The 144,179-nt window shown below is 42.1% G+C and overlaps 3 protein-coding genes across 4 annotated transcripts in view; 2 read left to right on the top strand and 1 right to left on the bottom strand.

The window, feature by feature from the left end:
* Positions 1-318: 318 nt before the first annotated feature.
* ppp1r3aa (protein phosphatase 1, regulatory subunit 3Aa) lies at positions 319-5,916 on the bottom strand. Its single transcript, XM_026361236.1, has 4 exons — positions 5,021-5,916; positions 4,355-4,413; positions 4,152-4,255; positions 319-3,542 (listed from the first exon to the last, which is right to left on the bottom strand). The coding sequence occupies exons 1-4, from the start codon at positions 5,800-5,802 to the stop codon at positions 621-623; spliced, it is 3,867 nt and encodes a 1,288-aa protein (XP_026217021.1). The 5' UTR covers positions 5,803-5,916; the 3' UTR covers positions 319-620.
* An 11,889-nt stretch (positions 5,917-17,805) lies between these two features.
* Positions 17,806-105,615, top strand: foxp2 (forkhead box P2). 2 transcript variants are annotated; one of them, XM_026364395.1, is made up of 18 exons: positions 17,806-17,867; positions 18,537-18,599; positions 49,300-49,486; positions 66,640-66,729; positions 76,049-76,186; positions 77,629-77,718; positions 79,585-79,783; positions 80,868-81,153; positions 82,961-83,065; positions 89,171-89,258; positions 91,097-91,180; positions 95,045-95,255; positions 96,256-96,359; positions 96,546-96,647; positions 99,128-99,249; positions 99,470-99,539; positions 100,377-100,660; positions 104,773-105,615. In XM_026364395.1, exons 3-18 carry the CDS (start codon positions 49,310-49,312, stop codon positions 104,912-104,914), a joined length of 2,292 nt encoding a protein of 763 aa, XP_026220180.1. In that variant the 5' UTR covers positions 17,806-17,867; positions 18,537-18,599; positions 49,300-49,309; the 3' UTR covers positions 104,915-105,615. The 2 variants fall into 2 exon arrangements, with proteins under 2 accessions (XP_026220180.1, XP_026220181.1); XM_026364396.1 differs by lacking the exon at positions 49,300-49,486 and having other exon boundaries at positions 17,837-17,867.
* Positions 105,616-126,958: 21,343 nt separating this feature from the next.
* The window catches only part of mdfic (MyoD family inhibitor domain containing), an 18,934-nt gene continuing 1,713 nt past the window's right edge, over positions 126,959-144,179 (top strand). The window contains exons 1-4 of the mRNA XM_026364269.1: positions 126,959-127,363; positions 127,614-127,795; positions 129,643-129,753; positions 140,895-141,281. Of these exons, the coding sequence (XP_026220054.1) occupies positions 127,702-127,795; positions 129,643-129,753; positions 140,895-141,281 (592 nt within the window). The 5' untranslated portion in view covers positions 126,959-127,363; positions 127,614-127,701. The remainder of the gene's footprint in view (positions 127,364-127,613; positions 127,796-129,642; positions 129,754-140,894; positions 141,282-144,179) is intronic.

Consider the following 144,179-nt stretch of genomic DNA (forward strand, 5'->3'; position numbering starts at 1 on the left):
TACTGATTCTCAAGGTTGCTGAACAAATCCTTCATATATAACTTTATAAAGAGGGCTAATTCTATATGATCAATACTGACCTTCCTGCTATCGACAAATAGAGCAAATGCACAGTGATCTATAAATAGCATACTCAGCAGTTTTATTCAGTTTTGAGCCAGTTAGTTCTTGTTGAAATTTGACTTCCTAAGTAAAGGATCTTTCATATTTTACTGAACTTGGTGGGAACCACTGACCCAACAAAAGGGACCACGAGACACAACAGGCAGATGAAGGATAAAGTGAAAAAAGAAAACATGCTGTAGATATGCTGCACCAGATTATGTTTATTTTTCATATTTCTCATCAACAAAATTAAATGGAACAAGAACACAAAAACTCACTCTTTGGTTAAACTAGAAAAACGAACAGACATGAGTTTACAAGTGAGAAAAGGCTGGAAACCCCCAGAGTAAATTCACTACGAGTTAGAAAATATAAAAAAGCACTCAACCAAACACTACCTGCTGCTTTGTGTCGCCTTTTCTTTTTATTGTACCCATTTTTGTAGCTTGCCGGACTGAATAAACTGTATGAAAGTATGAAAACATGGAACACAGAACAATTACACACTGCACTCTTTAGCACCTTCCCTTTTGCTGCAAACCCGCAGCCTGTCCTGTCGTCTCCGTGTCTGCTGTCGCGTGACGTCTCCTCCATTTATAAAACCACCAGCACAGTGAAAATATGTAGAGTGCAAAGAAGGACGGCAAATCGTAGAGGAAAACCATGACGAAGAATCCGACGACTAGAAGAGCGCAGAGTAGGAGGCTGGTGATGTGACTGAGGATGTATAATATACTCCACCTTATAAGACCCTCAGACTCTGCTAACTTCTCAGAAAAAGCACTCAGAGGTTTGTGGGAGGGGTGAACTGATTGATTAAAACTCTCCTTTTGGACAACCGTGCAGTCTCCTGTTTGCCCACCTGTCTCCTGACGGGTGACTGATCGTTCTTTGATTTCGGAGCAGTCTTCCTGATCCTTTGGAGAGCTGAGAGTTTGGGCTGATTTAGTCAAGGGCGGCCTACTCTGTGGAGCTAAAGTGGCGGCGAGGCCTCGACTGAGATGAGCACTTGAATTCAAATCTGTCTGTAATTCAGAGAGAAAATGAGGTTGATCTCTTGCGCTGAGTGATTGACTTTTTTCTTCTGGTGAGGATTCACTGCTTTTAGTCGTGACCGTTGGCTGCGGGCCTCGGCAGAGACTTGAATGTGGATCTGTTGCTAATTGTGTCAATGAAAATACACCAGAATCAAAAGCATCAGTCAAGTCTTTCTCAAAAAGCAGGTGGCCATCCTGTGTAATATCAGGTATCTCTGCTAGCCTGCCCCCTGTGCTGTCAATAACATTTGTGTCTCTATTACAGTCCTGCACTTTCTGAAACACCTCTTCACAAATCCCTCTGACCAAATCTGCTACAAATGCCTCTATGAGCATCTTCTCCAGTCCTGATTCTATCACTTCAAGTGCTACAGGATTTTCTGCTGTAATAGGTTCTTTTGTTCCCTCTGACGATTTTTTACACTCAACAGGTTGATACCTCTCAACTTCGGCTGACCACTCCCGTTCTTTTGATTCACTTGGTAGCTTCTTGCTCTCCACCTGAGGGTGGTCCACATTACCCATCAACTCCGCCATTGCTTCTATTTTCAGCTCTCCAACACTCATCCTCTCATCTTTGTCTCCCTGACTCACATCTTCCTCTGTTCTTTCTAATGTCTCAGGTCGGTGTCGAAGTTCTCTTACAGTATCTTTCTCCTTCAACATCATTTCTTCTGGGGCTATTTCACTACCTACACCCTCTTGTGCATGAGTCCATCTCAATTCTACCACCTCCGCTAGGTGTGGGATGCATTTATCTGTTGGAGAAGGCCTGAATCTATCATGGTCACTCTGAAAGACATTTATCCGGTAACTTGAATCCACCGTGTGTGTTGCTTGTGATGATGGGTTTATTTCTTGTTGCTGCCTAACTATCGCACTCAAACATGTTCTTTCTTCCTTCTGATTTGACACTAATACACGTTCCCCTGTTTCAGATTTCAGCGCTGAATTCTCCTCACATATTTGTTTTGGATTAAATTTGTCTGAATGGGACTGTGCGGCACCGATTTCATTTTCATTTCCCTCATTCTCCAGTAATGGTTTTTCACTTTTTTGGTTCAGCCTGAATTCCTCACATTCCTTTTCATCTACATACCTCTGGGAGATTTCACATTCTTCCATTTTCAGTGGCCTAAATAACTCCTCTTCTCCAGATATTTTATTTTCCACACAATTCATCACAATCCTTTCCTCCGCTCCTTGCCTGGATGTGGAATAGACAAACCCCTCCCCATCCTTTGTCCCCTGTCTGATTGTCTCCCTAAATGCCAGCGTGTCATCCATTGCATTGTGTGCAGTACCTGTAACCTCCCCTTCTTTGCTGGAAGAAAGACCCTCATGCAGCCTTGCTCCCTGTGAGATGCTATCAAGTGTTCTGGCATTGTGAGACTCTGGCATTGCTGTCATGTCTGTTGTCTTCGACTCCCCTGAGCTTGTTACTAAGTCAGCTGTGTGCGGTGTGAAGGGCTCATCTCCTCCTATTGCTTCTGCTTCTCCTATTATTCTTTTTCTTTCTCGCTCCCAGATCGCATGCTTGTGACACTTAGTTGAACTGTCAACAGAGCCCTCGGACACAGATGTTGCCCCCTTGAGGCTAAATTCCTGCAGAGTGTCTGTTACAGAGTTTGTCTGTGACCTTTGGGATGCATCTTGTGTCACTGTGTTGTCATCTCTTGGGCTCCTGCCACATCCCTCTGCTGGCTGGTGGTCTTCAGTGTTCAAGGCTGTATTAGCCGACGATGTTTCGTGACTGTCTGACAGCAGCTGACATGCAGCCGAGGTGTGTGCATGTAAGGTGGTGGGTGTATCCATGCCTACCTGAAATCCTTGAAAGTCTTGACTGCTTGATGCATATCGAGTTTGGGGCTCCTTATCATTTGAGGGAGACACAGACGCTGCTGTCTGCAGCCATTCTGACTCCGGAACATCAGAATGGTCCTTACAGCTCGGCCCATTAAGAAATGCCTGCCAAACGTCACACACTGAGATCCCTTTATCGCTGGTATCATCGGCACCGTTAAGAAGGGTCTCCCACATATCATTGCCAGGAGGTCTATCTCCTATATTTTCCTCTGACGCTTTTGCCAAGGTCATTTTACCGCCTCCAGTCCAGATGTCGTCCATGTCAGCAGTCCCCCATTGGTGCCGTTTATCATTGTTCCAGTCCAATGGCAGCAGAGGAATCTGATGGTAGGTGAGGACCTCATTTGGGTGTTTCTTTTGACGTTTATACAGAGAGCTGGCAGAGTTTCCCCATGAAGATGGCAATGGGTGAGAAATGTTCTGGCCACTGGGTGAGTCAGGTGAATAAGCCTTTGGTACTCGTTGTCTCCTCTGGGGCAAGTCCTTCACACATGCCAAGTTTGTTGCTCTGTGCTGGTTTCCAGTGCTATCCACCTGTCAAGAGCACCAAAGGTCAAAGGTCAAGACAAAAGTTTATGCTTCTTGAGCTAGAGGCCACCAGTACAATGTGTCATCATAATCTTTAATAAAAATGATTTGACTTATAACATCACCATGTTCCTGCAATGCACTGAAACGCTGCTGCAATCTCAGCACATCAGGGCTTTTTTTTTTTTACATCATCAACTTTGCTGCATGTTCATAAGCAGATATTTATTATTAATAGCTTGCACATGACTGATGTCAGGCACACTCTTAAGTGCCAGGTTAAGTTTCCACATTCATATTCTGGGGCCCACTGAGCACTGGACCTTTTCCGAAAGAACCCAGTGATTTTCTTCCATTATACTCATACTTCTTCCTGCACACTACATTGTTTTAAATAACTAAACCATCAGAAGGGCACTGGATACTTTTTATAGTCACTGTATACATGTAGTGTACAGTATACTATAACTGGACACATATAAAAATCCTATTTTTATGGCACATGACATCTGGCCTGCACTGATTTGGAGCAGTGTTTACTTCTGGGCTGCACTTCATTTTCTCCCAGACTTCAAGAGGAGTCTGTGTCTCCAAGAGGTAAAAACCGTTCCTCACCAAACGTTTGTGTTCTTCACAGCGTAACAATGACTGAATCTCTGAGCTCTCTGAGTCTACTGTCTTCCTGTCAGGCTCCTCTGCTTTAAATATGGTCTCCGCTCCTGCAAATTAAACGACAAACAGGAGGGTTAAAGTTTGAGTGCACACACCTTCATGTACATGCAGACGTGTAGACACTTAAAGAAGATTAGCAGATATACCTGCAAGACTTGTTGCTGCATTAATGGCCTCCTTAGTCTTGTCCTCTGTGCTTCCCCTCCTGTGGGTCAAATTAAGAAAGAAGTTACATTAGCTCACACAACCATCACATTACATCTCAAGGGTCTGTTTGGACGGTTTCATTTCAGATCAGCAATTGTTTACAAAATGGCTCATGTCAGAGTGAAGTGGGTGGATGTAAAAGTGGTGGTAAAGGGTCACACATCCCACTAACTGTTGAAACAGCATAGTGTTTCATACTGTTGTTTTTTCTGCATCTCCTGTAGGCTGCTATCTTAATGACACCCTTTTAAAATATTTCTCTGCTGAATTATCACATTATTATAACTGTTATACTCAAATCTGACCAGAACATGCACGCATGCATTAAAAGGAGGTCTTATTCCTTAAGAGGGTTTGGTTTTGATTGGCGTCAAAGAGGATAAAGTGTGTGTGTGTCTGTCTCCCTTTGTCGTACTGAGACGTCATGGAAACCTGGACAGAAACATGACCATAAATAGACAATATGTGTTCTACAGCCCACACACCCATTACTGAAGAATTACGTCACAGTTTACTGTAAACACAAAAACCCCAATGATACGATAATACTGCCTCTCTTTTAGCATGTTTAAAAAAAAAAAGGATTCAGGATCAGATTCTCTCACCTGTTGGCTCTCAGACAGCTCCTTTTGCTCTTGTAGCTGGCACTCTCCTCCACCACTTGAGGCCCATACTCCCTCATTTGTCCTTTCTGGTGGCAGAACAGGACATAGTTCATGTCCTTGTTATTCGCCCAGAAACAGCCCACTGATGTTTCGTAGCGCAGGCAGAACTCCACTCTGGTCCCTTCCCTATCAAAAGGAGGAACCAGAGTATACTTAAAGGTAAACCTGTCTGTTTTCCTGTCACTGGATCCAGGCACGTACTCCGCAAGAAGGTCAAAGTAGCTGTTCCAGTGATCCAGACTGATCCGGGCATAAACAAACTTGGTGTAACAGAGGTTGACCACCCTGATGACGCCACGGAGTGTGGTAGTTCCCCGCAGAAGCTCAATACTCTCCAGCTCAACCATCTGTACCTGTAACCTCTGGTCCAGTTCCTCTGGGGTTGAAGGCACTGTAAACAGACAAGTCAAGTAGATCTCCTCTTGAGGATGGGCTGCCTCCCCCTCAGGTGACTGACTGGTTTCTGTCTCTGTCGCTTCAACATTGTCAAACTCCTTGACTGACACCAGGTTGAGGCCAAACGCGTCGGCGAAGGATACCTTCCTGCGAACTGCCACTGGTGGTGGCACCAGCTCCGAGTCCTCGTCTGTTTCCTCATCTGTGGAGTCCACTGGAGATGAGGCCTCCATCGCTCCCCCTTCATCTTCCCCACTTTTTTCCCATCCCTCCTCCTGCTTTGTCACTCCATCCTCTACCAAAGACTGGATATACAGAGCCTCCATAGTGTGCGATGGTCTGAGAGGCAGCTGTCTGCCTGTCCTGCCGTCTGTCTAGCTTGGAGGGTGGCACAGACCAGAGTGCCCCTAGCCTGGCTGCAGTGAAACTGTAGAAGGGAGAGCGAGCACAGGACGTGACTTGACAGATGGAGTTTGGTTACAGCTGAACTTTGTGAGTCAGAGCTAGGCCTATTAATAGGACATTTTTCACTACACCAGGACAGGACAGTTAGCCCCTCACAATATGTTTGCTAGTTGTCAAAATAAATAAATTAAAACATAGCTTTTTATGAAGCATGTTAAATCAACAAATTACAAAAAAAGGGTCGTATTTGCAGAATATTGAGTTATTAATATTGTTCAGCAACTTTAACAGTGAAAATAATCCACAATCCACAGTTCAATCTGTATTTAACCTCTACTACCTGAGAGTAATGTTGTGACACAGCTGTATTCGACGGCCCACGTGTGTTGTGCTGAAGTGTAGCATAGCAACACAGTGTCATCCTACCTGCTGCAGGGGAGCTGGTGCTGCCCACTGACCTCTGACTGCAAGAAAAGGGAGAATCTCCCCCCTGAGCTCAGTGATGTATCAAATCGTTGCGTGTTGGCGTTCGAGTACATACAGATCCTGTCGTATCATTGCCATTAGAGGCAGCCGTCAGTTTTTAGGCTCACTGGATCTTGGAACAGAAGACTGAACACCATTGTGTTCTTATTAGAGGACTGGACTCTATCTCTCAGTGTGTGTGCGTGTGTGTGTGCAAGTGTTTCAGTCAGGAACTTTAATTCAGCTAATCCTTGATATGCAGTGTAACTAAATCCAGTGTACAATTCCAGTACATCTTGTAAACAGACTTTAGGGCTGGCTATACAAATCTTCACAGGTACATGAGTGGGTATTTTATCCTTAAAGCAACCTCTGTTCCATGTTTGAAGCCAAGAGGTCCTCGTTTGACTTTTATTAGCACTCCTGGTCTTTAAGGACAACTTGTCCGGCTGCTGTGTATCAGCAGATGGCACTATGAGATCAGAGTAAAAATACACTGACTGCATTTCAGCCAAACAAGTTTGCATTTTAAGCTCACACGCTGATGTGACAATGAGTTCAAAGCGCATAGAGAACACACTTCAATTCAATTTGGAGTGAAAGGGGAAATAAGATAACTGTTAGTGTTTGTCCTTTGTCCTAACAGTGTTGATGGACAGCGTTCATTAGCGGTGTTGGCCAGTAGGTGGCAGCAAACCACCACAACTGCTCCATCTACCTGTCTTCCCTTCCAGGCGTCATCACTCCCCACATGCTCTTTCCTCCTGCTTCTGTTTGATGACATTTCTAAATAGCAATTACGATCTGTAACACAAACAAAAACACAAATCAATAGGACACGCATATATTGCACAGTGGGTAACCTGCTGGGCTTACCTTTGGCATATCTCTAATAGAACAATGTGCTTTTATTTATTTTTTTTATCACATCAAACAGTTTCGTTTCTGCACAGCAAAGACAATTATAGTGCATTTTGGAAAATAAGGCACTAATGCAGAATTACCAGAGCCTGTCCAGTAATGTGAGGAAATACAGGTAGTGCTGGAGAAAGATTAGTTTATAATATTGACAATAATTAATAAAAACATCTCGAATATTTTATGCTTTTATGATAAAAATGTGTGATTTTATTATCATATTTTAAAAGTGAGTTACACACACCAGCTACAATCAGCCAAATATGAGTGCGTGATCAATGCACACACCACTTTCTCACACAGAGACATTCAAAATACTAATAATCCATCAAATAAAGCATTTTTTTAATGTTGCCAGTGTACAGATTGAGACCTGATAGACTCCTGGCGTTTGGAAATAAACATGTTTTAAAAACTTGCCCCCCCACCACCACCCCACCCTCTTCTTTTTTTTTTTTTTTTCGGCTTGATAATAATCTGCTCATTCGTTTCTTGAACGTGAACGTCTCAGCGGTTTGTGGGGAAAAGGAGGAAAAAAGAAAGCAGAGATGGAAGAAAGCAAATCAATCTGAACTAACGCCCAGTGTGGGACTTGCTTCGGATCTACTAGTAGATGAATAAACAGGTCACAATGTTTTGTGAGGGTATGCCAGAATAGGTAAGAGAAATTACTTTGGTCTAACAGTGCATCTGAAATATTCTTTTTGTGAGTTTATTTATTTGATCATTTTTAATATATAGCTGCTCAAAACTTAAACACAAAATGTGCATTATAATAACATTCATAATAATAATAATAATAATAATACACTGCATAGGTTAACTACTTATGAATGCACACGTTTCTATTGGACTATTAAATAGGATATTTAATACATTAATGAGGTAAAATGTATTAAGACTCATTTAAAAGTGTCATTACAGGCGCTGATCTCGTTTACATTCTGACTTAAAGGATGCTGAAGTCACAGTTTTGGATTCTAGAGATGCTATTTACACACGCACTGCACATCTGCACATTATTTTCTATCCCAATTATTTTTTTTCTTGCTCTGGTTTCATGTTTACGCGCAGCTCACCATTTATACCTGATCATGAAACGATCTGAGCGCAGTTTATTGCGCAATATGTCAACATTAAAATATATTACAGATCAAAAACAGAGAGAGCGAGAGGGAAGAAGAGATGGTTTGGTGGTGGTAAGGAGTAAAGTGAGGAGTTCTTGTTGAAATATAACAGGCAGATGATGGGGACATGTATTATTTTTCCATTTGCGACGCAAGTTGAGCAGCTGCGGGCGCGTTTCTCTTGTGGTCGGACGGAGAGAGCGCTGTTCTAGTCCCACTGAAAGAAAAGTGGAAAGTAACTTTTTAAAAATACTTTTTGTTTTATTTTCTATTTACACAAGTGGCCCCTGACGTCACACGGGGTCGCAGTACGCCCAAAAATAACAACACACCTCCGCGTACAAGCAAGTGCCTCCCCTGAGGGAGGTGTGTGTGTGTGTGTGTGTGTGTATATGTGTGTGTAGGGGGGGATCTAGTCCCAAATATACTTGTGTGCATACGGCTTGATGTGTGTGTTTGAATCGTAACGAGAAAAAAAAAAAAGAAGAAGAAGAAGAAGAAGCAGAAAAAAAAAAAAACAAGCGGCTTCTTCTCTCTCGCGCTGCGCGTCATTCAAACAGCGCTGCGCGTCCTCCGCTTCCCTCTGCGCTGCATCAGTAATAACAGCGGCGCTGCCGGCTGCTGTGTGGCGTGTGTGCGCGGTGCCCAGCGGAGGAATATCCCAGCTTTTTATTTACTCCTCTCTGCAGCTTGTTGTCCGTGTTTCTCTCCGCGTTATGGTGAACTTGGACAGTCACGTGTGAAGAGCTCTGCACCTACAGAGAGGACGGCGACTTCTCACCCGGCGCGTCCCTTCGACTCACCGTGAGGGGAAATATACCTGCCGGGTTTTTTTTTTTTCCTCCTCTCTCTTTTTTTTTTTCTTTTCCTGGTAAGTTTTTCCAGCCCAACAGCTTCTTTTCTCCACGCACTCTGTGACTTTCTCCTCTTGCTTCTCTGTAGGAAGTGGACAGCCGTGCCGGCCACAACTTTGTCTCCTGCGCCGTCTTTACGCTTCGCAACTTTCTCTCGCAACTTTCTTATTTACGCGTTGTGGCTGCGCTTCCTGTGTTTTAGTCAAAGAGCACATGTTGACATGTTTCATCTGGCACAGTGTTGACAAACCTTTACAAACCACTGTCCAGTCTTTGCCCTGTCTCAGCGCTTTCTGTTTCCTACCTTCTGCATATTCTTCTAACCTTTAATTCAGTTTATTTTATTCACATGACGCATCTGAGAAGTTATTTTAAAGCGCAGCCTGTTCACATTTGCTAGATTCTTCCTTATTGTTGTCACATTTGCTCTGTGTGCGCCTTGAACACTATATAATTTGCATTAATGCCACTAAAAGCTATTTTATGGTTAATTAAGTGTTTACTGCAATTAATTTGTTTGTTGCTAATCTGCAGTAATTACTAAGTAAAGAAGTAAACTGTAAGTTAATCAAATGCTATGATATAATGAATCCATATGAGATCTTTTTCATATTTATTTATTGTCAAGACTTACTGTAGTTTTAAAAATGACTGTAGTCTTGTAGCCATGGTTCACAGGGGTTGCATCCAGTTTTAAAAACATTTAAATCAATGCTGGTGTTTTTAAAATATTCATTTTGACAGTTGATAAATCAGAGAATTCAGTTAGATTGAAATGATCAGTGCTTTATCTGCATGATCAATATCCATGGTCAACATCTTACCGTACTTGCTTGCTCCATTTTTATAATCCATCTTTTTTTCGTTGTCCACAACCAGATAGGGATGCTGGCAGCAAATCAGTGTGCACGTTGATTAAAAGTGAAATTCAGTCTAATTAAACTAAGCGTTAAAGGCTCATACACATCTCTGCTGGCTTCATCTGTTTCACACTATGTCTTGCTACTGTTCACTGTGGCCCCGAAAATCAATATATGTAAATTCTTTTTTTTTTTTTCTTCTTCTTCTTCTTTTTGGTAAAGTAAGTCTAACAAGGCAGTGGGAGCTGCTGAACTCTTCGGGCCTCTCCTCTGATCAGCTTTTACCTCTGGATTAGCTGGATCGACCCTCCTTGTTCGAGCCGCAGGGTGCACAGGTGTTCCCTCCTCAGTTATGCAGGTGTGGGCCAGTTCCCCCTCTCACTCAGCAGCTCTCACTCTTCAAAGGCCAGGCGGCAATAAATGCCCCTCGTGAAATATGTCAGCGACAGTGCACAATCAGCCCCTTTGTTGGAGTGCCTCTCTGATCATTACTTAAAGCATGTTTCAAACTGTCCTGACCGCCTTGTTTACCTGTTGTCAGATTTCAGTAAGTAAGGTCGCTTGATTTTATAAAACAGGATGTGTTTTTTTTTTTCCAAAGGCAATAGGCGACACAGAGACAGATTTGCTATTAGTCTCCCTCCAAGACTGGCCGTTGTTGGGAGCAGTGCACTTATTACCCCGACTCTCCCCACTCTGCGTCCATTTTTTGATTGCTGCATTTATCATCGGGCGGTCGTGCTCTACATTATGGTAATAGGAAAATGAATGTCCTCCACAGGATTAATGTGTATACCCTGTCATACGTTTCAATCATTTATCAAAATTAAGATTCAGCTTTCAGCTCAATGAACACTGGTTGATGCATGATTTTATCTCAGATACTGAAATGATTGCTTTGCTGTAGAGCAGGAGTAGAAAATGCTTTGTAGAAAAAAAACTTTGCATGTGTTTACTGTTGATGCAGAAGCTGCTCGTACTAACTGCAGAATGATTAAGCAGAATTAGGAATAATGAATTAACATGGTGGATTTTATGCACAGGTCACATCAGCTCTGTAGCAGTCAAACTACATACTTCTTAAACAATGAAACACTTGCTCACTTTTAGATTAGCTTTTGAATTGCACCATCGCCCATCCCCCAACACCTATGTAATGAAACAGACTGCTCGCTCAGCCCTTGAGTTGTTGCTGTGTTTGGGGTGGGGTGGGGGGGGGGGTGGGGGGGTGAGTAAGAAAACCAGGGAAGTTCTCCACCAGCTTCACTTTTCCAAACATCTGCACACCTAAGCTACCCCGTGTGTTTTCAGATATACTTTACATGGCCCTGATACTAAGCTAAAGGCAATTAAATGGGAAATGTTCAGGTTTTATCCCCGTTTACTTCATAGAAATGTTTCCATGACAACCTCCATGGAAGTTAAAGCAACCAGAAGTGATCAAGTCCTTTTTTCCTCCTCCCCCCCACCCACCCTCCCACTTCAGTTGCCTCCCCCAAGTAAGAGTGGAATTTGTGTTGACAGTTTTGGCCTTTAATGGCACTTTTGTGCTGCGCAAAATCATTTGTTTACCAGGATCATATGCTGCAAGCTGTCAGCCTCAGACAGATCGACTTCTTATTATATGCTTAAAAGGCCACCCTTTTGCACTGTAATTATCCACATCGCAGTAATGATGTTTTGTGTGCCCCAGTTACTAAAAGTCTCGAGACAGCTCAGACTTTTTTAGTTACGCTCTGGGTCACTTCTTAAGCCTGCCTCGACACTGTTGTGAGTGAGGAACATTGTGACTGTTTGGCCAGAGAAACCTGTGCACGGTGAGGTCAGGGGATGAGGATTAGAGAGGAGATTGCACGGTGCCCACACAAGGCTGAGTTAAGACCTGTCTTAGGAAAGAGTCAGCCAGTCACTTTTACACAGTTTCATCTCAGTTCATAATCACATGCAGAATTTATTTGACGTCATTTTTATGGGTTTCATGTTTACGTGGCCAGTTAAAGTTGGACCAGTATATTTACTTGGACCAAAACAATCAAGTGTCAGAATAGCCTGGAACGATTGTTTTGCAAATATATCTTACGTCATCACACCTCCCTTTAAGGATTGTGAAGCCACAAGCAGCTCGGCTCTCAACACACACAAAAATGTAGCTTTTGGCTGGTGCAGAGAACTTCACAGTGTGTCAGATGGTGAAGTGGAACGGGATGTGCAAGCAAGTTTTAAAACAGGGTTCTGCTTTGCGTTCATTATATTTCTTCAAAGCCGTGTAAAATAATTCATACCTTTTCACAAGGTTTTGAGATTGCCTGTTGGCGCCGTAGTCTCGACCATGACCTGTAGACACTGAGAGCTGCCATAGGCTGTTCCTGTAACACTAGCTGACCTGTCAGTTGGTTTATCCAAATACATTATGTACTGATTTGAATCACAGCACATCAGCTGCAGCCAGAGACCTTGCATCTTTTTTTTTTTTTTCCCCTTCCTTGCTGAGTTAACAATTGCGTGTTTACTTGCTGGTCAGTGTGGTGTGAAGGCATAACGGCTTTTATTCAAGTCACAGTCAGATGGGCAGTCTCCTGGTGTGAAAAAATGTGTTGGCTTCGGGGTCTTGCCCTGAATTAAAGATAGAGGGTCACTCGTGGTAAAAGGCAAGGTCAGTGTTGCTCAGACTACAACTGCCATCAGCATGTCACTGGTAAACAGTCCAACCTCATCCGAGGACTGTGGCTAACAGTGGTTGTCAGCCTTTGTTTTAAGAATCTTTTATTAACACTGAGTCTCAGTCTTTTAGTAGTGGTAACAGCAGTGTGGGACATACACTGCTCATTTAACATATGAGCATATAAATAAAGTAAAGGAGAAGGAAAAGTTATTTTTGGTCATTTCCAAACGGATTAATTTCAATCTACAATTGAGTGTAACAATGTAAAAGAAATGTAGGTAGTATAGACACAGAGCTATGAGTGTGTAGCACCCTGTTGGAGCTGTAGCCTCTGTACAAACAGTCTCTGCATTCATACAGCTTCACATCTCCAACAACCTTTCCTCTTTACCCAAAGAGATACAAAGAGGAAAGGGAAAGAAATGTTTATTTCAAACATGTTGTGAGAGGAAAAAAACAAGGGGGGGAATCGTGACAGTAACAGTTTTTGACAGGCACATTAGGCTGCAGAAAGAGCATCCAGCTCGGGGCTGAGGGCATATGGTGCTGCCTTCTGCCGGCGTAGCTTTAGACCAAGTTACAACACTCGCACAGGGTCACGACTGTCTCAGGTTCTTTCCTTCTGTCTCACTCATCTAAATAAAAACAGGAGGAAAAAAGGAAGTGGGGGGTGTTGGGTGGTGGTGTGGAGTACGTTTAGCGGGCAGGGGTGTTGTACAATAGCAGTGTCTTTCAGTAAAGGACAAAAGGAATCCTCGCAGTGAAGCCCTCTAGGTCAGGACATAATGTGGACCAAATGTGGAGGCGAGACATTTGACATTTTCAGAAATGCATCACTTCAATTTTGGTTGTTTCCCAGCCAACCACAATTTTAGTTTCACTTTGTGCTTGGAAATATACATTTGCATAAAGCATAATAGCAGTTATCTAGTTACACGCAAGCAAAGTGTAGTCACTTTATCTTCTTTCACCAGCTGAACACCCAGCTCCTTCTCATGGATGGCAACCCCTAATCCGACTCTAAACAATGGCCATGTTTTCACCACATTGCCTCTCATAGGTTTCCTCCCCTGTAATGTGGAGAGGATGGACTTGGATAATGTGTAGGATGACGCAGGGCTCTGGTCTGAAGACAGTGGATCGGTGGGAGGGTAATTACAAGCTACTGTGTGGCGTTCTGGATTTTCTTTGGATCACAGCTATAGGCCTAGGAGCTCAGCCTCCAATCCCACTCTCTGAAAGCGAAATAACACATGTGGCACACAAATAGCTACAACATATGGACCCAACAAAACAATGATTTATTTTTATGATATTTGATGAGTGGTTTTTAATTTTGATTGTCACTTCTGGCAAGCAGCAGGGCAGATGGTGCAGACCTGAGTGCCCATCAGAGCCTAAATACCTCCAGGCAGCTGTTGGTCATAAACTTTTCTCTCTCTGTCTCTCTCTCTCTCTCTCTCTCTCTCTTTCCACGTTTCTTTTTCTCTCTGCATTTTCTCTCTTTAACACAGCTTGGGTCAAGAGGAGTCAAACCTGTTACAACACCTGTTTCTGCATATGCAAATCTGTTGTTTTGTCATTTCATTAGGCAAGGCAAAAAGACAAGGGTCCCTTGTGGTTGCAAATGCGACTGGCAGTGGGCCCAGTTGGCATGCTACACAGCAGAAAGATGCTTGAGGCGGAGTGAGGGGAGGGACGAGAAGTTTCTGTAGCAGAGCGACCCAGCTATCTGATGCCTTCACATTACAACTCAATTTGGATGGCTTCCCAAAATACTGAATTAAAGTCTTAGAATTAAGGGGCTCTCCTATTGTCTCTCTTTGTTTTTGTTTCTGTAAGGAGCAGCTTTAAGCGCAGGATGTTGGATATGTTCAGTAGCCAAATACTGGCACACGCGTGTCTGGCACACGCCAGACGCCCCCCCTCCCTCCCCACTCCATCCCACACTGTCATTTCTTCTCTCACCCTCCTCCCATCCTCATCCCTTCATCATCTGGCACTCTCCTGCAGCGCTCGCCTCTTAACCACATGTGCCAGTGCCGGGCCTGCTCTTGCTCCGGGGCTAATTGTTCACTGGTAAACTGCATGCTTGTTGGTGGGGGTCTCCCCTTCATCCAGACACACTGTTACAAAGCAGTATGGTGGCAGTGATGATTGCGGTGGATGTGTGTGTGTTGGGGGGGGGCACAGATCATGATCTCTCCATGCAGTTTATTTTCTCCGTATAAGTCTGAAGATTGTCAGTTGTAATCCGGCCTGCGCGCTGAATGCAACAAATACACCATGAAATTAAAGGTTACTGCAAGAGCGTAATGCAAAAGCTCTGTTTGAGATTACCAAAGCTGTTTGCAGACCTGGAGAGAATGAGAAAGGAAGACGGCTCAGTATGTTTTTCTTTCTTGTATTTGACAGTCCAAAAAGCTGCCTTTGATCACTGGATTGATTTGGCATTTTAACAGATACTTGCTAATACTGTTAAAAAGCCCTAAGGACACTGACTATCTTTGAAGGTGTTTACTTAAACTTGAAATTACATTTTGATTTTGGTTTTCCAGTAACTAACCTGTAGCTGAATCCAGTCTAATCCTGTGTACTGTAACTTGTAATATATTGTTATTGTAGTCTTTTTTATTTAGGCCTTCCTCAGCCTAGACTTAGAAGGATGGATGGATGCAAAGACCTGGGCCTAGTCCCTGTGCTAAGATAATCCTATCTGATATCTGAGGCCTTCCTTCTCCTCGCCGCTTTCCTTTCTCCCCCTCTCTGTCTTCCTCCTCCCTTCTCTGCCATGGCTTGGTGGGTCTGATTTGTAGTTCTGCTCCTCTCTCTCACCGCACAGACAGCATTAAAGCCAGGCCCCACAAGCCCCCTCTGATATGGGAGAGTTCATTAGAGATGTGCCTTTGATGGGCAGCCTTTTCATGTGACTACCGGTTTTTCAAATACCTTGATGTAGAAGCTTAAGAAGGCATTGTGCAGTAAGCCCTCCTTTTGATGCGACTTATTTAGATCTGCATAGTAAATCAGGGGGGAGTAAATAACGAGCCAGCAGATGGAAGCAAGGAGATAAGGTGCCGGCGAACAATCGCATTTGTATTTTGTTATGATGTTGACAGCAGCTAAAATTCACTAATCTAGAGCCACTGATCTGCATTTCAAAGAAATCTCATTTAGCAGTGGGGAGGATAAAGTTCCTCTCATTGTGTCTATTTTATTGCATTCTTTGCTAATTTATCTGCCCACAGATTTAACGTGCAGGGCTTGGTTGTAGGAGCCAGCGTCCGCGCGTTGCATAGGGGGTCTTAAATACTGTGAAAGCGGTTACGTCTAGACTGTGAGCTGAGGGTAATTACACGTCTGACCATGAATAGAATGAGTTTGAAGACTCATCTTTCTTCAGGCGGGCCTGAATTGCTTAACTAACACTGATAAGGAGCATTTGGTCCCAACAGAAATATTGCTAGTGACTTTCCACAATGCCCCCCTTTTCCAACACCAAGGATGGTATTTACTTTTAAGATAAAGTTATTGTGTACAGTAATCTGACTTGTTAGCATAATGTCCTCTTTCATCGCAGGACCCTCCTTTTTCTGCAATGTGGAGGTATTTGTGGTCCGGGTCTTAAATAGTTTATCTTGACTTAGAGCACGAGCGCTTTATGTAAATATCCGCCTATAGCATTATTAGGCCTTCTTGAATACTTGAATGCATTTGCCATATTTATAAGTTGATAGAATTTACCAGTGGTTTTATATTTGGCATAAAGATATGTGTGGTATTTGTAAATCCCCACGAATTGGAGGTCATACAGACTAATAGTATTCCTAATGCTGTTCCAGTGAATAAAATATGACATCTGCACAGCCCAGAGGTGTTGTGATGTTGAAGTCTGCTCACCAGCTAATCATTTGAAGTAAATGGGTATTAATTTGAAGTAACATTTTATACATTTATATAAGTATATTTAAAAGTATTCAAGGAGCTTATTTAAAAATTGCTTTTTATCAAACTGTTTCTCTGGTGTTCACGTTGTCAATTTTTAAATGAATCATATGATTTTGTTCTAAACTTGTCAGACCTTTTCAGGTCTGTTTTCCCCACATACAGTCCATTGCTTGGTGCCCACCCCCCACCCTCAAACCCTCTCACCCCTTGCTGAACAAACGTTGCACAGCAATCTGCGCAACATTTTCCACAAACTCAAAACAGTGAAAAATTATAGCAATTGGCATGTTTTGTTTTCAGCTGTGCTCTTTGAGCTGAGGGCTTTTTGTACAGTTCAGAGAGCACATTCCTTAGGATTCAGCAGTCACTGGTTGCCTGTAGGGGTCATTGGAATTCTGGGAGAATAAAAGGGAGGAAAAAAAAAATCTCAGAGAGGAACATCCAGGCCATTTTGTGCCCGTCATGCCCCTGGCAGCAGAAATTTCCCTCCAACACGCTCTTCTATGAGAGGATTTTTTTCATTCTAATACTGTGAGTGTGATGTACTCTCTGTGCAGTAAAAATGTCCAGGGCAGTCTTTGGCTGTAGTCATGGTTTTTGCACTTGCTATAGTTGTGTGAACACAAATATGAATACTAATGGTTTCTGAATTTTATGGATGCAATAGCATGTGTATTTAGATGCAGACAGCTGTACATGTGTTCATGAGAAATCAATCATGTCACATTAAGACTGTTATTTACTTGCTGTTGAGACCTTCCAGGCATGTACCTTTTTCTTCCTCAGAGAGAGTAAGAAGTGTGTGTGTGTGTGTGTGTGTGTGTGTGGAAGGGGACTAGCCTGTACTGTACTGCACACTGCCTGTTTGTGCACACACACACTATACTACACAGCAAAATCCAGGTGCACTTTGTTGTTCCAGGGTTTATTGCTTTCACCTACACGCCATACAGAAAATAGTTATGCAAGACACAGTCTAGCCCACACATGTCCACTGCAGCACTGAATGTGTTTAGAAATGTAAAACAGTAAAACAGCACTGATAGATTTGGACTAATGGTGAGCTTACTTTTTTGTCTTGTTACAGACATCGCTGGACTCCTTCCATTCCTGTGACGGACGACAACAGCAAGTTTCTCTCTCTCCCTTAGGGTAGGTATTTAAACACGTGCTTTTCATGTCCCATCTGTCAAAGAATCCTTAACCTTGACAAAGATTAGAGCAGCATTCACAGGATCGGTGTTTGAATGAACAACAACCTACTGTGTATCCACAAGATCATATGTTTTAAAGATAAATCCTCTGAGAAATATCGTTTCAGTTTTATTAAAATATGAAACTATTTTTTTTTTTATCAAGAGACTAAACTACTTCTTTGATTATGTTGTTACAGTACTGTTATCCCTACTGTGTTTATGTGATTGTAGAGGCTAGTGGAGGTCAAGGGGCCCACATTCCCTCTCAAATGTAACAAATCTTCATCTTGTCCACCTTGATAGAATTCCCCCTCCAGTGGACAACCTTTCAGTTGTGCCTGTTTGCTTTTCACACCCCAAGGATTTTCAATCTACTCCAGCTTAGAAGTTATGATATGCATTATGGCAAACGTGGGCAAGCTTGGATATCAGCTTTTTTATTTATTCTGTTGATGTCTTGATTGAGATTTGTAGCAGAACAGAAAGGAATAAAGCGAACAGTTGTAATATTAGCTTTGACCTCATGTTACTGTACGTGTTACTTGGTACAATAACAATGCAACTTTGTTCATTGCACTGCTCATATGTTTAGTCCCAATCCTGATCTTCTCATTTTTCTTTTTAGGATGAAATATGCACATGCACCCATAGAAAAAAGCAGCCTACACACACTGTAAAGTCCAAAGTGGTGAGTGAAAGCAGTTTTTATTGTCCTTGCATGCTCAGTGTTGTGTTTTCTCATAGACTAACGTGTCCATTGCAATGAACCACATCAGTGGGAGTTGGCTTTAGCTTAAGTCCCGGGTGCTGAAATGACAAACAGCAGACCTATGTAATAGAAAAAAAAAAAGACTGCAGGTCTGGAAGGTTAGCAAAATAAAGTATTTAAAATGGTAGCATTTGAAATCAGTTTCAGTAATAGTAAAAGCTTACTTACTAATTTAAAAAGGTTGTTGGGTAATAGGACTTTGTTCAGTCATATGTGATTTCAGATACTGAGAAAAAGGAGCTATTAGTTGATATTTAATAATTATTATCTACGTGGTTTATCTAGCAGCTTCGAAGTCCAGCAAAACATAGATACGATCAAAGACAGCTCCCTTTTAAAATCAATAACACAAGGTGTTTGTCACCAGGTCAGTCTGCAAATGAGTGTCAAGAATCTCAGGTCACGTAATGGGAGTCACCAATTATATCGCCAAAGTAAGCAATGTGGCCATTGCATAGAATAGATCTCTCACATATGTATCAACGCCACACGAGTGCACGCACATACACACACAATAGCTAGTGATGGTGAGAAGAAACAGAGTAAAACTTTTAATGTTGTTGCTTTGGGATTGTATAAACATGGCGGTGATTAATCAAGGTTTGTGTTGAAAGAACGGTGTGTGTTACCGTTTGAATGGAATGATTTGCTACAGGTATGTTCCATATGCAGTCAGTCAATAATAAATCATTACCATATGAATGATTTTGATTTGCCTGCCTAAACATTCAGAAGAACAGTAGAGACTGTATATACATATGTGATTTCATTTCTTTGAATCCATAGGTTTATTTACATACTCTGCCTCAGCCCCCGAGGGAAAAAAAAACAGTGTCGTGAAGTACAGTAGCAGCTATGATTAAAGTGTATGGGCAGGAGTAAAGATGCTGAGTGGCTTGGCTGTAGAACCAGGTCCACTTCCCCAAGAGTCCTGTCTTTCCAGAGCAAAAGAGACCAGGTTTCCTTTTCCACCTAAAAGAGATTTAAATATTAGTTCCTAATTTGTCTAGTATTCAGTTAAATCTTCAAAGATGAACTCTAACTGCATATCTGCTGGCCTGAAAAAGCCCTTCTAATCATTGCAAAAAAGTGTAATTGCCCAACACTGCAAGCTGTACTTCCAGTGCAGACATATAAAAATCTACAGCAATTAAGTATATCTCTGGCTGTTTTAAAGAAGCTGCAGTTTGGACTGAACAACCCTCTGCTCACATTTCCAGTTTGAAATTGATTTCTTGTCATAGATCAGAGACTTCTTGTCATTCAATTTCCAATCCTCAAATGGTTTCTCTGAGCCTGCTAACTGTCGTCCCTGTGAGTGGGCAAACAGGGGGATCCTCCATGGGTCTTTGCCCTGGGCACTCAGAGCAGCCGAGGGGGTAGAGGCAGAAATCAAAGGGACTCGGATCATTCCCCATTGGCAGTGTCCATTGTCTGGCTGATTTAGGATTGGTGGAGAAGGTGAAAACTGTGGAGTGGGGGTGGATGGAGATCAGGCAAAGCAACCCCTTTTTTCCTAATCTTTATCCACCATTAACCCCAGTGCCCCAGTGTGTGGCTGAGATCAGGGCCATTGGTCAATCCCCCATTCACTACCACCCAGAATATTTTAAAGTTAAGCCCTCTCGCTTAACAAAAAGTCTTACTCATCAAAGGTTTACTTTCCCTCTCTTCCTTCCTAGTGCTCTCAGTCCCAAGGATCTGCTGCAACTCTTCATGCACCCTTCTCTCTATGGTCCAGTGTTTTGTCTTCACACTAACACAGGGGGGGAGGGAGAGAAGTTGGAAGTTTTGGAACTTCCCCAAGTTTCCATATTTCAGTTTAATGAGGTTTAGTTTGAGGTCTGATAGTGTTGTGCTGTGAGCAAATTGGAACAAAAGTGGACGGACCAGTGAAGTCCTGCCCTATGCTGATCTCTAGCATTAAGAGCTGTCCTGTTATGAAAGACTCTGGAATGGTGGTTGCATTATTTCCACTGGGGAAATAGTTTTCACACCTGATATGTGAACGGAGAGGTCGCTCCATATGTAACCCATCATACTTCTGAAATAAAGCCATAACAATGCTGAATTCAGTTCAGATCTCCTGCTCCAGAGGAACGTTTCACACTTGCTCTTTCTGTTTACTATTTCTTTTATGTAGCAAAAATCTGGAATTCGTGTTGCACAAGTGTGAGTAAAAGAGACATAACTGAGGGTCAGAAAAGAAAAGATACGTGGTGGACAGTGGGGAGTGAAGAGAAGAGATGAAGAGTGTTTGTCCAGAGTGCACAGTTGCCGTGAGAATGGAGTGAGAAAGATGGGAGATGAGAAGGCTCACAATGAGTGTGGCCATCATTTCTTGAAGAGAAGATAAAGAGGCTCAATGAGCATATTGATCCTCATGGCTGCCAAGCTATTTCTATCCCTTTCTTTGTCTTTCCCACACTCAGTCCTCTTTCTGTTTGTTTTTAAAAAAATCTCAATGCATTTCTACAGTTAAGAAAAAAAGATTTTATATTTCAGCAAAGTCAAAATATTTCCTTCTTCAGTGTTTCTTTATGTATACGCCTCGTATTAGAGGTGACTGATACTGGAAATGACTGCACATACTGCATGCACCAGCTTAATTTCTGTAAACGAGCACAGATCTAGTGTTTCACATGTTATTCTTTCCCTGCAACTTAATTGAAGAAATCTTTGGTGCGGAAGCCGGACTCTGTGGCATCTCTCCAAGAGCCTGAGATTATTGTGAAAACCAACCCGAGGCAGGCATGACATCAGAGCGCCCTGACATTGGTTTGAACTCCTTATTTCAGGTGGGAAGAATTATGAGTGGCTTCACTTGCAGGTGATCGTGTCCAATGAATCACTTGCACAGAGTCGCGCATTCTTCTCCCAGGGTCTAAATGCTGATTGTCTTGACAGATTGAACTCGTGTGTTATCACCAAACTGTCACGCAGCCTCATTTTTCAGCCTGCACACATAACCCTAAGTTTATGTTAGCCCTTCACAGTCCAGTGTTTTATAGGGATACTGTCATTATGACATAAACTAAATCTACGCTACTTTCACCTACTGATGAGTTCTGTTTATCTTAGGAACTCTTTATTTTGTTACACCATATAGAACTACTTTGAGTTGTCGACAAATCAGTGCTAAAATTAGCATTTAAAAAAAAAAAGGTTTCCAGGAAATACATCTCTGTTTTTGTTCTATATCAACCTCAGAAAAAAATGTGGCAGTGGGATTTCAGCTTCCTGCCGTGAACTAAGACTTACATTGTTTAACTAATCAGATACAAAGACGATTTGTATAAATGTGAAGAACATTGTTGTATTTCATGTTATGAACTTAATGAGATTTTGTGTCGTGAGTATTTCAATGGAGTGACAACAGCAGTGGGTTTGCACAGAACATATTTCTTTTTTTTAATAATGAAAATAACACATTTTGGACATTACATTCTTAAGATTCTTTTATGAGATAGCGCCTTCTTGCACTGTAGCACTCGTTCACTATCTGTCTGGCTCTCTCTTGTTTTTTTCAAGTAAGTAGTTTCAAATCAAACCGCATGGTCACAGCCACTGAAAAAGCTTTTACTCCGGAGGCAACTAGCCAAGTCCTTTGTTCATAATGATCATTTGATCGCGGCTTGAAAAGGGATACGGGCGGCGGAGAAATCCTACAAGAGCTTGGAATCTGGCTTGCTTACCACAAACCACAAGCCTAGACAGTGCAACTGTTACTACCTGGTTGGAGGCGAAATAGGCAGAAAGCATCCGTGTGTGTGGATAAACGCACTCACACAGCATGCTCGATTTGGGTCATAGAGCTGACAGACAGTAGAATGTGAATGTGTGTATGTTGACAAACTCCAGTGCACTCTGAATGGGGTTTGTGATTACACCTCATCATGCCTGCTGCATCGGTCCCGTCTCTGGCCCCCGATCCTTGTCCCTCTCTCCCTCTCTCTCTCTCTCTCCCCTTTTCTCTTCCCATTTGCTCCCTCTCTCTCCCCATTTCTCCATCTCCCTCTCTCACCACAGTGCCTCTTGGGCAATCATGTGGTCACACTACCTGACTCCTTGCTGCTCAAGAGTGCAGTTGACAAAAACAGCCCGAGGCCCATCATGTGGAAAAGATTCAGTCGGCACACAGCATACATTCTACCCCCCCACCCTACAACTCCACACTTTCTCCCGCTAAGTAACTGAAGCACCGGGGTGTTTCCTTCTTCTGCTCACCTGTGAAAGGGAAATGGTGCGGCTTTCCTTCTGTCCACTTGTATGTGACAGTGGATATTTTCGTGTTTCCAACTTTGTGGCTGCAGTGCGCGGATGCAGCCCTTAAACAACCGTGTGTGCGCACATGCATACGGGTGTATGTGTGTACTTTTGCCAGCCCCTCTCCCTCCCACACTCTGAGAGGTGCAGGCAGTTTCTCTGTCAGCTGAGTTTCACTCCGCATGTCATGTAACATAAAGCTGGCGGTCAGTGAGAGCTCTCAGCTGTCAGTCAGCTTGGTGGTCCTGGCCTGTTGAGCTGCTCACCTGTGTTTATTGGACAAGACCTGCTCCACACTACCCAGGGAGAACACCTTGTCTCTGCTCTCTTTCCCGTCTTTCTCTCTTTCTCACTACTTTCTCTTTTACTTTGTTTTGTCTGTTTCCATCATTCCCTTTGTCTGTCTTTCTCACTTTCCCCTCTCAACACTTTATCACTTTCTGTTTAGCTTACTTTTATCTTTAAAAAATAAAAGTCCTTTTTTAAAATCCACCACTACCTTTCCTCCCAGTTCTTCTCCCCGCTGTCCCCTGCAGTTTATTTTTTCTGGCTTTCTACCCTGGTTCTCTTTTTCCACTACCCTTTTGTTTCCCTTCTCCCTCCCCTCTGCTGTCCGTTTTTATTTTGTATTATTTTGGGACCTCTTTGTCAGTCCTTCGGTTTACAGCCGCGCCGTCTCTTTGTCGGCGGTGTTCATCTCTTCTTTGCACCTCGCTGAGCACACGCACGAGCATGCACACACCACCTCTAGACAACTGATTGAAACTTGTGTCTCAAAGTTGCTAATGTTCACTGAAGCATTATATTGTAGATAAAATAAATAAACTAGGTTACCATGGGAGAAATCTCTGGAATAGACTGCAGCGATCTGGCAGATCACACACACATGCATGTAGCCTTGCACAGAGGCCTTTCACATACACACACATAAACAGACCTACATCAAGTGAATGGCTGCAAAGGTGTCAGTGATGTGGAGGCGTGAGCAGAGCACAGGGTGGGGAGATATTTTCTATGGCTCAGGAATTTCACAAGTTTAATGTTTTTTAAAGAGAAAAGTCTAGAGCAGTCAAGTACAGTACATATGAGTTGATAATGCAAAGGGCCTTTGCCAACTTACCCGGGGCCAATAGTAGTCTTGGTCATTTAAACTTCTGCTATTGACGCTCTCTTTACTCTGACATTTGTAATTCTGCTTTTCAAAGCTTCTTTGAAACTGTTGTCATTCAGTTTAATTCAAATCATTTTTGCAAGAAAGACTTATTAACTTTGCTAGTTAGCATATTGGTGAAGTGCAAGGCCTGGCTCTTTGTGGCGACAGATTTTTAAACCAGTGTCCATTGAATGATCCCTTAGTTTAGAGTGCTAGTGAGGCAGTAAAGCCACACATCGAAAAAACCCCACATTCATATTTCCATCTAGCATTATATAAAACACCCTTGTATTCACTGTGCTTCCATTCTGTGCCGTAAAGTGGTATAGGTGACATGGTAATACATTTGCATTGTGCCCAGTGATAAATACTCTACCAGGTCCTACTTACTCCACTGCTTCCAAATGTGTCCGGACAGAACCTGTATTGTCAAAGGCACGGGGGTCATTCAAAACTCAGTCTCCCTCCCTTTTTGCCTTTTGTCAAATATTTCTGCGCGGGTGATAGTTTTCTCATTTATTTAGTGAATAGTCGGCGGGTGAAGAAGAAAGAGAGTTTTACATTATGGAAATGATGGAATGGGTTATAATCTCCCACATATTCATCACAGCAGACATTGGACCCTTGTAATACTGTCCTCCATTTGGCTATTGTTCCTGTTCTCTTTCCGCGTACTGTTCCCCTCAATGGGCAAAGCAGGCTTTAATCCTGTCTCTCTTTGGAATGACAATGTTTACTAGCTATCATTCAATAAGGAGCCAGGAGCATGACACACATCCCTGTGTCAGAAAATGCTGTTTGAATGAGTAAAAGCCAGTCAGAAAAGAAAGGTATTGTTACCATCCAGTGATAGGAGGGAAAGGCGAGGATAGTTTGACAAAGTGATTGGACGTTTGTGTTCATGTTTCATAATCTCAAAACCTTTCAGTACTTCTTCACCCGACTTCCTAGTCTCATCTAAATGTGCTGTAAGCATTACTGTTAAAAAAATAATACATTCATACAGACCTTTAGAGTGTGTCTGTATACACAACAACACACTGACCATGGCAACGCATGGTAATTATTGTCTGTAAGTAGGGATTAGGGTTGTGGATGTTGACAGTAAAGTGGCTCTTAAAGTGTGTGTTTAACACACCTTTGTGTGGATCAGACACATTCTTGAAAAGGGGGAACGTGTCTGTATATAACCCCCCCTCCCCACACTGATAAATATGGATTTTTCTCACTTACTCCTCTCTTGCTCTGAAAGGACGCTCAAGCTAATGCAATTTCTAAGTATATTAAGAAAAAAAAACAAATCCCTGCAAGCTGTTTGTCTTGCTTTATCATCTTCCGTTTCCTCAAAATTGTTTTTCCTTCAAAGTCTTGACAGCATTAGGGATTAGTGTCATAGCTGCTAACAGTCATTAGTGTGTTTTCACCATTGTGTCATGCACTGTTTTCTACCCATCTTCACCACCACCCCCAACCATACCTCCTGCGTGTCTTCTTGCTTTCCTGCCAAGTGAGAAATGAAAAACAATCGCTACGACCTCCAGCGACCCCTTCTGAAGCACAGTAAGTTAAATGGTTTGTAAGACGTTTAATTACCAAATGGTATAATCGTTATTCATCTCATCATTAGATGTATGATATTAAGTGAATTGTCTCCCCTGGGTCTCTGTGTTTCACAGATCAATAGATTTAGATGGCGCTTGAAGGGGGTGGGGGGCTGGGTTGGCAGTTAAAACACTTCTGAGGCCCCTGATATAAACACATGCATGGTTTCTGTGATGCACAGTGGTGACATTCACTCATTTATTTATGCAATTAGCTTTTATATAGGTTTAATTATGTTAATATCTATGTCTGCACCCAGGAATGGCAGAATGTCAGTTTTTTTTAATGCGTTTACGGCTCCTGGGTTTATTTTGATGGTGAAAGGACATTTCAAACAATGGACAAGGTTATGCCATTGCAGGCTTCCCATTGGCAGAGTGCTTGCGTTTGCACTTTGGGGCACTTTGTTGGTATCAAGCATTGTTTGAAGGCATTGTGGAGACTGCTAATGCAGCGTGTATACCTCTGAGGCCCAGTAGCCTACAGCTTGATATCTCATATATTCCCAGTGTGAATATGGCTAAGTGGTGATGCGGGACTTGCTGCACCACAAGCTGCTATTCACTGCAGCCGGCACTACTAGCCTGAGTTAATTGTCCATTATCTACTATTATCTAAGCTCTCCCTCTCTCTCTCTTTTATTCTCTCTCACTTATGATTCTAGCCATCACCACCAGTTTCACTCACTCACCCTCACTCCCCTGCTTTTTTTCTACGTACTCTAGCAACCTTATACCAGTGTTGTAGCCAAGTCCTGGCAACTGAGTTCAAATAGTAATAATGATTCCCTTTGTTCCTGAGGTACCTCGAACAGGATTCTGAACATGAAGTCAGTAAAGCACCATGTTCATTTCTTGTCTTATCATCTGACTGCTTGAGTGGGAGGTGCTCTGGTGTCTAATATTCCCTTCCAGGGTGGAGATGGGAAGAATATTATTTGAAAAATATTCAGACGTACAATATATTTGAATTGAAACTACACTTACACAAAAGTATGTTTAATAAACGTATATTAACATTGGATAGGTTTCTCTTTGTGAAAAGAAGAAAAAATTACAGTCGATAAATATAAGCTAGTGATGAAGTGACGATTACTGAAGAAGACCCTCTTCTTCTTTTGCCTTCAGTGTGAAAAGGTGATAGATCTATCTGCTGAGGTGTTTGAGGAATCCTCAGAAATTTCACTTGATGGCACTGTTTTCCTTTTTGCTCCCGCTGAAGCAACAGGGCATGTTTTATGTATGCTGGGCACAATTTGAAAAGCCTGGCTGTGCCACAGATATATGTGTCTTCCTTTCTCTTCCTGTCCCTGGGCACATAGAACCAGGAAGACTGACAAACAATAAAAACACGCACTATACTATTTTAAAAAAATCATTATGCTTCAGATAAAATAGTTGAAAAGCAAATACACATTGGAATAGTTATTGTACAGAACTTCATAAATTTTTTGAGTGTTTTCATTCTTTCACTTGACAGTTGTAGGGTTTTATGCTGCATTTTAAATCTTGCCTGCTTGGAAAATGTAATGTATATTTTAACTAAAAAAAAAAAAACAGAAAGGGATTTTGTCACTATTTAGCTGTTTAAATGGCATTACTCCGGCACTGCTTTCATGTGTTGCTTTAATAATTGCATCAACAAGATTATACATATTATAAGGCCTGGAGTGTTTTTGCAGTCCACACCTTCCTCTCAACTAACACTTGATATACCACACACACACACACACACACACACACATATGCAGTCATTGCATTTTACATGACTTAAATTTTTTGTAGTGATATAGTTTAGAGTTCAGAATAAAAAGTAATAAAGCATAAAATTCAGTTGAAGGGGACAAACAGCTGCCCTTTGTCCATTACTCTCCCCGCTGTCTAACAGGGAGGGGGATTAAATTGAGTTTAAATAGGGGTTGGATGGATGGATTGGGGGTGTATAGGGTGGTGGGGGTCAAGATCATATTAAGTACGCACAAAGCAAATGGTTTAGTGTTAGGAAGTGTTGGTCTGGTGGCCCTGCTTCATGAGCAGCCTGTATAGACGCAATACATCACAGTGAAAAATAACTGGAGCTTGTATTTCAGTATTGTGCGCATCATAAATAAAGGTGTGCCATGTATAATTGTGGCTCGTGCATGGGGAACTCGGCTGGAGATGAGAAATGGAAATCTGTGTACTGGTAAATAGATAATCACACAAAAGTAATTGAGGTTTTCAAACCCCAATCTAGTCTGCCAGCATGAGCTCGTTTGCATGTTAATCACGTCAGTGATTTCCCTTCATCACAAGGAAGTCCGCGCACACTTCCATAACCAGCTTTTAATTGCATTTAAAATGTCACAGAGGTGGAACACATGTAATTTAGCCAGAACTGTGTCCAAATTAATGGGTACTACTGAGACGCTCCATTGGACAGGGTTGGAAATGAGAGAGGCTGTCCATTGTTTGGGTCTTTATTAGAGATGCTTCAGTCTTCCAGTCTCTCCATGATAACATCTCTACAGCACCTTTTGAAGTGTATATCAAGACTTCAAAATGAATATCAAGGCTTCAATATAAAATCGGACGAGCATTTTGTGAACGACTTAACACAATAGATGGCAACTTCTTGCAAAATAAGCTAAATGGATGGACATTAAAAAGGCGGAAAAAGAAACCTCAAAGGCAGAGACCACAAAGTCATAGTGGCTGGTTTTAAATGGGGAAAGAAAGGGAGGAATAGTTTATTTTCTTTCATCACCAGGTGCTCTTTGGCGTATAAATTACCGAGATGATGTTTCCATAACACAACTTAGGGCACTCTAGAGAGGGGAAACCTGCAAAACAGACCTATTTAATTTTTCATAGAGGTGGACCATCAGGAGCAATAAGCCAATATTCCTCTGCCCCTTTTCCAGATGCCTTCTACAGCACTGTATCTTACCAAAACCCAAGCCCCTCTGACTTTTTTCTTTTTTTTTTCCTTTTTTCAAAAAAGAAAAAAGTTCTGCCGAGACCTACATGAAAGGAAGGAACTGTTGAAATGTTAATTTTACCATCTGCTGTCGAGGCCTGCTACCTTTTTTGTGTGTGTGTGTTTTCTTTTTTCCCTGCCTTCTTTAATTCCCACTAGTTCTGTTCTGTTTCATGAATGTGCTGCTATTTTGGCTGTTTGAAGTCATGGGGTCTCTGCGAGCATGGCTTTGACTGGCTGGAAAATACAATGCCACATGGTGGATGGTGGAGACTGTCCCATTAGTTTCCTTTTTAGAGCCTAGTCCCTCCTGGTAACCCTGTTTTTTATACCAGTCCCAAGGTTCCAGTTATGCTCCCATGCCCACCTCCAGAACGCAGTCTGTCAGTCTCTCCTGCTGACTTGAGCTTGCCCTTGCTCTCTCTCCTTCCTGACTCGGCGTGTCTTTGGGGACCTATTTAGTCTGTTTATCTTAATGGTGAAGATTTTAATCACTCGTTTACAAGACCCCTAGCACCTTTGTCTAATAAAAGTTTTTTTTTTTCTTCTCAGCACACATTATTCCTAGTTTCCCGTAAGCTCAGTAAACTCCAGCAAATCCAACAATTAAATGAAATACTTGACAATTGTGATTCTCCATCTCTTTTCATCATGTCTCCTCATCACAAAAGTTGACACTTTTAAAAGCAAACGTATATTGGCAAGTTTGCTGTGAAGATTTTGCCAAATGGATAGATTCCATTGTGAGATTTGATATTTGGCAATTAGGGTGAGACATCCTGTGTGCAGAGTTGCTTAGCATTTTCCTTGGCTGGGACCAGAATGTTTAGTCTGCTCTCATTGTGAGCTGTTTCTGAGCTGCAGTTGACGGTTGTTTGCAGAGTGCTCGGGGAAAATGTGAGAGGGGCCGGTGCCTTTCTCTATTTATTTATTTTCCCCGTCCTTGGAACTGGAATCTGATTTGTGTTCATGTTTCTCTATTCTTTCTGAGCGTTTTTTAAGTGTGGCTGCTGAAATCTAGACTCTGAATGACCTCACTGCACGGCCTGTGTTTCATTAATGACCAGCCCTGTGGTTTGGGGAGAGGAATATTTTTCATATGACACCGCCTTGCATTAGCGTGGAGCGGCAGCTGCACAACCACAAAACCATCCAATTTTGTGGCTTTGAAAGGTGTGAAAAGTTCAGCTCCCTATAGCAAGGCTTGCATTTATAATTATACTCAGGTTATGCAAGTGTGCGTGTATATGTGTCAATGAGTGGAACTACTGAAGACTTGTAAAGGAAACAAAAAAAAAGTCACCTGCTAATGAAACATTTGTCTTTCATTATATTTGGCAACTTGTAAAGTAAATAGTGAAGATATATTTCAAATAGAGACGTTTACACACTTACAGATTTGAAATGCTGCGCCTCAGAGAAGCCACCTAAAATAACAAGCAGCATCTGAAAGTGTAGGTAGCATTTTGACAGCTTGATTCATTTCTAATAAATATTTAATTTTAACACGGGTCTTTTTTACTCTTTGGACCCTTGGAGTCCCTAATACAAGTAAATCTTTTTAAGTCTTTTTTTTTAAGTGCCACATCTGGCATAAGCAGTATTTCTTTGCAGATTGATTGATTTCCCAGGCTTTGTTGGAAGCAACCCACACAAGCCACATAGCAATTGACTAAGAAGCATGCAACAATTCACAGACACATGTTGTAAGCCTGTGCCCCCCTCCCCTTTAAAAAAGCCCAGACACTAGACTACTGTAACTCTGTTTGGTACCTTGCAGGATATTGAATATCCAAAAGGAAACCTCAGATTTGTCCCGTCCAAAAACAAAGAGCCCTTGTGCTGCTGCCTGCCTCTTCTCTCTTGCTTTAAAACCATACTGGTGCTGTCATCATAACACAACAAGTACTGCTCTGAACAGACGTATCATGTATATATTCCAGATAATTCCTTGCCAGTCATTATGGTACTCTTCTACCATTCTGGCAGCATTAAGTGTTGTGTTGTCAGCTTGAAGGCAAGCGGTGAATCAGGGAGATTGAGGTTAGTCACCAGGGCTCAGTGAGAGTGAACAAAGAAGCAGATTACCTAATAGTCCTGCTATGTATTTGAAGTGGAGCCTGCTGTTTGTTTGGGGAGGTTCAGGGATGGATGTGCAGGGAGATGTCTCACACGCCGCTGATGGGTACTTTTAAGCTGTCAGAAACATCTCCTTGGCCATTTGTCTTAGATGGTAGCATGCTTCAGCAGGGGCAAAAGGCAACACAGAGAAAAAGTTAATGATGTTTCCCAAGTTTGCAAAGTGTTGAAGATGTTGCCACTAAGTATAATTAGGTGCCTCTGTGTAAATTAGGAGTCGCCAATGATAATAGCTTGACAAGTGTTTTATGCAACTGATGCACGCTCCGCACACTATTTTTGGGGTCTAGTGTTATGAGAGCTTTAATGAGCCTGATTTCTACTTGTATATGTTTGTAAACAACAGTCTTGCAGGTTGTCACAGAAAATGAAGTTCTATACCAGAAATTAATTCATAGTCACAGCACAATATCATCAACCTGGTGTAAACCACTTAATTACATGACAAGCCTGCATAAAACAAACTGAAACAGAGATACTTGTTTGCATCGGCAAGTCATTTATTTAATTTGTTGTATAATTCTCCTAGATTAACCTCATTAAGAGAACGCATTAAAACAATGTTAGAAAGGTACACACATTTCTTGATAAAAGGTTGTGTTCCAGGAAACACACTTTGAATGTCTCACAGGATGAATCAATTTTGTGAACAATACACTTTTCTTATTTAAATGACTTATAGACATTTTTGGACAGTATAACCCAAACCACTCTATTGATAACTTTTTAAAAATTGTGTCACTGAATTTCTTTTTTTAATTCTGTAAATTGCCTTTCCTTTTTCCTGTGATTTTGAACAAACATTTGCAACCCTTGATTCTCTGAAATCTCTGCCAGTCGTTTCTGTTTTGATAAATTGTACATCTAGTCCTATTTTCAAAGTCATCAGCGATTGCTTTTTTGCCACTCAGAGCACTGAACATGGACAGCTTTTAAAGGTAGTGAGTAGGTCTGATAAGTGGCTCAATCCTTGTACTAAAGCGTTTTACTGAAGGTTTAATAGCTACTGTATAATCAATTATAATGTATTCTCTCCAACTGCAAATTTCCTCTAATATAGCCCTTCTGCTGTAGCAAAAAAGTCCATCTGAATATTATTGTGACCAGCTTTTTAACATTACAAATCAATTGCATGATTTTAAGTAGTTGGAGTCATACTTTTGTTGTAAATTTCCCCCAATGCCAAATGGAATGGTGCTTGTATAACTCGAATACCTAACCAATTTCAGAGTAGCGACATTTTTCATCCCAAAGATGATTCGCTGTGTTTGTGGTACATCATGGTCAGTTCCAAGTCAACTGTATGTGTTCGTATAAAATAAAACTGTTCATCCAAACATTTCAGCCTAGTTTGAACTCATTGAAAAGCAATAGCCTTATGAATTATCTTGCTGTTCCAATTTAATGGAGCATACCTTTGAATGACAGCATGTACCAGCACATCATCAAAGTGAAACTTCCAAAGTTCCGCTTAACTTGTTGCTGAAATAGTTTCTCGTTTTCAAGAAAATTGCAATGCGCTGAGTCTCAAGAAGTGTATCGGGGAATCTTCCCTGAAGAAAAAATTGCCACTTGCATACTTGTCTTTGACCAAAGTGAAGCCCTCACCCACTCTAGGAGAACATGTGCTGTTTAGGTAGATATAAAGGAGTAATTTTATTACTCGGTACATCTTCCCTCAGAAGCCATTTCATTTCTCCTTTCAGCCACCATAGAAGCCTTTATTTGATCTCATATTCCAGAGTATGACTGCCTCAAACCGGTCGGACTCCGTTTATTTTCATTTGGAAAACACATTTAATGTTGGAGAAGTGGCAGAGGATGGAAGTGGAGAGCAGAGAGTTCTGGTGTGGAAGGGACTGAGGCAGTTTCTGTATCACATGTGAAAGGATAATTCCAGTTTATTTCAACTTGATGTATTTTCTATAAATTTGGCTATTGTAGCTATTGTAGGGTTGTGCTAACTTTGTACTCTCCACCTCTATTGTAAGGTTTTGGGGAAACAAGAGCTCATGCCAAACAATACATATGTGTGCCACCAGTTTGAGCCTTATACAAACTTTCCCAATGAACAATCGTGAAACATCAAGTGTAGCTACTCAGATCAATACAGTATCCAGGACCTAATGATCCTATATATTAATCTACACATTCCAGTTTGGTTACATGTGTGACTTTACAGTGGCATTAAAAGAAACTCAAAAAGCACTTGTTCATATGCATTGTTTTACACACATCACCTTTTCCCTAATTTGTACCTAAAGTTAGCACAGCCCATCGTCCACTTTCTAGGTCTATTGCACTTACAAATACTTCCTTGCAAATAAGCGTTACGTTTGCATACATACAGTGAAATTGATACAGCTGGATACCCTTTACTCTGTGCTTTGAACTGCACATCATTGGAAAAGTGTGCCATTTATTAGGGAGCCCACTTAGGCAGCCCAGATGTAGCTGGTCACTTGAGAGGGAGAGGTCCTCATAAACTCTGAGCCTTTAGAGCGGACACAACACCCAACTGTAGAGACAGAATTAACCCCACACTACCCACACACACCTTCCTCAAACTCCACATCTTTGACTGTTTACTAAATCCTGAACCAGCGCAGCTGTCTGGAGGAACCCAAACCTTGTTCCACATTTCCTGAAAATCTTTCTCACCCTCTCATTTATCAGCATCTCTGTCTGTCTCTCTGCCTGTGCCTGCAGCACCTACTGTATATCCTCCCCAGTCACAACGTGTCTGGTGACAGCACTATGAAAACATTTTCATGAAAAGTGTCGTTTCAGTGCTCCGGAAGTCCCACTCACCTATATAGTTCCTTCTCGATGTCTTGTCTGTCTTTCTCTTTTTATGTGGGGGATGGAGGGGTATCATAGCCTCTACTGGGCTCAGTTCCACACAATGAATTACCTCCAGATGTAATTCCTATCCCCCGCCCTTCGCCCTCAAATTAGTGGCTAGTAAAAATTAGGTTTGAATTAGCCGCGGTGTGGAGAATAGAGGAGTTTGAAATTTCCATATAATGAGTTTATTATTCTTTGCTGGAATGCCATTTTCCTGAATTAATTTGATCAGGGTTTTTTAGGTGTAATTGGTGTCTAGCTGAATGGTATTTTAGTCATAAATGGATAGCCACTCTGTCAGCAGTACGTCAGAAGCCTGAGATGATCAGAGGACTGTGAAGTCCACTCTTTAGTCCTTTATCTAATTCGTGGTCAATGTTTAATATTTCATCCTGCACGGAAGTATCTTTTATTGCTACCTGCAAATGCATTGACAGGGTTCCATGGTCCTGATACAGTGGTTGTTGCGTAGCATACACAGGTGTCGTGCTCTTTTGATTGTCAGTGGAGCTTGTCGTGCTGCCATTCAACTGTGTAGCCATAGTTCTGGGTATGATAATGTATTTGGCAGAGCTGAACCTGTGGGATCCACAGACATCATTGTCATAAATAGGTTTCAGATTCATCCTTAACAGGAAATCTGAATGCATATAACGGCTATCATATCTCACTTTTTTTTGTGTAAGCTTTTCCTTCATCTTGATGACATCTCAGTGCCCTGGAACATTTTTAAAAACAACAAGTGAGTAGCATGTACTTTTCTCTAAGTAGGAATCTAATTTAAACTCAGCCGCCTTTACTATATGATAATATCTACTACTGTGAAAAAAAGGAGTTGTCTGCCACGCTCTATTCTTTCATCTGATTCCAATCTGCTGTATAACAGGTAAACTGCTGTGAGCCGCACTTGCTTGTTTAAATTTACCCGGCTCTGCTGAGCCTTTGATTTCAGCAACTCATTTAATTCAAATAAGCTTTTGAAGAAAAGCTATTTTTCTTTTTTCTTTTCTTTTCTTTTCTTTTTTTACTTTTTTTAAGGATGGGGGGGTAGGAGGCAGCTGTGGTGGGAAAATAAGAGGAGGCACAGAAGGGCCAATTTAACCTGGAGTGTCTGTCGCTAGTCTACCAGCTCCTCCGTTTCAAGAGGCCCGGTCAGCTTGAACTGTCTGACTTCTGTCATTTCGATCTCTTTTTATTTTTCTGCTGTAATGTATACTTTAATTCCCGCCCGCCTGCCGTCTGTGTGGAGCAGCGGCGTTGGCAGAAGCAGCTGGAGGGGAGGTGCAGGTATCATTAAGGCTCTGAGAGGCACCAGCGGAACGCTGCTGAGTGCTATACGTGGCTCCTTGCAGCGTGTGTTGATATTTCTGGGCCCAGTGAATGTACAGCTTAGTTTATTTTCAATAGGAATCCGAGCCCCGACCCCCCCCAGCTGCTTATTCGGGCTGTTGATATTGAGTCAAGCAAACACTCTCTCAGGGATGTCCTGTTGGGCAATCAGCCAAAGTCGCAAATGGAAGTCACATGCAGAGACTCCCAGAGGAAGCCAACGGGGCCTCAGTTCACACCCATCACCAATATTTTCTATACTTCTAATAAAAAAAATGCTTTTATACATAATAGTTAATTTGTAACATTAACAAGCTTTATATTTAAATCCTATTCACTCTAATTAAATATTTCCTAAAAATCTACAATTTCTCAAACAAACAAAACAAAAAATCAACATATTTATGATTGTGATTTCAATAATCAGACACCCCTCTACCTTCATTCACTGCTCTCTTTTTTTCAGTGAAATACATATGCAAATATATTTGGACACTGTCATTATCAGCCACTTAATAGGCATTTCATTAGGGATTTTCTGAATTCACGGCACAAGGCAAGTTGCCATGGATACCCTGGTGCTTAAGTAGAGTATATTAAAATGGTGCTGCCTTCCAACCACTTATATAATCACCGGTCCGTAATGGTCTCTGCTCTCTGGCCATAAGCAACATATCGTGTGATCAGCATTGCCCAGGACTAAAAAGAGCCCTACCCACTCATTATGCCTTATTTGGCTTTATTTATTTATTTATTTATTTGTAGGAAGGACTAAGTGGCTCATGAATTGTGCTTGTGGAACATTTGTGTGACAACTAATGAATGGCACTGATGTGTGTGCTCTGTTTCATACGTGTGGTGCTCTGCTCTTTGGGAACATTAGTTATCAGTGTGTGGGAGTTGTTAGGGGCAGTTCAGCATATTTTAGTAGATGGTGAAATCACTTCATTTTGTCTGACTGGCTCTTAAATGTGAGAATGGGCGAGAGAAGTCAAATGGATAACCTCCCAAAGTAAACGTCACTGGGCTCTTAGAAATAAAACCCATGCAGTCAGTGGAAGGGTTTTGTAGTAGTCTTGTCCTCCGTCCACCTTTCACTCTTTAATTTCTGATTCTGATTCCACTTCTGCATATTTAAATAGTAGTGCATGTTCTGTTGTATGATATTCACTGAAATTCCATTAATGGGCTTGTTTTATTTATTTTTTGGACTGGTTATGAAAGGATTCATAAATCATGGGACACATGACTAACGGACAAACGTGGCAGTGTGTGTACTTTGTGGTGGCCTGGTGGTGAGTTGAACTGGTGCTGGAGGCAGAAATGATGAGGAAAACCATTGTGATCTGTGCTTGACATTCTCTGCCTCAGCGACAATGTTCTCCACGGTGGCTTTAATTGAAAATGAATAGTTAGTAGCAGTAGTCGTATTGACTATATGCTTGTGTGCGTGTGTGTAAACTGTGCAGTGTTAGGAGACAAGGAGCAACATCCGTTGCCCTCGTTGTCACAGCATTGCACTGCATCTCAGATCCACCGCTCCCCTCGCTGCTGCTGCTCCTGCCAGGGTTGTAACCAGCTGCTGCCACCATCACCCCTCCCCACTGTACCCACTACACATGTCTATCTCTCTCTCCCCCTCCTTTTCTCTCCTCTCACTGTTCTGCTGCCACCACATCAAGACGCTGGTGGGCCTGTTTGTCTCCGTTGACCTTGGCAGCAGAAAGCCCTGGAAGAAGAGACAGTCAGAATAAATACCTGAGAGGAGGGGGCACACAATTGTCACAGATGTGTAGAAATAGGCATAGCATTCCCCCTAGTGAAGCGAATGTTTCTAAGGCCAGGGGCCTCTTGTTTGTCTTTTCCAGTGAGGCACTCTGCGTAGTTTATTAAAGGGGCTGAAGGAGCTTTCTAGCCTGAAGCCCTTAACGCTGAAAGAGAAATGGGAGAAATTACAGGCATAATGTGGATGCTTAGAGCAATTAACAGCAGTTGTTTAATGTTAGCCCCTCTGCCTCTCTCTGTTGCTGTCTTTTTTTCCTCTCTCGCTTGCTTTCGCACTCTTGTCATCTCCCTCTTGCTTTTTCTCCGCTTGCTTCAACTTCCCACGGTCTCTCTCACTCTGCCACAATTGTTTAGTGTTTATCCTCTCTGCCTCAGAGCTCAGACAGTTGACACTAATGAAAATGCTACATCTTTTGGTCTGTGTTGGTCTCTTAATAATGATATCATACAGCTGAAATATGCTCCAGTGGAGCCAGGGAGATAATGTGCTATTCAGAGCCTGTTAAATCATGCCAGCGCACCGCTCAGAGCTGTGAGTTCAAGTGGTCTTTACCCCACGTTAGGGGCTACATCTTTTCCTAAATAAATCTGTCAAAGTTCTTGCACTCCCTATAACCTCATGCTGTGGCTGTCTGTGTCTGTGTGCCTGCACGTGTTTGTGTCAGTCAGTGTAAAACTGTGAATTGAATTCTGCATCTCTGACAGAGTCAGATTTGTGTTTGTGTTTGATTCTCTGTATTGAATAGGGCACAAACACACGTATGCAAATAGAAATAGAAAAACATCCAATTTTGTATGAGATCTCTCCGGCCCATGTGGCACAGCAAGCTGGTGGCATATGGACTGGGTTTCTGCATCTGCTGTGTGCAGACTGGGGGCTTTGTACTCCTCTCTCCTGGGGAAGACCGAGTCTTTCTTCTTGCCAGTAGATTCCTGTCTGTTGGAGCGACTAAGAAAAACATCTGTGGCATGCAAGGGAGAGTGAGTGAGGAAAAGAGAAAGAAAGAGAGAGAAGAGGGAATAAAAAAAAATGACTAAAGGATTGGCAAACACCATTAGCCCTAAATGTTCCATCTCATTGCCTGATTGCCTGTTGTGCATTGTTTACAGTAGGAGAAACATGTCGATACATCAGCTCCAGCACAGCTGAGCCCAGCCCAGCTTCATTCAGCTCACTTCAGCCTTTGTCAGCTTCTTTAGCGGTCCGAGGGGACTGCGTTTTTTGCAGTTACACTTAGAGATCCTTAACTAATTGATTTGGAGAGACTTGTTCAAATATCTGAACCATGATGTAAGACATATTTACAGAAACATTTAGTTTTAATTTAAAAAAATAAATATCTCCCCTTCCCATTGACTCTCCACTGTGTTGACAATAAGTTTTTACTTTGGTCAGTTCTGTTGTTTTTGTCTAAAAGAGGTTTTTCTATAGACGACAGTGATGATAAGAGATTAAAAAATGAGCTAAGACTGATAACACGGGGACAACAGAGTCTCCAAAAGTATCATCTTTGTATTTTGTCTAAGAAAAAGTGAGGCAGCGTTCGACATGTGCAGGTCTCCCCAGAACCTTTGTGGTCTCCCTCCCCTCTCTGATTCCTCTACAAAGCGCCTCAACCCCCCCATACAGAGACACACACACACATACACACACACTTACACCCCCCACACACACACACCATTCCTTTGCCAACCATCGCCACCCACCGCCCCCTCCTCTCCGCTCCCCGCGACCAGCCCCCCTACCCCACCGATCAAGCCACTGGTTTTTGTGTACTATTGGTCCTCAGGCGTCAAAACAATCCAGCGGGGCTGCCTGACTTGTTTTAATTAGGCAGCACAGAAACGGCAACTGTCTCTCAGACGTGACCAGGCAGAGGTGCTTTCCCCTCGCACTACTGTAAATACCGCTGTAAATACTTCTCTGCTGATGTCTTTGACAGTGAGCGTCAGCTAGTTCCTCTCTACTTTTTTTTCTATTCTCCTTTTTTTCTACTTTTGAAGCTCTGTTTTCTACTAGTGGCATTTCCCCTTCTCGTCGTTTTTGATACACACTGATGCTTCTGAGCTTCTGAGAATACTTCTTCAAATGCTTCTTACTGGTGAGAGTGGATTTCTCTCTCATTGTTTTAAAGGTAGGTCATTTTCTCCTTTGCAGTCATGAACTATTTATGACTTTGTTTGGATGTACTTGGTGGTATTGTAGCAGGACTTTGTGATAGCGTGTTACTTATAATGCATGGTTGTGATATGGCTAATTGTTTTTGAGAGCCCTATACACTCTCTGCCAGAGCACGTTGTAGAGGCTACCGACTGCCGCTCAGCCCTCCACTAATCCCATTCAGACTCTTTACATCGACGTGCACACACACACTTTGACATGCACACAATCAGAGCTGAAAAGAAAAGCGGTGAACTGCACCAGAATAAAGCCAAACACACATACCTTTATGGGGAATGCTTCTCTTACAGCGGCGTCCTCCAGTTCTGCTTCTCTCTCCGTTTCCCTCTCGTCTCAGTGGTGCCGGCTACATAGAGCAAAGTAGAGAGCCAGTGTCTGGCAGGTTGTGTGTAAGAGCGTGTGTGTGTGTGTGTGTGTGTGTGTGTGTGTGTGTGCGCGTGTGTGGGTGTGCACAAGCATAAGAAAGGGAGAAATAGAGAGTGTTCAGAGGAGCAGATGTGTGATTAGAGTGAGAGTAGTGCAAGCTGTCTGGGAAGCATGCAGCCGAGGTGCAACGGGAGAGCCGCCGAGCATCCTGCGGGGAGTCACAGCACTCCGCGTGTGAAGATCCCCTCACACACTCTCACGTACACACACTCTCTCATTCACACACAGGACCCACCCACACACACAGTGTCCCTACACACACAGGTGCTCTTACACATTTGCACGCAAATGTACTGATAAACTATTTTTTTTCTTTATGCCTACTTTCAAAAAGTCTCTCAAATAAATAAATAGAATCAGATTTGAAGGTCATTCCCTAAATTAAAAAATAGCAAAATAGATATCCAACTAATAATTGCCGGGTCTCTCATTTCCAATAAAATGGGGAATGAAATGATAAGTAGTGTTTTCCAGTAATTGTGATATATTTCATCAGCAGCAGGCAAAGAAATGATGGTCTAATTATTTCCAGTGTGGCGAGAGAAAGAAGCCACCGTGTCTCTGTCATAAATTTCCATTTTGTACACTGCCTCCCCCCTACCGTTCACACTCATGCACACACACACACACACACACACACACATATATACTCACACACACACGCTCCCTCCGCTGTCCCCTCTCCCACTCTTTTCCTTCTCTCCCCCAACTCAAGCCTCTCCTGTCGGGCCTGCATGTCCGACCTGCACAGGGGGCCCTGGTCGGTAATTGCCCCGGTGACAACTGGAAATGATAGAATAATTGTCAGGAGAGGCGTCTGGGCTTTCTTTCTTTTTTTTTTTTTTTCTTTTTTTTTTATAATGGGGCGAGGGTGATTTAAGTATGCATGAATGGCACGGTGCTGGTGAGGTGGCGAGAGAGGGAGAGGAGAGGAGAGGAGAGAGAGGGAGTGGGGGGAACTGGGGCGGGGGCTGGGTGGTGGGTGGTGTACGGGGGAACTGGCTTGTTTATGATGCCATCCCCCATAAACACGGCTGAAGTGATGACACAGATAGTGTTGCCTCTCCACGCGGTGACACCAGTCGACTTGCGGCCGTTACTGCTAGACACCCTCTGCGGAGGCAGAGGCAAGCACTCTGTTCTCTGGTCAAGCTCTCTGGCACTCCTCACCTTCAGGTAAAAAAAATAAAGTCAGGTAGACTCTGTCCATCCATCCATCTTTCCACCCATCCATCTTTCCACCCACCCGTCAGTCTTCTGTCATCCGTAGTCAACTCCAGGCTCTTGGCTGTGTTTAATGGTTGTGTTTTATTGCCGAGCTGTGTCTCCTGCCTTCCCCGCTGGTCGTCCCACTGTGTAACCGTGCGGCCTTGGTCTGCGGGCTCTGTTAATCTGCTGCTAATTAGTGCTGATGAACGGCTCGGTGTGTGTGCCTGTGTGTGTGTCTGTGCATGCGTACAAGCAAGTGTGTGCATGCGTGCGGCGATGTGGCTTTGTGTGTGTGCGCGTGTGTGTGTAAGTGTGTGTGTGTGTGTGTGTGTGTGCTCACTTACTCTGGTGTATCTGCTCTTATACTAGTTGTCCGGTGTGTTTTAGTGTTCTTTAGTGTTTTTTTTTTTTCTTTAGATGTTACTATTTGGTTGCTAAGGTAATCACTGATGAATAAAATCACGGTGACAGAGATTCATCACTACAGCTTAGCATAATAAAAGGACACTGTGTAATCTTTCATAAGCCAATAACAATCAAATATTAATCAGCTGCACATATGTGCTTTGAGAGGATAAAACTTTTACTTAAAGTTTGACTTATTTGTTTTTCTTACATCCCATCTGGTACAGAAAAAAAAAAAAACATCCCAAACCCTTTGGAGCAGATGTTCAGTTTGGAGAGGAGAGAGGTCACAGGAGTGATAATCGGTGAAGCACTAATTATCTTTATCAAAGGCTAGCAGGATAATTTGTTTACTTAAATATTGATGAGGGTGAGCAAGGCATGGTATTGGGCTATTGTGGGCATATTATTAACATTTCATAGGCTTTGTGCAGGAATGCGAAAGGGACTCTTCTTCATAATTTAATACCCTAATGCATAATGAGCTATGTGATTAGTTCATATGGAGAATTGGCCAAACTCCATTTTGAAGGCAGATAATTTACATTGTTCTCCAGAGTCTGGCATATAATAGGTTCTTAAGAGCAATAAAATTAAATGCTACACATTTTATATTTCAGCTTACAAATCCCCCTGGCAATATTCAGTTTTGAGTCTTCTTTCTCTGTTTTCTTTCTTTTTTTATATCTGTCTCATTTAGTTATTTTTTTTTTTTTTTTTGGTTTGAATTTTTTAAAGGAAGGGGGGTGGAAGAAATGAATTTTAAAATTGTTTAACTTAAACACATGTTTACCTACATGTTTTATTTAGAAGGCACGCTGGCCAATTAACACTGTTCATTAGCAGAGCTGTGTTATTTGTTTTGAAAGTTTAACCAATCACTTTGTTATGCTAATTGTGATGTAATTTAATTTGAGTTCCCGTAATGATGATGCCGCTATTATCCACATAAATGATGCAGTTAAGCAGCACGGTCTCATTTGCATGTGCTTGAAGGGAGAGAGGCTGAAAGGAGCCAGCTCGCGTATCATTCTGCTTTAATTTTCCACCTCTGTTCACTCCTGCCCTATGGGTCTTCCTGGCCTGTCGCTGGCTATTGATGATCAGCACTTTTATCTGGATTTTTTTAATGACAAAGAGTCCTTTATTTGTCTGCTAGATAGCTAGAACAGCAGAGTAGGGAAATTAAATAATGGAAATATGACACTATTAAAAAATGCAAATGATTATTTTTTAGTCGACGTATCAAACATTAAATGAACAATTGATTTATGTGCCCCCACCACACACACCTCCACAAAAATACACACCACTTCTCGTTTTCATCGGGTCTGTTTTAGATGGCTGGGGGGGAGAGTGGCTTCTTGAATTTTAACATTTCCATATCAAAGTGGTGCTTTGTTGGCAAGGACTTAATTTTTAATCTGTTGATTCCATCACAATCTTTGGTTTGGACGTTATTCAGAGGTGGATTGAAAAAGTCATGTGTGTTTTTAAAATGAAGAGGTGCAGTCAAGCGTTCAGGCAGTACACACTGTCAACCAGTCTCTGTATATTTTTGTAAAATCAATTTCTTAATCCTGAGAGGAGCAGGCGTGATCCTTTCTTCTGAGCAGTTTTAAAGTCCCCAACCGGGCATGGAGAAAGTGTGACTAAGCCGGTGTTAAAGACTGCCCATTATCTATTTTGTCCTGGGTTAGACTTTGGTAATTTTCCTGTGGAAAGATTATTTTTCTCCTGACCAGTCCCCCCTGTTATGCTCCTAATTGGTTACATAAATCTTGTCTGGTATGAATGAGGAATGTTGCGGTGTTGTCAACTGTAATCTTCACCCTTATTTACCAATTCATTAAGATCTATCGATGCAGGACTGCTGAGGGGGAATGACAACATAAATCAGAGCTGGAGACATAATGGCCCTAATCAACCAGAAATAACTGGAAATGTCACAATGAGCTATGTCTCTGTAGCTGGGCTGGCCGCGACTGGCTCCCTGCGCCTGTCTGCTGGATCTGCCGTGCTGTGGAGAAGACCAGAGAGTCAGGCCAGCAACTGTCATTAGCTCCTTTCATTTTTATCTTCTCCCCTCGACAAAAACATCAGACCAGTGTAAAGAATAAATCCATTTTCTTCTTTTTGTTTTCCAAGTCTTACTCCATGTCAAAGCAGCTCAGTCCTGATCGCTTACAGACTATAACGTCTTTTCTAAGTGGAATACTTGAACGTTTGAGGTCTATAAATACAGTTAGGTCGGAAGTACCCTGCATTCGCTGGCGCACCTCCTCTACACTTGGTAAAGATGATTGGATGAGACAACGAGGCCTCCCCTCTTTATAGGTCAATTAGCTCTGATTAGGTGGGCCGAGTTAATTAATGGAATTGGCAAATATGCAAATGAGAGCCGACTGATCAGCTTTCGTCACTGTCTTGCTCACCCGGAGCGGCGGGGCTGTCTCCTGTTTCAGCACAATGAGGTGCCCGATGGCTGACATGTAAATGTTATGGGACGAGCCTAAATGCAGGAGAAAACTAGTCTCTCTCCTCCTCTTTTTCTCCTCCTGTGATGAATGTGCTGCGTTACAGTAATATTTTGAAAGAAGTAAGTGTGCATTTACTGCCGAAGCAAAGTTTAATCTGTTTTTTATTTATGGTATAGACTTCCGCTGATGAAATTTCAACGTACAGTTTATTTTAATTTAACACGTTTTTTTATTAGTAATTGTTAAGCTGGTGTGCTATAACTCTCTTACCATTGTCATGTCTCAAAACTGAATGTATTCATATAAAAATGAATTTGTATTAACATAGTATCATGTACACTATTCATGAGTGCCTCTTGCATTTGATTCTAAGGAGACATTGTGCAGACCGCACAATTGAACATGCACTTTACACTCGTTTTCCTTTCTGTGCTCCACAAACACTGACGCTGACACACACTCGCACTCCATTCAGGGACACTTACACACTGTGGCAAATAGTCTGTCTTTTATCTTATTCTGTCTCATCTCCTTATTGTAAATAGAAGAGAATTAAGTTCTAAACATTCTTGACTGAATGTCTCCTATCACAGAACTAGAATTTCTTGTCAGCTCAAATGAAGAATTGAAATATGATTGAGGTTTTGTCAATGTAGGGCTCATTGGACAGGAGATAACCACATTTGATTCTGTTGCTGTGAATAATGTTAATCCCGAAAAAGGCAAAGTCCATTATTCATATTCATCTCTTTTCATTTGGCCCCACTCCTGATTTTGTAAATATGATTTCTTCAGCCCCCTTCTTTCCAAAGCAATCTTTATTCACTGGTGAAGCACTTTTGAAATTCGTCTATCAGAGAGCAGAAACCATTACCATACACAGGTTTATAAGAAGTAGTCATTAATGCTCTTTTATGGTGGTCCTTTAGTGCCAAAAAGGAAGCTTTTAATTCTAAGGCATGGCAGCCTGGCTTGCCTTACTTAATCCGACAGACTGGGTTTTGTCGAATGCAGCTTTCCAAGTGGTCGTTTTTCCATCACCGACTCCAAACTCACTGCTTGAGGCTGAAGGTTGTAATAAACTGCTTGGGGTGTCCATGTGCTGCGACAACGTGCTACCAGAAAAAATTACAGTACACACCCCAGCACAAACAAACATGTGATCATTGAAATGTATGGTTCCTTGCATAATCTAAGGCTTCTGATTAAGTTGTTTTAAACTTTTTCTGTCCTCCATTGTTCAGTCTTAGATTAAATGTATCACTCGTTTTTTTAGTCAGCACATATGTGGCATTTTGATTTATTAAGCAATCTGAACTATTGAATATGGGAGCCCTTGCCCTTGCCCAGTTACTTCTTTATTTTGTATGCATAGTAACTTATGGCAATGATGAATTAATTTCACTCAAGCACAGAATCTGTGATTATTTTAAATTGTAACCATATCTCGACTTGATCAGGGAGCTGTGAGGAGTCAGCAGACTGTGAAATGTAATTTCTATTATTTTATTTTATTTTTTTATTTTGATCTCACAAACCAAAAGAATTCCCGGCAGCCACCTGAAATGTGAACTGATAATGAACGAATGTCTGAGATCACACATTTACTGGACACGTTTTGTTTTTTTTTTTCCCTTTCATTTTTTGCCGTCCTAATGAAAATGTTTTTTGCAACTCGTGCATAGAAAATGGGGGAATGGATCCGTTTTCTAGATTAAGACACAGCAGTGAACATCCTCACGCTGAAAATGGATAGCCCAGAGACTCTGAACCAAACCAGTGTCAAGCCTGTTGTGTGTTAACAACATATCGTGTGTGTGTGAGTGTGTGTTAAGTTCCCCCAGACAGTGTTGGAGCACAGACAGCTGTGTATTCCCACTAGATGGATGGCCAGTGTCATAGTGTGTGTTTACTGCACATGATAGAGCGGTAGACAGGCCAGGTAATGAGGCTACATTAAGGGCTTTTAGGGCTCGCAAACAAAGATGGAGGGCTGCTTCTTTCCACTTTAATGATAGGTATGTGTGTGTGAGAGGAGAGAGAGAAAGAGAGGAGAGTTTGTGTGTGTGCGTGTGTGTGTGTGTGCGTGCGAGAGCGAGCCAGTGAAAGGCTCAGTTCTCCTTACACCTTTGTTGTGGCACTTATCGGAATAAAAAGGAGAAATTCTCCCAATCTCGAGGCCAAATGTGTCGCCAGGACCCTCTCCCAGACTCCGCACCTGATGGAAGATACAGATTTGCGTAGTGCAAGATTCGAGTGTAAATATTTGCTCAAGCTGGAGAGGAAAAGCAAGCAAGGGTATGGTTGCACAAAGAATGAGACAAAAGCTGGAGTTGGTCTGAAGCTTTTGCAAATAAAGTGTCTGTCTGTGTCTATCTGTGCTTCATCAGGAGGAGCCTTTCCTTCTATTGAGCCTCCGCTTTAATAGAAATGTTGGAGCGATCGTTGACGACAGTAAATTTAGAGAGTGCCGACTTATCTCTGTCTCTCACTATCTTTCCACCACCCCACAACCTAAACACTTAGTATCACTATCATCTTCCTTCCCATAGCTATACATCTACAGAATTACCAGCGTATTACCAGGCCAATAACAGCTTTTCTCTCTGTTTCCGATCATGATAATAAGCAGTCTAGGCTCTCCCTCCTTGGAAGATTATGGCTTAAGGAAATGGCATCAAATAGCAGGTGTATTGAAATGCAGGACACCGGCAATTTATAGGATGTCAAACACACGTGCGGGGAAACCGGCAGCCTCGCTCGTGTGGCATTAAAGCCGCCTGCTACGCCGTGGATCAGAGCAAGGGCCCGAGTCGATATTGTAGCTGGAGTTGCTGCGGCTTCTTCCGGCCCAGTTGGTTTAGGACAGGCTGAGCTGGGGTCAGGGCTGCTACCCCTTCGGGGGGAGGGTGTAGGGCATGGAGAACCTGAGGTAGGCACACACATGCACAAAAGTAGATACACACTTGCATACAGTCACACCCTCAGGTGCTGAAAATTGTCACTATCTGTCTCTCTTGAGTATTGTGTGTGTGTGTCTGTCTATGACAGACCTATCGCCCCCACAGTCAGATCTGCAGCTCGGTAGTCTGCTCATCATTGCAGCCTGGCTGTGTTTCTAATTGACATTCTAATTGGCAGATTTGAATGCCGCCTTCAGATGGCTAATTAATTTATCTCACCGCAGTCATTAAGGTTAAAGCACCATCTGATCTCTGCGAATATACTTTGCATATATCTGCATTATCATTATGTTGCAGTTAGACATATTGCACAGATTTTTTTTTTGGGGGGAGAAGGGAGGGAAGATTATAGCACCCAGATTAATCTGGGAGTTGGGTTTTTATTGTTTGTATATTGGATCCAAATTATGCGCCTGATTTTTGAAGCCTGATTCTTCTTAATTTTTTTTTTTTTTTATTTATATGTTATTAATGTTTAACACATTTCTAATCATATATAAGCTCATTAAAAGTAGATTTCATTGGTTTGTTAATATCAAAGTGGCAGTTCCGCTGCAGTTTGCATTGCATTCAAATGTTATTAAAAATCCTTATTTCCTTGTCTCATATATCTTCAAGTTTTCTGAACATTCATCGCCGGTCCAAGAAAAGAAAGCAGAAAAAAGAGAGATCCAGGCTCCATTAGAATGTTCATAAAATTGTAGTAAAGGCAATCAGACAGTCTTTCTCTGAATATTTTAAACATTGGGCATGTAAAATTTATGCCTAATTTGAATACTTATTAGCCGGCTGATCTCGACTGCAGCCTTGAGTTTCTTATGCTGAGATTCATCACCGGATTGGATGTCACATTGTGCCAGTCTTCGCCCCACCGCCACCTTCCTCCCTCCCACTCACTCTCCTTTTCTTTCTCTTTCACTCTCTTATTTTCCTCTCTCTCTCTCTCTCTCTCTCTCTCTCTCTCTCTCTCACTCCATCACCCCCACCCTCTCGGCTCCCCTTTCTCTCTGTCTTTTTTTTTTTTTTGTCTCTTTCCATCAGTAGAGAGCGGTGCAGTGTTAAACAGGGGCCTGTTTGTTCACAAGCACGCCTTGTCCTGGCGTCTTCCCTATTTACTTGCGTCCCGGGCAGCTGTCGCCCTGCTCTGTGTAACAGCTCAGCCCTGTTTGTTCTCCCTGCCTGGATCCTGTTTATCCTGGCTGTGGACATCCTTTAAGGCCTGTCTTGTATCTGCCCCTCGTCAAACGCACAAACACAAACACAGTGAAGGACGTGCACATACTTCTATTAAAACCTTATTTACTGGCCAAAGAATACACACGGTACCCATGTGGGCTGGGAACCAATGCACACACACAAACACAATCAACATTTGTCCTACTTTTGTTGCATGTGTGTCATTAGGTTGCTCTTGCACATTTAACAAAAATGCTGTAATTTATTTTTTGTATTGTAAATGTAAAAGTGGCAAACTGCTGTTGAATTGTTGGCGTGCCTCCCAGCTTTGAAAGCAAACCTCTCTGTAAGGTAGTGGTAGTTCAGTATTTTTTTACCTGCAAAATATTAATTGTCTTAAATTTTATTCAAATACTATTTTAAATATGAAATAATTATTTTCCTAATGGATGCAGCAGCACATTCATAATTCTACAATGAATCATGAGTTGCCGTTTGCCGGGTTTTAGTGTCTTATATTCATTGTAAGTGTGTCGACTGATGTTGGTGGGGCTCCTCTCTGCCCCAGTGAAGGTACAGAGCATTAAATGCAGGGGAAAATGATAAAACATTTATTACTGGAGAGAGAGAAGGTTATATGCATAATTTATGCTGTTTTTAGCACAATCATTAGTGATATTCGCGATAGTTTTTTCCCCCTTTCTTCACTCCTTTTTTCTCTCTCACCAGTTTTCCGTATCTTACACTTGCTGATAGATGTAATTCAATATCTTATATTTACTGTTGTTCTAAATTTCACCCCATCAAGTTTGATTGCAGCTTAACATCTGGTTTAATTGTGTCCCGTTGAGAGAAGTGATGATGATTTTTTCTTTTTTATATATATATTACAAAATAAATGACTGTATGAGGTTTGATTAAAGAAGAAGGAAAAAAAGGAATCATGCCAATAAAAGACATGAGCATCCTGCCTCTATGGAAGCCTGCGAGGCAGATTTTATTTAGCCACAGCAAAGATGACAAACCCATTATAGTCTTCATCAAACGCCCTGCACCGTATGATTTGGTGCCTCCTCCTCCTCCTCCTCCTCCTCCTCCCCAGCACCAAATTTAAATTTTACATGATTAGCTTTGCGTCATTAGGCAACTTCATTCAGATGTGACACACTAAAAATCTGACAGCTTCAAGACGGCAAATATTTTTAGGAGAGCCCGTAGTTCTGTGTTTTGTCTTACTATCCTAAAGCGTAATTGAGACATTAAGAATTAAGCACATGCTCGCTTGTAAATCACACATTTATTAAAGCATATCATTTTATTTATTTCCCACAAATGTATTTTCATTAGAAATAGTAATGACAAAAATAATAAAACTTTATTCCATGAAGCCAGATGCTTTGATTTATGCCCATATTTTAGTAGAGAAAAACATTTCTACATTTAGGATCCCCTCATATTGCAAATAGCGCCAGGACGTGCATCTCTTTGTATTGCTTCATTTACACAATGAATGCATAATTGCTCCTCCTGCATCCCCCCCTTATCCTTTCACCCCCTCCCTCTTCTTTAAATGCTTTAATTTGCAGAGGGAGACTGAGGGCTTGATAATGGAAGCGTTAAAAAAAAAAAAAATAGGAGGGAAAAAAGGGGGGAATTGTAACAAGAAGAGCCCTAACCGGTGCCTCTTAATCACTTCTAGGTTTTAAATCATGATGATGCAGGAGTCGGCCACAGAGACAATAAGCAACAGTTCAATGAGTCAAAATGGAATGAGCACCCTAAGCAGCAGCCAATTAGAGGCTGGCAGTAGAGATGGGAGATCAAGCGCTGGTGACACGAGCAGCGAAGTAAGCACAGTCGAGCTGCTGCATCTGCAACAACAGCAGGTAAGTTGTGTTTCTCCCCCGTCTCGTCTCTCTGCCGCTCTCTCTCTCTCTCTCTTACTCTGTTTTCCCCTCGCTCTCCCACTCTGCTCTGTTCTCTTCTCAGGCAGCGCTGGGGTTTTCTACATAGGCAGGAGGCAAAATAACATACCATGCTATATTTTTTTTATTTTGTTGCTGTTGTTGTTTTAGTGTGCTTTTTTTTAGTACGTGGAAAAACCGTTGTTTATTTAATCAGCTGTTTGTGTTGTTGGTAAATTCTCCCGTTTGTTGAGCTGTCGACACATTTTCCCTGAAGCTGTGAGTGATGCAGAATGAGGAAAATGTTGCAGTGACTGTTGTCGTTGGTTATAGATTTAGCTGTTTTTTGTATTGTGCAGTGGCATCTCAGGTTGTATCTGCAGACTTTTTTGAAAGCCATGTGAGGCCAAGAGTGTGTGTGTATAGTTGTGTGTGTGTGTGTGTTGATGTGTGTGTGTGTGCGTGCATGCACATGTAAGAGTGGGTGCGAGAGCATGCGTGAGAAGGGAAAGAGTGTGTGTGTGTGTGTCAAAGCATCGTACGGACCAGTTTGGGTACTCTGTGTGTGTGTTTCTGTCATGGCAGTGCTGTATCCACAAGAGGGCCTCCTAACTCGGCACTAGTTGGAGGCTCACACACACACATACAGGCACTCCAACCACAGACACACCAGCGGCAGAAACCTTTGACCGGGACACTTCTGAAAGACTAATTTGCACTCAGCATCTTCATCTCACCTTCCAGCTAGAAAATAACTTGTATCTTCTTAGACAACTTGATAACATCTCCTGTTTGTTATATATTGCATTTATTTTACAGTGATTTGTTGTTTGGTTAAAGACACCACTAACTAACTAACCACATCGGAAATATTTGATGTCTTCAGTCGCTTTAACTTTTCCCTTTTTCAATTGTTTTCATTTACTTACTCTATTCTTCTCAGTAGCATCAAGCCGAGGGTAGATGAGCTCCAAGGGGGGTGTGGGAGTGGTGCTTGGGGGGGCAGGAGTTGTGAAAGTCAGTCACCAGCAGAGTTAAGGAGTCAAGTGTCTTTCGTGTCTTTTCACGGTGAATGATGGCTTTGACAGTTCGCCAAAAGAGCAGTGGGAGATGAGGTCAGAGGGCTGTGCTTTGGGGCGGATGGGGGACAACGCCGTGGGTTTGTAATGATGCGTGCTGTCCTTTTGGCTTGATGGGAATTTTCATGCAAGCGTGGATTTGTGTGTGTTTATGTGTGGTTGTGTGTGTGTGTGTGTGTGTGTGTATTTTTGCAGGCAGCTGAAGCCCTGTAGTCACTTTGGTCAGGCCAGTACAATAGATGCTGCTGTGATTCTGTATCTGTGTGTGTATGTAAAGGGTGTGGGGGCATTCAATGAAGCATGTCCTGTAGCCCCCCTACCATCTCCTCATCCATCTCGCATACCCTGACCCCATCTCTCCATCCACAGTACAGCCCCAGTGGTCCTGCTGGTGGCTGCAGCACTACAATAGCACTGTGGCCACTCTGCCACTCTTAACACTCAGACACCTGATTGGGGTCGATTCGCTGCCGCTCTCAGTCATCACTCTTTTACATTTGAAGGTGTGGGTGGGTAGAGTGTTGTGTGTTCTGTGTCAATATTCGATACGGTAAAAAAGGAAGAGAGAGAATTAAAGCATACTGTTAAAGCATTCACATCATATTTTGGAATGTGAAAAGATTTTGGAAAGATTGGATTTTTTCTTTTTATTTTGAGTTTGTTTTTATTTTTATTTTCTTTCTTTTCATTAACTTTATGCAAAACGAAACACATACTGCATATAAATAAATGTTTGTAATGTGAATTTTATTGAAAATCTGCTGCATCCAAGCAGTTAGTTTAGTGATGTAATCTGGGACTCAGTTATTAAAATATGTCTCTTTGAATTGAGCAGAGAAAAGTGTGTGTGTGTGTGTGTGTGTGTGTGTGTGTGTGTGTGTGTGTGTGTGTGTGTGTGTGTGTGTGTGTGTGTAAATGTAAACTAAGTGATCTAAAAACAAAGATGCTGTTCTCTTATTTTAAAAAAAGTCCATAGCACTGAGAGAGCAGAGCAACATAAGCGCTAAGAGCTGCCTCGGTGAGTGGGGCTGGCGAGTAGTGTATGACAGTGTGTGTCTTGTAAAGAGGCCAGCCCAAGCCTTCTCCCAAGCAAGAGACAGACACATTGAAATGAGCAGTCCAGCTAACAGGTCTCTGGAGGCTTTTTAAAACAGGGGTCCTGTGCTGTTAACTTCACACACACTTCCTGTGGTGCGCTCACGCTGCATCTCTTTGTTGGAGAGAGTAACAGTCCAAGGAACAAGACAAAATATCAGGCTTTTTTTTTTTTTTGCATATATCTGTTAGCACTAGCGTGTTCATCTGTAGAAGGTGATTGTGATGTTGACAGGTACGTGTGAGTGAGTGATAGCTCGCATGTGTGTGTATGAAGCTTGGATATTGTGCAGTCATATATGCATGCATCTGTCCATGCACCTCTTTTGCACCTGTGTGAAGCTAAAAAAAAATTCCAGTCCGTGTCTGCTCTGAGTCCATTTTGAAGGAAAGCTGTTGGGTGTAATTTTCCACCCATATTTGGAATGACATTGAGTGGTCCAGTGGGTATAGATGCTCCAGTCTCTCATCACGCTGCTGGGGGGATGATTAATAATAAGCACTGATGAATTCTCCACTATCCCTCTGGGTTCTGCCATTACCTAGCAGCTCCAAAATACCACCTGCAGCTATAATTAGAAAAGCAGCATCTTAAGGTCTTGTCGTTTTAGATTGGGCCAAAGGCTTATAGGACACAGATCAAGACACACACAGAAGCAATTTCTCCATATTCAAATATTGATAGTTGAGCTTTTTTTTCAGCAAACAAATAATGCTTGTTTTATTAGGTTGCACATCCTGTATATAACCTGTACTACTTTTTGGTTATTTATACAGGTCATTGTGTTTAGGTTGAAAGCCACACACTCTGTTATCCATATATCTGAATAATAACCATAGTGTCACAATTGAATTTCCAGCCTTTAATTTCTGTCAGGCTTTCATCACCCCATTCCCAAGGTTGTCTAAATAGACCTAATTTGATTTGAGATCACAGATTAGATACCCACTGTATCTGATTGCAATTTGCCAGCTGCAGATATGTATCAGGGCAAATGATGAATGTTGCTTAACACTAATTACTGTGATAAAATGATGACTATAAAAGCTCCCTTGGTAAAAAAAAAAAAAAAAAAAAAAAGTGCTGTGCTCATATTACTAATCAATTTATCATTGGCCATAGTTAGTCTTATGTTTTATTATTATAAGTTGCTGGGAGCCATGCATTGATCTTTGGATCTATACCATAATGTCCTATAATGAGCCTGTTAGTTGATTACAGTGGTCTGTAGACTTAATCCTGCCAGAGTTATCAGTGGGATTGATGAGCCAATACTCAGGACTACTGCCCCCTCTAAATGTGTTCACTACTGTAGAAATGTATTGATATTCAAAATGATATGGATGCCCTGGTTTATATGTTGTGGTCATGTAAGTCATTTTAACCAAAGACCTTCTGATAGTGGTGGGAACAAGCTTATGTCACTAAAGCCTGATACTCATCTATATGAATCAATCATTGAATTGGAAGTGAAGTTGGAAAATGTTGGATTTGTAAAACCTGTTACCTCACAGAACAGGTCGTGTGGTTGTTTATTTTTATCTTTTTATTTTTGTGTGTGTCAAATGTGTTTCTTGGCTTGTTTGTGAGGACAAATATTTATTTACTTGTGTGCAAAAATGTGGTTTACAAGAAGTGGAGGCAGAGATTTACATGTTGGTAAACTAGTAAGGTGTGCATTTTAGTGTTTTCCTGAGGCATATGATGCAGCAAAATGCAAACTATCCAATCCCATTTAAATGACTGCAGCATTTTAACATAAATTACAATAAGTGCGCCTAGGTGCCATCTTACTTCTAGGCTACCCCTGTCGCTACACGAGAGCTAGGCAGTGGTCCAACTTGAGAGTGACAGCAATTAACCTGCCTTCCTAGCTGTTTAGCTGGAGGAAATAGAAGGGATGAGAAATCTGACAGCAAGTGATGGGTAATATTTAGGGTTTAGGGGCAAATGAAATTCCACCCAAAATGAAAGTCATTAGGGAGAAAGTTACCCCACAGACAAAGGAAAAAAATGACAGTGTGTGTTTGTGTGTGTACGTGTGTGTGTATGTGTGTGCTCGTTTGACAGACGTGAGCTCACTTCACTCTTACAACAGCCTAAGTTTGTTGTTTAGTGTAGGTAAATACTGACTCTCTCTAAAATACTGACACACAGAGCTCACCTATCATTTCCTCCCATAAACAAGCCTCAAGCATCTCTCTCACTCTGCCCTTTACCTGCTTCTCTATCTTTCTCTCTGTAGCGCGTTTCAGAGGACACACACACACACACACACACACCTAAGATGCAAATGTTGGCTTTGCCCTTGAGTATAATTTAAAGGCCTAATCACCCAGACTGTCCCTTTGGATGGAAAAGGGAAGGGTGGGGGGTGGGGGGTAGTGTCTCTCATTTGCACCCTTACACAAAGAAGCTCATTAGGTTTATCTTTCAAGCCTGAGATTGCCCCACTCAACTGTGTAAATAAGACACTGGCTCTGGCCTGATGCATCAATCACCTCTCAGGACAGGAGAAAGACCTCCGCTGAAATATGAACGATTTCATAAAGGAACCTTTTGTTAACCTCCGTCATCTGTGTGAAGATAAGGTTTTTCAGTGGAGGCCAGAGAAGCATTAGGAAAGAAGCATGTGCTGTATGTCTTTGTAAAATTATTCCCTCTTTCAGTGAAAAGACAGCTCGTCCATGGCAATACTTGTGTCTGACTTATTTACAATGAAAGCCATCGTTCTTTTTATTTCAGGCCTGGCTATTGGCAGACAGTCCCTAAAGAATAGTACATACAGGCCTGTGACATATAGGCCTGTAGTTTCCCCCTTTTTGATGACACTAAAGATATAGGGTGTGAATGACAGCATGGCTACTGTTTGCTCACCCTTCCCCAGACAAAACACAGTATTATTCTATTATCTATCTAGACGCCACCTCTTCCTCCTCCTCTGCCTCTGTCTCCCTTTCTCCCCCTCGTCCCCCCTCCATCTCATTCTTCAGCTCCTTGAAACCTGGACTGTCCATCTGTGTTTAAGACACATTACATGTGGCCTCCTGGAATTTACAGTGGCGCTCTCCCAGTAACTCCATTTCGGGCAGGAGTCCCCTGAGAGCATGGCGAAATGTCAGACTGCAAGGGTTGAAAGAGAGACGAGGAGAAAGGGACAGTGAGAGAGGGGCAGAGGCAGCGATGGAGGAATTGAGAAGAGAGGATGAGAGATAGAGGGAAATCTGCTGGAAATAAACACTTAGGGCTATTTTCTGCTCAAGCAGTTGAGAGCGACGGCGAAGGCAGAGTGGTCTACAGGTTGAGGGCAGCGCTGGTACAGAAAAACACATCACTCTTTGTGTGTGTGTGTGTGCTACTTGTGTGTGTATACGAAATATCATCGCTGTCACAGAGGTCACTTGCTGGGACAAGCTTTTTTTGCTCAGAATAAAACAAATAGTAAAAAGTAAAATAAAAAAAACAGACGTATATTTTAATGACAGTGGTAGTTGAATTTATAAAAGTCAGGCAGAAGGCATTTTCTTTGACCTGATTTTCATCCTATTTCTCCTTCACTTCATTTCTTTCCCTTTCTTACTGTGCAGCACATTAGCCCACTGATAAATGTACTGGGCCGGGTTAACCACCTCGGTGTAAATAAGAGACAGCCATTCAGGAGCGCATACTGTGGCCAATAGTCCTGGAGTCTCTAGCCAACCTGATGCAGGCCGGGATCAATGGCCACTTCACAACTCATTTCCTTTTACGCCTCCCTAACTACCCTGCTCCAGCCCTGGGAAATAAATGGCACTGGATCTATAAGTCCACTCACACGCGCACAAACACATATACAAGCATACGTACACACGCGCACAAACACACACTCATGCATAGTCTGAGGGGACTGAGCAATTGCTTCAGCTCGATACCCTCCACAGTAATTTATTTACAAACTGCTTTGGTGGTGAATGGCGTATCATCTTTCATGGCCTCACAATTGAAAACAGGCATTCTGTCATTGTTTGTTGCCATTCTGCTGTCATTGGCTTAAACAGAGTACCAGTCGTTAATATGGCAGGGTGGAGTGTAACTGTCACACACAACCTGAATACATACATGTAAATGGGTCTGTTTTGCTCTAATGTGGAGTAAAGAGGAGGATGGAGAAAACATGTGTGTGGGGGTGCTTTCCAATGCATGCACGCCCCGCTGCCTGCTTTTCCTGTTGGTTCCCTTCCCCCCCAAAAAAAGCAAGTGGCTTACAGTCATTTGATAGGCCGCGACGCCGGTATCCATTTAACAGAGCTTAAAAATCCTACATATGCATATGCCGGGGTGTCTTAAGCTGACAACCAAAAGACAAGATTTGCTAGAAGGCAGCTTTGGAGTGTTGTGAATTTAACAAGCATGTCTAGTATTACAGTTCCTCTCCGCTTTAGCCATGAATAGTAACAAATCAGACTCTGAAACGGTTGCCTGATGGTTTGTTGTGTATAACCCCCACCTCTTCTCTAACTAATATTAAAATGACTTCAAATCTGGTTAAGAAGATGACTAGCAAGAAGTAGTATGTCACTGATGCTCTTTTTTTTTTTCCTAATGTGTGCCCAGAATCTCAGCTATCATGTTTCAGGTATCATCACAGTTTTTATTTTTTGCACTTGTACACTCTCTGCTGCTCCGGTTACCTTCATCCCTGACCCATTTTTGAATATATAAATGGCTCTGTCCTTCTCTAAAGTTGTTTGTAGTTGTAATGCTATCAGGCTGCAAGGGGAGATGCTTCTTACGCATTGCCTCCAAACACTGTATACATATGTAAGAGAGCCAACCAGGCTCTCAGCCCTCTCCTCTTCACAGCTTTTCATACAAATGCAGTAAATAAGCTCAGGCCCTGGGGAATTGAAGGCTCCAAACAGACGAACTGACTGACATGTCACTTAGCTCTGGCTTTGGCTCTCTTCACTGCCGGCTTTAGAGCTGAAGCTGCTGGGGTTTATAGAGTATCAGTCAAGGTCAGGCCCTCACTTTGCTGTCAAGGTGGACTGACACCTGTATCATTTAATGTACAACTGTATAATAATGTCAGACATATAGTTGACATATTTTACATGTGAGCAAATAGAACAAATAGTTTGACATACAGTATATTATAAGTCTGGAGAGGTGATTTATGAAATGGAATCAAGTCCTGTGGGCAGATAAAGTGAACATTGGGGCAGATATGGTTAATAAGATGTACTCTAGTGCGAGGTTAATGATGGAAATCACACTAGGAATCCATTGCAGCAGAGATGGACAGGCCCACCTCTCTCCAGCCTATGTTCCCACTCAAACAGCCTGCCATTTCTCATCAGGACCTAACCACTGCTTATTTACCCACACTGGGGGACTTAACTTGCACGAATTGATCAGTGATAGCACTGGAAAGCTGCTTGTTCCACCCTGATAAAAGTGACACCCACAAGCATATGCAGAACATGTTTTGTGGTCTAGGCGCAGCACTTCAAGCTTGACTAGACACTAAGCTGATATTGGTTTCACGCTCGAGTCAGTGGTGCAAAATCTTCCAATGGAAACCCAGAGATTTGATTGTTTCTGCATATGTATTTATCAGAAGTTTACATGATAAATATACATTAGCCTGGAAGCCTGGCCATGCGTGCTATTGTTTCAGCGATACTATTCTTCATACATCTCTTTTCACCTGTTTGGACTTCATCATCCAATTCAGCGTGAAACGTGATAATCATAATTTGCACAAAACTTCAAATGGATTTGTAGGAGTTTTTTTTTTTTTTGCATCATTAGCTTTTCCAAGAAATTCCGTCACAGCGAGGAAATACTTTTTTGTTGGAACAAGTTTTAAATGTGTGAGGAGAAAATCCTTTTCAAAATAACTGGAAACTTTGTTTTTTAAATACTTTATGCCCTTTCCATTATCTTTGTGTCAGCTATCAGTGTGCCAACAAGCTCTGTACCATGACATAATTCTTAGACTCGGAATTTGAAGTCCCCACAATATGTGTAAAATAACCCCTTGGCTTAGTCCTTGCTTAATTTTGTAATGCCTTCACTGCAGTCCTAAATGATATGTCATTTATCTTTCATACATATTTCAACCAGAGGTTTTATTTTTTTTAATAACCACTGTAATTGTTCTGTCCTTGTATGGAGTGCTATGAAGGGAGTGATCATGCTTTTGGCACATTTATCAAAGCCTAAGAAAAAAAAAATGCAGAAAGGAGGCCCTTTTCTTACATAGGCGGACTAAGTGTGCGACAGAGTGATAAATTTTCTTGTTAGGAGAAATTACATCCACTAACTTGAGCTACTTCAGCATGAAATTGAAAAAGAAGCATTTCTTGTGAATTTCCATTCTTGATTCAATGAAAGATGTAGATTAGCCCTTTGGAAAAGAGCGCGGAACAAGAATGAAACTAAAGAAGTATGACTCCGCTCACGCTTGCTTGTTCTTAGAAGCGTGATATAGGATGCTGTTGGAAAAAGCTTTGTTTATGGAAGTGAGGCTCAGTCAGCCTGGTGGCAGATTAAAGGAAAAAAATGCTGAACATCTTTCTCTCTCTCTTCCTCTGTGTGTGTGTGTGTGTTTATGTGTATGTGGTGTGCATTTATGTATTGACACACGCACCTTATGCATTTTTACATTCTTATCACTGGAACTCTCCAAGCTTCTTTGCCTACCTTACGCCACTCACACTTTGCGGCTGTGATAGCTCCCTCTCTCCATCTCTTTCACACACATGCGCGCACACACACACAATGACACTAATGCACACAAACACATTTTGCCAGAGCCCAGCACAGTACAGCAGCTTGTTCTGGTGAGGGTGGTGGAACACTGATTGATAGACGCAGGCTGTCAGAGTAGAAGGCAGATAACTATATCTTCTACAGCTCACTTAAAGGTCAAACACACATCGCTGTAATTGGAATATTCACAAGACAACCACCAAGGTACAATGCAGGGTTGAGGGAAGAAACAGAGAGGAGGAACAGAGGAAAAGGTATGTTATATAAGCAAAGAGGATGAGAGTGAATGTGATCCATGGCCCTTCCACAGGCAGATGTAGTAGCTTTCCATTCAGTTGATTGAAAGAAATATCACCCTCAATGGAAAGCAACCTGAATGAGGAGGCTGGGGGGTAATGGCAAGACAAAGTAGTAGTATCTAATCAACTGTGTAACTACCATGAAAAGTCTTACAGTGAAAACACAATAACAACCATATATTTTAATAGAATCATAAAAAAAATGTCATCAAATGAACCCAGTTGATTTTTACTGTTTATAATAGGGTACAAATAATACTGTACGTGTTGTTAAGTGTTAATATGCAGTGAGAGACATGCAGCAAATGAAGTGAGGTCATTTACAGCTAAGGTCAGGGTGCTCTCTCATTGACTCCACAGCAGGGTAACACTTAGACTCAGCATTTAACCTCTGCAGGATGAGACAGAAAGACACTCATACTATTGACCTGCAACAGCAGAGCTCCCAAGACAGGGTCTTCTACACATGCACTCAACTAGCCTACTTTTGTGCTAATTTCAGTTGACTTAGAGAGGGGACGACAATGCTTCTGAATGGCTTTTCAGTTCTTCTTAATTATTGTTTTGTATCTCTGTGCCGGCTTTGTATGTAGCGTATATGCCATGTGTTCACGTTATGTTTACCTTTTATTAGTGAGGGGTAAATGCACTTAAATGCAGTTTATGCATCCAGGATGCAGCAGCTGAGATAAGTTAAGGTTTGCACAACCTTTTATTTGCCGGTCTTTGTTTGTGCACGCAGAGTGCATGTATGAACACATTTGTGTCAGGCCATTCATCTTCCTGGCACCATCTATTGGTATTGGCACAAAAACATCTTATGCTCACACTTTGGTGCTACAGTGAGCCAGTCGCCTCTGGCCATGTTTTTGCAGTGGGAGCCTCTTAATAAGGCCTTGTCAACAAAGACAGTCACAAACGCCATGAAATGCAACTTCATTCTGTTTCTGATCCTCTGACAAGCACGATGAGGAAACTCCAACTGTACAGTAGTTTGCACTGAGATGCAGCAGCGAATAGCTGCAGTAGGCATGTAGTTATTTTCTAGGTAGTGTCATACTGTCAATTTGAAAGATAATTGGCACACTACTTATAAGCAACTGGGTTTAGTTTTTCAGTTTTTCCACTGGACTCGGCGCCTTTTTCGAAACATACTATAGTTGGTCTAAATGCAACATTTCATATCACATATTCACCCAACTGTGCGACCTACACTTGCCTGGAGCTGTGTAAAAGAGAGGGATTGTAATCACCTGAAGAGGAAATCAAGCGCTTCAGGAAAGAGAAAGTGCGTGTAATACAGGATGAATGTGTATGTGTGGCTACAGGTCTGCTCATACCTCATGCCAGCTTTTTCAAAGAGAACACTTGACCTCTCACACACACATACACTGCCTGAAACAAACAGGTACACACAATTACACAACTAGTCTCTGTTCTCTGGTGTCTCTTTTTTTCTTCCTCTTTGTGATTGTATATTGTTTATGTTCTCACTTGTTGGACTGTAAAGCACTTCTAGCAGTAGATGAAGAGCATTGCTGAATGGGCCTGCTGTCGCTTTACACAGAACGAAGGAATTAGGTGCACTGTGGGGGTAAAGTGAATTTCATAAGTGATGAAGCAGAGAAGAAACACACTGAGAATGTATGTGGTTATGCAACGTGTAGGGCTACGAGTTGAGGATTTATAAATAGGTTACTTTATTTTGGAAGCGAGTATGGTCAGCATTCATATCTGATCAAATTTGGTCAGAATACATAATAGCACAGTCTTGTTTCAAATTCCACCCCAGTTTAGAGGGTTCAGTGTTAAAGTTCAGCTGAAAGGTAGCTGAACGATTATTCTGCCTCGCTAGAACAGATGCATCATTGTATTTGCGCAGAATATTCATGGTGATAACAGCAGGAGGTGGGATGTTAGCGAATGTAAGCGGTTGCAGAGAACGACAGCAAGCCCTGCTCTCTGTTATTGCTAGCACGGGCTCCCAGCCTCTCAGCAGACACATACGTATCGGTGCATATGCACTCTTCAACTCCCTCTCGCAGACATAAACACACACACTTTATCTGTGATGGGCAAAACAGACCCATGTTTTGTCTTTGTTAGTGGAAAAATAAGTGTGAGGTTAGACAATGGAGCTAGACGCCCCCAAGCCCCTCCTACCACCACCACTCTCCTCTCCTACACAAGCTTTCTTCCTGGGGTAGGAGCGAGCAAATTCATCTCGTCAATCCTCTCGGGAGGGTGTAGCTATGCAGCTCTGTTTACTGTGGCAGAAAGTTAATATAAATTTTCATCAGTGGGGGAAGTTTACACATATGATTCTATTTGTCCTTCATTATTAGCACCTGAGTCTGAGGCTGGGTAGGCATAATTGTCTACAGACACAGGCCAAATAGATGCAAGGGAAAGGCAAATAAGCACACCCCAAAATAATTTGATGCTTGTGTGTTACAATCCTCCACCCTAGGAATTCTTAATCTTGAGAATCAATAAACAAGGGGTGAGAGACGTGGGAGAGAGGGGGAAGCAAAGACAGAAAGATGTGAGGAAGAAATGAATAATGTGATATGAGCATGTGGAGCGAGGGAGGGAGGGGGAAGGAGAAAGAAGTTGAGTTGAATTCAAAGTGTAGCAAAGAGGTGGAAAGGAGTTCAAGTGAGCAAATGATCAATATGCAAGGCTCTCTTCCCAAACACATATTACACTTTTAAGAAGAAGAAGAAGAAGAAGAAAAAAAGAAGAGAGAGAGACCGACACAACAAATGAGCAAAAGACTGTTTCGTTTTGAGATGAAGCACTTTAGTATGTAGAGAAGCTGAAGTAGCTGAAAATCCTGAGATAGAGATAGCAGAGCGGGACACAGAAGCCCATTGTTCTGCTGAATAGTTTTACCTCCATCCTGAGGCCCAAGCAGATTCTCCATGGACCTCTCCCTCCTTTTCTCCCTCTCCCTCCCTTGTTCACTGCAGACTGTTGATTTATTGAGTCATACATTAAAATGCTCATTACTCCTACATACTTTCCAAATTCTCCTTTTCTCCCCTCTTTCTTTCTCTTGAGTTTTTTTTTTTTTTTAGTTTCTCATGGAAACACCATCTGAGCAATTACCCATAAGTTTCTGTTTGTTTTGGTCCAGGTGAATCCAGGTGTGTATGTGGTGCTCTGGACTTTGTGGGGGCGAAAAGGGAACTGAATCTGCAGCCACTGTCGAGGCACCATTGTGTCACCGGTTTTGCCCTTTATCAAAGGACAGGATTCTGTGTCCGGGTTATTTAAAGTGAATGGAATCAATAGCAGCCACACACATCAACAAGATCATCAAACATCTGCATTAATATACTAGTGAGGATGCAATGTTGTCAGTCATCACGACTTTCTTTTCTTTATTCGTTGTCTGAGCTCAAATAGACTCATACTGTGTTGTCAAACCTCTGTTTCAGAACAGCTTAGCACAGTAATGTTGGCACCATCCAGCTGCATCTTTTCTATTCTGGCATGAAGACTGTTTAGGGCCTCTGCTCCTCGAACACTGTTCCTCGGTCGCACTGTGCTTGTTTTCTCAAACTCAGGCCCCACTTTTGTATTCAGACATTGTGTGGGACATCTCTTCTCATTTGTCTATCCTCTCCAGCCAGCCCCTCCAAATCCGTATCCGTCCATCCATCTGCCCTGAATCCACTTATATAAAAAGATAGGGTGTAAATATTTTGGTGTGGAGTGTCAGCGCATATCTCCCCCGCCAGCGGGCCAGCAGCCTCAGTCCAATCAGCCATGTTTGTTTGTTCAGCTTAAACTGTTTGTGCCTTGTTTTCTGTGGCATGCGACTCCCCCCAGCTTGATAAATTGTCACACTTTTTCTTTTTTTCCTCTCTGTGTTTCCTGGAAGTGAAGATAGATAAGCCTGGTGGTGCGGTGCGGTGCTGTGTGCGTCTGCGTGTGTGCGCTTATGCCGGTCTGTGTGTGGGAGTTGTCAAAGCTGTCAGCGTGACTGGAGTTGTTCTGGCCGACAGCCTAGTGTTGAACAGCAGCCCTTTACTCCCTATAACAAACACACACATGCATACACGCAAAACATCTGCTCTGCACACCACAGAGGGCCGTGCTATCAAGATGCAACCCATTTCTTATTGATCAACAACTGTTTACAGCTACTTTCCGGAGCATGGAAGCATCCTGTACAGGCCACGTCGCTGTGAAGATGCACCTGTTGAGGGCAGCTTATTTCCTACCTGTGTCATCATTCCAATATCTGCTATATCCCCTAATAACAACAACTCCCAACGTGACCTGAGCCATGAAGTGATCTGCGCTGTCCAAACACAATGTCACAGCCCCTCAGTTATATCCAATTCCAATGTCATGACTGCATGTCATGCAGTGTCCAGGTGGATTTGAAAGAGTGACACTCCTAGTGGATGGCTTATTTCTTGCTCTGCCCCCATACACACCTTACACTGTATGTAATAAGCAATCTGAAGATTTGTAATGGCTTTGCCTGCTATTGCAGGAGCTGTTAATGTATTTCATGCTTGTTTAAAAATCTTTGCATGCTCCTAACAAAGGTGCATTGTGATAGGTGTTCCTTATTACCCTGCTCTCTGTAGACTCGAAACACCGGGGCCAAGAGACAGGAGGGCAAGGATGAAGGGATGAATGGATGGCTGTTTTTTTTTTTTCATCTGTTCCCTCTCTCTCTTCCCTCCTCTGTCAGTCTCCCTCTCCAGTGATCTCTGCATGCCTATTAATGTAGCAGAGGAATGCCTGTGTAAACATTCTTGTTTCTCAGTCCGTTTCGCATAATAGCTGCCTGTATCGCCTTTCTCCTGACTTCACTATCTGAAACCAATTACACCAGATCCATTTGGGCTGAATCTTATTTTCATAAGGATCCCCATGTCGTGGTCTTGGTTGCTCTGTGTGTTATTTTCCCTCCTCTTGATTTTTTCCTCTTTTCCAACCTCAGTGATGGATATCAACATCAAATATGCCTCTGAGTGCCTTGTTATTTATATAGCAGGGCCTGGCTCTTTTCTCTCGCTCGCTCTCTCTCCCTCTCTCTCTCTCTCTGTCTGGCTTGCTTGCTCATTCTGAAGAATGTGTCACATTGTGCTGTTTATACAATGTGTGCATTAATAGACTAGAGATGTCATTTTTTCATGCATAGCAACCCAGGTTAAATAGATGGTGTGCCTGCACTCGTCTGTGTTTTTGTCCACTGCAGCAGCTCTTCAGCAAACTTTTGATGACTTTCCTTGGCATTTGGTGCTTTTTGTGCTTTGAGATGGGCTTCAGCTTGCCATCTATGTGGAGTGGGAAGTGGGTGGCTCAAATTGGTGCTTTTTACTGTAATGGCTGAATACTCAGAGCCAGTAAAAGTGAGGGGACAGGACTCTTTTTCTTTTTTTTTTTTTCTCCCTTGCCTTCCACGCCGTCACAGACTCTCAGAAAAATGGCTAACCCCACTTCCACGAAGGAGGTGACAGACAGTTTCAGGCATGACAAACCACTCTGGAAAAAGTTTGGCCGGTGTTGATAAGGTCTGTGTTATGTTTGGAGAAGTACTCTTTATGCAGTTGGAGCAGACTTCTTTTCTAATAAGCCTGGTGCAGTTGATCTCTCTGCTTCACTCCTCTCTCTGTGTCACCTCTCATACCTGCACCTCCCTTGATATTTACGTGGCATGGATATTGGAAGTGCAGTGAAAAACATCTCTTTCTTTGTACCCTTGACCATGTTTATTATATTGAGTAGTTCTCTTGACTTTGGGCATTAAACAGCAAGTCATTATTGATTCACACATGGATACACATTTCCTCCTGACAGCTACCTTGGGCTGCTCTCATCAACCAGCCTTCCTGCTAACTACTGTGTGCAGGACTCAATAAGCCTTATAATTACTTTGATTCACCAATCATGGCGAGATTAATTAGGCCCTGTGTTTTAATTAGAGAAGTGATTGGCTGCATTCAAAGAATTTGTTTAGTCTTTTGCATTCAGTAAAAGGAAGCCACAGTCAAGCAATGTTTGATTTCTCATTAATTTAAAAAGTCCACAAACAACAAAGCTTTGTGTGCTCATGTACTGCAGGTGCTGATGTGTATTGTGTGGTACTAGTGTGTTTTTGCATGTGCAGTATACATTCTGAAGAAAGGCCATGGCTCACCTTACCGATGTCATAGTGCACACACACACACACACACACACACACACACATGCATGCATTTAAACTGGTGGCGACTAGGCTCCTTTTCCAAGGAGACAGATCAATGCAGTTAGGACCCAGTGCTGGTGTAATGTGTTTGTTTACTTCACTTCAGAAAGCCCTGGCTCCTCCTGAGCAGACAGACAGACAACCCCCCCCCCCCCCCCCCCCCCCCCAACACCACCTATCACCACCACCACCTTTCCAAGCACCCCCAGCTCTGTCTTTTCATAATTGATCAGGGGGGTGGCTATGTTCCCTGAGGGGTTAAGATGTGGTAACTTTTTTTCCTCTTCTCTCTCTCTCTCTCATTTTTCATTCCTCCCTCTCTCTCTCTCGTCTTCTCCTCATGTTTGCTCGGGCTCTCAATGTACTAGTTCAAACATTGTTCCCACCAGCTGGCAGAGCTGCGCCATATGCACGCGCTGTCAAGGCAGCTGTTGTCATGGATACTGGCAAGCGCCAGAAAATAAAATGAGCACCCCTGATTCCTGAAGAAGTGTCACTCTCCATCTGAGTTTTATTTTTTCCTTATTTCGTACTTCTCCTCCTACTTGTCCTGTACTTTTTTCATCAAAAAAGAAACACCTGTGAAGTTGTTGTGTTGTGTTGTGTTGTATGTGAGTGTATGTGTCTGGTGTGGGTGTGTGTGTTTTTTCCTCTCCTCTCCCACTTGATGCTCATGGGCCTAAAGAATATAAGCTACATGGATGTGTGGAGCAGCAGCAGTAGTAGCAGCAGCTGTGCACAATGTTCTTTTCTGCCAGCCTCTTTCATCCATCTGCTCTTGAAGAATTGGAGTGAAGCTGCTAGCCCAGCTGCCACCGTACCTGTGAAGCTGGAGCTCCCTCGTCACACGCATTCAGTACACACAGCCAGGCGGGAGGGAATCTGTAATCCCATCAAACCCTAGAGAAATAAATTACGCCACATCCCAGTCTCTTTGATTCGTATCATCTTAGTGTCTGGCAAACACATCAAATGGTGCTGATGACAAATTTTACAATTTACAAATATGAGTTTTTCTGATTCATACCAAGTGTAAACAGCTGTGAATTAATTTCATCAGCAATCTCTTTCTCTATCAATCCATCTTTCTGTCTATCCTTCGCACATCCTCTGCTCATACGTACTCCTAATGCATAGTGTAAAACCTGGGCTGCTAGTTAATTCACTCTAAATGTAATCTGATGTTGATTTTGTCAACTTTAATTACAGCTCCCAGGGACACTTCACATGGTGCTGCCTCTACTTCAAATTGATATTATGAATATGCAAATGTGGTGGTAATTTGCAGAGAGAAGTGGGTATTTCAGTTGAGCACACACTAGACAGGTCAATTCTACTGATGCTCTGCCTTTTTTTTCAGCCCACCACCCTCTCCACCCTCTTCTTCAGGGGTACTCTAGACAAACTATATTTATCCGTGATCACTGCTCTGTGAATTATTACTAAAATGTATCTCCAGCGTAGTGTTAACCACGTCAGAATATATTGTGGAAAACATCAGGTGATGTTTGTCAAGGGTTTCAGACAAAGATGACTGTTTTATCCCTGAAAATGTGAATTATCTGTGCTGTCAGTTTCTGGAAATCTAATAGTTTATTTTCAGTGTCTTTTTTCCTCCTTGCTCTGTTCCTTCATCTTTCTTTCTCTCTTTTTTTCACACCGTCTTTTGTCTTGTGCTCTTTTCTTTCCAGGCCCTACAAGCAGCGAGGCAATTACTCTTGCAGCAGCCAGGCAGTGGCCTGAAATCTCCAAAGAGCCAGGACAAGCAGCGTCCACTGCAGGTAAAGCAGCTCCCCGTCTAATCTCTTAAGTCCATCCATAATACATGCTCCTCTGAAAAGAAGATTTCCTCTGTTCCACAAGTGTGTTTGGTTTGCCAACGCAATCCTCAGACCTGTCATTGGAATCCTAAAGCTGGACAAGCCAGTCCCTGGGAAGCTAAGCGTCACATAGACTCAAGAACAACACAACAGAGAGAGACCGCAGAGAGAAAAGTTTTATCTATTTCATGTATACATATCATACTCTAAAAACATTTGATGTATATTGTTCATCAAACTGGACAATAATTAATACTTCAGGCATATCCAGAGGTTAAAGGTAGGACGATAAATTGGAGGGCATCTTTGATCTGTATGCTTTTCTACAGTGGATCCGTAGTGTGGTTGACATGGAACATCCAGAGGTTAGTTATTATTTGAAAGACATGTCAGCCCGACTAGTGTGTTACACAGACAGCTAATTTTACCTGCCTGTCATCTCCACTCTTCAATGCTAATTTACCTTATTGATTCATAGAGCTGTCTATTTCTGTTGTCAGTGATTTGGAAAAGGTCACACTTGTACACATATGCGCACACACTAGCAGCTGCACACTGACACCATGCTCGCACATATATATCGTACACATTAACACATTGCCTGCAATCGCCTTTCTTCGCAGTGTTAAGATTTTTCTCACACTGGCGAGTCCTTTGCTTCTGCTTGTTTAACTTAACAAGACAGTTTGTTGGTTTACCTGCTTCGTATTATGTGAGGCCCCTTGACATCTGCTCCATGTTTATATTATTAGTATTTTTTTATTTCATTTATTTTTAGCTATTCGTAATTGAAGTGTGGGAGTCCGTGCCCTCCACTCGGCTAATAAGTACTATCAAAGATCAATGGTTTACCTCATTAGAGGCTCTGTGCGTTTCATTAATGACAGGGAAATTGGCGTTAACCTCAGCCGTTGATATTTTCACAGAGTCTAACAATGGCGACACCTTCAATTGGAGTCACACCCCTATGCGCCTAATTACATACTGGCAAAGAGATAAGGTTGGCAAAGTCTCAGGGTTGCTTATACATTAAAATAATTCAACTAAACCTCAACAAGAGCATTAATATTAACAGTATATTTACACACAGCAGGATCAGAAGTAGTGAAAAGTTTTATTGAATGTATGGCATTTAGTTTTGAAAAGCATTGTTTATTAAACAAACATTCTCTGTAGCTTATTGTTGGGGACCATTGCGCCTCCTCTGTTTGAGGTGCTGTACACCGAATCGAATAGATTCAAACAAATGGGATCCTGATCTACAAATGCCTCCATAGCCACCAAGTATAATACATACATGGCAGGAAGAACAATATTGAATGAGAGGAGTGTGGGTGCATGATAACCGTCAGCCCTTGTCCAAGCCCCTGCCTCTAATAACACCAGCCGATGGTAAATATTGAATATTTACATTTGCTTACTCCATCCTTGCCTCACGTTGGTGATATGAATCAATATGAATCGGAGGGCCCGCCGATCGGCCTGTCCTCCCAACAGCTCCCAACTAATCCATCTGTTGATCCAGCCTTTATTAACATCTTCACCTCTTTGTTCCAAAAAGTCTCTGTACGGAGCGTCACCGTACAGAGAGGTGTCGCCGACGCTCCCAGTGATACACGCCAAACAGGGTTCAGTGCATCGTGGTTCAAGATCATTCTTACAGTGGGAATATGCTGCTGTGTGCCTTCGAATCCACTCATTTCACATGACATTTTAGCTGTAATACTCCATTGTGCAAATATCAGTATAAAGCATTGGAAATTCTTACTTGATTAAAAAGGCCTTGTTTTGCTATTCTTATTGCTCTGTTTCTTCCTTCTTGTCACTACCAGATTTTTTCCTTTTATCCTTGTCTGGAGGGAGTTTACCCAATAAAGCTGCATTATTTACCTGGATTATGGTGCCACAAAGGGTGCTATAGTGCAATATTTTATTAGCTTTGTGGCAAGATAAGAGTCAATGGCAATCAAGCTACATGTTTTCCACCAGAGGAATCACACAGATTGATCCCCTTGTATGATTAGTGCAGCAGAAAGTGGGAAAAGGATTAATATTACCATGACATCCTGCTTATGGCGCAGATACTGCTAAATCCTCTGCCAGTCTTTTTTCTTTTCTTGTTGTTCTCGCATCTTTGGTATTTAAGAGCAGGAAATGATCCATAGATCATGGCATGTAAATTATTTAGTACACAAGCATCTAAGTGCCTCAGCTTGCAATTTTAATTACGCGTATTAGCGGCTAAAGGCTCTCGCCTGACTAATTCTATCCGCTCGCTCATTGCTGCTTCCCAGGAGTTGATGATGCAGAGGCAGGCGGCCTTGGCACACACACACGTACAAAAACAGGCCCACAAACACACATACAAACACACACACAAGCTGCTTCTCCACATTTGCGTAATGTGACAGGTCTATTATTACACAATAAGCCCACGGGAGCACTCAATAAACACCTATTTCTCCCTGTAAATCCCCCTGCCTCCGCCATGCTGCTTACACGGCTCTCCCAAGGCACACAACACCCTCTCGTCTCCGCTCCATTCTCCTCTGCTCCTCTCTCCCCTCGCTCTCCTCTTCTCTGTGGCAATATCCCCCCTCTGAAAGGCATTTATACACTGACATTTGGAATACAAATAAAGAAACGCGGACAAGGAGAGGCGGAGAGGATTACAGAGGCCTTTGAATCTGACAGTTGTTTCACACCCTCACACGTACATAATGCATCTACACACAGCCTACACACAAACACAAGCACAACGACACATAAAGTTCCCGCGTTGCTAGAAGTGACTTTGTGCAAGACTTGTTTGTTAATGGCTGCATTGGTCATCATTGATAACGAACAGGAAAGAGGTAACGTTAAAGTAGCTAAGCACTTGATAGGCTGGAGGAACTAGGCATAGTAGAAAATAGACAGCAGACTCACAGCAAACACACCGAACTACCCTACCACTGCCTTACCCCTCCTTATAATGGTGATATAGCCACCATCCCTATATGTCATAAGGCACATATAAAGCAGCTAGAATGACCCCGTCACCCTGTCTCATGGAGGCTTGACAGTGCGAAGGTCCTCCCTGACCTCTTTTGTTAAGAACGTCCAGTTCTTAACCATGCAAAACCTGAAAGCTTACCCCGAGCAAGTGTTACTCCTGCTGCTCTGCCCTGCTCTCCCACTACCGAGCTGCAAATACCTTTTTACAAAATTAATAACTTCAGTCCCATCTGTGCAACGCTCCACTCTAAGTATAAATGAAAATATTTCAGGTTTTATGGTTTATGGATGGGAAGTGATGTTGATTTAGCCCTGTTTTCTGTAAATTCTCCAGTCTTCTACCCAGGCCAGTCACACTGGGTGGGAGCACTGGGCCATCCTAGGAAGTGTCACACTTTTAAAGGTCAGGCCCATATGTCTCACCACTGACCCGATGCCATCTTGATAGCAGCACTCATCGGCTTATTTGCTTTCATCCGGAACACACACACACACACACAGAGATGCGGGGAAAAGGTCTGCGACGCTAGGCTCGAGTGTAGGTTAGCTGACTACAGCATGCGTGGCTAAAGGATGGTATTTCACATTTACATTTATGAATATATCTTTCCACTGCATCCCCTCTGGTTGGATCTGAAAATAGAGAAAAATTATCACAGCGAAGGGAAAAAAGAGGGAGAAAATATTATGTTATTCATGAGGAAAACTTCTGTTGATTCTGGGAGAGAAAAAGAAGAAAAAAACGTCAGCACATTTTAAGTCAAACACCCTTGGTTACTGCTTTTGTAACCAGAAAACAAGATTTTTTTTTCACTCCCCATCTCCCTCTCCACCTCCCTTTTTTTTTTTTTCTTGCATTTACAACACCTACAGGACAAGATTGCTAAATTGCGAGGACAGAGCAGGTTCATCATTGTGATGCAAAAGAAGTTGAAATGCCACCCCAAGGCGAGGTAGCTGAGTTTGGGGGATCAAGAGAAAGTGAGAGGGAGGGAGGGATAAAAAAAAAAAAAGTAGCTCAGACCTTTGATGTAGCAGCAACAAATTTACCTTGTGACAGAAGATACATGGGTGCAATAAACGAGTTATACCAGCCCTTACACATGCAATCAGATGATTCTGGCCAGGGTGTTAATTGGATCCTAACCGGCAGATCTGATACGCCTGGGCCCCGTTGGTGAGGGGGAAAGCCTTTCCAAGTGATGAACTATAATTCACTGAGCTGCTTGAAGCACTTGTAATTTACTGTGTGTCACTGATGAAGAGGCTGATCCAGTGGAGGCCATATTACCTGCAACATCAGAGGGAAGTGTCAACCCCCATCCCACCTCCCCTTCACTCTCACATGTGCGTTCGCTCACTTTCTTTCTATTTCAGTGCTCCTCTCTCTCTACTTTTTTTTTTAACTCCCCCTCTCTCTCTGTTGCTCCCATTTGCTCTTGAAATATGTATACCTGCAGGAGGCATACGCTGGGAGTGAATTGTGCCAGTGTAATGATAAAGGTGTGACAATTTGTACTGATAATGAGACAAACAACGTGCACAAGCTATGTCACACACTACACCGGCGTAAACTACTTTGGAGAGGCTTAATCGATGACTATCTGCATGTAGAGATAAATCAATATGGAAATTGTTGTAAGCCCATCCCTGTCTCCTCTAGCTTTTTATTAGAGGCTTTTACATGATGGCTTTTTATGTTATGATAAATTGCACTTCCCATGCACTGCTGCCAAACAGCTATGGAAATTGATTTAGAAAAATATTGAGTAATCTGCTTAGCTTCATTCCTGACAGTCTGGAGTATTGATCTCTCTAAGCTGAAAACACGGCATGCGTTTGAGTGAGTGAGGCTTATATGTATGCATGTGTGATTTTGCATAATAAACACACACATGCACACATACCACACACTTGATCTCCAGAGTGAGGCACTTGCCTCGCCAGCTGCCCTGTAGCTTAGGTGGTCCTCCAGCCAAGAGTCCCAGCTATCAATAATCATGTGGCTACATTTGGCAGTAATTGGCTAGTAACTGAGCAGTGTCAGCTAAAATGGAGTTGAGAGGTCAGAAGTCCACAAGCAACAAGGGGAGACTGAGTTTGGGCCCTCCACCTTCTGGGATGCTGAGGAGATTGAGATGAAATAGGGGGGGTGCTGGGATAGAGAGCTTTTTTTTCTTGATGTCTTTCTCTCTCTCTTTCTGTGTGTAAAATAAAGCTAGTGGCTTAATTAGCAGTGACTCTGTCTGCCAAGGATCCACAGTAATTACCAGCTAGGACCCCTCCATTTCTCATTGCGTTTATCTGAGCTGTGTCTGAAGCACAGCTCAGTCCCATGTCCACTACTGCAGGAACAGCCGCTGTCGTTGATAACAGCCCCATGTTCGCTGCCTGCACAATGTTTATGGCCAACATGTTATCACCAGTACACCCCCATTTATTAGTGCTAAGTGAATTGTATGGAAGGAAATCAAATAAAAGGAATTCCTCTCTGCTGGACTTTAATTGTTTAAGTTTGAACTCTGATACACCACTTATCTGCAGCTTTAGGTAATTTGAGTTTGCTAATAAAAACTCATTGCTGTAAAGATAAAGTGCCATACAGTGGAGTGGGTGTAATTGCTGGAATTGCATTTGTCCATTGGTCCAGACAGTTAGAGGCAGACAGCTATGTTAGGCAGCCAGTGAGCAGCATACGTTGCAGATGTGGTGTTTTGCATTTATTGCAAGAATGCCCAGTTAAATCAAACATGAGGAAGGACTTGGATGCCAGCATTGGCTGTAAGAGGTGCCTGAGCTTTCTGGAGAAGAGCTTGACCTTTAGTGAGGCACTGGCAAGGCTGGTTAAAGGCTGTGGGTGTCACAAGAGTGGTGTAATGATCTGCTTGTTCTGGTGAGGCCCCCACCAGTGTTTTCACATCAGGAGCCAATTTAAAGGTCCTTTGTTTTGCTCTTCAAGTTTGAGGGCAAACCACATAGTTTCAAAGTTCATATGAACACAACTCATCATTAAGAAGAGGGACATAAACAAATAGCAGTTCAAACGGTTAGCACAGTTAAAAACAAACATCTTCCTTACAAATGTCTATTAAGCGCAGCTACATCCAAATGACTTGTTTAAAAGTCATTTGCAAGCTGGTCTTTTCCAGCAGAATCACTTTTTCTGTTATTAAGGTCCCCAGAGGCCACATCAGCTCCAGCTAATTTCAAATTATTTTATAAATCCTATTAATATTTTTGTGCACAAGTGCTGGAAATATATCCTTTTGGATTACAGAGAAACAGAGGCGCAGCCCAATTGGATATCATTGCTCCTCTTCTACGAAAGAGAGTCTATTCACGGTGTGTGGATGTTTACGCCACTGCCATCGTCTAGTAAATGCTCATTAATTTTATCCCTTCGTGGCAAAATCATTTCTAGGAGAGGCAATTCAGCCTCCTGTTCCTTTCAATTCACCGCTCACGTCAATCAAGCCCTCATGCAGTATCCTGCAGAATGGAGGTGTTATATTCCTGCAATTATCATGTCATATACTCGAAAATGTAAATGAACGTGTGTGTAAAATTAAATTTATGGGTTGTCAGTGAAGAATAAGAACCAGGAGAGCAATTACTTATCTGCTTTCATCTTGGAGCCTCTGATACGTCAAGCAGAAAAGCATGCAGTTAAATGCTGGAATTAGCATTGTGCTGCACTTCACAATGGACGTGGGCCAGTGCCTTTTCTCCCCTCTCTTTCTTTCCCTTGCCTTTTCTCTTTTATACTCCCCTCTTTTTGTTTGGAGCAGTGGTGAAACGAAGATGATTATCACCCATTACGTCTTGAAAAAGCAAACGAAAGTGTAAAAGGAAGTTCCCAATTTCATAGCCTGATTGTTTGCTGTTTTTTCTGCTGTTCTGTGGTGAAGGCTTGTTTAGTTTTAGTCATTGTTGCTGAAAACCTGCATGATTTATTTACAGGTTTCTGAGTGTAAATCCTTATATTTCACCACTTACACACCAGAAAACAGTTCGAACTACACTGTAGGATTTATTTAATACCACTTTATATTTGCATGTGCATACATTTGTGTTAAATCCTGCATGTCAAGTCTGAATCCCTTTTGTGAACCAACACATCTTTGAGCTTGCATCCAATTAATAGTCTTAATGAGTGCATCTCTCATGTTGTTTCTCAGCTGCACTCATCCCATTGTCATAGCATCCAACACAAAACCAGGAGTGACTGCGGGGGTAATTACTTACCAAGCAAATGTACCTTTAAGGGTTAATAACATTGAAGGTGTAAGCACAGCATTTGCATAATTACACACGGACTGTTTAATTTGCAACTTTTGACGGCTTTTGTTCAGCACCTCGCTTATTGTGAATGCATTTTCTTTTTGCGCTCTTGCATTGAGCAGTCCAAAGAAGAAAAGACATGTACCACAACATCCTCCTCCTCCTCCTCCACCTCTTCCACCTTAGATGGAGTCCCTTCTCTCTAAGACCCTAATGAACAATGGAGGCAGGATTTGTTTGAATATGAATATGAATGTGCAGCAAGGCTGGCTGGAAGTTGACCTTCAGCTGTGATTTTCAGTTCATCAGGATTAGTCAAGGCGGGCGATCAGGAGCCACTAATGCATAATGACTTCTAAAATGAAAAATGTGTAGTGACCATGCAAATGTCTCGGCTAATCAAAGAGGGGGGAAAACCTGGGGTGGGGGTGGGCACTGAGGAGAGGAGAGCTAAACAAGGACGTGTCAAGGCCTGACAGAGAGAGAGAGAGAGGAGGACGGAGGAGAGACATGCATGGAAAGTAATCAAGGCAGCTTGATTAGCTGGCGATGAGGATAGGGATGTCTTATTGGCCCCTTGACACGCCATATAGGCTAGCTACTGTCACCGCAGCTCCATGCCAAACACTGTCGCAATTAGCATCGCTGAAGGTCTAACTATATGTTGATATTTTAATCGTGTTCAAACCAAATATAGCGTGTCTGTAGAGCATCTTTGTTGACAAGATGCAGCATCCAGTGCTAAAACATTACATTAGTGCGTTGTTGTGTTAGAAACGTCAAGCTATTTTGTGTCCAAGCTGATTACACTACATTTAAAGGTCATATGGGAAAGGAAGAGGTGATTTAATCAGGCTAGTGAAGTGTGTGTGTGTGTGTGTGTGTTTATATAAGTCTTACTCACTCAAGAAGAATCAACTAATGAACCATTGTGTAGTTGCACTTGATAGAAAATCATCCACTCGTGTTGATTTTATTTTTCATAAATGAAAGGTAAACAACATTCAAAAGAATTTTATATAGAAAAGTTGTATAGAGAAGAGCTGAAAGTGCATAACATTACTGATAGCCCACACTCCCTTGTTACAATATGTGCTCCCAATCAAAGACCAAAGAGAAACATATCCTTAATCTATTCATCTGCTGCCTCAGAAGTTGCTAGCATCGCTGCCTTAGAAGAATTTGGCAGAAATACAGCATGTGTATCTTTGTTTTGTTTTGTTATTGCAGTTTGACAGCTCGTATTTTAATGATTATCATCTAAAAATGACATCAATTTTTCAGAATGGCATGTCAGTAAAGAGTAAGAAACACTTTTTGACAATGTAAAACTTGATAAAAAATGTGCATCTAGTAAAACAAAAACTCCTAACTGTGCAAACAGTCGTTTCTCTATTTCCTTTCCCTTTAACATGAGAAATTGCTTGGGGTGAACCCCCAACCTCCCAGCCACAACCCGCTACATCACGTTGATTGTGCCTGCCATGTGTCCACTTCATCAGCGTAGTTTTAATCAACTTTAGAGTTGTGCATTTTCATGCTGTTTTACAATAGCAGCACTGATAGGCATGTTAAAGTGGGAGAGTTCAAGGGTCCCACTAATTAAGGTCTATGTCTATTTAAATCCCTTACTTTTCCCAGTGGAGTGGAAGCAGGACAATAAGATGAGCAACACAAAGGCACAGCACCCATCTGTCCTTCAGCATCTCCTCTAGGCTGCCAAGCGTCACGGCCATGGGAGGCCTGCTCTCCCTACCTCTCAGTCACCAATTACTACATTCCCAGTAGATCCATGCCAGTAGGCTTGACGCACATCTCTGTTGCTCTATTTTTCACAGTTTTCCCTTTTTAGTCATCACTGCATCAGTTTCAATCATATTCTCTTATTGTTTGTCCATCTCTCCTCTTTTGCTTCTCCTTTGCGCCTGTTCCTTTGTGTCATACTCTCTCTCTCTTTCCTGCCTCTCATTCTACCCTTGTCTTTGTCATCCTCCCTGTCCAGGTTCCAGTGTCAGTGGCCATGATGAGTCCCCAGGTGATCACGCCGCAACAGATGCAGCAGATCCTCCAGCAGCAGGTGCTTTCTCCCCAGCAGCTCCAGGCCTTGCTCCAGCAGCAGCAGGCTGTTATGCTGCAGCAGGTACGCACACATGCACACACTCTCACCTAAGTGTAAACACACCTAGACAAATATTTAGGCACAAACACTGTGGCACATGCAGGCACACGTAGACCTTGATGCAAGACGTGCCCCATCAGCAATGAGCTGTACCAGCACACAAACACATTGTGAGCTAGGTGCACAGTCATGACACTACGTGATTAATCCAACACAGTTTGATTTCACCCAGAAATACTCACATAAACTTAAAAACATAAAACTCTCTTACTTGGCATCATTGTACACCCAAATGGCCCCACACATCCCTGAGTCACTGCTGCGCAAGTGTATCACAGCCACCAGTCACTCATGCCAACTCACCACAGCCCAGTGTCCTTGACACGCTTACCAAGAGGAGCCTGGAAATTGACGTACTTGTTCGTGTCACCTCTAATTAACTGTCTCTAGTGTGTTGCTGGTTCAATTCCCTGACAAGCGTTCATCAGGGACTGAGAGAGTAGGGCTATGTTGGGTTGGCCACTAGAAGATGAATGATAGGTGATGAATGATGTAATATTTGGAATCAGCTCGAGAAAGCACACACTTGGCACAGTTTGGTGTCAGAGTTGAAATGCATTTCTCATTCACAGATTTGATTAAGGGAAGGAGAATTGTTTAATTAAGATTGCCATTGTCATTCTGATGATTCCTCTTCATTAACAGATCTCAGACAATAGATTTGGTTTGGTATTAAGCTGTTCCTTTGCACAGAAACTATAGGAATGTAAAGCTTTACACTTGATTTTTTTAGGTGTATAGTACAGTATTTATTTATTTTTTAATATAGTGTAGTTAGTAAATAACCATTCCAGTCATATGTGTCATAGCCTGCCTTCTTCTTTAAGCCAAACAGCCATATGAAGTTCACCTGGAAAAAAAAAAAGAAATCATCTTTTAAATAGCTGTCACTGTCTGTGTGTTAAAGTAAGAATGGAGTGAACCTGTTCCTGAGAGGGTTTGTTCTGTTTATTTCAGCCACTCAAAGGAAGTCAGAGTGTTCTGGCAGCCAAATGCGTAGTTAACATGATGAATTGTTGCCCTCTACAGAACTCTAGGACTATTAAAAGTCCATATGGGGAAAACAGTGGAAGACAGCAAAAACACAAAAGCCACAGAAACTATTATTTGTGCAAAAGTTTCTACATAACCAGCATGTGAAGTGCAGCTGGTGTAGAGCTAGGAAAGATTAAGAGGAAATATCTAGTTAATCTAAGGGGTCTACTTTGATGGCTTTTGCATGTAAATCATTTAGAATTAGATCTGAATCCCAACAATGTCCTATAATTTAAGAAGAAATCAAGACTATGGAATTATTCCAGGTTAAATGAAACTGAATGTGTGTATTTACTGGACGTGTACCTAGATATATATGTATTTTCACATTGTCCTCTCCCTCTGCCTCTCTGTGTGTGGGTGTACAGCAACACCTGCAGGAGTTTTACAAGAAACAACAGGAACAGCTTCATCTGCAGCTTCTCCAACAGCAACACCCCGGCAAGCAGGCTAAAGAGGTAGGTGCACCTACATACACATATATACATCACCTTAGGTTTCCATACAAGAAGAATATACAGTAGAAATGTGCACTTGTAGATTGCATTTAGTGCAAATACATTTAACCAAGAGCTCTCTTTACTCGTGCGACTCTTCATGCTATCTTCATGCTTAATGGCGACGCAGGAACTTAGTCCATTTGTAAACCGTTTCAAGTGGCTATCGCAAAGTATGCATACACACGCTGATTTATTGAAGGGACACCAGAAACAAAGGGTCCCGGCTCTAAGTCGTTAATGAACTGTTTCTGTGGGCGTACAAACACATGCACCACTGCTAAAGTTACGGTGTACGACGCTCATAAATCACAGTGACAGGCAGCCGGCCGACAGACGTGGCTCTGTCTCGTTCTCTTTGGCTATCAGAGAACAGGAGACGAGCATGACAGCCTTAGCCACGTTTGTGTAACCTTGTTGTTGGTGAGCGCCCGTCCACAGCTCCATGCAGACAACACTGTATGTGTGGAAGCAGTTAAATTGATCAGGAAAAAAAGAAGGTATCGCATAAACACATGCACACTGTCATTCTTTTTGCTGTCTCTCTGTGTTACACCTCTCAGTGACTCCTCAAGCAGCCCATTATGCTGCCCTTACAGGAAGCTGCAACTGACCTCCCGGCGGCTTTGTTTCTGTTTGGATTTGTGAATAGAGTTTTTCAGGGGCCCCGCCATCAAATATGGAATAGAAATTGCTCCCTTATTTCTCTTGAGGCAGGGTGGAGGCGTATGGGGGTGGGAGGGAGGGGAGTAAAACCACCTTCCTCCATCACTCCATTATGCAGCCTGTTTTCCAGTGAGCGCATCACAAGTTTTGCCCCACCACCTCCACCTCCACGCTTTTCCAGGTCCACCATGATATAAGCATGCAGTAATGTGTGAGCGTAACAAGCTGCGTGCACACACACACACACGTATATGCCGAGGAGAACAAAAAAATGACGTACAGTAACTAAGATACGGTGGAATAAGTGCAGGTGTTGCCGGTTATTACCTGAGTTCTATGTGTTTCTTAGTTTGAAATACAGATGTGTGATATGGCACTGTTTTACAGTCCCTACAATCCCACTTTCTCTCTCTGGCTTGTTTCACCACAGTGACTGAGTTTGATGTTTTTCATTTTGTTGTTGTTTTTGTTGTTGTTTTGCACAGGGCTTATGCAATTGCCTGTCTGGCCCAGCGATAAACAACTCTGTGAGGCTGCGAGGAGAGCAGAAAAGGGGGGCTGGGACGAGGGGGAGCCATTGTGCATGTGTGTGTGCTTCTCTATGCATTCACGCGCACGTGATGCTGTAAAATGTCTCATTCTGCTAGTTCCCTCCGGCCACATAAGCTGTAACAGACCATCAGTGAAAGCGAGACAATTAACTATCAGAGGTGGTGGAGGGGTATGCTGCATGGGGGATTATACCAGAGGCTTAGTATCAAACACAATCACAAGGCACATACATTGACAGGCTTGAGAGCTGGCATATCAGCACTGCTTTGTGTCTGTTTTGCGTATGTGTGCACATGGACACACACACACACAAAAAAAACATAAGAAGGCAACAGTACTGTGGTACAGCCCAAAATCTGGAGTAGAGAATAGTGAGCACAGACAGAAAAGGAGAGTGTGCGAAGAGGCAGAGAGGTGTAGTTAAGGTCACAGCAGAGGCGACTGAGTGCAGACTCTCCACACACACAGGACAAACACTGCTCCGTCTTCTTCGCTCCTCTTCCTCTCTCTCAGTTGTTAATTCATCTGTAATTTTTTCCTCCCTCCACTCCTCTCCTCTCCTCTACCACTCCTCTCTTGCTCCTCTCTTCCTCCTCCTCCTCTCTATAGCAACAGCAGCAGCAGCAGCAGCAGCAACAGCAGCAGCAGCTGGCCGCCCAGCAGCTCGTCTTCCAGCAGCAGCTCCTGCAGATGCAGCAGCTCCAGCAGCAACAGCACCTGCTCAACATGCAGCGGCAGGGCCTGCTCTCGCTGCCCGGGCCCGCTCCCGGGCAAGCCGCCCTGCCCGGACAGACCCTGCCCCCGCCAGGTAAGAAGAGAGTGGAACGGGAGGAAGAGGGAGAAGGGAAGTGTGGGATGTGGTCATGTTCATCCTGAGCACGTGACTCCCAACAGTAGTGGTCACATGCTTCCTGTATTTTGTCTGCAGGTGTGAATGTGTGTCACCGTCTGCATGTTTTCCACTGGCTCTTCCTGCCGTCAGATTTCCATCTTGTTTCTCTGAACCTGTGTTTTCACTCTTCCTCTGCCTTTCTAGTCCGCCTGTCTTTGTTTTTCTCATTGGTATGCACCTGTGTGTCATCTCCAAGTATGTCTGTCTGTCTGCTTTCCCTTCATTGGTATGCTCTTCTGCCATCCACTCTGTCCCTAACTGTCCACATGATCATTTTGTCTTCTGTTCTTCCTGTCTCTGTCTCTCTCTTCTTGTCTGCTTATGGCTTTCTTTGTCTACCTCTGTTTCTCTCTTAGCTCTACCCTGTCTGTTTGTTGTTTTGCCATCTCTATTTCTATTCCCCTGCTTCCCAACCCCCCTTCCCCAGTTGTTGTTGTTGTTGTTGTTGTTGTTTACTGCCTTCACCGAGAGCCAGCGAGAGGAGAAAGAGGAGAATAAAAGGACAGAGAGAGAGGAGAGTAGGCTCCATTTTCTGCTCCTGAGCCAAATAAACACCTGGGTTTGTTGTTTACCACTAAAATGGGGAACAACAACAGGCATGGAGATGTTAGAAGGAAATCAAAGGAGTGAATATTGCATAATTACTTTCCAAGCTGAAAACAAGCTGTGGTTAAAGCTTGTTTATCTCAGATGCAACATGCGCACATTAACAATCAATGTTTTATAGTCCTTACTCTAAAAACACCAATCTTGCTGCAGCTGAGGACCACATTAGTGGACAATAAACAGGTGATACTGGTAACAGTGCAGTGAAGCAGCAGAGAACGACTTTTCCAACTTTTCAGCAGTTAAAGATTTGGATATCTAATCTCTGCCTCATGCTGAATCTTACAATTTGTTATTTTTCTTCATATCTTTCCTTCTGTCTTCCGTTTCCTACTCACCCACCCACCGATGTTTACCTCCTAATTTGACCTCCGTCCTCTGTTGATTTCACTAGCTGGTCTGAGCCCCGCAGAGCTTCAGCAGTTGTGGAAGGACGTGACCGGAGGCGGCGGTCACGCCATGGAGGACAACGGCATCAAACACAGCAGCAGTGGCACTAGCACTGGCGGGAGTGGCGGCGGTTTAGACCTCTCCACCAACAACTCTTCCTCAACTACCTCCTCCTCCAATCCCGCCAAAGCATCGCCGCCCATCTCTCACCATTCCATCGCCAACGGACAGTCGCCCGCCCTCAACCACAGAAGAGAGAGGGAAAGGGAACGGGAAAGAGAGCGAGAGAGGTAAAATAACTAAATGTCATCCAGCCATCTCCCTGCGGCAGTAAGGGGAAAAAAAAGCAGAGAAGATGAAAAGTTTACAGAGGCATGTTTGTTTCCCATCACACAGGCGTGTTTAAATGTAGGAACACATCAGAACGCTGAACTCACATCCACAGTATTTGTCCTTGTTCAACATAACAGCGTCGCTACTACAGGGAAACACAATATTTTGTTTATTTGTTCAAGAGTTTATTAGTGCCTTGGTAATATTCAAAAATAAGAGCCTTGTTCTCCCAGGGGACCACGTGTAGCATTGAACGCACTTAGCTTACACACAGATATCAAAAGCAGGGGGAAGACGGAAGGCAGGCAGGCGCACTTACAACAAGCCTCTCTGGCAGCCAAGACAAGGTAACCTCCTTGTACATTAAGTATTTAGTGCTTTCGCTCTTTCTTTTTTTTCTCTTTTGAAAATTACCTTCCTTGCTTGCTTGTCATGTAAACAGAATATGTGATGCCTTGAGTGGCGTTTCCAGGATGTTTATCCTTGTGATGGCGTCTTTTATGAATGCAGCCAGCACCAAAACACTGACTGTTCACATATCTGCCTATCTGGCCCATGCATTATTCAAAGGCTTTTCTTGGGCGATATTATAATAAGGACTTAAGGTAGCGGCGTGTGCATATGTGCCTGTGTGGATGCTTGCTAGAGACTCACACTGGAGGTGGAAGTGCTGTGTAATTGGTTTAAAGTAGATGCTATCTCTCCAGCACTACTAAAAGGAGGCTTGAAAAAGATATCTTTAGAAGGAAGACAGAGAGAAAGAGAGAGGTAGGGAGAGAATGGGAAAAGAAGAAAGAAAAAAAAAAAAAAAAGACTTTTTATCTGCCTGTGTCCCGAGGGGTGTGTGGTGTCTCATAATGATCGAACAAGAAATATTGTCAGGAGCACTGCTTACTAACATGCCACAGATCGATGTGGGGAAAGCCCCTCTGTAAAACATAGTGTGAGCTGTGCCGGCACTATCCATGGGCCACACACACAGGCAGGCATGCACGTACTGTGCTGTAGTCATCGACCACACACAAACATGCACAAGCAAGCACAACCCACAATCAGACAAATGCGCAGATACACTCGGCAACACACTCTTGTTCACATTTTCACACACAGACAGATGCACACACCAGTGCCAAGCCTAAAGGTTAAACTGTCATCTTTAATAGGATGTGCTGTCTAGGCAGGGTCGTAACTTATTTGGGTGCCATTTGAAAAACGCCAGAGAACCCCTGCTCCCCTTGTCCTCAAAGAACATAAGTTACACACAGTATTAATCTCCTGATGAAAATTATATGGCTGTCTGGATTTTTAATGTTTACTTGAAAGCCTCCACCCCTCCCCCCTGTAATAGCTTTACAAGATGGGATGGTGGCTGTGGTGGAGACAAAGCTGCAGCTCACTCTACTGTAGATTTCCACTGGAGATGTTAGCTGAACTTATATTTCTCACACACTAGTCTATAGTGTAAGTTAATGCAAGCACACATCGTGGTTATTTAGCTTTAGATGCCAAGTTAGATATGGTTTAGTACTGTTAGTGTGTTTGTATGGGACTCTTTCACTCCATCTCTCCCATCTAGACCTAATTGAGCCAGCTCTGACCTCTTTCCTTCTGACTGTAACCTCATCAAGCCTTTACAGATTCTCTCTTTTCATTGTTACTGTCTTCTGTCTCCCTTCTCCCCCTTTTCATCCTATTCACTTTCATGTTTGTTCATTTTTTTTGTGTTTTTTTTTTTTTCTCTTTTTCTTTTTGTTCTTTCTCCAGTTCACTGCATGAAGAAATTGGAGGGACCCACCCCCTGTACGGTCATGGTGTGTGCAAATGGCCCGGCTGTGAGAACATCTGCGAGGACTTTGGACAGTTTTTGAAGTAAGGACATGCACTGTGACACAGATGTTATACTGGAGATGATGTCTGCTCACCTCTCCTTGTTAATACCATGTGTGGGTTTGTATGTGTGTATCTGTGCGAGAGGCTGATACCTATTTTAGTGAGAAACACATCCAAGTTATCCCCTACACTACAGCACCTCCTCTCCCTGAGTACAGAGGAGCGAACAAAGAAAACATCACTGCTTTTCAAACAGCACATTTTGACCTTCCAGACAGCCAGTTGACAGGGTTCAGCTCTAGCAGCACAGGATTCAAACCAACTCTGATCCATAACAAATCTCCTTCCTGGCATGGAGGGGCCTGATAGGTTTGTGAAAAAGCGTCAAAAGCTAATGGCAACTCGCACGGCCGCACACTTACCTCCGCAACAAAAGCCCCTATTCACTGTTGTCATGGTGCAGGCACCAGAGCGAATGAACTCTTCATGCTCCATCAACAATTTAGTTAATTAGCTCATTTGTAATTGGCCGGCTTTGTTGCCAGGGATGTTAGTTGGGGGACATCAAAGGAAGAAGGTGTTTGCAGCACTGCCGATTACAGGTTATCACATTGCCACTCACTGAGAGTCGCTCTCTCTCTCTCTCTCTCTCTGGTTCTCTCTCTCTCGTTCTCTCTTTCTCTGCCTCTCTCTTTCATTATCACTCTTTCCCTGATTCCCTGCTCTCACACAGAGAAGAAAAGAAAGGGAAAGCTTTAATTTGAATATTCTAATTAGATTTGTAATTAACTGTGAAATAACGATCTGGCGAGTGTTTTTCACAGGCTGCAAATGTCCATGTGAATTCACATAAACTCTTGAAATCAGGACATTGTTCCGGCGTATTTTCCAAATTATGCATTTTTCTACTGTAGTGACTGTAATAAGTTGCAGAAAGCCAAAAAAATTACTGATACAAGAAACTAGTTCACCCATGGGGATCTGCTGTAGGATTTGGGTCAGGCTTTTGCTAATTCTACAGCAGTTTGTGAATTCAAGCTAAAAGGTGTGTCTGTGAAATGAAACAAGTGTCAGAAATATGGTGTTTACCAGTCTTTCAAAGAGACAGCCAGGCAGTACATTAGGCTGCATTTTCACGCTCTGTCAAAGCATACAGTAGACTCAAAAGATGCAATTGACTGCAATGGATTTAAATGAATCAGAGGTGAATATATATTACAACAAGTATGTTTGTTTATCCTCTGTGGACAATGTGCCACATACATGTCCAGGTATCATCTAGTTTTCTATGTGCAGTCCATTGGCCAACTTACACTAGATGTGCATTAGTCCAGAGGGGAAGAGTTTGCCTTGAAGCTTGGGAGCAGATGTGTGTGTGAGGGGGCATATCTGTATCGGATTAGCAGGTTTTCTGATATCTTGTCCTATCACCTCAGTACACTTACTTAAAGAAGACATCACTCTATCCCTCTGCACTGTACGCTTTGTTCACACGCAAACACCTACGTCTGTGTGCTCTGAGGATACTGTTCCTAGGTAGCTTAGCTGGTTATTTAGGTGAGGAGCAGAGATGCACTGTATAAAGTGATGTGCCGGTGAATGCAGTAAGCTGGGAAGCCAATGCAAAACAATGCGAGGTTGTAAAGGCAAACTGACAGAAAGCAAGAAAACAGGTAGATTTCAAACATGATAACAGGAGCACAGGTTGGCAGACGGTTTTGTAAGAACGTTTGGTAGAACATCGACTGCTACAAAACAGAACAGTGTCTTGGTTGAGCCCCCCCCCCCCCCCCCCCCCCTCCGCACACACATCCCTGCAAGTCAGAGGCTGACTCGATACTGTAACCCAGCCGGCACATGAAAACAGACACCAACAAAGACGGCTGGCTCCTCATCAGAACAAAGATGGCTGCTCGGTGGCGTGCCTTGGAGCAGTGATTGTCGGTGTCAGAGGGAGTCCTTTTATGTTTCTAGAGATGCCAGTCGACTACGCACACACCCCTGCATGCATGCACACACACACGTAGACACAGTTTAAACGGGGTTACATAAAGCGTGTGTCAGATTTGGATGACAGTTTAGATGTTGGGTGTGGGTTACGCGCGCGGGGAGGGAGGCGGGGGCTCAAGTCAAACTGGAGTCTCGTAGTTCGCTGTAGGAGCTCAGCTTAGCGGCGGTGACACGTTTAGTCATCTATTGTTTTGTTGCATGAAGAAACTTGTCAAGATCAGCATTTAATAGCTCTTCAATGTGCTTTTAAGTGTTCTCACCTGGAAAAGGTAGCCCCGAGGTGGCTGGCACCCTGAATTAGCTCTCTGAAGTTCAAAATGAAATAATATCACTGGGAATGTTTCTTGAGCGGTGGGTGTTGGTGTGTGTGGTTGTGTGTGTGTGTGTGTGTGTGTGTGTGTGTATGTGTGTGGTATTTGTGTTAGTTACAAGAGAAAGAGAGAGGGGAGAAGGAAACATTAATTCTATTAGTGCCTGTGCTTGAGCTATTTTTGTGGAGAGCCTTCAAGACAAACAGAAAATGCAGCTCATGCTTTAACACTTTGCTACTACATATCATTTGTATTCACAGCTGTATGAATCCGTCTTTATCCATATAAAACCACCATCTTATTGCAGTTTTTGTATAGACCACTACACTTATTGATGTTTCTTCACCAGCATATACCTGTCTTTTCTCCATTACTTCGACCTTTCACCATTTTCACCTCTTTCAAATCAATGTCCTCCTACCTCAATAAGATAGTCAATCTATAAATAAACACACACACACAAGGAGCAAACACAGAGAAAAACACACACACACACACACACAGTTAACTTTTCCACTCTGTCACTACTCCGCTCTCCTTATTACTGGCAGAAAAGCAGGCTCCGTGTTAAAATGGCAAGCTCAGCCGCTAACCTGAACGTTGGTGTCTGTAACCCACTGCTAATTAAACCCACAAGGCAACAGCCAAGTGTCTTCGTCTCTCTGTAATGTACACACGCACATACACACACTGTGGAGGCAGGCAGGCAGTCAGGCAGGCCCCTGGCCCTTGGATAGCTGAGTTCCCCTCTACCCCTCCACATGTCTACTGCTCTGTGACAAGACCTTTAAAACGGAGGACATTACTTATGCACCAACACCATGGGGAGTGTGTGTGTGTGTGTGTGTGTGTGTGTGTGTGTGTGTGTGTGTTTATGTATGCTATTTAGTACAGTATGTGTGTAGCTTCATATGGCTATGCATATGTTTCTTCCTTTCCTTATATGTGTGTGCATGCATTAGTATGACTGAATTGGTGTGAACCACATAGACAGTTAGGGGACCTTTGTAGCCCCTGATAATACACACAGACAATTAGCAGAAGCATATCATCCATATATGCTGGTTTGAGTAGATTTATTAGTAGGCCCTTAGTGGACGTTGATGGCCTATACATATTCATATACAAAACTGTGGGGAAAAACCTCTGAGATGTTTTGTTCCCTTCTCTTTAAAGAGAAAAGAAAAACTGCAGCATTCGGTAAAAAGAAATCTTTATCCGAGGGTTGAAAAACAACATCTGCGTCTCTCCCTCTGTCCCCCTCATCCTCAGTCTCTGTTTATCAGTCTCTTTGTCTCTTTATTTGCTGTTATTTACTTTGATTTCTTTACCTTGCCACAATTCTCAATCTCCATCTCTGCCTTTTCTTCTCTGTTCTCACGTCGCCTTCATCACATGGGTAATTCCCTCTTCAGGGAAGAAATCAATTCCACTAAAATGAGGCATGAACAGTAAACACAAACAGTAGCCTGCCAGCCTTGACAGAGGAACATTTGTCCTCCACTTGTAAGTTTAAATAGCTAGACCTGGATGCTACGTTCTCTGTTTCCTCATGGTAATTTACATTTTCACCTTGAAATTGTTAAATTTTGGTTATAATTAGAAGCAGTCATAAGGTAGCAAAGATCAGAAGTACAGTGAAATGGCCACGTTGTCACATTGATGAAACAAAATCGCATAAGAGCAAAGGGTTTGGAGGGAAATAGCGTAAGAACAAAGGGAAGTTAATAGTTTAGAGAAGAGCAAATAAATATTCACATTTTGCCCACATCTCAGTAAATAGGGTCTTCTTCCATTATTGTTTTCTGTCTTCCCATCTGCTTCTGTGCCCCCCCCCTCCTTTCTTTGTGTGGCATTATTAATGCTCAGTAGGACATGCCGCTATTTGAATATTTCATAAATGCATGTAGTAATCTGCCTGTAATCACCTTGCTAACTGGCCAGTGGTGGAAAGTAGGTGTGCTAGTGATGTAAAGTGTGTGTGTGTGTGTATGTGTGTGTGTGTGTGTGTGTGTGTGTGTGTGTGTGTGTGTGTGGGAAAATAAGTAGCTGGAGGACTGATGAGAGGCCTTCACACCCACAACACACACACACACACACACACACACACGCACAGGCAAAACAAGTAAAACAAGCTGCCTGTCGATGAGAGACAAACTTAATAATAGATTTTTCCCCCTCTCTCTCTTTTTTTTGTAATGAGGTATCTTCAGGGACAGCGAGCAGCCTGCTCTGTGCTTTTGAAGCAGCTGTAATTCATGACATACACCATACATCATGTGCATAAGATAGCATTATGGGCAGTGAAATGAAAAGGGTATTTGCAACATTAGTTCCTTCATCCTGCGAGGGACGTGATTAAATGATTAATGAAATGCCCCCTTTTTGCATGTGCATTCTGAAACAGCAATTAGGCACAGGGCTGGAGAAATCCACCAGTTCGTCCCTCCCCTCTCTGCCGCTATCCCTCATCCGTCCCACTCCTCACCCCTCCTTTTCTAATACTACCTCATTCTTGATTTATAATGAAATATTTCTGAGCATTAAACCAGAAATGGCTACAAAAGCATAAGCAGGGATGAAATGGAACGGTTTTAAATGTGTGCGACGTAATTGAAAGGTACAGAGCTATTGTGATTACAAATGTTCTATTCAGTTTTTGATTGGCAGGCCGAGGGAAACTGGCTCGATGAGTTGTCTTGTTTTGCACATTGCAGATAAACAGGAAGTGAGAGGTCTGGAAAAGAATGGAGTAATATGTGGTGGCAGTGTGTATTTCTGCGTGTTTGTATATCAGAGTGCGTGTGCGCTCCTTGTGTGCCAATCAGTGTTGGTGCAAGTTCATGATAATGTAAGCGAGTGTGTGTGTTCTTAGATAAAGTGAAAGCCAGGGAGAGAGAGAGAGAGATTTTGTACTCCCTCTAATGCACTGGAGGCTGCGCTGTAAATGATCATTGAAGGGTCTGCAAGCTAACCTATAATTACTGGAGATAAAGTGGCAGCTCTGGCATTTCATAAGCATGCCTCCTCAAAGCTTGCTTTGTGAGTTTGTCACCAATGATCATTTAGATAGAGGCTCATTACCCAGCATCACAACACTTTAGAAACCCCTTTTCGCCCCATATTTGTGTACTGTGTTGTTGCCTATGTGTGTGTGAGTGTGTGTGTCTGCGTATCCGTGCTCCACCAGGAATAAAGGTCTATCTTAATGGTGAGGCTCTTTTGTGTCCTACAGACGAAATCCAATCAAGACAAAAACCCTCATTGACTGTTATGGCTGTCTCGCTGCCTTTTTCTTCTAATGAGGCGAACACACCAGATACATTTAATATGTCTGCTGCTGGATAATGCACCTTCAGTTGAAGAGCAGCCTTTGCGTGTCAAATGTTGCTGGTGTTAAATTGTGTGTATTGTTTTCGGTAAACGAAGGAGACAAAGACGTTCTGCTGGGCTAGCACCTTTTATTCTCTGTAGAAAGCAGCGCTCAGGGTGGCACTAACATTAGCCATCTAAACTGGTGCAGACCTATTGTCATTTTAAATATGGCACCACACACCGTCATGTTACTTCTAATTACCTCATTTCAGAGTTTAACAATGGCTCCTAACAGGATCCTATAGATAATTGTCCAAGTATAGAAATATTATCATTAAAACAAAACACTCATGAGCTTGATACTCTAATTATCATTCTCCACAATTTTGATCATAGTGGAAATGAATAGAATTTGCTGTCTTCTGCTAGGTTTGACATCTAAAGTTGGTGTGTAACATCTCTCTCTCTCTCTCTCTCTCTCTGTGTCTTTCTGTCCCTCCACCTCCAGGCATTTAAACAGTGAACATGCCCTCGATGATCGGAGCACAGCCCAGTGTAGAGTCCAGATGCAAGTTGTACAGCAGTTGGAAATACAAGTAAGTTTTCTTTCAGGTGGTGGAAGAGTTTCGAACAAAGCTACAATATCCGTATTGTTAAAGTTTTCCCATTGTCACATTTACTATTGTGAACTCACTTCTTATTTAAGTCACCAATCATCCAGTCAAAACTTTATTTTTTGAAAGTTGTGTGAGCGAGAGAAGGGCCATACTGTGGTCTGCTTAATACTTCCAGACAAGCAGGACCTACTGAATTCAACAAAGCCACTAAACAAAGGAATCCTCAGGCCTTACAACGAAAGCCATTATGGCTGTTTTAATTGAATTAAGCGTGCGCTTTATTTTCTCTGCTTTCTTTTTTTTTTTTTTCTTCTTCTTCTTCTTTTTCTTTCCAATTAATAGCGAGCGCATCTCTCCCAGTCTGCTGTGTTAATTAACTGCACTTTGCACCTGAAGAAAGCTCAAAAGGAGGGAACTATTTTCAGTAGGTGGAGCGTGACCTTATTAAGAAGTCACGCTGGCTAGATAATGAGAGTGCTGATTGAGCGACATTATTACTCAGCACTGCCGACAACCGCCCCTTCTCCTTTAGAAACAAATAGATATGTATGTTTTAAACTAGGATAAAACAAAGTGCCAACTAGAAACATTCACTCGTCTAGTTGAAGCCAGATCCCTGTTTCTTCAGTATTCACATTTTGCATCAGAGCTGTTCAGTTTCCCTCTATATCTAGAGCTATGTTTGTTAAAATGGGATAAATACTGCTAGAAATATTAAGAATATGTGGACAAAAGTGAGTGAAGAGTCCCGTCCTCTCTTGTCTTGTCCTCAAAAGTTAAGCACGTCCTCCTGTACTTTTTATTTCTGGTTTTGTGAACAGTTTGTGTTTAATTATAAAGTAAAAGTAAGTAAAAAAAAAACAACAACTGCTGGCATCTAAAAATCAAAAAGATCAAATAAAAGGATGCTTGTTATTCATTTATTTTTATCTAATTTTCCACGTTTTGTTTTTCATTGCAACATGAGGCCATTGAAACTTGCTCTGTACAGTGTGACCAATTACAGTGGTGCTCCTGAGTTGTCTGTTCTGTCTCTTGTCTCGTCTCCTTTTCTTTCATTTCGTACTCCCACCATCGCTCTCTTCCTCTTTTTTCCCCAAGAGCCGTCACTAGTAATGAGGCCCAGCTCTGTGTACGTGCGTGTGCATTTCCCAGAGTGTGTGTATGTATGTACACACCTACTTGCTTGTCTCTGTGTTTGCTCCTTATGTGTGTGTGTGTATTGAGGTGAGGGTTGGGGGGGGAGGTTGAGCTTTCACACAGTCCAGCCCTGTCACTCCCTGTGAATTAGATTGATGATAGGCGATGGCTGGGGCCACTAACTGGACCAGGGAGGCGGGCCTGCCTGCCACCCTGTTTGGAAGACCCCTTCACCTTTCAGCAGCTGCTGGCTGCACTCCACCCCCCTAACAGTGTCCACAGGACTTTGAGCAGACACTCAGGACCAGCTAATTTATGACCCATCTAGCTTGTTACTGTCAGAGGCTTGCTGACCTAAATTCTGCTATTGACAAAAAGATGAAATGCTATTTGTTTTGCCTGACCTGTCTGCACCCTCTCCCCTCTCATCCCCCACTCTCTCACCAACAGAACTGTTGTGTCTCTCTCACTTGGTTTAGATCAAACCCTTCCTTTCTTTTTTTGTGCTTTTTCTTTCTTTGATTCTTTTCACACTGCCATAAAAATCATATGTCCAGCATTATTCATTCTCATTCTTTTGTGTAATCTCCTCTCCTCTCCTCTCCTCTCCTCTCCTCTCCTCTCCTCTCCTCTAATCTGCTCTAATGTACTCTCTTCTTCTTCTTCTCTCTTAACAGCTTTCTAAAGAACGTGAGCGTCTTCAGGCGATGATGACCCACTTGCACATGCGGCCCTCGGAACCCAAGTCGTCTCCCAAACCAGTGAGTGCATATTGCTCTGGCCACCGTAAACAGGCTCGGCCGTACACACACACCCACCCACAGAAAATGAACAGTTTAACCACCGCAGTTGTGCTAGTGAGTGACAGAAGATGAAAGAGGGAATGGGATTTGTAATACGGAGTTACAGCTGCTTCTTATCAGCTATTGTGAGAGGACAATAGAGTTTGGAAGTGTATTAGATGGCAGAGCGGTGGAGTCCTTGGCTAAAACGCAGGGTCATTTCTTTGTGATAGATATAATAGCCAAAACAACCTGTTGGCTGCTGATGACTGTTTGGCTCAGTGGCTGCAGCAGCACTCGAAAGTAGAATGAAAGAGTAGTAGACATGTCATTTTAACAACAAACACCTGAAAATTACAGCCGAGTGCTGAAGATAGTGTGATGTTGACATAAATACCCACAGTACTGCTGAAATTGCTTACAGGAGAAAAAATCCCAAATTGTGAGAGAGGTCACGGAAGAAAGAAAACGATGTCACCCCACATTTTCTTTCTTTTGGCTTTTACTTTTAGATCAAATGATAATACATGCATTTCTCCCAGCCAGTCTGTGGATTTAATATTAAGATCATACATTTCTGCAAACATTATTTTCTTCCCATTTTAGACATTTTGAAATATTTGAGAGCAAAACATTGTTAGCGTGTTTCAGCTGCTTGGTAAGTGCCTACTTTCAATAGAATAATTTTCCTCATCACCTCTCATCATAGAATGTAGATAATCACAAGATAGAATAATTATCCCTTAATTCCATCAGGAATCAAACTCCCTTTTTATTATTCAATCTCTCTCTCTCTCTCTCTCTCTCTCTCTGTAGCTTTTTTTTATCTTCAAAACTCCAGCAGCTTGGTTCCATCCCGTCCAATAAAGAATTTGCAGCCTATAATCCATGCCAGAATATGAATGAATGATGCTAATGAAGTATTGCATTACATAAAGCACACATGAAAGAGCAGCTAATTGCATTTGATGGTGGGGGCAATTCAGACCGAATTCTTAAATGAACAGTTAAGTCCTCAGTTTTAAGGCTCCTCTGGTTTTCCATGGGAGGTAAGAAGAAAATGTAGTGTAGGGAATAACATGCTGTTACGTGTGTGTGCGCGTGTGTGTATAACCTAAGAAAAGAGAGATGGTTGGTGGTATTCTAATGACGGCATGGATTTACACTCAGTAAAATCACAGATGCAGGATAGGAATAACCCAGCCATCTGATAAATATGAATAGTCTGTGTTGGCCTATCAGGGCTGAAAATAAGTCAGATTTTTTCATTAGTGAAGCCCACGAACAACCAATATCAGGTGAATCCAAGACACCAGTGCACTGTCTGCAATATGACCCCATTTATTCTCTGAATTGCACTTCATTAAATGTTACCTTTTGGCCATGCCATGGATGGATGAGAATCAAAGTTAGCAAGACTACAAGTTCTGAATAATAAGATCTCTCTCTCTCTCTCTCTCTCTCCAACCTTGAGTGTGTATTCAGATGAGCGAGAGGTGACAATGTGCTCATTCACCTCTCTCTCGTCTATCCGGAATCAATTCTGTTTTCCAAAAATGGGATTGCATGCCTGCAAACATGTCACGCTTGTTGCTGTGTCTTGTAGGTGAAAAGGCAGCAAAAAGGACAGGAAATTATGTTTTAACATTATAAATATACAAGCACACACACACACACATACACACACACAAAGGCATTTATTTTGAATTTAGTTAGCATATTTTAGGCATTTTCTGCATCACTCTCTAAGAATTACATGGAGATTTGCACATTACATATATTCATGACTGCACAACTGTTAGACAAAATGAATTAATATTTAGATTTTAGTGGTCAAGTGATTTTTCTGTGGTGTTTCTCTTAGAAGAGAACAAAAACATCAGTTTGCAGAGACTACAGACAACAGGGAACCCACTCTGAATCAGTACTTGGTAGTTTATGTTTTAAAAATGAATGCTAAAACATTATATACATTACATTTACTTTATTAGATGTATGTATTAGCTGTATATAGTCACTTAGCTCTCCCAACATACAGCTCCTCAGCTGAGGCCTGTATATGCAACATCGCCCTTATCCTTTACCATAACTGGAGCAGCTCATTAGAGCTAAGCGGGCATACACTTATCATCTGAACATTCAACGTCTCACAAACTTGACATTTTGTCGTATTTATCAACACATGCCAGAAAAGTCCACCGATACCTTCTCCTTAACCTCACTCCTCCACCTCTAACTGCCGTCAGCCCGCCATTCTCTTCCTTCTTTCAAGTCGGTTTTAATTCGCACTCCCGCAAAGGATGCATTCCACTTGTAGACTCACAATTAAGGCAATTTGGTTTGAATATGTAACGATGTCATTACCATTCCAACTAAATTAGCAAGGAGACTAAAAGGTCAGTTAGGAATTTTCCAGTCGGTTAGAGCCTCTCACATGAGATTTGGGCAGCAATCGCAGAAGTGGTTCAAAAGCTGGACAATTAGCGAGCGCAGTTGGCATTCGTGCTAGAGGTAACCAGCACTCTGAGGTCCCTAATGTTGAATGAGTGGAGGAGATGAAGACAGACTGAGGGGCAGCGTGTCTAGAGTCATCATCACTGTCCATGTAGGGTTTTTTTTTTCTTTTCAACTCGAACCTCTACTTTCTTTACTTCCTCATGCACTGTAAGACTCAATGCATTATGGGACAAAAATCTGTTATTACTGTAATATCTCCTGCTCTTAGACTTCACAAAGTGATTTAGACTACAGTCTCAAACCCTGGTGAGGCTTTTAGTGTCAGGAAAATCATACTGGCTTTGCATTTATGGCAAATTAAGAACTACATCCACAATAATGGTGACTGTCCTAAAAAGGCAGCTTTTACAATTAAGTAGTAGCTCAGACATCTTTTCTTAGATACTAGTTAGTAAAAATGATCAAAGTCACATCAGTAAAACATGGCCATCATAAAGGCTATATATGGATGGAAATCTGCTCGGCTTTGGTATGAAATGGGGCCATGGGTTGCTATAGTAACTACAGAGTTACTATAGTGTTAAGATAGTGTTACATTAACAACAGCAGCTCTGTTACAGTACTTCTTGGTGCAGATTTCGTAGCGATGAATTATTTTACTTAAACACGATTGTAAAGTGCGACCAGAAACGACGACCGCACACAACGTAAACTGATGAGACTGAATTACATTGGATCATCGCTGTCAGCGCGATGTTATGAAAGATGTCATACACGCAGCCTCAACATTTTAAAAGTATTAGCATCAGTATTAGTCCTGTATTAATCATCAGTCAGTTTGGTTTATCTGACATGCTCTCACTCCACTAACACGCGCTCTCTGAGAAGGATTGATATTGCTGCCAGTATCTGTTACAACAGGGTCACTACAGTAAATCAGGAATTGGTAGTGGACCAGGATCAGGCACCCCATGTTGATCAATTCACACCAACAGCAAACAAGGTTTTACTGACTCATTGCTTGAGTGTAGAAGGATTACGGGTGGTTGTAGGGGAGGAGATGGAGAGGGAGGAAGGGAGTGATAAATAGAGAGATAAAGAGAGATGGGGCCAGGATAACACAGAGGCTGATCGTTGGATAATCTTGAACAGCGTGCTCTAATTAGAATTCTTATGATACAATTTGGTGGTTGTAATTAGTGGAGATGGGCTGGCTCCTCTCCACGAGCCTTGTTAGTGGAAACACAGCTGTGTTAGAGAGGAGGAGAGCAGACACTCAGCTCTGTCAGAGAAACCACAAAATAATGCTTCGCTCTCTCTCCCTCCCTCCTTCTCCCTGCTGCTTGTGTCTACTTCTTTCCCACGCTCCGTCTTCCTCCACTCCAGCTCAACTTGGTGTCCAGCGTCACTATGTCCAAGAACCTGCCCTCAGCATCGCCCCCCAACTTACCTCAGACACCTACCACGCCCACAGCGCCTATCACACCCATGGCCGCCATGCCCCAGGTGCCATCGGTACTTGGAGGAGCAAACGTCCCCAGCATTGGAGCCATGCGCAGACGCCACTCAGACAAATACTCCATGCCTCTGTCGTCAGGTAGGACCAACTACTCAGCACTGCACATAACACAGAAACAGAAACATACCGAGTTGGTGCAGACTGAATTTTGGGGGTGGGGGGGTTGTGACTAATTCAAATTCTAAATGGCTTGAAATAGATGAGTAAAGTGAGTCTAACCTGACACACGCACACTATTGCATAAAATGTTAATTTAGCTCATATTCGGAATTGTGCCACTAATTTGACTTCAATTAAAATAAAATTCAGTCTTTGCTGACTTGGTTCCTCATTTGATCTGAATTCCTGTTTTAATGTAATGTTGAAATTGCAAATTACATGTGATACCTCAACCCTGAGCACTGCACTATTAATAGTACTCAACCCGTGGTGGTGTTTTAGCACTTTTTCTAACACAGAGACATGGAATTGCACACACACACACACACACACACACACACACGCTCACACACACTACGTGCAGTACTCACATAAACTCACGCAACCACAGAAGCTTCTTGGTTTTACCAAGATGTGAGATGTCTAGTGGGTTTACAAAAGCAAGGCTGTGTTTAATCACTCTATATGTAAATAGACAAGAACTTCCTCTGTGCATAAATATTACATGGATGTTAATTAAGTTCAAATAATGGTTAAAAAATACAATATTTATTACATTAAGACATTCCATGTATTAAGCTTTGAATTTTAAATGGTCTGGCTTTGATGTTTATATTTACTCTTTCTGTGTTTAGTATGAAGACATAAATTATTCAACTTCACCCTAACTAACTACATGGATCCCATTTTATGGATGTATTAGTGTTTAAGATCTCTCGCGAGAGAGATTAATTAAAAATGCATTTTGTTAGACATGGAAAATGCTGATTTGATGTGTCTCCTTTAACCCCCCCACCCCACCCCACCCCACTCTCCTTTTCTCCATCCTCCCCTTCTTCTCTCCCCCCCTGCTTTTAATTTGATGAAACCTTGAGTAAATGCAATACCTAAAGGAATAAAAATTTACCAATTATTTCAGGTGGTGACACAGTATTTATTTTTCCAGAGATTGCCCCAAACTACGAGTTTTATAAGAACGCAGATGTCAGACCGCCATTTACTTATGCAACCCTCATAAGACAGGTGAGTGGGAAATAAATTAACTTTGCCTGATTAGATTAAAATTAATTGCTGCATGAATCATGGCAGCTCTCTCTCTCTCTTACTCTCTCTCTCCCCTCTCTCAATCTGTTGGTGTGTGTATCTGTGTGTGTGAGTCAGTTACGCAGCCTCGTTAGTAAACCATTATTTGATGTCATCTCATTTCAGGCTATCATGGACTCTGCCGACATGCAGTTAACGCTTAATGAAATCTACAGCTGGTTCACACGCACGTTCGCCTACTTCAGACGCAATGCTGCAACTTGGAAGGTAACCTCAATGAGCCCTCGCCCGCCCCACTCAACCCTCCACCTCCACCTCGCAGTGCCCTTTCACTCCTCTTACAGTAAAGACTACTCCTTCCTCTCCTTCTTCTCACTGAAGTCAAAAACAAAACCTTAAGAAAGCATATATTTACTCAGCACAGAGTGATTAGCACTCCTCTCCCCTTCTTTCTAACCTTTCTCTTGAATAGAGCCAATTCTGTCTCTTATTTGTTTTTTCCACCATTCCGCCTTTTCTGTTTGGAAATGACAGCTGAAAGAATTATTCTGCCTCAGATATCGTTTTCTAATTTGGTGCAATTAATAGCAGAGGCTTGGCGTGGAGAGGAGAGGGCTCTGACGCACTAATTATACAGCAGCCACTCCATCATCAGCACCTTTTGTTAAGAGAGACACCCCTCCTCCTACTCCCGAAAAAACCACCTTCTCTCGCATATCATTGGTTAATTAGGAAGAAAGATGGCTGTTTGCCTGTTAACCAGCTCTCAGCCACGTGAAGGGGAGGTAGGCCAAAGATGCATGCACACAGGAGCTCTCATGTACGTACACACAAACGCATAAACTGTGACTAAGAGAGGGGTTAAGGGTTTGTTCATGTGGAACTAAAGCAGGAAAGAAAGTGAGAATTGGCCTGTCATGGAGGGAGCAATCTTTATTTACCCACACAAAAGGCCCCATTTGTATATCTGTCCGTACAACTTTATTGTCCTGTCGGCCTCCACAAAGATGGTAAAAAATGTCTTTCCCGCAGCACACACCAGGAGCGTGTCTGCCTGCTGATAAAGAGAAAGCCTAGCTGAGCGTCTTTAGTGTTTTATCCCGTGGCCCCTGCACGTCATTCGTTAGCTGCCTTTAGCCTTTGTGGCTGCACACAGGACTGAGGGGAAAAACTCAACCAGCCGCTCATCAGCATGCAAGACGTGGCGCCGCACTAGATTTAGCAAAGTGAATTAATTTGGATTTGGGATGCAAATGAGCACATGGGCGTGTGATCACCAATTCAGGAGGGCATGCAAAAAAGCTTGGTGCCCTTTTCCAGTTTGTTAGGTACAGTGCGCACCATGTTTTGCTGTGTAATAGTGTTACGACATGATACGTTCTCAGAGGTTTTGTAGCAGCTGTGCATCTGCTCGCTAAACAACACAACCACATTTAAATGTTCTTTATTCTATCTTGGTTTCCTGGAAAAAAAAAAGAGTTCCTCTGTTCGTTTCATACAATAACAATGATATCACAATGACATTAGAAATATCTTGTCTCAGTGTCTCCCACGCCGCACAATAGCCAAGGTGATCTATTTACATCCACAGCACCACAGTTCCCTTTGTAAGCATTAGTGGGATGATCAGTGACGGGCTTGTCATTTGATTAACGCAGAGAATTTGTTAAAAAAAAAAAAAAAAAAGATGAAGACGAAAAGAGAAAGAAATGAAAGGTAGTTTAATATCTCAGCTTGGTCTCATCAGCTCAAAAGAGGGATCTACCCCCCCCACCCCTCTTGCCTCTCTCTCTCTTTCTCTCACCCAGAAGCTTATTAGTTCTAACTATATAGCATGCATAATAAAACTGCTCATTTGCTCATTAATATTAAAATTATCATATTCAGAGCCATGGGCATTAAGATCAATCAAATCCTGGGATTTTCAGGTCAGATGCGAGATCTGCTTATGAGTTTTTTTTTTTCTGAATCCCTTTTTCTTGCAGAAAGAGCAGTACACACCAAGCTAAGGGAGGTGATAAATATGAGAGGCCAGGGATATTAAAGCCAAGGTTATTATTTGTAGAGTCTGATGCATGTTTTAATTATGGTCATATGGTCATGTTAATATAACAGGGCTTTTTTTATACAGGTTTTCTTATTTTGTAATTAAAGGGAAAAATAAGCAGCTGTGGCAATACATTTAAAAGGTAATTGTGTCACGCGAGCTCGTATTGAAGCCCAGATGTGACACCACATAGAGAATATTTGGACATGTAGATGTCACATACAGTTCAGCTTAATCCTCCTAACTCATGCATGCACACACACTCTCCCCACCACAAACACACTGACACAAGGGCCTCCGGATGACTGTCTTTTTTTTTTTCTTTTTTTTTTTTACTGTCATCTTTAAAACGATGTGTCCATTAAGAGCAATGCTTTTCTGGAGCGGAAAGGGTTACTGACATCACCATTATCAAGGCCGGCATTACCACTTCTGTCACCACCATAAGCCATTCGCTATGCTGATTACCTCCTTTTAGCCTACTTACTCTGATTGATATGTACTGTGTGCAGGTCTTGTAAGAGCATTCATTCTCACTCAATTTTTACTAATTAAATCAATGGTGCGTGAATGTTAAGAATTTCTTCAAAATGCCAGAAAGAAATCAATTTCCAAGCCTTCTTTTTTTCTTGATGGATAATGAATGAATATGATTCGTTTTACCTCACTCCTCTGACCCACGTGTCGTGACTCTCTGCAGAACGCTGTTCGCCACAACCTCAGTCTGCACAAGTGCTTTGTGCGCGTGGAGAACGTGAAGGGGGCAGTGTGGACGGTAGACGAGGTGGAGTACCAGAAACGCAGGTCGCAGAAGATCACAGGGTATGAGTTCCATCACCTCGCTTTAGAGCTAGCTCGGAAAAGTCAGTGACATCTAGATCATCTTAAATTGGGTTCTCTGAAACACACCTCCCTCCCTCTTTCACTGACCTTTCTTAGCTTCGCAGTTAGTTCTTTCATTAGTAATATTTTCTATATTTTCATAGTTTATTAAATGAGCTCATTTGTTGTATTTGTTCTTTTCTGTCAATAATTTGTCCAGAAGCCCATCGCTTGTCAAGAACTTGCCCTCCAGTCTTGGCTATGGAACTGCACTAAACGCCAGCTTACAGGTATGAACCTAGAGTCTCAGAGAAGCTCTGGCTCCCTGGCTGCCTGCTGACTGACAGAGCAACTACCTGATTGGTTGGCCAGTTGAATGGCTGAGTTAGTGTGGTTGTTATGTACAGTAGAGTTCATATTAGTACTGCCTTTCATAAAAGCAAACAACCTTTGTTTTTTTTTTTTATTCTTTGCCTCTTTTACATATCTCTCCGATCACTCCTTCCCTCTCTCTTCTTCCTGTACACCATCAGACTCACAAGGCCACCCTGTGGTCGAGTCAGGAAGCAACTCTCCCTCTTTCTTTCCGTTCTTTTTCCCTTCTTTCAGCTGTGGCAGCCATCCTAGATTGATAGCGGCATGTGCAAATGTAAGGGCATGTGCATTAATATTTATCTAAGCTGTCATAAATGATTTGGCTTCATAGTGTATGCCTGGCGAGGTGCTCATGGCAAAAACTTTAAAAATTTAATCACTGTATATAACTTTAATGCGCAGCAGGCGAAAGTGTCAGGAGTTTTTATTATTTTGAGGTAAAGTTTTTGGGGGACTTTTTTAATAGCCACACCACACAAGGGCATATGAATGGCAGCTGGCAGGAGGTAGTTGTCACCAAGGTGTCACTGTGGGAAAAATAGCCTGCAACAGGACACAGGACGTGTTTTAGTAATTACAGTATTAAGTCTTTGAATATCATTCTCTCTAGCTCTACTCCCTCCATGTGCTGGACCTGTCCTCCACCCATTGCACATATCTTTCAATGCATATTATTCCACCCTGCATCTTTTATTTTTCATCTTCTTCACTCGTTCTAATTTCCAACATTCACCCTGGTCCTTATTCTGCAGGCTGCCCTGGCAGAGACCTCCTTGCCTTTGCTGGGCACCCCCGGCCTCATGAACAGTGGCTCCACAGGCCCGATGGGAGGCAGCTGCCACGGCCTCCTCGGCGGAGACCCTTCCGGACTGACAGGAGGAAGTCCACCTGGAATGTTGGGTGGGAGCCCACCAGGACTGCTGGGTGGCAGCCCCCCCACTCTGTTGCATTCAGCCCACGAGGAGCTCAACGGCTCACTTGACCACCTGGACACCAACGGACACAGCAGCCCTGGATACTCTCCACCAGTACACATGTAAGTTTGTGAAGAAATACTCGGTGCACCCAGCATGAATCAGAGCTACACACGTGTGAACTGACAATAACAACTGGGGGAGTTAATTTTTTATTTATTAAAAAGTAGTTATAAATACATATATATGAAATATTTACAGGTCAAACACTGTAGTAACAGTAACACTGTCATTATTCCCATAGGGACTTCAAGCATTTATTATATATTTGGTGAATATCAGCAAAAAAACAAACACAGTGCCTTCAGTGTAACGGTACTGAATGGGTCCGCTCTGTTACTGCAGTATACGACGTATCATGTGTCTCCATAATGCCTAGAAAGGTTAAATACAATTGGCATACATGGAATCACACATCACACATTTTTATGTGTGATGTGATAAGTAGCACACGTTGAACCCCTCACTTCCACTCTTACAATGAATTCACCCGCTGTCCTTCTGCCCTTTGTTAGTTTAATTGCCTGATATTTAACCCACAGTACAAGTATTTTCTTCACTTTGCCATGACCCAGGGGCAAGGTTCAACTTCCAGCATCTATTGTATTATGAGCAGACTTTACTCTTCCTGTCCAATTTCCAGTGGCACTGTGCTTAATACCTGACACTTAGTTCCATTCTATAAATAGGCTCTATTACACATTTGTCTTTAATTACACCACTGTCTGCGTTATAGGGGTTTAGCTGCAATATTTTATGCCAGACTGTTCCTATTAATATTATGCAAGTTTAGCATTAATTACTTTAAAAATCTCTCCCTTCCCCATCTCTGTTTTACCAGAGCTAAACCAGAGATGGGGAATAGAGAAAAATAGTGCTTTTAAAAATTAATCTCATGTGAGTTTCAGGATTGTCTGAAACAACCTGAGCCAGTGATGCTGGTCTGCAGGTCTGCATGAGCCACACTCACACAACACCAACACACTGAAATTACACTTTAATGATACTTATCCACTGTTCATCAAAGCTTGTGTCTGAAAGTCGGTTGACATTAACTGGCCATTCCAGTAATGGATAAATGATGCACTTCAGCTCCGTGCCTCTGTCCGAGTGTGTCTGTGAAAACAGAAGAACGTTTGGTTAGCCCTGCCAGACGTCTGGTCGGTAATCTATTTGGACGTGTTTACCCCTCTCTGAAATGGGGTGTTAAGTCGAGCAAATCTGCCCAGCTCTAGACAGAATCCCAGTGTTACCACTCCCTCAGGTCATTTAACTTTTAGCAAGAGGACTGCATTCACTTTTCCTTTTCTTTCTGGCTTTCTCTTCTCTCTGACCACACTGCCCTGACACTGACATGAATGGCTATGGAGGATGAGATGCATCCACCCATCCCTCTCCCCTCCCTCCATCCCCGCCTGCCTTTACACAGCCACGACGGCCTCAAAATGGAAGAAATGTGTTTTTCATGACTGGCTTTTCCAGGGTGTGTTTAAATAATGAAGTGGCTTGTAGCACTAAACTAAATAGCGGATCACCTTGAAGGCCTTTCTCAGGAGAGGACTCCTAAACACAACCAAGTCAATCCAACAATTAGACAAACCTCTCCTTTCCCTCAACGTCTAAAGGTTAATGCTATCTGCTTAACCGCAAACCAGATCGCCCTGGGATATGCTCAACGTGTGTGTATGTGCAATACACTCGTGTACACTCTAAGGGGGATGATTAAAGGAAGTAGCACTGTATAGCGGGATAGAGTGCACCACTGTCAAATTTGAGTTTCTAACTTGAGAAAATGAGTAACCTCACAAAATGATCAGAGTAGAACATTTATCCCAGAGACCAAATTCATCATCACATAAAAAGCAAATCAAATGAATGTCTTTGTATTTTATCAGTGGTGCCTGGTGCTGTCACATCTAATTGTTTGGTGACCACCCCTCTTTAGTGTTAGTCCATGAATCACAGTGAGAGACGTTATGAATGTCTTTGATTGCCCCCGCAGTCCTCACCCCTGACTTCACCTCTCCCTCCCGTTCCCACCCTTCTCGTCCTCCCTCCTCCTCACCACACCACCTCTCCTGTCCCCCACCCTACCATTAGGCTGGTGGACTAATGACCTTATTTGCATCCCTGACATACCTCTGCATGATTGCTACTGCTGCTAATCTCCAATTGATGTGAGAGCAGGCATCTCCAGAGCACACACACACACAGAGGTCCACATATTTATTACACCACAAAGTCCAGCGTTTACTCCTGAGTGACTCAATAATGGCAGCTAGCCATTAAGTACTAAATGGCTCATCCACATATTTTAATAAAGTGTCAGAAAGCGCAGGCCTGTGAATATGGTCCTGCATATTTTTCGTCAAAGCCACACAAACAGCTAATGAGCTGCATGTTAAACAGAGAACATGAGAACAAGGAACACTTTTGGTTTGTGATCCAGCTCATATTCACGTCTGTTAAATGTGATGCATTCAGACAGTGGCGACTAAAAGATGATCAGGATCTTTGTTGAAAATCTAACTGTGACTTGATTTTTTACCCTCTAACGTTCATTTTGATAAAAATTTGACAGTTTTTTTTTTCTTTTTATTATGAAGTCAATAAAACACTATATACACAATATAACCTCAAAATGATGTATTCAAGTTGTAACGAGCAAATCCTAACATATGCTAGAAACTGATTTTGGTCCTTTTCCTTCATAAATGATAAATTCAGGATTTCACCAACTAACAACGAACTAAAATGAGTACTTATCAGTAAATTCTGAACTTTCAGGTCAGAGGAAGCACAGTTAGTGTTTTTCTGTTTCTGCAACCTCTGGCTGACATGTTTTCCTTTTTCCTCTCACTACCTTCATAAATCTGAGGGGCAGAAACAGAAATATTCATCACTCCACTTGCATCCTGCTATGATCAGCCTCTTCTCTGTATCTCACCACATCAGAATATTAATTTACACTATTTGGCTTTGAATATTAAAGTCATCTGTACCTTTTAAAATTCTTTTCAAATTCAAAGCACCCCCGCCCTTCGCTCTTCCACTGATGAAGGCAGCCCAGGAGAGAGGCTATGAGACACGTCCTACCGTACTACTACTTGATAAGTCTCCCTCTCTCTCCCCATTCTCCTCTTTAAAGGCTAGGGGGATTTTCTGATGCATCCGATGTGTCAGAAATAATTAGGTTTTGTCAGATTTATCATCATGGCACAAACCCCTCTCCCTGACTAGGGCCCCAGATCATGTTATACCCTGTTTGTGTGTGACAGCATTATTATTCTTGTTAGTCACCCAACACTTTTTTTTTTTTTTTGGCGCTTACTCTTCTGTTGTTCTGAAGGTAGAAGCATCCTGTTCATAGCGCTGCTGCTGCCTTCTGCCCGGCGCTTATTGACAGTGGCTAAAGATATTCATCCATTTAGAGTTAAAAACATGTATCATGGTGTCCGAGCGAACTGCCGGGGCTGAAGTTGATTAATGGCAGAACCTAGCTGCCGGTTTTTCCTCTTGAGGAGCGACATGCACAGCCGCTGCATATTAACGAGTAGCTGCGCTTTCTATTAACTAGATAAAAAAGCCTCTCCCCTGCCTTTGCTCCAGGGGGCTCAGGGATGAGAAATTCTCCATTATTTATCATGTGGCCTGTTTTTTTTCCTTTTTCCTTTTTCATGTATTTCAACCTGGTGTCATCAGTAAACTTTTAAATGCCAAACATGTCTGGAACATCACAGCTTATCGGCCTTACAGGGGCCATGTTTTTCATGCAATTTTCATGCACTTACTTACAGTAGACGTGAGGCATCATGTCGAATTAGCGTCTTGCAAACAACATGGTTGTTACGTCCACTAGATAATGCATGTAATGGCTGTTATATGCCTGGTTTTGATATAACAAAATATTTATCTGTTAGCAAAACACCACATTGTGTATTCAAAGTGCAGTGAAGGGAGTTAGTAACCAGAAAGCTTCTCTGTTACACGTTTTTAAAATACTAATAATTTGCATTAGTGCATTTTACTTTCCATCTATGCTCTTTGCAGTTACAATCTTGCACGTGACAATTTTAAGTGTGAGTTCTTGGTCAATCTAGTGCTGTTAGTGACAGAAATGTGTCCCAAAATGTTAAAAATCCTAAAACGCATTGCCAATGTGACTGTGTCGTAGGCCAGTTCACGTGAAGGAGGAGCCACTCCACATGGATGACGACGACTGTCCGATGTCACTGGTAACAACAGCCAATCACAGTCCAGAGCTGGAGGACGACCGGGAGCTGGAGGAAGGAAACTTATCAGAAGACCTTGAGTGACTAGGAGACAGTTTGTTGTCAACGTATCCCTTCACCCAGCCGCACTGTTTCTTTCACACAGACCTCCTGCAAGACTAGAAACCACTCCACAGTCCAGGCAACCACAGCTGACTCTCTCTTTGTCTCTCGCACCACTGGGACTATTTACTGAGCATGCATCCGGATGGAGACCGGTCCAAAGGAACTCTTTGTTGCAGCCCTTTGGGATCCCCGAACATGACAGGCATGAGATGTCTGATTTAAAAATTAACTCTTTGAGACCTGTGTCATTAGAGATGGCTTGGCCACATACAGTACAAGGCTGATGGACTCATGGATGGGGTAAAAACATGAAACAAATGAGCAAATCATGTTCTGTTGAAAGCTAGCGGTCTCATATACTGCCTAAAAGGAAGTCGTTTTATGTTTGTGAAAAATCCAGCCCACAGTAGTTGTTTATGTCTAGGGACAATTGCTGATTCAATTCAAGTTGTTGCTCTGTTATCATTTGCACAGGAGTAGTCTCAGAAATTTGTGTCACTGCCTGTATGTTGCTACTATTATGAAAACCAGTATATTATTTTGTGCTTTTTTACCATCATTAATTTTAAAATATGATTTTACATGCCACCAACTGTAAATGCCATTCCCCGAGTCACACCAGTAAGAGAACTGCGGTACGAAGACTGTTGTTGCAGCTGTCCAAAAAAAAAAAAAAAAAAAAAGGAAAAGAAAGACAGAAAAGTTGGCCTCCAGTCTAATAACTGTTTGTGATTAAAAGTAAAAAACTGGAAAGTAAGTTGGAGAAAAATTGTTTGTGTAAAGCACCATTTACAAAACAAATGCATTTCTGCATAATTTTCTTCATGCTGTTCTCCTTACCTCCTCGTTCTAAAGCTTTGTCTACCTGCAAACAGTCACAGGCAACAGCTAGAAACCAAAGCCAACACTAGCAATGGCCAATAGCTTATAGACAGAAGTCACCAAACTCCTCTTGGTCTGCCTTCTGTGACTTTAAACTAGTACAAAGAGAAGCTTTTGTTCCGCAAACTACCTTCGAATAACCTCTGGGATTGTTTCATTTAGCCCTATACAAAGATTTTCACAAGAAAGAGAGGAAATAAAGGCTCATTTTGATGTGGAATTTGATAACTCATAGAGCATCCACTTTGGAGATCATCTGCCAGACGTACTGTAGGTAAAAGGCAATGTGATATTTGAACTGCAGGCATTTTGTGCTGGTGATTTGGCTGGTAGAGAGCAGCTAACTGTAATAGTGGATCATGACCAAAACAAAACATTTGTGTATTCAATGGAAGTGCAGAAACATTGTATTGTTGTGAAGTTTATTTAATTTCTTTTACTTTTTCTTATGCATTACACATCAAAAGTCATTCTTTATTTTTATTGAGTTTATTTCCTAATCTGGTGAATATGTAATGTTCTAAGTGGGACTGTCAAAATAATGTCTCGTCTTATTTCTGTGGCGGTTTTGTTCCAAGGCGCGCTGAAACCGAAACTGAAAACATTGCTAACCAAACATGAAAAATATCTAGTGAAGCCAAATAAGTCATAATTTCAAGTTGACATGAAATGATGTGGCTTGGTTACCATGTAAAAGCAAATAATAATAGCCATTGCAGAAGAGGATATCAAAGGTGAGAGGTAACCTTTTCTAGGTGAGATTTGCTTTAATTTGTCATCAAATGCTCGTTGTGTGGTTTATAGCTTCTAAACTATATAGATACAACAGGTGTTAGCACTGATGTACGTATAGGTGGCCAGCTTTTTATAACACATTGGTATTTATACTGACACTAAAGACAAGTAGTTATTGTGGAGACTACGTCCCATCATTTCCCTCACAGCCAATGTCATCTAGAAAAGTGTTGTTGCTTTAATGGTCATTTATGTTTTCAGTAAACCAAAGTTACACAAAATTCTGCCTCCTCTTGTATGGGATAAAGAAATACTAAAACAACCACTCACAACCTGTCAGAGACTAGTATACACGCACGTGAACACACATACACACAAACACGTACACACACACAGACCGTAAGCTTTTGGTCTGCTGACTTCTTGTTTCGGTTAAATCTCAGAGCATTTTCTCCGCTGCAGAAAATGTAGGCTGTCAAAGAACCGACGAGTGGCTTTGTATCGTGCTGTAATGAGCAACACGTCTGCCTGCTTTGACCAAAATGGAAACACTGTGCATATGCTGTTTTCAAGTATTGTGCCAAACTAAGAAGTTGGCTGTAAGAGCTTAGACATGCAGACACATGCCGTACTGTACTAACGCACAGCATGTAAAAATCCACACACAAACACACGCAAATGCCAGTTTCCACGTTAAGAGGGTACTGGGCCCTTAGGAACAAAGCTTATCCCTTCAATACTTAGCTGGAGTCAGCAAAATGACTTGAAGACAACGTTCTTAATAATCTTATCACACCAAATAAAAAGGACGCTGCGTCATTCAACAAACAAAAAAAAAAAAAAAAAAAAAAAAAGGGTTCTCCCACTTACCCAAAAAGGCTTTCTAAAAGCTTCTACCTCTGCACAACAAATTCAGAACAATTATGACAGATTGCACGAGTTATTAGAATGCCACAAGAGTTGTTACACTTTACTAAGCTTGTCTCATAGGACATGGCTCAAACCAACGTTTACATTCCCTGCGTCAAGATATGGAAGATTTGCATTGTAATAGGTTGTCCTCAAACATTTGTAGAATGATAATGTATAGATTACCTGTAAGGGAATATTGTGTTTTAAAAATGCATGTCTAAAATCATTTGGTGGACTGGAAACAAGAACTAATAAAAAGAATATAACAAAAATCATCGGGTTGATGGCCTACATGTACGTACAATGCATAGGAGTGCATTACCTCAGATATACTGTTTTGGGAGGGATAAAACCTGTCAGCCACAGAATGCATATTACCTGTAGATTTGCATGGGTTTTGTATAAATTAAGTAAAAAAATGTCTAAAATAGTTGCTTGCACATAATACCAGAAAGACCTCCAGAACTGCGATCTGCTCCTCCACTAGATTTTAGGATTGTCTGGATTTTCTGGGTTAATTTTGTCTGTATTTTGATAACTGTGCATACTTATGTAAAAAAAAAAAAATGTTGGTGGACCCATAAATTTACCAGACTTTTTTCTAAGAGGAAAAAAAAATCTCAGTGTTTCTTTTCTGACTTACCTGAATTTTTACTGTTTCTCTCTCATTGCTTGCTAAGAATAGCAAACCTGCTTTTTCTGCATCTGCTTTGCGTAGCTGTAAGGCTTAACCTAATGTGTGTATTTATTGCTTGTACCTCTGTGCATACTTTATGAAGCATTATGTCTGGCAGTTGAGTCATGTATCCTTTCTACTGCTATCCTTCTCTAATAATTGGGAATATGATCCCCCTATGTATACAGTAAATTGGGACTGTAGCAAACATATGTTTATGTAATTGGTGAAAACCTTTTTGTTCGTTTCATTTCCTTTTGAACGAGATTCTGCTCCTTTTTTGATACTTTTCATTACTGTGTACTGTGTCCATACGTTAAAGGTTCTCTGACATTAGAAGGTCATGGCTGAGAATTGTAACAGATGTTATTATTTTCTGTATTCATGGCATTTCACTGCTGAATAAAATAAAGGACCAAAACTTGGAATTTGAAAAGCAACTGTCTACCTCCAGCATCAGAGAGCATTTTTTCCCTTCCACTGTTACACATATATCTTTTATTCTACAAAGGCATAGCCATGAAAATCTAGCTGGCATTACACTTTTAACGTTTCAGGAGCTGCTACTTCAGAGATGTGATGGAAGGGGTTGGAAAAAAACAATAAAAGTTTAATGTATATGTTACAAGGCTTTGTTCCAGCTTCCAGCACCTAGAGTCTTGTTTAGAGGAGCGGGACAAGGCACTGTATTGCCCACCCCTCTGGACCTGTAATGGGTTTAGCCTTTGTGTGATTCAATCCCAGTGCTTTCATGTACCACAAGCATGTCCCAGTATACTCGAAGTACTGCTGTGTACCTTGAAAGGCTTTTGTAAGTGACTTACCCAGCTAGGCTTCATTTCTGGGCTACATACTGCAAAAGTGGTTTTGGCACAAACCACATTATTAAGTCTGTTGTCATGCTCATGTAAAAAAAAAAAAAAAAAAAAAAGCTGCCTTATTGCCATCAGGGTTCTGCATCATGTATCGAAAACAAAGATGTGAACTTTCATCAGACGTCTTCCATTTTCCATCCATCTTCAAGACAGCAGTTTCCCCTTGACACTTCATAAGGAAAAAGAAACATGCTTTTTAGCCTTTCAATTTATGGATGTTGACTGGTAAAATGCTATGACATGCCGTGTGGCTAAATCAACTCCAGCAGGCCTACCACACCTTGTCGGTCATGGAGCAGCCACACACTGACACCCTCATTGAGATTCAAACTGAATCTACCATGACCAATAGGTTGCCCATTAGCTCGTCTGTATTCCAAGAGCCTTCCACATGTTCCAAAGGGTGCTTAGAGACATCGTAGGACCCTTTGGATCATGTCCGCTGGTCATTTAATCATAACACTGACGCATGTTCTTTTTCCTTACCATATGATGTCCCACGAGAGGTCAGAGAACAACAGCGTTTTTCATAAAGGCACACAGCCACCCCCCAATTGACAGTCCCAGGCATCAGCCATGGCAGGCTCCTGTTATCTCCTCAGCAATGTCGTTCCAGAGCATTAGCTAGCTCGCAAGGCACTCGTCTTCCATGCTATTTATGCACTTGGAAGTGTTTGTGAATTCAAGTGAGGGATCGCATACGGAGTGCAACAAGGGCCGCTGTGTACTACACAACATCAGAGGGAGCTCCGACATTAAAGTGTGAGAGCGCCTGCTATAGACCCTTCTTTCAAAGGCCATGAAATAATAATGGGTTGTGGTTAGAGAGGTATCCGTGAGTCACACTGGCTGCTTTTCATAAAGTGGAGTTATTTACAGTGCGATGAATAAAAGAAAGGGTAGCTGGTGGTGCAAGCCTTTTCCACATGAATGATGGGGGGAAAGCAGTCCCCCTAATAAACAGTGGCAGTGCAGAATACTACAGAACAGAAGGCTGAACGGGGAGAACGCCCTAAAAGAGGAGTTCATTTCTAGCAGAATGTAATTTGCGACGTTAAAAGCAATAGTTGCATGTCGGTGAAAACAGCTTATGATGCAGACGAGGAGATTGATGCCACCGTTAAATGTATGGTACATGAAAAGCTGCAGCGAGGAGACTTAGCTTAGCTCTTAGTCATTTGTAAGACTTAGTGATGCTGTTGGGCAGATTTTGCAGAGCCAGAACCAGGCTACCTATAGACAGTTACTGTAGACAGAGCATCCTGGTATCATTCATTTAATCTTCAGCACTGACCAATTAGGTCAATTTATGAACCATCCCCTTGTGGAATTGGGTGGTAAATATCTCTAGCCTTGCAGTTTATTGATTAAGACTGTCGACTCTCTCTGTCTCTTTCTTTCTCTCTCCACTTCTTCAGACCTGACGATGTGTGTCGGCTCCCTAGCAGACCCTCAGCCCCAGGCTGCAAAATTGCCTGCTAAATAGTCCGAGGCAACGGCAACGCTAATTGAGATCATCATTATTATAATTGCGAGCCCTGAAAAGCGCGTCTTAAATAATTTGCATTGCTCTCAAGTTGATATTGGACGCAGTGGAAAAATAATTGCATTGCTCGGAGGCATGATGCACGGTTCGGTGGCGGGCAAGGGGACTCTCGTGCCCCTTCCATGCCCCACCCAGCTCCAGTTACCGCCAAGTTGGCGAAGAGTTTGGCGCCATGATTTTGGCACATGTTTATTTTGGTTTTGGGTCATGATGAGACTACTTTAACGCCTCATTCACTCTTCTCCAGTAAAGTAAAATCCAAACTCACCTGCCCCATCACCACACATCTGAGTTTCTGCTCTGTTGAGGGAGCTGCTGAGATCGACAAAAAAAAAAACCTGCATGACCTCGATACATAAAACTTCACTCATCATTACATCAGAGGGACCTGACGTAAAGGTACTTTTCACTTTGTGTCGATGCGATGTGCAGGCACCAGTGTAATGTATGCAAGAGAAATGCAACTGAAACAAGGGATTAACCCAACAAAATGGTGAGAAACTGCTGATATTCATGAATTCTTGCCTGTGGCATTATCTACCACATACACACACATCCTATCTGGTTCTCTCCCCCCCCCCCCCCACCACCACCCCCCGTCTCGCACACACTCACCCACACGAGAACAGAGAGACTTGACAACAGCCCTAATGAACATGATATGGTAACATGATACAGCTCATTATTTGTTTGCTTTATGCCTTAACAACAACAACAACAATCCTTCTGAGCGCCTGGCAAATCTTTTTCCTGTGAAAATGAGCACATTAAACAAGAATGAAGGGGTAGAATCAGATTAACTAAATCCTCTTAGAAACAACACGCGCCTCAAACACACTCTTTGCCTTTATCGCCTGCGTTTCCCCTTTTCTTCGCACGTTATATCTCTCTTATATTCCTTTCTTCTACATGTTAGTTGTGATAAATCAAGCTGTTTGAGGTGGATAGAGTGCAGGTGGCTGGAGAGGTTATGCAGAGAAAAAAAATCCCAACTATCATATTTAATCCATGGTAATCGCATCTGGCCTTAATCACCAATTCATAATGGAATTTATAATGGAATGATTTCAATTACCTACCACCACCGGCACCATCGAGTTCTGCAATTAAATTAGGACAATGCAATTGTATGTCTTTGTCAAATCTCAATATGTTTGTGTTTTGAGGGTCTGAGGCCCCTTTTAAGTTTGTGGAACTTGTGAAGGAGAAGTTTGGTATGGGCGTTTTGAGGAAAGACATTTTATTTATAAAAAAAAAAAGAGAAGAGAATAGAAAGGAAAACCATGAGTTGATCATGTGGGGGTTGGGGGTGGTAAAGAAAAAAAAAAGAAATATCTAGCATTAGTGAGGAATGGTGGGTTAAATCACTTACTGAAGATTTTTAATGACATTTCAGTGTTCCTGGTATAATTACTCTTCATCCGAGATGGGCCGTAATGCTGTTGGACAGTCGCGGTTCAGGCTCGCTAGCTCGCTTCATTAGCGTGTCATTCCTATTTCACATCAGAGGCTTTAATTGTAATGCTGAATATGCACAGCTCTCCACAGAAGCCTAATCAAAGTGGATCCACTTGTATTATTAATATCAGAAATCAGCCCGCTTGCTATTTTTTTATAAATAAAAGAATACAGACACATAAATCAGCTGTCATTTATTAGCATGGCCCTGGCATATCCGCTAGACATGCAAGAAGAGCAACCCCACCCCATCTCTGTTCCTCCCTGCATCACTCATCAAGATTTAAAAAGAATAAAAAGACAGAGGAGGAAAGAGAAAAAAAAAACCTGCATTAAATATACATGCTAATTCTGACTTGAAGTAATCAGATTACAAAGCAGGTGACACCGCGTGCCAAATATCTGGACTACTGGCAAGAACAAGAGAACGGAGAGTTTCACTAGAAGAAAAAGATGGAAGGATGGATGGACATAGGCAAAAGACAAGATGGGAGGATTAGGAATTTGCATTCAAAAGCAATCGCCATGAGAGAAAGAGACTACAGTGGAGAGGAAGCTGTGTCTTTGAGGAGAGTTGGCTGAAGACTGAGAGGACTGAGTGTGGCTCTGTACAGGTTGTGCTGACCAACCAGAAAAAAGCAGCTGTGTTTTGAATCCTGTGGCAGCCAAAGTCAAAGTGTCTTGAACCGCTAATCCACATCACTGGGAGCCTCTGGTGCTGATGCAGATGGCAACTGAATACCTGCTCTGTCTCTGGAAAAATGACCTTCACTGTGTGGAGAGAAATGCGTTTCATTCGATATTCCCGGTTTTCTTTAATCGCATTTTGAACATCCACACAGAAATTTACAATGTGCATTGGAAAAACTTCAGTTCTGTCAACATAACAACACGCTTTTGTTTGTCAGCTTAAGTCGGAGCCAAACAGCAAAAGTATGTGCCGTAAGCCAAGCCTGTCACATTGAATGTGGAGATACAAGACAAGTTATGACAGCTTCAGGTGGATGAGACAGACATCAATTATTAATTAGACATTAATGGGGAGACAGACATTAATTAGGCATTAATGTGGAGACTCCTTGTACTGAGTCTACCCTCACCTTCTCCCAGTCACATCCTTCCCCTCTGTTTCTATGTATAGCTCGGCTCTCTCTCACTCACTGTCTGTCTCTGCCTCTGCCCACACCCCTCCCACCCACTGCATGTTCTCTCTCATCTGTGTATATAGAAACAGATGTGAGCCACACTGCTTTTTAGACTTAACATTTTTAATTTTGTTCCGGCAAAGGTGCACGTTAGGATGATCCCATTTTCTTTCCGTGCCTTGTAGTACTAAATCAAACACCGCTCGGGTGTTCCAAACATTTTCCAACACGGGTTGTTGTCCTCTTCTCTGACTTTCCTTCCTGACGTTAGTCTGTTTTCTCGAGTTGGTGCAAACTCAGTTCAGTGTCAACATGTATTTTGGCGAGGCTTGTTTAACCTGCACGTTGACTGGCTGTTGAAGAAGGGCTATAAGCAGCAAAAAGAATAAATAAACTGCAGTGGAAGACAGGTACTGTAAGCAGAACTAAATTACTTTCCAGTGTACTGTACAGTCCTGGGAGAAGGCAGGTGGGGAAATTATAGTGGCAGTGGGGGGCAGTGTTCATGTACAGGTCAGCTCCATTACCTGGGTCCAGCATGTCTCTCTCACATCCTGAACATACATATATAACCCCAGCTTGATGATATTCTCTCCCAATCTTGCTATTTTCCATTCCAAACCTCTTTGATCTGTGATTTGCATTTTAGCGCCCACGGGGTGAAAATTATTTGGATGAGATTTTCTCTCTCTCTCTCCTGCTCGCTGGCTTTTTTTTTTTTTTTTTTCCTGCATCTTCTCACTCACCCATTCGTCGTACCTGGGGCCTGTAAACGCATCCTGCCCTCCCTCGCTCCCTGGCTCCCTCTCTCCCTGGCTCCCTCCTTCCCCGCTGCCGCGCTGCTCAGGATCTCCATTTAATATCAACTGTGCCCCAGAACGAAACAAACAAATTAGCTGAGAGCAGGGGCGCATTTCAATCTTGGTTCCTCACCTGCGTGGGATCCTTGGAGTGAGCAGGCTGCCTTGAACATGAATCCCAAACAGTAGGTAAGAGTGTGGCTGGAGACTTTGGTGGTGCTGGAAAAGAAAAGTAAGAAAAGCACATTTACTCATGTACACGATGCACAAGTTGCTTTTAGTTTATTACAGTTGCACTTTTAGTTTGACAGCTCTGCAAAAAAAAAAGTTACAGCCGTTGCAGCTGTTTCATCTTGTTTGTGCTAAGCTAACCTGCTACTGGCTGAAGACAATATAATACTGATTTACTCATCAGATGGTAACTTTTGCTGAGTAAGCAAATTGCCAAAGACCAAACTATTCCTTCAAAGATCAAATGTTCCTCTATAAACATCTTAAGATGATTTAATTCAATAATTAAACCCAAAATAACCAATAATTTCTTCTTTTCTACCCAGTTCATTATCATTTATTATTACATTTGGACTTTTAAGCATGTTTACATTCATTTGTTGGTACTTCTAATAAACTACAACAACAGAGATGTCCATGAAGACCAAAAGAGAAGAGAGAGAGAGCGGGAGCAGTTTTATTTTATGCCTGCAGCACATTTGTTCCGTGCATCCGAACAAGTAACATCATCACTCCCCCCCAAACTATATGTCACAGCAAGTCTGCTTCCCATTTGATGTTTTTAAACTATTTATATTTGTTATCATATCAAAGAGGAGGCGTGTGGCTATCAAACGTGCGAGGTGCACACTCTCAGCCGAGGGTCCCTCTCAGACAGCCACGCCGCATTCCTCATTCTTTTTTATCTCTCTTGGTTTTTGACTAATGTCAGTAACAGCTACCGGTAATAAAATGCTTGTTAGAGTTTGTGCCGTTGCCTCGGAGCGTCAGCTTTGATACATTGTCAGGACATTTGCCAGTGTTTCCTGATTACCTTGCTACTGACTGCATGTTTATTGATTGGGAGTTAATAAAGCGAGGGCCTCCGCTTATTTCGCCCTCGCTTCCTTTGCAAAAGGTGAGGCTTCCTTTGATGTGGAAGCAGTACATTGTCGGGCAACATAAACGGAGGTGTTGTAATGTCAGCGTTGCTTTTTTTTTTTTTTTTTGCATTGTGCATGCAGTTCAATGTGGAGGCACGCGGTGGTTTTCACTCATTGTCAATGTTGAGAATAAATTAAAGGTGGAAGTAAAAAAAAAACAAATGGTGCCAATTACTTCCATTACCTGCAGGCCGTCTAGGTGGCTTTATTTTGCTGTCTGTGATGCTGACATCTGGTTCTACAATATATCTTTGCATCTGACTGCTTTTATGCGTTAGCGCTTTCATGTCTTTATGTGTAGGATTGTCACAGCGAGCCTGTCATCTCGGGATATGTTTATCTGCTGGCTTCTGTACATTTGTCTCTTCTCCCCACCCTCTCGCTTTCTATACTGTCTCCCCCCATCACAGTCGGTATCGTGATTCCGTCCCTTACCAGGTGATAGTCTTTTGTTTACGTCGTCTCTTGCTTCTCCCACTGCTGTTTATCCTGCCCCTTCCCCAGACACAGACCTTGGATGGTTTTCTGCCTCTTCCTCTGTCTGTGTAATCCCCCCAACCCTTCAAACTCCACTGAGCCGGCACTTGCGTCAAATCAAAACACCTTAAAAAATTCAGCCAGCATTACCCCTACAAACAGCGAGGGTCTCCTTGTTGGCTATTCATGTATTCAGGTGTACATTGTGTCACGGTGGAGATGCATTTGGAGCACGGACAAGCCCAACATGGCAATGCCATCAAAATTTGATGTATTCATTCATAGTCAGTAGTAAACTCTGTTTGTTTGCAGATAACCAGCGTGTTTACCAGGGGCCGGGTGGACAGGAAAGCAGGCAGACACATGCAGATCAGTGTCTTATCAGACAAGTGGTGGACCTGGACCTGCTGGCCGTGTAACTCTGCGAGGTCCCCAGTGGAACATGAGCCTGTGGAATATGACAAGGATCTTTCTGATGCTTCCTTTCCACCAGCGTCTCTTTCTGTCTGCTTTGCTTGTGTTTCTATGTGAAGTGAGGCAACAAAAACTCATATGTGCTTGGCCTAAGAATTCCCTCTTACCCCCCCCCCCCCCACCCCTCCCTTTCATTCACTCTGTCTCTTACTCTCTCTCTCTCCAGGTTCTCGCAATATTTACATCCTTGTTTAGTGTCAAATTCTTGGGGTCAAACCAAAGTGCTGTAGCCCCAGGCTGGCTCCGAGGCTTGTGTATCATTGTGTTTGCTGATCACTTCCACTGCCTATCATAACTTAACACTTTTCCTGCCTTGCTTATTTTTTTTTTTCTTCGTTATGATAAAATATAGCAGTGGTGATAGCGGTGCTTGTGCAGGCAGCTTGATCTGTAATAATATGTAAATAGAGAGTACTGAGGGTTGATTTGCTTCATCTCCCTCTTCCTCCTCTGTCTCTCTCTCGCTTCCTCGAGTTCCTCCCACTTGGCAAAGCTCTCCCCCGCTCTCTCAAATTCCACCGCTCTGTTCTTTGGAACCATCCCAAAATCTCATCATGTCAAAATACATTACGAACATCAAAACATTTCTGTTTACAACATTGCAGTCGTGTCAATTAAATCTGATAAATTATTCAAACATTTATCTTCCCCCACCATGCCTGGGGAATTTTTAATCAAGCTTCCTATTTGCTTTAATTTAGCACTGTCAAGTGTGCATTTGTGTAAAATCCCTAGTATCATTAAAGATTTATCAATTGAAAATCTGTTTGGGTTGATTTTACTGTTAATTGGCTAGGAGGCACGCTGTGGCTCATCTGCAACAAGTGCATCTGAGTTGGGTTAGGGCTGCGGAGAGCAAAGATCAGCATTCAGCTGCTGCTGCTGAAGTACCACTAACGCTACAGTTTGTAAATGCACAAGTTTAATACTCATATTAGAAATGAATTCCACATTAGTTTTAAAACGTAAACACATCAAAATATAGAATTGTTTATCTTATATAAGATTCCTTTCTCTTCCTGACCAGTAGCACTGCTGTGACCTTCCTGTCATTTCTGACTCTGCTGTTCCTCATACCCTGTTCAATCACCAGACCCATCACCTGTCAATACACCTGTTCCCCATCACACATTAGCCACAGTACATATCCAAGCTCCAGCTCCTTCGTAGGATGGTCTATGTTGTCTCCGCAGCTCCTCTCAATATTTTTTGTACTTGTTAAAATTGCTGTGAGTCTGAAGTTCTACTTTCATCCCTGCTAAGGGTGCTTCTTCTCAGCCAAAGCAGCCTTTCAGTGTACTCTACAACACACATAAGCTATCTTGGATCTATACAAGCTCTAAATTTGAGTTGGATCCCTCTGAAACCTGCTCAATATTGTAGCATTCATTATTTAAAGATGCATGTATAAACACATGTTGGTTTGCCAGTAGTAGTACAAACAGCCATGTTGGCATCACTGTCACTGGCTAAAAAGAGATGAGATCAAATCAAAAAGTTACATATACAACGTGTCCAACTTTAGGTTGGGTCACAACTGTATTCATCTCGATACCCACTAAAATTTAAATTGTGTACAATACAGTAAAATGTAATTTAGAATTTCACTAAATTCAGCTGTGAACGAACTAAAGCTAAATCAGCCACAAAGGCGTAATTTAAGTAATACTCAAGAATAAATCAGCTGGTACAATAACATTGTAAGTGGGCCAGATGGCGACCACATGTCTGTCTGAGGCCTCTTGGAGGTTAGACTGAGGTCAAAGAGCAGATCTGTGATCCTCACGCAACCTCTCTCTCTCTCTCTTTTTTTTTTTTACTTTGTTTTATGTTATTTGTGCTCTCTCGCTCTCTTTCTTTCCCTCATTCTTCTCTCTTCACATAAAAGTTAAATATCCCTCAGCAACAGATTTGAGGAAGTGGAGGCACTGCTAGTGTTTAACATTCTATTGTCCTCTTCATGTTTGAGTTTCGCTGCAGTTTTTCCGGTGTTTTGGGGCATGTTTGAAGCATTTTTGAAGCCATATCAGAGATGACATGTTTTCTGCATATTTTCAAACAGTTTCCTTTTGTAATGCAAATGCATGCGACTCTGTCAATAAGCAGAAAGGCGGACGCGTGCTGAATGGATAGCCTGAAACTTTGGTGGAGCAGAGTTTTGACTGCTGTGAAGGATTGTAATGTTAACTGATTGTGATGGGGGGGTTGTTTTAGGGCTTCACTGACTCAACTCAACCACACTCGCACATGATTTACAAATAGGCGCACACACATCTTGTGGGTTCTCACGCTTGTGCCTCAGTGCTCCCCATCAGAACTCAACCCCCAACACATACACACACACGCCTGCTTCCAGGCCTCCCCATAGCCCAAAGAACCTGCAGCACATCTGTCTACTCTGCATCTCCTCCTCCTGCCTCTTACTAGTCCTGCTCCTGCTCTGCTCCTCTAACCGTGGCCAGGTGTTTGCTCACAGCCACACAGCTCTTCATCTCCAGGCCGCCAGACCGACGCTGATGTAATTGCTCTCTCCACTGATCCATGAAAACAGAGAGAAAATCGAGGGAGAAAAGGGAAAAGTAGAGAAAGACAGAGAGAGGCAGTCTGTGTTGTAAAGTCCAAACCAGGGCTGGGATTATGTGACAGGGAGGAGTGTGTGTGTGTGTGTGTGTGTCTGTTTTATAGAGGGTGGAGTGTGAGAGCTCTCTGCGTGTGTTTATGAGAAGGTCAGGGATAAGTTGGGTGAAATGTGCACACAAGTTGTAATGATTTTTGTTGTTGTGGATGTGGACGTGCATGTTTCCAGGTGCGCATGGTGTCGTCGGCACACACGGCCTCTCCCAAGAGAGACAACGCAGCTCCACCGTGGGAGTGTGACGTGCTCTCCGTTGTTGAATTGGGAGGACAATGTAAATTAATGTATTCATGATATTTATATATTTAAATATATTTATAAGGGGTTAAACCCATGTGGGGAGGTGGCTTTCCATTTCACTAATGACATGCAAATGCGAGCTAATGTTGTGTTCTGTCTCCAGCCTATTCCAGAGAGTTCAGAGCTGCGGTGGGACTTTTAACACAGTCTCACTTATTGAATGGCTGACACTGTTGCTCACTGTCAGCACTCACAAATAAGTCGGAGTTTGACCATTTCCAATAAAAACATTTCGACTTTTCATTTACATTTCAGGCATTTGATCAGACTCTCTCTTTCAGCTATTCTCTAAACACATCTAATAGGAGCTTTAATCATCTGCATCGGCACCACATGCAGCCTGTAATCTAGAATTAAAAGGGTGTCCTAGTAACATGCTAAACAAATTATTCATGAGCCTTTGGAATGATTATATATCATGAAAAAAGCTTCAAGGCTCAATATGAATCACTTCATCAAACTGATATAAATACTAAAAATAAGTGACCACACTATATTTAAATTCCAGTCTATTAGTTATTCAGTATTACACACAGGTATGTTAATAATGCTGCTACTATAGAGAATCACTTAATCTGTCCAATTTTGCGCTCAACAAAAGAACTAATTAATCAAGCATATCCTATTTGTTCCAGCATGAAACAAACAACAACATCAGTTTAATAGTCAGAGATTGCAACACTTAGCAGAGATCCCCTGGAGTTTTGAATAAAGTGTAAGATTAGATTAATGTTTCCTCCCTATGTGGTTAACCTGCGCCACAGTGATGAGATGATACTGTATCAAATTAGAGAATGAGAGGGAAAAAGTCTCCTGCTGTTGAAGGTCTAATTATTGCAAACACAATAAACAGGTTGATTGTTTTTCATCTCTGCTACTGTACTCTGCCCCCCTACACATTCTGCAGCTTTACTTTAGTCTCAAAGCACGTTTCACTGCACACAGCAATGTTTTATTCCACCTGAGAATGCATTTGCTGATGATTTTGTTTTTTTCCCTTATTTTTAATGTATGCCTAGACGTGATATTTGAATAAATTCATTTCATGTCTACTACTTGAGTGGTGCTGGAAAAAAGAAAATCTCAGTTTAATACATCTGTGCTGACTCAGTGTAAGAAAATATTTACATCACAAATTGATTCTTGACTTTAATTCATGTGTTCACTCTTGAAGTGCGCCCATGATTTAAGCCTGCCTCTTTTGTATGTCCAACTTTAATTAATTAATGTCATTACTATCATTGTAGACCAGCTGATTGGTTGGTTCATCATTTACTGTACTCTCTCCTGAAATCTCGTCCTCTCCAGCAACGCTGACATTTGGAGAATTCTTGATTAACATAATTAGACAACTTTGACGGGAGATTTACAAAATCCCCCTTTTCCCCCGTTCTGACTTGTTCCCATGCACGTCTCACAATCTTTGTGTTAACACTGCGAGTCCATGGGATAGATGTGACATTTGTAAGGGCGCATTTAACCAAAAGATATTAGGAAATAATCCTCAACAGTTAAAGAATAAATGCAAATTTGTGTTTACCCTTTGCAAAGCACTGCATCACCGGCACACATTTTGACCTTCTTCTTTATGCGTATAATTTATTTATGTGTTCATATTGCATGAAAACAAAAGCTAAAGAGAACGGGTGTGAAAATAAATAGAAGGAAAAAAGGAGACATACAGTAGATAGAGTCTGGCATGATGTTATTTCTCTATGAAGGAGACCACGGAGAGCTCCAGCAGTTTATTGATTTTCAGAACTGCTCTGCTCTTATTGTTATCCCAGGGTGCTGAGCACTGTTCATTGGACACACGCATCACCTCAGGCTGTGATCTCTGCCTGAAAAATCCCAGCTCTCACAACAGGCCCTTCCCACAGCACATAACCCAGCGTTCCATTCATACCCATTCATGCCTACTTCTCAATAGCTTCCACTGAGGAGGTAGCAGCATATGGGGAATAAGGGCATAGAGGCTCATTCTCACATCTTTGAAGTCTATTGTATGAGTGTAGTGGAAGATGGGGGAATATACTCCTTTTTCCAGATGAGAGAATCAGAGTGAGATTCCACTGCGTCATGTCGCACGGGGACGTGTTGGTTCTTTGGTGAAGGTGAAAGGTTCAGATGAACAAAACAAACTCGTTTATTTCAGTTTTCCAGTCACTGACAGTGCATATTCTCCCCGTAGCTGTTGAGGAGGTTAAGTTAGTTTGGTTGAGCGGTTACTGGGTATTTACCCAGCATGCATTAGCACACACTAACAGCGATTAACAACCAATCCTTTCTTTTACTTGTTGTACATGACTCAAGAGAGGTAACAAAACAAATCATAGCACTTTTACTGTCCACTATCTGACTATTTAAGCCGGGCCATCTGAACACCATTGTGAAGTGATGTCATGGCTGCTGCTCACCTTTAACTCGGGTTTGTCTTTAATTATTGTCAGAGAGGAACACACAGCCCAGCTCATCAACTGGATAAATATTTGACCGCTGTTCCATAAATTGGCATTGGGGGTTTATTTTAACCACGCATTCTGTCCAAGCCAGACATCATGCGCCGAGCGATGCGCAGTGAATTGGCTCTCTGCAGGTAACCACAGCTCATCTCGGCATGAGGTAAATTAAAACTCACATTTCTGCTCAGAAAATGAGAGATTTCATACACTTCCTGAATTTGTTGTATTTAATTATAACCTATGTCAAAGCCTAATCTAGGAAGCTTAGGCAGGGCATCCAATTAATCAAGGAATAGGTATGTTTGTGGACTGTGGAAGAGCACGCAGAGAAGTGTGTGTGCGTGAGAAAAGGACAAAGAGAGTTGTTGCATGAATATGGAAGGATATTTGTGCTTTGTTTGTGTAGCATTTGTAGGTTTGGGTGACTGTACTGTGTGGCTGCACGTGCCTGTGGATAAAATTTCATCTGCCTCAACCCGGGGGGTTTCGCTAACAGGACTCAGGGGTATGTGCTGGCACCATGTGAGAAAGCTCAAAGCAGGACACATAGGCTATGAGGTGTCCCACCTTAACAAATAAGGATCCTACTGTGATTTTAGCCAGCGTCGCTTTAGCTCGGCTTATGGTTTATGCTAATCACAAATCTGTGAAGGATCATAGAAATCCTAAACAGTCAGACATTTTTGATTATCAATCCATGTTGGACAACAAAGAAGGGCACGAAGGACAAAGAACACAGGCACCTTTAAAGATAAAAAAAAACGTATCATTTAAAAATATTAAATTAATTCACTTGTTAGAATTGAGGTTGCAAATGCACATAGTGACATCTGCAAATTAGAAAATTGCATTAGGCTGCTACTCCTAAGCTATTTCACAGTGGCAGTGATAATGAGCACTTCCCCCAAAGTTCAGATCGCATAAGCAGCTGCAAGTCACCTCCGTCACGAAGTTGTGATTTCCCAATCAGCTGTCACAATAAGAATTATAAGTCAACGCATCTGTAAGCCTGAGTGGCATGTACGTGATGTAAGCCAGCATATTGTAAACCACACCCACAGTGTAAAATGTCATTATGTAAAACGTGTTTGTTTCATGTATTATGATGCTGAAGAAATGAAGAGGTGGCTAATTAGCAGGCATGATGTTGGCATGCATGTGAGCGTGTCAGTGTGTGCCGATTTATGTGACTACTATCAAGTGGTCTCTGAGTTTTCATCCAGTTTCCACCTGTTTTTGGTTTCCACATAGCATCACAGCATCAGCATATGGCAGGGCCTGAATGATGGATCAAATGCAGTTGCTGGCTCTGTGGTTTTGGATGATTGTCAATAAAGTTAAATTAATCACAGATGCTTGTCAACTTTAATCTTATATTCGTCCAGGAGCCAGTGGAAGCAATTTTCAATCCAGAGCAAAGAAGTGGCGCAGGCGTCACATATGGCTTTTGACACATGGATTTTGCACTGCCTGGCCCAAGTTACAGTGATAACCTGCTGAGTGGGCTCTTGTTTTTTAAGTATTAATCGTCAATCACCTGCTATAGTCTTTACTTATCCGAGGGATACATATTTATGAAGTCTGGTGCTTTTGTGTGAACATTTGCAACTGATTATGTGTGCTCTTCTCAATCCAAACTTGGAGTCCAGATGTCCAGCTATACAGGCAGAAAGGTAGACATTATTCAACTCCCAGCATCCTTTGTCCTTAAGGAATAGGCTGTTTGTTTGCATTAAAAAACTCTCCAGCTGCAGTAACAAGCCTCATTGTGGTCACAGAAAGATTTTTCTTTGAGTTCACAAATTTATGCCCTATTCATCTCCATTGCCCGTCCAGACAGAACAGTTCAAACCGACAAACACAAAGTGAGGCTCTCTTTGACAGCTGGACCAATAAAAGCTTTAATGTTTTGATCAGTCAGCCTCAAACAATCCTTTACTTTAAAAAAAAGAACTCACCGTAATGCCATTAATCATGTGAGGGTGTCAGGGTTCAGCTGGTGTCACGGTCAGCTTCAAAAAGCCTTACTTATTAACCTCTACTCATTCTACATGGATTTGTGTAAAATCTTTGAAGATTTGATCAGGTACAGGTGCAGGTACTTGCTGTTCAAAGCGACACCTCAACTCTTTTGCCTGGCCATTAAAGTGGACATAAAGGCCAACGTAGGCCAACTTTTGCATGTCTATTAGAATTGCAGTCCGCTAAGGAATAAGCTCATTAGGGATAATTACAGATGTTCTGTCCTACAGCCATTTCTCCTTCTCAGCTCAGTTTCTGCAAAAGTTTGACTCTATAACTAAAAACAATTGTGTTAGGAAGAAGATCATGACACGAGGGCACCCCCAGAGTTAATGATACAGGTGTAGCAGCAATGAAATACTTGTATTGCTCAGACTCTGACAGTCAGTTATCAGTGTGTTAATTGAATACAGTAGTAGAGAAATAAGCTTGTTCACTTTCTTGGAAAGTTAGATGAGAAACTCAAACCATTTCTGTGTGAGTACTGGAACCTGCAGCTGGACTTTACCGTAGCTTTAGCATAAAAGACCAGGAAAATCTCTGTGCCAAAGTAACAAAGTCTGCCTAATGTTCAGCGGTTAAAGGGCAACCCATTTTCACCTTGTAGAGCTTCTAGGTATTGAACTTCCTTCTGCCTTCTCTACATTCAAATACTCACATTTCTCTGGTTAATATATCATTAATAATATACTGCTTAAACTCTTAGGAACCCTTAGGAAACAAGTTGAAAATCTGAGTCTCCCTTTAGCACATTTTCATATTTTCCTTGTTTAACCAGAGCAAAACATATGTAAAAACATAAATTTGCCATGTGAAGGGGGGGCTGTGCTTGGGCATGTCTAGACTGGGAGACTGGGAGCAGTAACTTCCTGGAGTCTCTGCAGACTGGAGTATTCTGCTGTTTTAACAATAACAATCTTTGAAATACAGATTATGCAAATAAAATACAATGTGTTACATAAATACTTAGCTTTCAAGCATTGCTAGGTTTCCTCTGGAGAGAGAAAGTTTGGTGTGTATACTGAACCAATCGAACCCTCTGGCCCCAGCTATTAATTCGTTTATAAAATCTGTTGAAGACAAGAAAAATAGACTAACAATGCTTGACCCACTGCAGCGTGCATGAGCTTGCACTCTGCTTTTAGGATGTGGATGTGTTTGTGTGCGTACCAGGGAAAGCCAGACACAGAGATACATGTTTGTTTGGGGCCGGATTCCCTCCTTCCCCGGTGAAAGCGGATTAGGCTTGTTGGTAGCGTGTGCATTGACTGAGTCTCCACTTCTCTTCGCCACTACACACTCCAGCAATCAGGCTGCCTGCCAAACAAACAGATGAAGTCAACAGAGAGACGTTTTCTCGTGTCTTCTGAGACAGATGCAACAAATGCAACACTGACACCAACGCTTGACACAGTGTGACATAGTGTGACAGCCTACTGTGTCTACACAGTCTGCTCCACTTTGACTTATTTTGAAGGAGGAGGGAGGGAGTGGAGGATGACACTGCGCACATGATCAGACACAAGATAATGTTTGTCAGCAGCAACAGCAGTGTCACTTTGAAAGAGAGACAAAGACAGACAGCGGGGGTTGATTTCACGGTGCAGTCATGTTGCATGCACAGTCCCCAAAAGATTTCCATATGTGGGGGGAAAGCCTTGCATTTCGTGAGGTGCAGGCCTTGATTTGTTCGCTGCATGATTCAATCTTTGGGGTGAACTGTGGCCATTACACGCTGCAAGGTCAAAATCCCATTACTTAAATGCAATTGTATCAACGATTTTTTTCTTAAAGGCCTCATCTCTCAAAAATATCTCCGCACTGCCACCCAGATAGGCAGACTGAAAGCATTGCATGCTGGTTAACAGAGTTCTTAGCTTTGAGCAGCTCTAGGGGATGGAGTGAGGGAGTATCTGTATCCAGGTAATTACAGCCTGAGGGGGCACAGAGGTCCTCTGTGATTACACATCAGACCTGTAATAGATTCAACACTTATAGACGGAGAGAACTGCATTCCTTACCTTCCCGTTGCAAAGGCAGGCATGGGTGGGTGAGAGCAGGCAAGGTGGGGCGGGGTAGGTATATCTGCAAGATGGATTACGTGGGGTTTGCCGAGTTCAACATTGACACAGATTCATCGTAAATCATTTTGCCGGGGACCCGGAGTGATTTCTGCATTAGGAGCAGAAAATGGAGTTCATCCAGTCAATGAGGGAGGGCATATTTCACATCAATCACCTCCACACTCTCATGTTACCAAGGCTTAAATCTCACTTATACTGTTACCAATAAGGTTCAGTGGCTATGATGGCAATCAGCAAGACAGTGCACTAACAATATCCTACTGACGCCACAGAGGACACAGCATGGGTCCCAGTTACCATTTATCTAAAGTGAATTATATATGAATTGAAATCAAGAAAAGTAACAGATGACGCTTCCACTGAAGAAGTTGTTGAGAAAATAATACTGCTGCATATTTATATATTATCATCAAACGTTGAACTTGTATGTGCGTTGGCTAACTTTCCGACTGACCTGTGCAGCATGTTTGTTCCCATTCTTAGTAGAGATAAGTTTGACCAGGGGCTGAGTCTGTAAGTGAGGATGATAAGGATCCAACCAGCGATGCTTCAGATACTGGGAAGCACTTTAACAGACCCAGTACGCACTGAAGTAAGTGAAGTTATGACTACAGCAAATTCATTTGTTCTATACAGTATAATACATGAGCTATGCACTTACAAATGTGCATAGCTTACAAAAGACATTAGCCAACAATTAATTGTACTGTTACACACCAGAGTGACCTTATTCTGTTGTTTTGCTGTCAGTTAGACCCCAGAAGAGGTCTAACTACCTTACATACTTACCTTAAACCTCCTGTAGACAAAACCTCAACAGTTATTCTAGTAGCCCACTGTATTTGGGGCTTTAAAGTGTTAGTCTAGTGATGGTTAAATAAGTAGGCTGGTGATTCTCTATATTTTTCTAAATGCAAAAAAATCATATTTGACCTTTAGCCAATGAAACCCATGTAAAAACCTACTTTATATATGCTTCTATCAAAGGTGTTCAAGTGCTTTTTCAATACAGTAGCTTATGATACAGACTAATAGGGGTTTATTGACTTTCCACATCACTTTGAACATGTTAAAAGTTCATTAAAATAAAAAAAAAATAAAAAACACTCATCAACACAAACAGATTCTGTGTTTGTGAGGATGTGATTGGGTCACGTGACAACAATTAACGCGTCTCTATGGTAACCGAGCAATTAGGCAATATTATTAGGATTAATTCTTTACTGCTGCGTTTAATGACCTATCCCAAAGTCAGTGTCACTACACAGCACACTGCAATGTAGACCACTGTTGTTTTGTTATTTTTATTTATTTATCACCAAACTTTTCTTTTGTTCGGGGACACATTTCCGGGTTGGACTTTCAGTTTTTTTTTTTTTTCCGCTTCTCCACTTTTTCTGCCGCCGAGCGAAGCAAAGGGAAGAAGAGAAGAGAAGAGAAGAGAAGAGAGGCTTCACGATCCGAGCTGCAGGAATCCGGATATGATGAAAAGCTTTCAGACGCAACCCTCCGCAGAAAACTGCGGCTGCTGAGCGTCGAGCGTGTGTCCACGGTTGTTGTGCTGTATTTTTTTATTTATATGTGCGTCGACAACCTCCTGACTAAGTAGGGCTCGAACATAAAACACTCGCCAACTAAAGTTCCCCTAAAAGTTTTCTGGACGCCAACTTGCTCCATTACTTAAGTTTGATTTCTTTTTTTCAATCTTCCCAACGTGTCGGGGAAAGATTTGGAGGAAGCAAAGATGGGAAGAAGTCCGATTTGAAGGAAGGGAGTTGTCATGCTGGAAAGGTAAGTTGCGCTTCTAAAAACACGGCCGTGTTGGCTGAAACACAACTCTTTGCAAGTTTCAGTCAACTTTTTACTGATTTAAAATAAGGAAGTGTGCCAACTAATGGTCTGCATGTGGTCTATTTGAGTAGGTTTATGTAAAACACGACAGAGGGGACTTTCTTTTATTCTTATTTCTCTGGAGCTCGACGTCACTTTGTCGCTGTGTGAATATTAAAGTGTGAGTATTTGACCTGCTGCTTTTCTACAGGGCTGAGGGAAGAGAGGAAGCTCTGCTACTGTGAGTGTGTGTGTGTGTGTGTGTGTGTGTGTGTGTGTCCCCAAAAGACGACAGTCTCATGTCCAAGGAGACCGACCTTCCTCCGGATAGGCCAGCAGGGCCAGGAAAGGGCCCTCAGCAAGAGACAAGTCGCCTCCTGTCAGCCTCTCAAGGTAAGGGCACACATGGTAAGACAGAGGGCTGTGGCATGTAGGGTCCTTCTGCAAGATCTAATTTGACATGTCATTAAGTGGGATACATCCCATCTGCATTGGTTCACATCAATCTGAACTCAGATTCACACAGTTTAATGTGTGTGCATCCTGAAGCTTCAATCCATACACTGTGTCCTATGTGTACATGGCGTTCACTACTGTGTTTGTGACTTCTTTCCCCACACGTTGACAACGCGCCAGCAATGAAACTGAGCTAAAAATATATCGCTCGCGTGATCCTTCAAGAAATCATGTTGCTTGCACTTGCTGTCAATCATGAGAGAACCAGTCTATGAAGCAAATATAGAAAATGAGCCAATGAATGCATTAACAGATTACTGGTGCATATCAGCATTTATCAGTCTGCTCGGGACAATATCAGCCTTGTCTTCTTAAATTATATTCATGTGACTTTTAGTATACATCAGTATCTGTGCCCCAGTGTTGAGCCTTGATAATGTTTTTGCTTTTTTTTTTTTTCCTCTCAATAAAGTCTGAAGAAACGCCCTGGTGACTATTAACAGAAACCACAGCCAATTATAGTTTTTAATTAACTTTCTAGTTGCCCCTAAGATTATCACATGTAAAATAAGCTTACCCCCACACCCCCTTTTCATTTTTCTTCAAACAAGCAATGAACCGTTAACCGTCCTATTTATACCAAGCATCATAATGGCACTGTCAAAAAATAGCAAAGTAGGACAAAGTAAGCAATCACTGGCACTGTTGGATTGCGAATGGATTTTTGCTGGACCTTTAAATGTATTTGCAGTTAAGACTGGATTTTCCCTCTCAGGGGACTGTGGATGTACTGAGAATAGGCCAATTTATTTCGAACTGTAATCACTAAATACTGTGATGCATCACACAGTACTGCTGCTAACACAACTGCCACTGCCATACATCAGCTCCAAGTGGAGATGTGTGCCATATCTGTCTAGAGCTGCCGGATTGCACTGATCTGTTTCAGTCCCTCATACATCACTGCTTACAAACAGAAAGTGTTGTAGCACTGGAACAAATGCATCAAGCTTTGGTCAGTGTTGTTAGGTTTTGCTGAATCATTCTTCTCCGTTTCTTTCTGTGGGATCGCTGCTAAAGTGGCCCATGATACAATATGTCACTGAAAAACTTTCAGTATATGTGTAAAAGTGTGGCCTTTGAGCAGACATCTGGCACCAGAACTAGTGAATACAGTTACTGTGGAGGGTTTATATACAGAACAAAGCTGCAGTGTGCAATGAGCATAGCATCTATGAGTCTTGAACTCTATAAGCCAGAAGACACTGCTTAGAGAGATGAGTGTAACTGCCTTGTGTTTTGCGCAGCTATCGGGCCTAGAGTTTCTGCCCACATACTTTTTCCAATTTAGATGAATACAGCCTTTATGGCAGTAAAAAAGAAGCTTGGCAGGTAGAGCACACCCGGGAGCAGAGAGAGAGAAAATGAGATCCAGAGCTCTGGCAAGGCCTTTACCTGAACCGCCCCACCATGTTGTGTAATGGTTTGCCAGCGGCCTGTGTTTTTTCTGGCAGAGATTGCCACGCCGACCTCTGCACCTCTGGCTTGTGCAGCTGTCCCTGATATTTTGTCCGCTGTGGCTGCAGTAAAAGTTTACATTTTCAGAGGAATGGCATGAATACGCACTTATTTAGAAAACCTGAGCTTGTAATAGGATGACGTCAAATTAAACAGCTGAAGCCTTCTGGTATTTACACGCAGTGTAATATCTTGCTGCTCAACTTCGTGTGCAACAGTTTTTTCTTCTTCAACCATCTTTAACAATAAATTGCTTGTGATCCTAGATCCTTGTGACAGTGAATCGTCAGGAAGAACACTGTCTCCCAGGAAACCAGCATCTGAAGGACAAAGTCACGTGACGGATGAGAAGCCTAATTATTGTGAGCCTGTAAGAAGTAAGTTTTAACGACCTGGGAAAGCTGTGGGCGGACAGCAGGATATCTTGGTGTTATTTTTAATGATAAACAACAATGAGCCGTTTAATTGGAGAGAGTGAAAATGATTAACATATCGTGCTTACATAGGTGGCTAAGTTAAACAGCAGTTGGGGTTTAGCAATGTTTTATTTAACCTTTAGTTACAATATAATTTTTCTATGAACATGCCACAGCTGTCAAGATTAGTTGTTGTTATGACAGTCAGAATGGACATGCAGGAAGTCAATTGTCCAACTACAATATTAGCTTGAGTGTCCAGTGAAAATACTGGAATAGAATAGAAAGGATCTCTTGGCAAGTGAGTTGTAAAATACCTACTCCCTCATTCTGCCTTAATAACTGAGGTTTGGCTCATATCTCCATTTGTGCTGCTTCTTCCAGCCCTCAGGTCTGTATTTTGGAAGTAGGGAAATCCTGTCTGTGGTTCTGGCACTGTCTTACCACACTTAGTACATTTACCTATTAGAGAAGAACTGTGCCAGCTGCTAGAAGCATTTTTCTCCTGAACAGCGTCTTAAGTGTCATTTAGCGTTTAGTAGTACGCTTCACAACATTGCAGTTGTTTATTATTCATGTCAATAATCTCTGATACAAGTAACATGCATCAGATTTTAAAAAGGTTGGATTTCTCTGTATCTTTTTATAATCGATTTTCAAAACTCGGGAACTTTGTCCAGATACACGGGTGTTGTACAAAATAGTTCTTTGGCATTGAACTGCTCATGTTATTAGCAGGTCTAATTAAGTCTAGATCGCGTTCAGTAAAATGATTTGATACTGAGCTATGGATTGAAGGTCACAAAAGGAAACCAACTAAAAGCTGCGTGTGTGTGTGTTTTATTGTTCCCAAGAAAAGTGAGATGTGTCAGCAAAGGCTAATAGCAGCTGATTGCTTCCATCCATGTAAGTGCCTAGCTATAATAAGGTTTGTGTTTGCATTTGACACAACAGTTCTTTTGTTTCTATGTTGTTAACTTTTCCAGGGTGCCTTTTTCTGCTTTTTTTCATATTAAGCTTAATGACTTGCCAGTGGCTTGTTTACTGAAACAGTGAGGAAAAGAGATTCAGTTGCAAAAAAAAAAGGTTTTCTGTCAAGAGGTCTTTCTAGCTTGGCAGGTGCGCAGAGTTTTTATGCTTCTGGAGGGAGGCATGCTTTTCTTTCATCTCAGTAGATAAGCCCCTGTGACAACAGTTTTGCGTTGTAATTGATGTACCCCCCGCCCCTACCGCCACCGCCAAACACGCACACTTAGACACAGACTTGGAAATTTTAGATGATAAGAGGCATGCTTTTGTGAGGCATTAAATAGTCATGTCAAATAAAGATGAAACCTCAAAATCATGCTATGATCTCTGTGAAAGTTTTATGTACCTGTGTCTGTGTGTGGTTAAATCAGAGTTTATATTTAGCATGGCTTGAGTTAACCTGTTTTGTGTCGTAGACCCTGGCAGTGTCGCTGTGGTTTTGTTTGTTGAGGTGACCAATCAGATTGCTCGCCGGCAGGGTAATTGAGAGGCCTCTACAGAAACAGGAAATCAATAAGAAATCATCCGCCTGCCTACATCCTGACCTTTGCTGTTTTTTCCCCCTCCTCCTAATTTAAAGCCTGTGTACAGTATGTCGAAGGTGACTTCTCACAACAAGAGGAATCCCGTAATAACAAGACCGATATGATTTCAGCAATGATAACATTATTTTGACACAGTGTCTTTTTTTAACAGCAAGCGCCTTAAAACAGGAAAGTAAACATGACAAAGGTTTTATAATAATGTAAAGCTGTTTTTCATGGAACACACATCAGATTTGCATGGGAAATACGTCAGGGTACAAGTAACTTAATCTTGTCACGCAGCCACAAATATGACTCATGAGACGTGTGACCTGAAAAAGCTAAAAGTCTGCAGTTGTTTTAGTTACTCCACATGGAGTAGAAAAGAGCTTAAGTGTGATTGTTCCAGGGATTGCCAACCTCCTCGGTTTGTTAAGAAAAAAAAAAAAAAGTCCAATTCTCCTTTTCCTGTGAGGTTGTAGGCGGTGAACAGTTCCTCTCTGGCTCTGCCATCCTGGGGGAGGTGGCAGAATCTTGTGGGGGAGACAGACATTCCTCAAGAGACTGTTCTGGATTTTCAAGCAGCTGATATCTCAGGCAAACAGGGCCTTAACTGTCCTGCCCCTGCCTTAAAATGAATTGCTACCATCTAGAACCACTTTTAGGAATTTAATCGTCACATTATTCACAGGATCCTCAAATACTTTTTAAATGACTTTTGTGGTTGATAAAGATGACCTTACTAGCTTCTGAAGAACAGGTCTGTTTTTTTATCTCGGGGAAATTCTGTAGTGAGGAACGAAGGTCAAATAACATCACTCTTTTTTTTTTTTACGGGAAGACATTAGTCTAGCCTTTGTGTAAATCTCTGATTGGGCTCGTTAGTGGCACACCTTCAAGGTCATTACCTGTGTGCAGTATTGACCTTTTGGAAGTGAATTTGTGACCCCTAATAAATGTGGTGAAAGCAAATGTTTAATGGAAGAGTGTCAAATACATGTCTTGCAAGAAAAGCTTTTTGACGGTGCAATAATCACGATTAACATACAAAACTGTAAAGTGTTATGATAGTAGACAGACCAAGATAAAACTAAGGGCAAGTGCCTCTTCATCATCATTTTCATCATCAGTGCTGTGTCAAATCAACATTCTCAGAATGCAATGCTTTGTCTCATTATTTTTCCAAAGTTGCTTCTTTAAGACTTTTTCAATGCAGAATGTGTTTTTTTTGTGTGTGTCTGTGTGTCAGGTGCTGCATTATGATTGTTGTCATGTAATATTCATATCTTTATTGTAATCTTCAGAGCCCTGTCTCTGCAGAAATAATGTGTCTAAAGCGTAGACCTATTATAAACTGAACTGTAATTTTCAAGTGATTACTTAGCAGTGGGTCATGGAATCAAAAACTGTATAAATAGGGTGAAATGGTAGTGTAGAGGTTGATTAAAATGGTCATTGTAATTCTACCTCTGTTGTAATTATTTTCTCATTGTCTTGGTGCAGATAGATTTCATATGGGAAATTTCAAGTGTGTTAATTAGCATATTTTACTCAAAGTGCCCAAGCCTTTTTACTGTTAATTTTTTTTGGAAGATATTCAAAATACTTAAGCCACATGATTAGATATGCATACCTCAGTTCATGGACTAAAGTCTTTTAATAACTTATGGTAGATAAAAGACAAAATTTATTGAACTAGGCTGTGGATGAAGAGTGTATTATTTTTTGTTTATCGTAGAGAATTTGAGTATACAGAGTAAATTCTGACTTGTATTAACATCCAATTGACCGTTCTATCCAAATGGCTGCTGTGCGGTGCAATCTGCAGTGTTGGAGGAAATATTTTGATCTTTGACTTGAATGAAAGTATCACTAACGCCGTGCAGAAATCTAAATTGATGCCGGGATTTGGGTAGTGCATTTTTTAATTTATTTATATAATTTTAGGTTATTTTAATCTAATCCAATCCTATCTAATTACATGCAATTTACTGCAAGTCACTTTTAAGTGGCATTGTAAAAGTTTCACATTGTGTTTTATAATATAGATGTATAACTTTGATACATTGAAACTAAAACTTTGCTGCTTTTATTTGCCTTATGTGTTTAGCACGGCTAAAGTGGGTGAACCACTCTGCTCGTGTTTACTGTTTGACGAACAAATGCCACTGAAGACGGTTTCTGTGTCTTTCACAAGCTACTCGCAGAGAGTCGGAGAAAGAAAAATCAGCCAGTTCAAATGAGAGCAGAGCAGGGGGGATTACTTGGCCTCTAACAGGGTTTTGGCTCCAACATTAAGGTTAAAACCCTTTTCTATTACTGATATCTCTGCTGATGTTGCCCCCGCCAGCCCCGACCCCCTCGAGCTTCCAGCTCCTTGGCCCCTTCGTGTTTGCAGGTTCAGTGCCTCTATGCTAGGTCATTCTGTCAGGCCCCCTGATCAGTGGAGGGTGACCAGGGACCTGGGGATGGCTCCCGTCCAGACACACAGGCAGCCACAGTCGACACAGGCCCTGGCTAGTGCAATACGCTCCCTCCCTCTTTCAGGCTAGAGCTAAAATCGATACAGGCGTCTCCGTGTTTAAAAAGCCACTCAGAGGCAGACGAGCACCTCTGTCCCAAAGGCTGATCTCTCAGCTTAAGACCTTGATTGGCATCCCGAAGATGCGAGGCACTGACCCACAGCTGTCCCATTAGTAGAGGGTTAATGCTGAGATTGATACTGAGCAAATAAAGGAACTAAGTATGTGGGTGTTTTGATAGACTGCCTATCCCCTCTCTGACCCATAGACAGACCTCAGCTATATTTTGGCTTTTTCGGAATGGTAGCAGATCATCTGTGACTCCACTAGTGGCTGTGTTAGTGGATCTGTTGCACACTGTATTTATTTGTTGTGTGTGGTTGTCTTTGCGTATATGTGCACAAGTATGCGCATGTGCATGTCTGCCCGCCTGCCGTTGAATTTCAAACAAGTGAGTTTCCTGTGGAACTTCTACTTCAGTGAGAAGATTTTGAAGCTGGTGGAATATTTGAGTCATGGATGTAACTGAAACTGAAAATACCCCCGTTCCCCTCCTTGCCTTTCCCCACTTCCCCTCCCCTTCACTCCTGCTCTGTTGCTCAGTTTTTGTTTTGAGTCGTCAGCGCAGAGAGGGTGGAGCACGTTTTGAGTATGGAGCCTGGCAGCTCCCTCAGGCCTGCTCTGAGTCACGTCATAATTGATCTTTCTAGAAATTGTGGTAGCTAGCTGTGTAAAGCCTAAATCTGTGCAAGATGTGCAGCTTTTTAAAGATACTGCAGTTGCAATTTCTACTTTTTTTTTTTTTTTTTTAAATACCTCTCGGATGGTAAAAAAACAGATGAGGGAGAATAAAAGGCGATTGACAAAGCTTAATGCAGAAACAGGTTTGTACAAATTCATCTCAGAAAAGAGGAGAAGAATGCATCATTTAGAGTCTTTCAGAAGCAAGATTGTTAGGCTATGAACACTCTTCTGCACAACAGTGGAGAGGACAGAGACTTCTCTGTCCAGAGACTGGGGACAGGAAGCTTGGCTGAGTGTGAATAACTTCTCCTAAACACGATTCATGTAAGAGAAAATGGCGTCTCATTGGGAGTTTTAATGATTTAGATAGCAGTCAGACGTATTAATCTGGGAAAATGTACCGTTTTGAAATCAAAGGATAATTGATGACACCCCCCCAACACATGCGCACACACACACCTTTACCAGTCTAATGCACTGAGTATGCTAAGAGGTTCATGTTGTCAAATCAAGCTCTTGTCTTTCAAGTTGCCTTTGCTACTGTAAAATGTAATTAAGCAGAACAAGGTCCGAGGGGGTTATTTTTTTCCACTCAATCAGCAGCAAAATTTGAAATTAGTAAATCCCTGATGCCCCGCTTCTCTCTTTTGTTGGGTGGAGGCGGCAGCAGTGGTGGCGGCAGTAGTGAGGCGGGGATTGGAAATAATATTAAGTGCTGTCTTCAAGTGTCACTTTCCCTTCAGCGGGTTGGAGGAGCCAAATTTGAATGACTGTCACAGAGAATTAAAACTGGGTGGAAAATAAGTGTGTCACCACTGAAAATGAGCTGAGCAATATCGACTGACTGTCCTGGAATGGGATAGAAAAACAGACAAAAATGTGATGTTTCCTGCTTAAATGAGATGCTACACAATATGATCAGCCATGACAGGTGAAGACAGCTAATAGAGTTCTGTTGCAGGATACCGTAACACACCCACCCACACACACACATACAGAACATGTCACTTTTGCTGATGAGGATCCAATATCAGAGTAGGTAATTTAGCTATCCTCAGCAGTCATCATCATCTGTGCAACCATGATCATCATTTTATCTTGGATAACTGCAAAACATTATGGGTGAGCGTGTTATCTGACAGGGCCAGGATTGCTGTGCGATGTCCAGAGTCACAATTTTTTTTTCAGATCTGTTGGAACAAGTGACATTTCTGTTAGCCTGTGTCAGGTCGCTGTCAACTCTATGTAAACGCTCCAGACACGGCCACAGACTTTGCATGGCACCCACATCTTTACACAACTGGAGCCTAATTTTCTAATTAAATGATAGTTCTTAGTTACCACTTGCCAATTTGCTCTTATATTGATAATAATCACAGACTTTTTTTGTTGTTGTGATGGGACGCTTGAGTGATGATCCTCATGTCACATGTCTGTTCCTTCCAAGGCGTCCTTCTAGACAATAAAGAAAGTCCTTGTCCTGGAGTTTGGAAGGTCAAACGGTAAACGAGGCTTTGATACGCCCAAGGAACATTTCAATCAGAGCCCTTTGTAATAACATTCACTGTACTATTTTCCTCTCTCTCTGTGTCCCTCTCAGTCTGTGCAGTATAATTCCCCTGGTTTTGCGTCTATAAATATGGACAGGGAAGATGTATAATTTCTAATGAGAAAATATATCCCTTTGGATTGAAAGGCAGGGGCTGTTCCACACACTGCTGTTTGTTAGGAGGAGAGATGATACCTCAGGCTGTTTTGGCAAAGAGGGGGGGTGGTAAAGTGAGCTGGCTAGGTCATTGCACATTTACAAATTAGCATTTCAATCATGCAGGTACATGGCCAGTCGAGCAGAAAATATACATATTTTTCTAATATAAGTCACGAAAAGATAAACAAAGCACCGGCTGTGTTAGTAAATTAGCATTTCAGAGCTAATTGTTGCTATGGATTCTGCTTGTTTCTGTTTGAGACTTTTAGCTAAAAAAAAAAAGGGGGGGGGGGGGGGGGGGGGCTGTGGCTCATCTGCTCTTTTATTCAGTGTTAACCCATAAACTCGTAGCATGGTGTAATAATGGCTATTAGAAGAAGAATACAAGATCTGGATTGTGGTCTTATTTGGATGTCATGATGTGACATTTGAATAACCATGAAGGCCATTCTAATAAACCTAGGCAAACACCTTTCATCATCTTCTTCCTCTTTCTATCCGTCTCTGGGGCATTAATATTAAAAAGAACTTCAGCTTCAGTAACACAGAGCGTGTGTGGTTGTTCAGTCGCCTCCGAGCCTTACCTGCGACTCTCGGTGAAATGTTGTGCAAATGAGAATCTCCATTCTGCCCTGTTTGACCTCTATGTTATAGTTTCATGTTCTTGACTATTTTAGAATTCTTGTTTGTACAGCTCTGTTTCAGTTGACATGCATGCATGCATATTCCTTCCTGCTAGGTCTGTGTGTATGTGTGTGTGTGTGCGTGCACACGTGAGATCCAGTAGGCTTGTGATATATATACTCTTCTTCTTTCTTCTGTCGTGTGCAATTTCCAGCTCCCTCCTGTAGGACCAATTTTCTGTGACAAAAACGGAAGTGTTTATATACTCAGTTTTACATACAGAGCGATCCCCCCGCACAGCTCTGGCGCAGCTCCAGCGCTCTCCAGGCACTCTGGTGCTGGGTCCCTGTGTGGCACAGCCACTGAAGACTCGGTGACAAATGGCAATTATATTTGTGTGTTCTTCATGAATCCATCAAACACTGGCCTTTTAAAAATGCTCCCCAGATATTTGAAGCTGTCAGCTACTAGTAACTGAGACCAAATTGGGATGCTACTTAGACAGTCAAGAACCACTCACCCCCTAGTTTCCCCTGTGATGTGTGTGACAGTGTGTGTAGGGGAATACCATGTTTTATTCAACTACAAATGTACACTCTCAACAGTTGTTGATGTGCTAGAAATAGGGTGGTTACAAGTCCAATTTGAAGTGTATGTATGTGTGTGTGGATCCAGTTATTCTTCCCAAACATGGCGTTTTAATGCAACCTGTCAGGCTGTGTGCATTCAGTTATCTCAGGACATTTACTCGTCTCTACAAGCTTGTGGTAACTGCACAACTCACTCACTCACTCATATGATTTTTTTAAACTTGGTGGGAGTTGTTATATCAAATTTTGATGTTGGTTGTGTTTCCTGCTGTGTAATACAGTGTAGTAGCAATGGGCCTGAGTTGTGGGGATGAGGATTTATTAATGAGCCTGGCACATATTGGCATAAATCACTTGACTTTTTAAATGTGTAAACTTTATTTAATTACATTGCTTTATATGATCTTTATCTTAAATTATCAATAGAAATAGTCTCATAGAACATAGAAGTTGGATGCTTCTATATTGTAAATTTCATAGACTAATTATTTTGGACTGATGAATGCAAAATGCACAATACACAGCTTTTGATGTCAGACTTAACAAATACTGGCTTTATCCCCATATCTGTACTGTGTACAGTTGTACAGTACACACTGAACAACCACATGCTTTTAAGGATGTGCTCAGAACATATGCTGTGTATTTTCTCATCTGCTGTACAGTGAAAGTTTTTGTTTCTCCAACTCGAAAGCATAGCACAGTTCAAACAGAACTTGCTGTATTTCTTCTTTTTCCTCATTAAGTCTTCATTAATCTCATGGTGACTGTACAAGTCTGTCATTGCCATCTTTGACACTATTGTCATTATCGTGATCAATGATTATGAATATTACTTCATTGTATCCATTCATCTTAGTCACCGTGTTCATCAGGATAAAAATAAAGACTTTGACTGTTTGACGACTATCCAAGAACCTGCTTCTGGAGTGCACTGCTCTGCAGACTTGAACCACTGTTTTGGACTTTGCAGTGTGTCAGAAACCTGAGTTGCCACTTATGTATTCAGGATTTGATGTGGTGGTTTCTTAAACTATTTATACTTTAGTAAATTGAAAGCTTGGCTTCCTCAAATGGAAAGATAATTATACCTTCAAGTATACTTTGGCTTATTTATGCATGAATGTGTGTTTATGCGTGTGACTTCATGGGACTTGTCTGCTAACCTAAATGTGGAAAAAAAGCATTATTACACATGAGCCATTGATTTGTTCTGTGCCATCCTCAAGACAAGTCTGCTGTATTATATTGTCATGATTTCATAATAGTCGAGAGGCAGGAAAATTATCATTGCTAGTTTCTGCATGTATGGTTGTCTTTGCAGAAGAATTTGGAAAAGTTAACAATTGGTTATAGAGAAGAAATTTTCCCATCTTTTTGTTTTCACACATCATAGCTACATCTAAGAAATCAGATAACATTTAAACAACAACAGTTGTTTTTTAATTACTGGATTTATTCACTGTAATTATTTGGGCTATAAGGATGTATTTTCAAATGTAGCAGAATATGTTTGTTTGTTCCATGAAATGCTGCATTTACATTACGTTTACATTTAGCAGAAGCTTTATCAAAAGCAAAATTACAAGCTATATACAAGGCAAAGGTAGGGTAAGCGTAAGGAAGTCTTGGCTAAGGGTGTCGATGTTACCACTACACTACCCAAAAACTTTTTTACCTCTTCTAGGTAAAAGTATTCTGGGCCATATGTCTCTGTTGGGTGTGTGTGTTCCTAGATTTCTTTATGATAATGGATGGCCTAGCTTAAAATAAATTATGAAGAAAATGAAAGGTGCATATTATTTAAAAGGAATGGAAAAATATAGCAGCAGCTATGAGGTGTAAAACTGAAGAACAACAACTGAGCTTCCTTGTTAGTAAGCTTTAGTCTCTCCCCACATCGTAAGGCTGCAAGGCATCTGATGGAGAAGAAACTCCATCAACCTGGCCTTAAATCACTGCATAATGAATTCTGTCTTATACTACCCAGTTGTCTAATTCAAATTGCAAGGAATCCTGATCCCTAAAGTCTATATTTGTTTATCAAAGCAGCATGCAGAACCCCGAATGAGGAAAAGGCAAAACCCAGTGTGTGTATTTAATTGCTTTGTTTTACATCCACATTCACGTCCGGCCTCTCCCGGGGTGATGTGTTGTTAAAAAGCATGAGGCCCGATTCCCACACTCTCTCCCGCTCTTGTTAACCATAATTGCACTTGTTGGTGAGCTGACAGAAACAAAATAAAGATGGAAAGAAACTACCAGCATCATATTAGACTAAGTGCCGTGTTTGCATCCAGTTTGGAAAATTTGGTAATTTTCAAAACAGCTGCAAAAAAACTCTTAAACAAGCATGCAGAGGTTTTTTTCGGCTTCCACTACACAGACGGTAAATAAAGCAGAATTAAGAGTTTGGTTGTGAAGACACAGTATATTCATTTTGTATAAGGAAATTACAGAATAGAATGAAAGAATAAGTATGGTTCACACAGACAAACTTAAAAAGAGATGAATAATTCACAAAATCTCAAGTTAACCGTGCACTCGCAGCACATGCACATGCACAGTGGCTCTGATGTGGAGGGAAGGTAATGTAGGAGTAACTCCCAGTAGAGCTGAATGTGCAGGTGTTCCCCTCAGTAAAATGCCACCTCCTTTGCTCACTTACTTTCTTCGCCTTCTTTCTCATCAGACAGGTCGCTGTCTCCTGACTTTCTACGGCTGTCACACATACACTTAGAATGACTAGTTGAGGCCATCTTTGAGCTTTCAGAGGAAAAGGAGATCATTACCGTTGCAGACAGCAGCTATTTTGTATATGCACAGTATCACAGGTTCTCTTTCTCTTTATACTGAATTAATCACAAAGGTCTGTATGCCTACAGCAGTAGCTTTTGTGAACCTGTCATATATAAGGTTCCTGTATATCTCTGCGTCTTTCTGTTATTCTGGGTTGAAATGTTTGCCATATGATCGATATTATCCTGTTAGGAAATAGTGGCCAGATTTGCTGAAAATGTTTTAACTACTACTATGTTCGGTTTAGAAAACCTGAATATAAGCTGCAGCAGAAGACAAAGAAAGTGCAGACAAAGTTCTGTTTCAGTTAAAGTAAAGTTACATGGTAATCAAGTGTTAAACCCCATAAGGGTGAAAGGAATAAGGAGCTCTTTCCTTTTTTATTATAATAAAAATAAGTCTGTTTTTATATATATGTATATTTATATACAATATATAAGAAATTTAATCACTTAACACTGCTTACCTATTGATTTAAGCTATTTTACTTAATCCACACATCCTACTTTTTCCTAAATAAACTAAATAGGTGTAAAATTTGGTTTCTTCATGTTTTCCCCAGCTCAACCTCAGTGTGAGTCTCAGGCAGTGCCCTCAGACACTACCAGGGATGATGCTGCCAAAGACCAAAACGGCTTTCGCCACAACAGCATTGGCACGCCCATGCTGAGTAACAGCAATGGAATCCACCCTGGCATCAGTGTGTCTGGTGCCACGCGCACATGCTCCTGTGGTGCCAGCATCAGCACAGGAGCTGTGGGTGGGTCCGGCCCTGGCACTAGAGCAGACGCAACTTTGCCAACGACGCAGCAGCCCAGAAAACATCCATCCACACCTGTGTCGCAGAGGATGCAGAGGAAATTGAGGTCTAGCTTGTCCGTCAACAGTGACAGCAGCAGACGCAGCAAAGGCAGTTCCACTGGGTCACAGAAACCTCCTTTACCAGAGGGTGAGTATCCACACTCAAGGTAGTACAAACGGTAAATTAAGGAGAGAACACATTTACATACACGCTGGCATGCTAAGATTCATACTAACTTTGCTAACGCTCATTTGCTTGCATTTATTTCTCTCTGCATCTCACCTTCGGATGTCTTTCGTAAATGAGACCAGTCAGGGCAGTTTTAAAATGATTTCTATTGTGTGTAGCTCTACGACTCTACGACTAAAAGAACACACACTGTAAGAAACTTACATTTGTGGTTTGAATTAGTTTAAAAGGTAAATAAGTAAGTAAGTAAATTAAAGAATTAGAAATACAATAATTAGTTCTGTGCTGTGGAGTGGTGTAAGGTAGGGAAACGGAAATGTCTTTTATCATCGGCCTGATTGAGTTATCTGTGATCAGTCACAGTCAAATACAAATGAAACCATCACCATTAAAGTGATTTCTCTATTGAGGGGGTTCTTCTTGAGAGGCTTATAATACCTTATAAGATATTGATAATAAATTCTTACCTTTTCCCACCTTTTAATGATGGGAGTGCATGACCTCTCATATTTATCACTCCCGTCAAGCAAATGACATCTTATCCTGATCCTGTGGCTTTTATTTTCTTTAACAACAAGTCAGAGGGTCCGTTTGCCATGCGGGGAAGCCGTCACTTTGTCAGGTGCAAGGCCGAGGTGAGTCCAGTAATGAAGGCGGTTGGTTGGTCCTTTTCCATTGGAGAGATAGGTGTGACCGTCTAACGAGGCCTGAGAGCACGGGGTGCCTATTAAAAGTCGTGACCATCCTTCTTCGGGCCCCTCACGGCCCCTCACACCTCTCTGGGCCCTTTCGGGCTCTCTCTGCATCCCGTCAGCACCACCCTGGCCCTCATTAACAGAACACCGTAGCATCCCTCCTCCAACTACTGTACTCTGTATCACTCCTCACACTGTAGCTGTACATGTGTTCGTGAACATGCTGGGGTTCTTTATCCTTTAGTAGACCATACAATATTTGGCTTTAGGGATTTATGTTTACTTATTCATCCAAACCAAGGCCCATTGTCTTGGCTTGTCTTTTTATCTGGGCTTTAACTCCAAGGTGAGGATGGAAAATAAGATGTGCTGTTGCATGTTCATGCATGATTTACAGTGGTCAGGTTGAGATATAAGTTTAAATGAAGGAGAAAAGTGGGCAGTCAGATCTTTATTTGATGATGGTTTGCTTGAAATATGTATCAGATCGTGTTGCAGGCGAACAAAACAAAGGCACATACACACATCCAACTAATCCTTGCAAGTAAAGGTGGGATCCACCCACCAGAGATATAGCAGACACGTTTTCAACATCTTAATTGGTAAAGAACAGAAAAGAGAAGGTGAAAAAAACCCCAACACCAGCTCAACATGTCTGTCTCATTATGGCTTTTGTGTTACTTATTTACAGACGCTAGAGCACTCAGAATCAATATATTCTCTAACTATTTATTTCCCCTCGGAAAACAGCCAGGCTGTTGTGTCTGAATGTTTACATGGATTAACATAATCTGTTTGCCTGTGAAATTAACCTCCTAAACAGCCCCTAAACATAGAAAATAAAAGATATAAGCTAGCGGGAGCTAGCTCTGGGGATTCTGCTGCTCTGTGTTCCTTGGCACATGCCGTCGGCACCGTGGCCAATCTGTGATAACACTACAGCTTCTGAGGAATCATTTACAAGACTGCCTTTGTTCAGCAGGGTGGGTTGTCTAAACTGTTGTCATCTGTTTTGTATTTTTGTTAATTGTGTGTAATCAGTTAAGGTCTCCAGGCAGCTTTAGGCTCATTTAGAGATTTAGGGCCAAGGCCCCTAACGCCATCTAAGCTAAGCCTATAAACCAAGATGTGTTTGTTGAGAATATGAGCTGTTTCTTCACAGTTATACATTATAAACAGAAGTGTTTTATAGAGCCTGTGGTGGACATCCACTATCCAGCTCACATCCTCTGCCCTCTTCCCATGTGTGCCTTCTGTGTATTCCATGACCACCAAGGCTTTGTCTGATCAGTCTCTCTCCCTTTATCTTTGTCTGTCTAGCTATTTTGCCCTCTCTCTCCCTTTTTGTGAGTTTGAATGTTTTGCACAGCTTGCCGCTCTGAGGCCCATCCAGCTTGTTTTGTGTCATGCCGCTCCCTTCTTTTTGATGTTAGCTTTCCAGATGTCTTGAACTATTTCCTTAGAGGTGCTGGATGTGGTTTTTTGGCCTGCAAACTCTGGGCTTCATCGCCGCTCGCTGACATTAAACAGGAGCAGTGTCACTGTGTGCTCTTCTTTCTGTCTGTTGGTTGGTTTCACTCTGCGTCTTTGTCTGCCTTTCTGTCTTCTCTTTCTGTTTTTATGGACATGTGCCTTGCATCCAGTTCTCTTGTGTACAGTATATGACCACCCCCCCCTTCCTCCTTTCCTCCTTGCTGCCTTCTCTAAGATTCAGACTAATCGCTGGTGTTGAATTATACATCCAAGTGAATAGCTGAGATGGCTGGCCGTTGCCTAATGCCTATGTAGTGTGTTTATATTGCATTCACATTCTACTGTTACAGTCTGAACCCTGGCATGGCTATACCCTCTGGGTCCGTTAAAGTCGGTTAGGTTGAACTTGAGGTTTTTGCAGACAGCTGTGGTCATTTTATAACACTCAAATGGCATCATACTTGTACCACTTTATATTGTGGTATAAGTCTTGTTTTGTTAGTCTGAAACATATTCACAAACTTAACTGCATGCAGCAATTTACTGCATGTTTCCATGTGCATTTTCAGTAGTGAAGGAATCATTCTCATGCATCTCCCATCACTGCTGGTGTTATGCTCTCAGATTAGGATAATAAGATGCATTCAAACTTCAGGCTCCCTCACAGACACACACGTACACACTTGTT

Source organism: Anabas testudineus, chromosome 23, assembly GCF_900324465.2.
Source record: "Anabas testudineus chromosome 23, fAnaTes1.2, whole genome shotgun sequence".
Lineage (NCBI taxonomy): Eukaryota > Metazoa > Chordata > Actinopteri > Anabantiformes > Anabantidae > Anabas > Anabas testudineus.

What these genes read in the sequence shown, in the direction of transcription:
- ppp1r3aa (XM_026361236.1), bottom strand. Translation starts at nt 5,802, where the DNA reads ATGGAGGCTCTGTATATCCAGTCTTTGGTAGAGGATGGAGTGACAAAG. An exon ending in AGCTGTCTGAGAGCCAACAG is followed by an intron (nt 4,414 to 5,020) that starts GTGAGAGAATCT and finishes TTTGACCCACAG; the next exon opens with GAGGGGAAGCACAGAGGACA. An exon ending in TGCAGCAACAAGTCTTGCAG is followed by an intron (nt 4,256 to 4,354) that starts GTATATCTGCTA and finishes TTTAATTTGCAG; the next exon opens with GAGCGGAGACCATATTTAAA.
- foxp2 (XM_026364395.1), top strand. Translation starts at nt 49,310, where the DNA reads ATGATGATGCAGGAGTCGGCCACAGAGACAATAAGCAACAGTTCAATG. An exon ending in ACAAGCAGCGTCCACTGCAG is followed by an intron (nt 66,730 to 76,048) that starts GTAAAGCAGCTC and finishes CTCCCTGTCCAG; the next exon opens with GTTCCAGTGTCAGTGGCCAT. An exon ending in CACTAAACGCCAGCTTACAG is followed by an intron (nt 99,540 to 100,376) that starts GTATGAACCTAG and finishes CTTATTCTGCAG; the next exon opens with GCTGCCCTGGCAGAGACCTC.